The following is a 144,179-nucleotide window of genomic DNA, read 5'->3' on the forward strand; positions in this document are numbered from 1 at the left end:
TCTTAAGCGCTCTGGTTTAATCTCTGGATTTGGAAGGGGACCTAACATATCATGACAATTTCCAGAAATAAGAACAGGGATTAGTACCTGAGATTTATAGTTGCAGTCTTTTTCTTTCTCATTTGGAGGTTCCGGAACATACTGTTGATGTCCAATGGTCATTGGCCCTTTTAAATCGTGCACAGGAGGAAATGCTGAGTCTTGTTTCTTCTTGGAATGCTTGCTGCTTGAAGGTTTTTGAGGCGCCATTGTTAGAAAAACTTAAGAAGATTTCTCAGAAAATGTGAAAAGCTTAAGAAATGGGTATGAGGAAAGAAAATCTGAAACGGAAAAGGGTTTAAAGAAAAGGTTTATGGGTATTTATAGGAAGAAGATGTTGAAACGTTTTAGGATGGTAATGATGTTAGTGGGACACGTGGCCATTTCTGATGGGAATGATAAAGAGGTGGAAGTTGAAAAGAAACCATGATGTGAGGGAGTGATGGAAGTAGGCTGTGAACGTGGGCTAGACGTGACATTGTGAAGAAAGTGTAATGATGAACCTGCATTGGAAATTGAGATTATCAAACTTGCGTTTAATGAAGATTAAATGACATGGCATCAAAACACTGGTTGACAACAAATGACTGTTTCTCCAGAACAACAGTCGAAACGTCTTTGCTGGGGGGCAATTTGTATACGTGCGTTTTCGACGCCATGAGATTTGGTGTACAGAATGACTTTTTCGACAAATGATGACATGGGATAAAACGATTTGGTTGATAAGTGTGGCTCGACACTTCGACAAAATGGAAGCTTTGATATTTCGACATGATATTTGCAGCTAGAAAAGTACTTTGACAAGACATGGAAAACATTGCAGTGTATTGATAATTCGACAAAAAGCCTGAAGGGAGACGTCATTTCGACTTAAAGTGTAAATTTGAATTTAAAAAGTTGTAACGTTTGGCAGAAGACGCGTGGAAGCATCTGGCGAAAGGAAGAAAGCCATGTGTCACAGTTTTAGGATTTGGTCGTTAGTAACAGTTATGTTATTTGTTTATAAATAGGGTAGTTGTTATCGAAAAAAAGGGTGTGAACAATTACTTATACAAAATTCCTGAAAATACTCAAAGTACCCGTGTGAGAGAAAAGAGTCATATTTGGAAAATGTATGTGTAAACAAACACCAATTCCTTCAAAGTTTATTTTATAAAGTTTAAAGTTCTTTACAAATCTCTTTTATGTTTTCCAGTCATTTATCTTTCTGCACTTTCTCTTTTTCGACACTTTACATTTCGTCAGTTATTTTCCGCCATTTACTTTATCTTGTTAAATTTACATCCACTTAACGTTTTAATCAACATATTTCGACGTAAAACACTTAGAGAACAAAAATGAAAGATATGAAAGTGGTTCTAGGCATCTCCAAGACCATCTAGATCTGCACATGTCCTAGGATTTGTGTGGTTGATCCTGCAAGTAACCCAATTCTACAAGTTTTGGTAAACCAGAGGTTGTTCGCCAAAATTCACAGCGAACACCCACATCCGGGAATTCTCTACTAAACAGATAGCAACAATGAGATACAACTCCAAGGTAATTCTAAGAAAGATGCATGAAGGCAATCTGGTACTACGAAAGTACAATTCCAATGACTCCATTTTCAACGACAAATGATTGATAAGGACAATTGACTGTAGATTCAGAATTTACAAGTCCTATATAAATGAAAACTTCGAATGTCAAAGGTTGCACACTCAACACGATTGACATTGTAATATTTCTACGTCATTGAAATATTCTGAATACTTATAAGCTTTGCAAAACATTGTAATATTTGAAAAGGATAAAAACATAAACATAAATGCTCTCTTATTATTTCTTAGGAAATGTTATGACTTGTAACTCAGATGTATCAAATTTACGCTTTGTGTGAGTTGTTGAAAACAAACACCTTTGTAATTTTCTAATTCCTTAAAGGTTCAAGGTAATAAAGTCGCTACAATTTATAAAATAAAGAAGTCCTCTTGTGTGAGGCAAGGAAAATTAAGACTAGATTGTTTTAGTGATTATATGTAATTTATTGTTATTGTAGTAAAAATCTCTCAGATATGAGAGAATATGTTAACGAGTTAAACCAATATAAAATCTTGTGAGATTATAAAAAAAAAAAAAAAAAAGAATTCTAACCTGATCTAATTCTTGGTTTCTTCTCACCTTTATTATCATTAATCCTCCTCGTTTGAAAAAGCTTCTGAATTCACTAGTTTTTTTTCTTTCGATTTTGGCCGGCTCTCTTCGATTTCTACCTGTTTTAATAACATGTATGATCCAATACATCAAATAACTATTCCTCCAATTTTCGATTCGTCGAACTCAAGAAACCGAAGAGAGTACCCTATTACTTCAAACTTTTAAAAAACTTTAAAGTTTAATATTTTAATAATTAAAACTTTTTGTCTTACATATTTCAAATTATTTAATAATTAAAACTTTTTGTCTTACATATTTCAAATTACCAAAAAATTACAGGAAAAACATATATAATTATCTGTATTGGCTGCTATCATTGCTATGTAAAAGAAAATTAAGTGTTACATGTAATATTTTGTTAAGGACATATTTTAAAAAGTATAGTATTGTGAAGTTTTAAGTGTGTATATATATATATATATATATATATATATATATATATATATATATATATATATATATATATATATATATATATATATATATATATATATATATATATATATATATATATATATATATATATATATATATATATATATAAATAAATAAATAAATAATAAATATAAAATAAATAAATAAATAAATAAAATATATATATATATATATATATATATATATATATATATATTTATTTATTTATTTATTTTAGATTCTACAAATCAAATTTTATAAAACATTTATATCAATTTTTAAAATAAATTTTATTTTTTAATGAGTTATACATAAATAACTTTTATAAAAATGACTGATTTTTATTAATTTTTAAATAACCTCTGATAACAATTATCATAAACTCACATAATTGTGATAATTCAGATTTCAAATTAAAAAATATAATATTAATTTGATATAATAATATCAATATTGATTGGTTGTGATAAAACTTACAGTTAAGAAATTAAAATATTTTAAATAACTTTATATATTAATTAAAAAATATTTTACAGGAAAATATTGTATCTTTTAATACTTTTATTTGGATTAAATAAAATAGAAATTTAAAATTAAATGACTCACTTGCTTTACATTTTTCAAGTATATCTTTTGTAAATGGAAACATGTGAAACCTAATAATTGAATTTTTAGGTATAGAGAAATTTAGGCAATACTTTTTAAAACACGTTATATCTATGTACAATTTTATAATAAATACAATATTTTTCTGTACAAACCTACATCTATTTTACAAGTTTGCATTTTTAAGCACATTATATCTATGTACCTACACCAGTTTTGCAAGTTGGCATTTAACTTTTTATTTAAAATTTCCAAGTTTCTTACTTGTATGAAACAATTACCAAGCACATGGTGAAACTGAAAATAGGGGAAAAGACTCTATACATTAAATTTTGTAGTGTAAATATGAGAAAGAAGTAAAGAAAAAAAAAAGTCCAAAATGAAAACGCAAGTACAAATATTATCAAATTTAAAATAAATCATAATTAATTGTTAAAGAAAATAGTGTTATAAATACAGTTAATATAATTAATATAGACTTTGTTCGACGCATGCTATTTTGATACACACAAAAATATTTTTCGACACCAGTCGAATACAAATACATTAATTTCGACTTCGACATAGAGAATTATTTATTTAACAAAACATTTAATTCATTGTGTCTAAACTATCTACGTTAATCATTATTCTTATTCTCTTGAACAATTCGACCTACACGACCTTCGTCATTATATCTGCAATCTGATTCTCTGACCTGCAATGTTCTAGATTCAACTTTTCATTTGCGACCTGCTCTCTCAAGTAATGGAACCTCATTTAGATGTGTTTGCTTCTTTCATGTGCTATCAGATTCTTTGCTAGGTTGATAGCCGACATATTGTCGATCTTCATGGTCATTGCTCCATGATTCTTCCCTATAATTTCTTCGACTAGATTTATCATCCCTGTTGCTTAACATGCACATAGCGAAGCTGCTATATATTCTACCTCACAGATCATAAAGCTACCACCAGTTCCTTTCCTGAACTCTATGCGAATGGTGCACCACATAACATGAACACATATTTCCTGTTGTCAATTTTCTATCTTCGACATCACCAGACCAACTAGAGTCAGTGTACCCCACAAGTTTGCATTCTTTTCCTTCATTGACTGAAGGAAATAAAATACCATAGTCGAGTGTTCCTTTGAGATACCTCAGTATCCTCTTGGTGGCTGCAAGATGGAATACCTTTGACTTCTGCATGAATCTGATGACCATGCCTACACAATAGACTAAATCTGGCTTTGTGTGACAGATGTGTCTAAGTGATCCAATGAGTCTTCTGTAATGTGTTGGGTCGACATCATCTTCAGTCAAATCTTTCGTCAGTTGCAATCTGGGCTCAACTAGAGTCGAAGTTGAGTTGCAATCTTGCATCTCAAATCTCTTGAGTATTTCACCTACATATCTTCTTTGGTGCATCATCAAACCTATAATACTCTTGTAGAATTTGATACCAAGAAAGTATGAGAGATTTTCCAAGTCTGGAATTTCAAACTTCTTACTTATGTCATATTTGAAGTCTTCGATCTCCTTCTTGCAACTGCCTGTTATTAACGGGTCATCGACATAGAGCCATAATATAATCATCTCACTCCTGCTTCTCCTGACATACATACCATACTCTATCGTGCACTGCTCAAACTCTTTATTTCTTAGAAAGCTATCTATTTTCTTATTCCTAACTCTTAGAGCTTGTTTCAGTCCATACAGGGCTTTATGCAACCTATATACTTTCCTTTCTTGGTCCTGTTTCGCAAACCAACTGGTTGTCTTACATACATCTCTTCGTCTAGAGGGCCATTCAGGAATGCACATTGCACACCCATCTGACATATCGACCAATTATGTATATTGGCTAAATCAACAAACAACCTGATTGTTTTGATTCTATATACTGATGCAAATACTTCATTATAGTCAATTCCTTCTTTATAAAGAAACCCCTTTGCTACTAGTCTTGCCTTGTGTCGAATTACTTCACCTTTTGGATTAAGCTTGACTTTGTACACGCACTTCACATAAATTGCCTTTTTCCCTTTTGGAGATTCGACTAGTGACTAGATATCATTGTCTTATGTGGATCTTATCTCACCCACCATAGCTTTCATCCAACTTGAGTCTTTCAATGTTTTAGCTGCATCGACTGGCCTAGTATATGCATAGAAGGCATAATGTACTAACTCACCTTCACCATCGATCACATCATCTGATGTGATTACACATTCCTGCAATCTTGCAAGCATGTTTCTGATTCTCTAGGGTTTGCTTGTGCTAGCTTGACCTTTCGACAACTTCTGGTCGAACTTCTCTAACAGTTTCACTAGCTGGTTCATTACACGGGATTCTCACTGAATCATTCTTGATGTTCTTAGTCCAATCCCACTCCTTAAGCTCATATACGATCACATCCATGCTAATCATGACTGAATTTATCATCCAACTTTCTTCTTAGTTGATATGGTACATGCCTATGTGTTATGGATCTAAACACCTTTAAGTGGCTTAAACTAGGTTTGACACCAAACCAACATTCTTATGGTATGATACCTTCAAGCCTCTTTGTTGGACATTTGTTCAATATGTATGTTGCAGTCAACACAACCTCACCCCATAGCTCATTTGGGAGATGCTTGCCTTTTAACATACTTCTTACCATATTCATAATGGTTATGTTCTTTCTTTCAGCAGTACCATTTTGCTGAAGAGTGTATGGTGACACCACCTCATGCAAAATTCCTTCTCTTGTACATAATGTATCGAAATCTTTCGATACACACTCTTCACCTCCATCTATCCTCAGAACCTTAATTTTGTGACTACTCTGTCTTTCAACCATTGCTTTGAACTTGGTGAAAACATCGATCACATCACCTTTCTTCTTGATTAAGTAGGTCCATAGATTTTGTTGTAATCATCAATATATGTAATAAAGTACTTGTTCCCTCCAAGCGAATCTACCTGGAGAGTACCACACATGTCTGATTAGATTATCTTGAGAGTGGATTTCTACTTGCATCCTTGCTAAAGCAATTTTTGTGTTGCTTTAATTGAACACATTCTTCACATACTTCTTATGGAATATGGACTTATGGTAGGCCTAAAACCATGTTCTTCCTCTTCATATTACTAATGTTATTCAAATTTAAGTGACCAAGTCTGTAATTCCATAACCATTCATCTCTGCTAGCTGCAGTCACCAAACACTTATGTTCCAACACATCAAGTTCAATCCTGAAGGTTGTATTATGAGACATATGATCCTTCAAGATTAACATGTTTCTCGAGTCGATCAGTCTCATCATTCTATTTTCTATCAATACTATGTAATTCCTCTCAATCAACTGACCTCTACTTAGCAGATTACTCTTCATGCCAGGTATGTATAACACATTGGAAATTATTGATCCTTTACCATCCTTTCTCCTGACCAGAATATCACAAATACCTTCAGCAAATATGGTATTTTCGTTTGCAAATTTTACCTTATTCTTCGATGAGAGACTGATGTTGATAAACCAAACATTTCTTCCACTCATGTGCGATAAACAACCTGAGTCGAGATACCATTGATCTTTGAATATTTCTTCTTCTTTTGTTGTGACCATTATCATTACTTCTTCTTCTACAAGCTTTACATCAGTTTCTTGATCTTTATTACCTCTTCGATATTGACTTGTATAATGGCCATACTTTTGACAATTGTAGCATTGAATATGACTTTTATCAGGTTTTCTTCCAGCGCCTCTTCCTCAACCTGCACCATCACCTATGTGATTGCCTTGGTTAGAAGATTGTCTTTGATTGAATGAAATACCTTCTTGATGGTTTCCTCTTCCAGTCAAATAGTTGAAGCTTCCCCTTTCCTTGTTACAGTTCCATCTTCCTCCGTCTTTCTTTTCTTTAGTTGTCTGAGCCTGCAAAGCCACATCAATTATCGACTTGCTTGCAATTCTTTCAGTCATTATTTGTTCGTGAGATTCAAGTGTCCCTTGAAACTTTTCTTTTGTCATACTTGAAAAATCCTTCGATTCTTCTATGGTTACTACCACATGATCAAGCTTTGGAGCCAATGGCCTCAAAATCTTTGACACTACAAATTTTGATGTAAACACTTCTCCACACGTCTTGATTTAATTCACCAATTTTGTTACTCTGGTAAACAAATAGTCACTCTTTCATTGTCTTCCATCTGAAGCAATTCATACATTCTTTTGTGAGTTTCTAACCCCGTCTCCTTCGCTTTCTCAGCGTCTCCAAATGATTTTTTTCAGGATGTCCCATGTTTCCTTTGTTGAATCTACATCACGAACTGTCTCAAATCTGTCAAGATAAATGCATTGATGGATTAAAAATAGACCATTATAATCCTTCATCTTCAAATCTTTATGTGCAACCTTCTGTTCTCCCATAACATTCTCTCCAATTGGTGTTACTCCGTTCTTCACAAGATCCCAAAGATTTTGATAACAGAAAATAACCTTCATTTGCTTACACCAATTTTCATAGTTCTTACTATTTAAGATTGGAAGATTCGCTCGAAAATGCCCAGTCGGATGCTTCATCGTGATTCAATGTGTGTCCCAAAGATCACACAACCAATGCTCTAGATATCAGATGTTGGGAAAACATCAATCTTGAAGTTAACTGAATCAATCTTTCTGATTGATCACGCCTCTTGTTTTTCACCATTTACTCAAGTAAAATAACCACTAATTGGTTGCAAGATGATTCTACATTACACACAAAATTAAAAGAAGAAAATAAGACAATTGAAAGTGAGAGAAAAAAGAAATTCAGGAGGAAGAAGAAGAAGAAGAAAAATGTATTACTGTGCAAGTTGCACTCAAGGTGTCTGCTACAAAGTGTGTTAATCACAATTGTGATTTCAAAAACTACACAATACTAATACAAAACTGATTACATGTGAAATAGATTTCCTCTCTATTTATAGATGAGATTACTTGCACTCAAAGTAATCACAAAATAACTAATTCAATTAAAACTAAACTAAGTTAATCTATTTTGACTATGTTGAATCTTTCGACAACTACATGATTCGACTGCATGCTTCGGCAGCTGTATTTGACTTTCTGTCAAATACAATTAATACAGACTCTGTTCGATGCATGCTATTTCGACACACACTTAAGTCCACCACACGCTAAGCTTCTATAAAACATTCTATTAAAGTCTAAAACAATTACCATCAACATGGTGAAAGTACAGATAAGGAAAAAGATTCTCCACATTAAATTTTGTAACGTGCATATGTGGAATAAGTAAAACAAAAAAGGTCCAAAATGAGAACGTAAATACTAAAACTAATTAACAAATTTTAAATTAATTATAATTAATAATTTTTTTAAGAAGGAAATTTATTAAGATACTCTTGCCCGATTACCAAAGATCAAAAAACTTGAATAAAACAAATTCTCAACCAACAACAACTTAGATTAATTTATTAGTTGAATCCTTACAAAACTCAGCAACTTAGATTAATTTATTAATTGAATCCTTACATAAACTCAAAAAAAAAAATTACTGTTAGATTTATGAATATCTCCTATGAAAAAACATTTTCACATCAATTTTATTGACTAAACAAATTTGAAATATTGCAAGTCGAATCTTTGAACAAAATAAATTATAGAAGTTGACATTTATCTATTTAAGAAAATTGATTGCAATTATTTGTAAGTTTGTTAGTATTTGGAAGAATTAGCAAGCACGTGGTGAAAGTGCAAATAAAGAAAAAAGATTCTCTAAATTCAATTTTGTAGTGTGAATATGAGAAACAAGTAAAGAAGAAGAAAAAAGAGTTGAAAATGAAAACGGAAATATAATTAATAATAAAGTAAAATAGGAAAATGAAAATGCAAAGGTAGAGAGAGTTAAGTTTGTATATAAATGGTTGTCGAATGCTACAATGGTTAATACAAGAAATCGTGTGAGTAATTGTGATAGTAAAGATGATTGGAGTTAAATACGTAGTGTTTTTAATGTTGCTGTTAGTTAGCTGCTTCATGCATTTTTTTTTTTAAAATAACTATTATTTTAATTTTTTTAAAATAATAAATAATTCAAAAAAAATCAAAATAACCATTTTTAAAAGAGGATGTGCCAGATGAATTGTCGCATTCCCTAAGCATGAAGAGGAGACACCAATAACATTGACGCATGCATTGGGCTCCTCATGAGGAGGCGCCAATGCTATTGGCGCATGCATTGACCCTCATGAGGAGGCGCCAATGCCCCTGACGCCTTAGTGTTGTTTGTGGTGTGGGCGCCAATGCCTCTGGCGCCTACACCCCTTGTATTATTATTTTTATTTATTTATTTTAATTTTTAATTTTGTTTATTTATTAAATAAAAAAGAATAATGTAACAATTTTTTTATTCATGTGGTAATAATTGGTTACATTGGACTGACAATAAATTAATGACCGACCCGATCATAACGTCCCCATGTTCCACATTTAGGTGTGTTAGTTTGTCTCCGAGGTCTCCCACGATTTTCTTGAGGTGTTTGAGGTCTTTGCGTGTTGACCTGATCAAACGATGGCTGGTGGGAAGGTCCGACGGAAGTTCCAGTAGTATTTGACAGATGTGTCATCATTTGTTCCCAATATCCGGAGGGGCTCTAGCCAACGGCGCTTCCGTAATGGAGTTCGGTGCCCATGTCATTGTAGTTAGGTCGTTGGGGTTGGGTGGACCGGGGACGGTATAGTTGCCAAAATTGGGCCATTGAATCGTTTTGGAAACGAAACAATGGTTCCTAGGACGTACTATAGTTAAACAGTGGTTGAGTGTTATGGTGATGAGATGTTTGGGTGGTCATTGGTGGGGGGCTACGATGAAGTGACCCATATGAATCATCTTGGCTATAAACGGTTGTGGTTGCGGGGTTTGATTCTTGGTTTTGTGTTTGGGTGGGTGGTATGAATGGATTGCGACGTTGGATGGTTGGTTGTTGGGTGGATGGCATGAACGGGTTGCGAGGTTGAGTGTTTGGTTGTTGTGTGTATGTGGTAGGTTGATGTTGTGAGGTTGGTTGTTGAGTTTGGGTGGGTTGACATTGGTATTGGGTGGGGAATTATTATGGGGTGTACGATGACGAAGCAAGTTGGCGTGGATCCATCAAATACTAAGGCTTAAATACAAATTGTTGAGTTGTTACCGACCTAAACCATGTCATATATTGTTGAGTCGGTCTTGCACCATGGATGACTGGTTCATTTAAGATGTCTTATCACCGATTCCTCCATTGACGACACATCTCTTTTGCAAAGTCTCTCCAGTCAGAATAATCCCATTGTGCATCAACCCTTTTTTGATGCTAATTCCTCAAACACGTGGGAGGTTCTGGAATTTGTTGTAGCATGCCGAACTGCAGTTTGACCCAATCACTCTGGTGCATTTCCACCGTAGTGAATCGGATAATCGGTATCTTCGCTGTCCAAACTGCAACATCGTCATGGTTCACATCATGATCAAGACCCAAATATGGCCTCCAGATAAACTGTAAAACAATACGAAACGATTAGATGAAAAATAATTTGATAAGTATTTTTAAATTAAAATATAGTTGTGTAGGAATATTACATCGTCATGTCCAATGTGGTCCAATAGATTGCGATAGACTACAATAGCGTGTTTGGGACACCTATTGTAGTTCATCCCCCTTACTGACCACCTTAGATAAAAAAAGTGAAAATTATTATTTACTGTTAATTATAATATAAAATATAATTAACTAAATGGTAAAGTGTTAGACTTACTTAGTTGCAAACGAGAACACTAATGGGTTCTCGTTTATCAGGGCGAGTGACGACATTCTTGACCAACCCCAAGCTTATAGCATATACGCATATGAAAAAAAAGTACAGGTATTTTTTTTTACAGTTTTGCACATTGCACTATATAGATGAACCAACACAGCTGAACCCCAACTATATGTGCTTACCTTATTAATGTTGCGTAACAAAGATAAATACATAATATTTACTGAATTACCTGTATTTTCTAGAAACAAAAAATTATCAAATAAAATCATAATATAACACCAAGCTTTAATTATTTTCTCGTACTCGGTTGAATCTTCGGACAATACTATACTGGCATAATATAGTTTAAGGTATTTTAAATTTATACCTTGCCCCCTTGCTTGACCGGATGACTCTCCCTCAGTTTCATCGTCTAACAAAGGGGCACCCAATAATTCATTGCAGATAGAGTTGTCTTGGTTAACTCTACCATTCACGGCCTTTCCATCTATACGGAGACCCAACAACATGTACACGTCCTCAAGTGTGACGGTACACTCTCCAATCGGAAGGTGAAATGTGTGGGTCTCGGGTCTCCACCGCTCCAACAAAGCAAGAATGAACTTGTAGTCCACCGAGTACGGAATAATGTTGAGGAGATTTCCAAATCCATATCCTCTAATATATGGTTCTATTAAAGGAGTCTGGGGTACATATTCATGTACACGACATCTAAAACGCTTCGGATCCTAATAACAAATAAGTAAGAAATGGAATAAGAAGAAGAAATACATAATACAAACATAGATAACAAAGATATACGACTTAAAATCAGAATAAGTAAAAAGAGAGTGATAACATACAAATGACGAGATATTCTCGAGTGTTCCTCTGTGTTCATCACCCATAATTAACAAAGACATAATTTGATGTTGCAGAGCTTGAGTGTGATAGAGAAATAATGTGACAAAGAAAGATTATATATGAGTAGTGTTGGAGATGGTTTGATATTGTGATATGAAAGGCTATTTATAGATGAATGAGATAGTAGGTTTGCAACCTACGAAGCATGGGATTGGTTGCATGCAATGACAACTAGACTAGCTTAGGTAGAGTAGCCTTTGTCTTAGGCGCATGCATGTGAAGAATCACATGAAAGGAAGAGGCTCCCTTCCTCTTGGCGCCTGCATGTGATTAGTCACATGCAAGGAAGAGGCATCATTCCTCTTGGCGCCTAGGTGTAAGTCAATGGAATGTGAAATCAATGCGTTCAATGTTTACACTATTTAGGCTGTGCAGATGAACAACTTAGTAATACATTCAATTTCAATAAAGAAAAGAAAGTTAGATTTTTAAAAAATGTCTTCCACACAACATTACATGATCAGTGCCCATATCGAAGGTGAAATATTTGATCATCAGTTATTCTATTTTTGTTTTCGAAACACAGAGGTAACTCGGTTTACAATAAATTGACGATCCAATTTTTCACATCTAAAACAAAGAATAGAAAAGAAATTACAGTGCAGTAATTTGGGCCAAACCATCTATAAAAATCCGGTTTGGTTTGCAGAAAACCAGGTGAAGTTTTATCAGAAGAAGATTCGAGATAATGACGATGTTCAGCATATGTTTGTCAGGCATGAACAATCTAGTTACAACGATATAGAGTTGTATATATTACCACATCAACAACAAGTGTCTCAGTTTATTGATCAGTCACAAGTGTTTTGTGAGACTGATGACGAACAAGCTGAGGTGAATGTTCCAGATGACATGACAAGGTTGAATTTGGGGTCTGATGAACCTTCATCAGATATATGGTATAATTCTTATGTGCAAATGCAAGGATCTTTGAAACAAGGAGACACATTTCGCACAAAAGAGGAATGTGTAAAAGCCATTTAAGAAATTACACATGCAACTATCAGCTGATTTCAGAGTTGACAGAACTAACGCATTGAGGTATAAAATTTATTGTCCGAATGAGCACTGCCTTTTTAAGTTCTCAGTGTAACACCTCAAAATTTGCCCTCCTCTCTTGGGACTAACATTAACATATTTGCATATCATTTTAGGGCATTAGGCATCTCGTATTGCATAGCATGTGGTTACATAGTACAAGCCATCTTCCCAAGTCTTGATCAGAAGTTGAGGAAGTAAAGTGCAAGCCTAGGGTTTATTGACTGGTCATGGATCATCTGAGGATTGGGCTGTAAATTAGGGTTTTATGATTCTCAATGGATATTGATCTTCATCTTGATTGAATTGATACATCATCATCATCATGGTTGGATGTCATCAGAAGATTGAAGAAGATTCCTTGAGATTAGGGTTTTGACCACTGGTCAACCCTAATCAGTTGCATTGGGCCAGTCAGGGCTTAGTCAGGAGATGAGGTTTCTGATGGTTGTGGGGTTCATTTTGTGATTATATTGTGCTTATTGAGGCTAGGGTTTCACCCTTGAGCCATTTCAGTTGGAGATTGGGGCTTAATGTGATCTATGCATTGCCAAATTCATCTGTCAGATGAAAAGTCAACCGTGGTCAACTGTACATGATCTGATGGATTTGGAGGTGAAAATGAGTTGAAGACACTTCAATCATGTTGGAACAAGTGTTGAATGACATCTCAAAGCTTAAAAATGAAGGAAATCAAGTCAGGACAAAAACTGCCAAAAATAGAAAGTGACCTTTAACTGAAGTTTCCAAAAATGGAAAGTTTTGGACCTCAAAGCCACGTGTCCAAGGAAGCTTCAAATGAAAATTTGTTCAACATGAAAGTTGTAGATCTTGTTCTCACCTTTCCAAAAAGTCCAAGAACTTGAAAATCCAATGTATGGTTTGGAAATTGGGGCTCAGTGAATTTCAAAAATGACCCGTAATCAGGAGGTCATAACTTCCACATGGATTGTCCAAATTGCAAGTTCTTTATATGCACAAACTCCATTTGACATGTACTTCAAGGGTGCATCATTGGATTTGTCCAAAAATGGCCAAGGCAAAAAGTCACTTTTCAACTGGACAGCTGAATTGGACCAGGGGCAAAATTGTCCAACTTTCAAAATAATTGGAATTTTTGAATGGGACTTTTTCCAACACCTCAGGAATGGCATTTTAAGGGTGTTTGAATATTCATTTCATGGCTAAGGAATGTAAATTGGATTTGGGCTTGGAAAATGAAGTGCTAAAAATGGACATTTTGCAAATTCATGGTTTTTGAATGCAAGGCCAATTCTAATACACTCCATGTGCCAAATAGAACTTGTTTGAGCTGTCATTTGCTGTCACATTGCATTATTTGGAGAGGACCATTTTGCCCTTGCACTTAAAAAGCTCATTAGCACTAACCACATGATTTTGGTAATTATGGATTAAGAAGTGGATTAAGGAGATGGTATATATTGTTAATCATAACAGAATTTGTTAACCACATTTCATTCTTCAAGATCCAAACTGAATTTCCCTCCAAAACCTCTCAAATTCTCTCAAAACTTCATCACTTTTTTTTTCACATTTCTTCACAAAATCTTCATCAATTTGCTTCGTTTTTGATTGATTCAGGTTCTACATGTGGTTGTGGTGAACTGTTTTGCAGAATTCGTGGCCAAATCTTCAAGAATTCCAACTGTCCAAAGGCTTGCACAACAATGGCATCTTCATGATTCTTGCACTTGGAGCTGTTTCGAGCTAAGCTAGCTTCTCCATTCACCTTCCTAATCAACAAACTCCATCTGTTTTCACCATTGGAGCCTTGAGGAGCTCGATTTCGCAACTGTTGCTTCATAAGGTCAGAATTCAAACCTTTCGATTCTTGAAATTGACATGTGGTTTAGGTAGATCTTGCAACGTAGAACACACTGCAACTTGAATCATGCGTTTTCGTTAAGAATTGAATGAGATATGTAGATCTGAACTTTTGATGATAAACTTTCTTTTGCTCGATCCGGTTAGCATGAGTAGATTTAGGATGAATGCTTGTTGTTTCGATGTTCTACAGGACGAGACGTTTCGATCGGTATATTGCTTGCATGATTATGTGAAAATTTGTTCGTAAGTGTGTGTTGTGTTCACTGTTCCGTCGTCTTTTTTCGCGAGGAAATCGCGTATTCGCCTAGCGAGTGATCCATTCGCCTAGCGAAGCTTGAAGAAGATGAGTGTTCGCCTAGCGAAGCTTCCGGTTCGCTTAGCGAAACCGCGCGGTTTTATATAGGCGCCAGATTCAAATGTTTCGCTGTATTTACAAGTTTGCCACTGGCACCATTTATTTCATTTTTTTTTCACAATTTCATTTCATTTTGATGCCTGATCTTTAGAAATTCATAACTCACTCGTTTTTTATCCAATTTTGGTGAGATTTTTTGCATTGTTCTTCTGGAAATGTGTAGAATTTTATCATGATTTTTGTGGATTTTTTTTGCATGTGTAGAAAATTAAAATGCCTAAGGTTTGATTGTATGTGTCATTTTGTACATGTTTTGCCAAATCCAATGTGAAATGCTCATAATGTAAAATAAATTCTTGACAATTTTTGTGATGATTGTTGACTGGATGATGTTCATTTATATGTAAATTTCATGAGTTTTTGATACCTGATCATTGAGATATGAATTTTGGAACTTAGGTGTGACAATTTGTGTCACACCTCTTGATGTCAACTTGTTGAATTTAATTGGATATCCTATGCATGTTAGAATTGAATGAAATTTAGCATGGTGAATTGTTGATATGTTAGGATGTTGTATGAATTCTTGTAGAATTTTTCACTGCATTTTCAATTTGATCTTGATTTTTCATTTCTGGTTGTTGAAATTGCAAGCTCATGTGATGCATGTTGGTAGATTGATTGGGAAATCCTCATATTGTATTGTATGGCCATGAAATTTGATATGCATGAACTAGACACGTTGTGTGACCTCCCTGTTTTGGTCTCATCCATTTCTTTTTTGTTTTCAATGAGATATGAATTTTTGAATTGGATGTATGCATTGATGGTGTGAATTGAAGCATGAAATTGTGTCTGTTTTGTTGATTTTCATTGACATGGTTTCATTTGCCCAATTGAGCTCAAATTTGACATGGTAGACCTTGATTGACCCCTGTTTAGGTGTATTTAATTTGAGAATTTTTGGATTTATTTTGATAGGGATTTGAATGCAATACTTCTGTTTGTATGCTTGGTGGTTCATTTGACCTCATATGGATTGTTTTGTGTATGAATTGAACATGATGGATGATATAAACATGAGACCAATGATGTTTGCTTGTGTTTGATGATAATTTGATGTTGGATGGTGGATACCTTGCTGTTTTAAGTTTTTTCTTGCTTTTGGACCCTAGGCTTGGCCTAGTGGTCTAGTTGCTAATATTTGCTTGATTTTTCAGGATCAAAAAAGCAATGTACATGGAGAATGATACAAGTTGATTTTAATTGATGTTGTGGATGTTTGTACACTAACATAACATTGTTTTGTAGGTGTTGGAGCTTGGGCTTAAGCCTTGGGCTTGTTTTGTGTTGTATTGTTTAAGCTGTTTAACTGTTTGCTTTACAGTTTGTCTGATTGAGTACTGACTGAGGTTGATTGTTTCCAGGTACTTTAGTTGCTCAGTTCCTTGTGAACTATTGCTTTGCTTTGCTTTGCTTAAGCAACTTGCATAGAGGTATAACCTTCTTACTTCATGTAGTCTGGAGACCCGGCTGTTACCGGGCCGGGCAAATTGTCTGAAGTCCTCCTTAAGAGGCAATGCTTGTGTATGTTTATTTTTAAGCCCAAGCAGGAAAAGTCCTTCAAGCAAGGCAATTGGTGGAAGGTAGGGACAAGCAACCTGTCCCCCACTATTCAGTGAGTCTTCTCCTTGCTCCCATTACATGGTTGTAGCATTGAGATCAAAAGCCCAAGATCTGTTGTGTCAGAGTCATCGAGTATAGAAGGGTTCCCCTATTCTGGACCCATGCTCATTTGTCAGCTCTCCCTGGTTAGGGATAAGAGCTGTGAGGTCTGATCCTCACTTCATCCCATCATCTGCTTCACCTTAGCCTCGTAATGGCAAGGTTAAGAGCAAACACAGCCGGTACAGACGACTTGCTTAGGCAGTCAAACCTGATTGATTGAGCCCCTTGTTTGGCTATAGTGCGTGTTATGTGGATATCTGATTGACATGCTTGTTTGAGATACCTGTTCTCATTTGATGATATATGATTGTATGCTTGTGTGCTAGCTTCTTTCCTGGTTAGGTTAGTTTGCTTATGCAAGTAGGATAGAAAACCGAACTTAGGGTTAACGATGCATGACAACATTAGGCTCGAGTCTCAGCTCCCTAGTTGTGTATCTTTCCCCGGTTTCTGGTTAGCAATTTAGTCCCTTTCAGGGGAACTACATCGCCCTGATCCTCGTGCCAGACGAGGTATGTAGGCAGGTGGTCGTGCGAGACCACTCCGGGCAACCTTTTTCTTTTTGCGTGCGTTTACTTGTTATCTAACTGTATGTTTGGGTTCGGATGCCGACGTAAGCCCAGTGATTGGCAGTCGGGCTCCATGTTTGCCCTTTTGAGTATGTTTTGGTTCGGATGCCGACGTAATTCCATCCAGTGGTTGTCGGGCTCCATGTTTGCCACCCTTGTGTGTTTGTATGATTGTTTTGTGTTGTTTGGCGTGCGTAAGCCGAACTACAGAGGCTCTGATTCTTGTTCCAGATAAGATATGTAGGCATAAGGTGCGACGCCTTATCGAGCCCGTTCCTCCTAACCCCACCTGCGTTCCCCGTGTGTGTGTGTGTGTGATGTTTAGCAACCTTTTCTTTATTCTAGGACGTGGATCCCGTCGAGTACGACGGACGTGAGGGGTGCTAATACCTTCCCCTTGCGTAACCGACTCCCGAACCCATTCTCTTGGTCGCGAGACCATGTCTTTCCAGGTTTCTCTGAGCGTTTCCTTTCCCTATCTTGGGATAAATAACGTTTAGTGGCGGCTCTGTGTGTTTTATTTTTAGGCTCGCCGGTTGATTTTTCGCAGGATGCGACAGCTGGCGACTCTGCTGGGGACCCTGCTGATGTAGACCTATGCTGGTCCATCGTCCCTAAGCGAGTCCTTCCTAGCATTTTAGGATTGGTTTGGGTTGCTTATTGTGTGTTGTTTATTTATTGCATTTATTATTCTAACCCTTGTTTATATATTTGCATTAAATACCTGCATGCATCATACTATCATGTTGCCATCTTCCTCTGCAGGTGGTTCTGTTATTTGGGGTGGGTGTTCTGAGTGGGGCTAAAACCCAGGCCCGAGTATACACCTAGGACTAGTGTGGTCTCACGTTGCCTCTTTCATGTTAAGTCAACATGTGCCTGGCGGCGTGATGTGCCACAAGCCGGACGAGGCTCACTTGATAGTGCTCATCTCTGTGGATATTCCACTTTGTTTGAGTCACTCCATTTGAGTTGTTGACTCTGGTGACCGATCATTCCCGGATCTTTGGTTTAGACGATTTTAAGGGAGCTACAATGGCACACCCAAAAGGGCAAACCCATTGAGTATCTCCGCCCGATTGTCGAGACCATTATCCGCCTTAGGAGGACTTGATTAGAACTTACCTGTGAGGGGAGGGTTGTTCTGTCAGATGTTTGTTCAGATAGCCTTCAGATGGTGACTTTTTGATATGTGATTCAGAGACATAATTATAAGTCGGATTTATGGTCATTTATTGCCGTGACGCCGGAGTGCTGTCCGTGACTTATCAGTAGGATCCGTTTATTTCGGATTCCCCGGGCCGAGATATTTTATCAGTGGGGATCCGTTTATTTCGGGTTCCCCGGGCCGATTCAGATAAGGGTGATGTGTCTACTCGGATATGGTTTGGTGATGATGGTGATGATGATGTATCTGTCTTCCGTTTATTTCGGAACCCGTGGGTCAGAATTGGGATTGTACATTCCTCAGATGGTTATGATCAGTTCAGAGCCCAGATTCAGTGCAAATGATCAGATGGCTTGGAGGATGGCAACGCATTGCATTCATTCATCAGCATCATTACATTTTGCATTAATTGCATCTAACCCATGTTTACCCATATGCAGGGACACTTTTGATCGAGATTCTGGTTGAGAGATTTTCTGCTCCAATATGAGGACCGGTTTGAAGAACAACATTGCTTACAGTTTCTTTGATCCAGAGATTGGTGTGCTCAAGGATATGATAGCATTGATTACTCCTGACCATGTGGGAATGTTTAGAGAGTCATACGGCGGTATTCTGAAGATGGTTTTCAGACTCACTGACTGCGACAGGAGCGCCATCCACACTCTTCTTCAGTTCTATGACCCTGGGTTGAGGTGTTTCGTTTTTCCAGACTATCTGTTGGGACCTCTGATGGAGGATTATGTCAGCATCCTGGGTATTCAGATCCGTGATCAGATTCCTTTTCATGTCACCAGAGCAGAGCCAGATGTCCTTGGAATTTCACGTGCTCTTTATTTGAGTCCGGAAATGGTCAAGGAAGGTTTGAAGGAAAAAGGAAAGCTACCCGGGTTTCATTTGAGTTTCTTGGAGGCCAATGCCAAGGAACATGCTGCTGTGGGTAACTGGAAGACGGTCTGTGCTCTGATTGCTGTGAGCATTTATGGGATTGTGTTGTTTCCTAACCAGAAGAATTTTGTGGACCATAATGCTATCAGATTGTTTATACAGAGAAACCCTATTCCTACCCTGATTGGAGATGTGTACTATTCAGTGCATAACAGGAATGAGAAGAGGCGTGGGGGTCTGGTCAGATGCTGCTCTCAGTTGCTCTTTAGATGGTTCATGGGGTATTTGCCTTCCCGAGGTGCTTTTGTTCAGATTGACCCTAGTGTCAAGTGGTCCTTCCGATTGATGGGTCTGCGGGCTGATGACATTGCTTGGACTCATAATGGTTTAGCTGGTCAGGACTTCATATGCAGTTGTGGGAGTTTACCTAATGTGCCTTTGGTGGGAGTTCAGGGTTGCATTAATTACAACCCGATGCTTCTCCGGAGACAGATGGGGTTTGCTATAGAGGGTCCTCCTCTCGGGCGAGAGATTCAGGAGTCCTTCTATTTCCCGATTGATGGTAACCAGACCAAGTTGAGGCAGGTATTGGACGAATGGCGAGATATCCAGAGGAGGGGTAAGGTTCCTTATGGCAAAGTCAACTGCCGGTATTTTCCACTATTTGAGGATTGGTTGCGGAAGAGGATTGAGTCTACATTTCTACTGTTCCCTGGAGGTGACTCAGTGTGTCCTAGGATTGAGGGTCCAAGTTCTTCTGTCAGCATGGATGAGTTCTTAGAGGTGAAGCGGGAACGAGATCAGCTACTTGCAGAGAAGACGGAATTGGAGATGAGTGTCGCTCGGGTTCAGAGAGCTAATCAGGAGCTCAAAGCAAAGATGGAAGATCAGGATAAGCGGCATGCTTTGGAGACCAAGCGATTTGAGATGGATACAGCCTACTATGGGAAGGTTAGTCAGGCTTTGGCATCTTCAGCAAAGGAGCATGATATCACTAAGGAGAAGCTGTTCAGAGCATCAAAGGTGATAGAAGATGAGAAGAGGAGGCAGATCATTGTCCGGGATCAGAGAGATGACAGAGTCAGAGGTCTCATTGCTGAGTGGGAGGCGAAGCTGCAGGTCAAGGAGTCAGAGAAGCTAAAGATCATTGCAGAGAGAGATCACTATATGGCTGAGAGAGACCACTACTTCAGGCAGATGAAGATTCATCAGAAGGAAGTTGGAAGACTACAGCAGGAGAATACCGAGCTCAGGTTCGCCGCAGAGTTCGCGAGGATGGAAGATGAGATAGGGCCATCTGTGGGACTCTCATCCAGTTAGATCTTTCATTTGTGTTGGATTACCGTCAGGCTTGTTGACGGAATTCACTTGTCTGTATTTCTTTCCTATTCTGGAGGATTGTATTTGATTTTATCGGGTTGATGTATGACTATGGCACTGTTTGTGCACTTTTTGGTTATGTAATGATGGTTTCTATTCAGTGATTGGTTGACAAGCTTTATTTGCTTTACCGTATGCACTTACACAAGCACACACATGGTTGGGGGGAATCATGCTAAATCACATATCTCCGATCTGCACGATAAAATCAAACGCTGAATATCAGAATGTTAATGCCGGCTTATTATTTGTCTCGATGATGCCAGGGTCGAGAGACAAAGTGTCCTTCATATGGATAGACACTGCATACATGCATTAATCATAATGACTGTGCTTTATTTTGCAGGTGTTTGTTATTAACGTGCTTGCTTGTGACAGGAATCATTGCTCGCGCTCGAAGGACAGTACCTTTGCACTCAACACGCCCTCACAGATATTACACAAGAAGAAACACTCCCAGACTCATGGAGCTTCCCAGTGCTGATATGCTGGAATTGAAGGAGAAAATGACCGAACTGATCAATATAATGCAAGGTTTTGCCATTGGTCAGAAGGCTCTCGCAGATAAGGTTGAGAAACTCGAGCGGGTTTCTGCTCAGAACAGTGGGGTCAACCTGGATGGAGTCTCCAACCAGGGGCAGGGATCTCGTGATGGTGGAAAGAGGACAACAGTTGGTCTGGTGAATAATGCTGGTGCTGCTGGTCAACCTGGGCCTAGTCAGAATATGAAAGACAACTTTGTGCCTCCGTTTTATGGTTTTGACGAAGATCAGGAGGAAGATAGAGAGGCTGACCAGTTCTCTATGCGAAATGAGCCTTTTGTGCCTTACGACATTCCTCCTCAGAATAAGGAAATCCAGCTGCTGGCTGAGAAAATCAAAGTGCTGGAGAGCTATGCCACGCCTGGGGTGGTAAATATGTCCAACATGGGGCTGGTGGAGGGGATTGTAATCCCTCAGAAATTCAAGGCGCCCGCATTCGACAAATACAATGGCAGTTCTTGCCCGGAAACCCATCTCCAGGCATTCGTCCGCAAAATCTCGGCATACACCGCAGATCAAAAACTATGGATGTACTTTTTCCAGGACAGCCTGTCTGGGGGCTCCCTGGAATGGTACACCAAGTTGAGATCTTCTGATATCAAAAGCTGGCAAGATCTTGGGGATGCGTTCTTCAAGCAGTACCAGTTTAATGCAGATATGGCTCCGAGTCGTACCCAGCTGCAGGGTATGTCTCAAAAGCATAACGAAGGATTCAAGGAGTATGCTCAGCGATGGAGAGAACTGGCTGCAAGGGTGCAACCTCCTCTGGTAGACAGAGAGATGTCCGATTTGTTCATGGGGACCCTGCAGGGGCCGTTTGCAGAAAGAATGGTGGGTTGCCCTGTCACCAATTTCTCTGACATTGTGGTGGCAGGAGAAAGAATCGAAAGTTGGTTGAAGCTGGGTAAAATCCAGGGTGGTGCATCTGCGTCTTCTTCAGGAACGAAGAAACCGTTCGGTAATAACGGTCAGAGAAAGAAGGAAGGAGACACCAGTGCAGTTTATACACAGCGCGGACCCAGTAGGGACCGTTACTTCCAGCACAATGCTGCAGTAACAATTCCTGCTGAGTCTCAGTCAGCACAACCGCAACAACAACAACAACAGCAACAAAGACAACCGTTCCAACAGAGGCCCCAGAGGGCTGGATACCAGGTCAGGGGCAGAGCAAATGATAGACAATTCGACAGGCCTCCGGTGACTTATTCGTTTCTGTTGAAGAAGCTTCTGGATCTCGGGCTGGTGCAACTGAGGACGCTGGCGCCTTTGAGACCTGATCAGAGGCCGCCCAGTTACAATGAAAATGCTAAGTGCGAATTCCACTCGGGTGCGCCCGGGCATAATGTTGAGGACTGCAAAGCTTTTAAGCACGTAGTCCAGGACCTAGTGGATTCCAAGGCAATCAACTTTGCGCCTTCTCCCAACGTAAATGCAAATCCCATGCCTGCGCATGGTCAGAGGGGAGTAAATGCTATTTCTGGGGAAGATAGAGTGGGGCTGTCTGAGGTCGATCAGTTGAAGACGCCTTTGGCTGAGGTCAAGAGGCGGTTGCTGAAGAATGGGGTTTACCCGGGCTGTGGGTTTGAGTGTGCTGAGTGCGCTATTTCTGCAAATGGTTGTGAGCTTCTGCGGAAGCATGTCCAGGGTCTGATGGACGCAGGGGTCGTTATGATTGAAAGGGCTGAAGGAAAGAATGAAGAGGTCTCCACCATAACTATATACTATGATCCGGTGGATTTGTCTAACCTGGTGGAGGAGGCTCCAGTTACCATCACGGTACCTGGGCCAATTCCATATGACAAAGATGATGCCGTGCCTTGGCATTATGGTGGAGAGGTATACTGTAATGGTGAGAAGGTTGAAGAGTCATCTGCTAGTGAAACCACCGTGCTAAAGGTGGATAATGCCGGTCCCAGTGGTTTCACTCGCAGCGGAAGATTGTTTGCTCCCGACGCTTTGAGGAGGGGGGAGGAAGAAAAAGAGAAGAAAGAAAAGGCCGAGGCTTTAGCCAGGGCAAAGGGGAAGGCTGTGGCAGATAGTGGTAATACTCCTGTGATGACACCGGCGCCTGCGGGGTCGGATAACAAATTTGATGATGAAGCTGAGGAATTTCTGAGGATCATCAAGAAGTCAGAGTACAAGTTGGTTGATCACTTGCAGCAGACTCCTTCTAAGATCTCCATTCTTTCATTGTTGCTGAGCTCAGAGGGGCATAGGGAAGCTTTGTTGAAAATTCTGAAGAAAGCTTATGTTCCTCAAGAGATCACAATTAATCAACTGGAGACGGTCGTATCCAATGTGCATGCCAGCCATGGGCTGGGTTTCACGGATATGGACCTGACCGTGGATGGGAGAAATCATAACCGAGCCTTACACATTGCAATGGAATGTAAAGGAGCCGTGCTTTCGCATGTGCTGGTTGATACCGGCTCCTCTTTGAATGTGTTGCCCAAGAAGGCCCTGGCGAAGCTGAATTGTGACGGACTGATTTTGACCCCGACTGATCTGATTGTGCGGGCGTTTGATGGGTCAAAACGGGCCGTATTTGGGGAAGTGGAATTGCCGGTGAAGATTGGCCCGGAAGTGTTTAAGTCGACCTTTTATGTTATGGACATCCAACCAGCTTACAGTTGCTTGTTGGGTCGCCCATGGATCCATGCTGCGGGAGCAGTTACATCGACTTTACACCAGAAGCTGAAGTATGTCTGGGGAGGCCAAGTTGTTACTGTCTGCGGAGAGGAGGACATCTTTGTCAGCCACCTGTCTTCGTTCAAGTATGTTGAGATGGACGGAGAGATCTGGGAGACGCCGAGCCAGGCATTTGAAACCGTCAAGGTGGAGAATGCTCTGTTCGCTAAGCAGGAAGAAGAGAAACCATCCATCGCTTCATATAGGCAGGCTGCTGAGGTAGTCAAAAGCGGAGAGGCTCAAGGCTGGGGCAGAATAATGGAGGTCCCTGAGAAAAAAGACCGTTTTGGGGTTGGATATCAACCGGGCCGAGGCTTGGGACGAGGAAGAGGGGGTCGTACGTCAGTTACTTTCACGAGTGCCGGAATGCTGGATCCGGACCACATCTGCATGATGGGTGAAGATACTGACAGCGACTGTGACATGGACCGATGGATAACGTCGTGCGAACCAGGGATGGAAATCCACAACTGGAAGGCCGAAGAAATCATCCGGGTCACTCTCCTCGAAGAGTAATATTTTTCTTGTTTCTTTCTTATTTGCATGCAAACCTTACGTGTTGCCCGACACGTAATGGTTCATTGTAAGGGCCACCTCATGTCATAGTTTGCAAAATTCTGCATCATTAATAAAAGGATGTTTTTCAATTAAAAGCGGTGTTCCCTGTTTTTCACTTATTTTTGCAGTTTAAAAATAAAAACAAATAAAAATGGCAATGTTTTCATTTTTCCTTTTTTTAAATTTCTCACACCGGTTCTAAAGCAATGCATGAATCAACATTCATGCAGATGCGATTCCTCTCCGGATCTCATTGATAACAATCCTGTTACACCCTTGTACGACTTCGACAATCCGATCTATCTTGCTGAAGAAGAAGACGAAGAAGATTGTGAACTGCCAGGGGAATTAGCCAGGTTGTTAAAACAAGAGGAGAAGGTGATTCAGCCGCATGAAGAGCAGATTGAGGTCGTGAACCTGGGTACCGACGAGGTTAAGAAAGAAGTGAAAATCGGGGCTGCTTTGGAGGAAAGTGTCAAGAGCAGATTGGTAGTGTTGTTGAAAGAGTATGTCGACATCTTTGCCTGGTCTTATCAAGATATGCCAGGGTTGGATACCGATATTGTTGTGCACAAGCTACCATTGAGAACAGATTGTCCTCCAGTGAAGCAGAAGTTGCGCAGAACTCGACCTGACATGGCAATGAAGATTAAGGAAGAAGTGCAGAAGCAGTGGGATGCTGGTTTCCTTGCTGTCACTAATTATCCGCCATGGGTCGCGAACATCGTGCCAGTCCCGAAGAAAGATGGGAAAGTGAGAATGTGTGTGGACTACCGGGATCTGAACAGAGCTAGTCCGAAAGATGATTTTCCACTACCTCACATTGACGTGTTGGTAGATAATACAGCTCAATTCTCGGTATTTTCCTTCATGGATGGCTTTTCTGGCTATAATCAAATCAAAATGTCGCCAGATGATATGGAGAAAACAACGTTCATTACACCGTGGGGCACCTTTTGTTACAAGGTGATGCCATTTGGTCTCAAGAATGCCGGTGCTACTTATCAGAGAGCCATGGTGACTTTGTTTCATGATATGATTCATCATGAAATTGAATGCTATGTTGATGACATGATAGCGAAGTCCCAGACAGAAGAGAGGCATTTGGTTGATCTGGCCAAGTTGTTCGACCGGCTGAGACAATTCAGACTGAGGTTGAATCCGAACAAGTGCACATTCGGAGTGCGGTCCGGTAAATTGCTGGGGTTTATTGTAAGTGAGAAAGGAATCGAGGTTGATCCTGCAAAAGTAAAAGCAATAAAAGAAATGCCTGAACCGAGGACAGAGAAGGAGGTTCGTGGTTTCTTAGGTAGATTGAACTACATTTCGCGGTTCATATCTCACTTAACAGCCACGTGTGAACCGATTTTCAAGTTGTTAAGAAAAGACCAGACGGTCAGGTGGAATGATGATTGCCAAGCGGCATTTGAAAAGATAAAAGAATATTTGCAGGAGCCTCCGATTCTGATGCCTCCTGTGGAGGGAAGACCATTAATTCTGTACCTGACAGTCCTCGAGGGGTCTATGGGGTGTGTATTGGGGCAGCATGACGAGTCTGGTCGAAAAGAGCATGCCATATACTACCTTAGCAAAAAGTTTACCGACTGTGAAACAAGATATTCACTGCTCGAGAAAACTTGCTGTGCTTTGGTCTGGGCTGCTCGCCGACTGAGGCAGTACATGTTGGTTCATACCACTTTATTGATTTCCAAGATGGATCCGATCAAGTACATTTTTGAGAAGCCAGCATTGACCGGACGGGTTGCGAGGTGGCAAATGATTTTGACAGAATATGACATACAGTACACCTCTCAGAAAGCAATTAAGGGGAGTGTATTGTCTGATTACCTCGCCCAGCAACCCATTGATGATTATCAACCGATGAAGTTTGAATTCCCTGATGAGGACATCATGTTTCTCAAATCGAAAGATTGCGAGGAACCAATCCCGGAGGAGGGGCCTGACCCTGAATCCGAATGGATTCTGATGTTTGATGGGGCCGTTAACGTGAATGGAAGCGGTGTTGGTGCTGTTTTGGTTACGCCGAAAGGATCTCATATTCCTTTTGCTGCCCGGCTAACATTTGAGTGCACCAACAACGTAGCTGAATACGAAGCTTGCATATTGGGTATCGAGGAGGCGATTGATTTGAGAATCAAGAACCTTGTCATATATGGAGATTCAGCTCTGGTGATAAATCAGGTTAACGGAAAATGGTATACGCATCAATCTCATTTGGTTCCGTACCGAGATTATACGAGAAGATTGTTGACGTTTTTCACCAAGGTGAAGATGCATCACGTGCCCAGAGAGGAGAACCCTTTGGCAGATGCTTTGGCTACTCTGGCTGCCTTGATCAAGGTGCAGAGGTGGAATCAGTTCCCCAGTGTTGAAGTGGGACGTCTGGATAGACCGGCTTATGTGTTTGCTGTTGATACAGCGCCTGATGATGAGAAGCCGTGGTATTACGATATCAAGCGTTATCTTGAGACGCAAGAGTATCCTGAGGGAGCATCTAAGAAAGATAGAAAGACTCTGCGGAGGTTGGCCATGGTATTCTACCTGAATAAGGATGGGGTTTTGTACAAGAGGAATTTTGATTGGGTCTTGCTCAGATGTGTTGATGATGCAGAAGCAAGCCAATTGATGAAAGAGGTTCATGAGGGATCGTTCGGTACCCATGCCAGTGGGAATGCGATGGTGAAGAAGCTGCTGAGAGCAGGTTATTACTGGATGACAATGGAGGCCCAATGTTTTAATTTCGTGCGGAAGTGCCATAAATGCCAGATTTATGCTGATAAGGTGCACGTGCCTCCAAATCCGTTGAGCTTGATGTCGTCTCCGTGGCCGTTTGCTATGTGGGGCATTGATATGATCGGGAAGATTGAGCCTACAGCTTCGAATGGGCACAGGTTCATATTAGTGGCTATTGATTACTTCACCAAGTGGGTAGAAGCAGCTTCTTATACGAATGTGACGAAGCAGGTTGTAGCCAGATTTCTTAAGAGAGACATCATTTGTAGATATGGGGTTCCCGAGAGGATCATTACTGATAATGGTTCTAATTTGAACAATAAGATGATGGCAGAGCTGTGCCGGGAATTCAAGATTGAGCATCACAATTCTTCTCCCTATCGTCCGAAGATGAATGGGGCGGTTGAGGTAGCCAACAAGAATATAAAGAAGATTGTGCAGAAAATGGTGGTGACCTACAAGGATTGGCATGAGATGTTGCCGTTTGCATTGCATGGGTATCGAACGTCGGTGCGCACATCTACTGGGGCAACTCCTTTCTCATTGGCATATGGGATGGAGGCGGTATTACCTGTGGAGGTTCAGATTCCTTCTTTGAGAGTCCTGATGGACGTGAAATTGCAAGAGGCTGAATGGGTAAGGACCCGGTACGAAGAATTGAGCCTGATAGAGGAAAAGAGGCTAGCAGCCATCTGTCATGGGCAATTGTACCAGCAAAGGATGAAGCGTGCTTTTGACAAGAAGGTGCGACCTCGGGTATATCACGTCGGTGATTTGGTGCTGAAAAGGATCCTTCCTCCTCAAAACGATCGAAGGGGCAAATGGACACCGAATTATGAAGGTCCATTCGTGGTCAAGAAGGTCTTCTCAGGTGGAGCCTTGTTGTTGACGACCATGGATGGTGAAGATTTTCCGTCCCCTGTGAATGCGGACGCAGTTAAAAAATACTTCGTATAATTGACCCGCTGGACGAAAAGAACAAAATAGTCCAGGCAAAAATGGGCATCCCGGCGAACCAAAAACAGAAGAAAGGTTCGGGCAAAAGTTAGGGATATAAATGAAAAGATGTACACCCGGCAAGTCGAAAACCCGAAAAGGCGACTTGGGCAAAAAGGGGTATCCCGGTGGACTGAAAACCCGTAAGGGCGGTCCAGGCAAAAGAGGGATTGAAACGAACAACTGCGTCTGGCGTGATCGTTTGCACTTTGGTTAAAGCATCATGGATAATACCCGGTGGGGATCAATCAGAATTGTCTTATTCAGAAGGCAGAAAGCAAGGAGAGTCTGAGGACATATGGGGTGTAACCGAGTTGGAACTCGATGAGATCACGGGTTTCACATTGCCATTAGGATAGATTTTTCCTTTTGTGCGCAATTACCTCTTTTCAGGAATTGCTTCCTTTGTATTGCTCAATTTGAGCCACACTTTTCCAATCAATAAAATGCATATTCAGTCAAATAATTTTGTTTTTGTTTTTCATTACCGCTTTGATTGCAAAAACATCCGATTATTTTGATAAAGAATCTTTGCATTTTAAGACATACAGGTTCCTTCCAATGCATGTTTATAAGATTGAATGCTGGAAATCTTATTTGGAAGGTTGAGTGACCCAAGTGTTGAAATCTTGACACGCCTGGGGCACGGTTTTATTTGACGATCTGTTTTGCAGGTACTGTTAGATATTCTTCACTCACTTGCAGGTTGTGATGTGGAAGCTTTGTAATAGATCCCCAGAGAGTTTGCTCAGGGATAAACGAATGAAGAATAACGAAGACGTTGCGGCGTACGACGATCCTTGATGGTAATCAAGAAGACTCTTCAAAGTCGGAAGACTTGAAAGTTTGTAATTCCCCGCAGAGTTCGATCAGGGACGAGTGCACAAAGGAGGGCGACGAAGAGGCGACGAGAGACGTCCGACGACCCTTGAAATTAACCAAGAAGACTCTTCAAAGTCGGAAAATTGAAATTTCTGTATAAATCCCAGGAGTACGTTTCTCGTCGAGCGCGGGGCGATTTGGAATACAAGATGATGGAGCAGAAAAGGTCCAGACGAGTCTGGGAACTCTCAAAAGTGGAAAGCCGATATGAGTATTGGAGGTAGACACCATGGTTCGACGAGTTGACGGGTGTTTTTATACCAACTTTTCTCATTTCCCAGCTAAGTCCCCAAGCAGAGTCATAGGACTAGCTCCCCAGCAGATCCAAGGTCTGTAACTTCTCCAGCCGAGTCGGGATGGTTATCCCGGACAGGTTACAATGTTGTTTCCTCAGCAGCCAGGCCAGAAGGTTGCAGTTCCCCGAGTGGAGCGGGTTTCAATGAAATATATCTCCAACAGTGTCCATCCTACCAGTGGATTGGACAAGTTCCTGTAGCGGACGAATTTCTGCATCCCCAGCTGAGTTGATGCTACCTATGGATTGCATGGGTAATCCCCAGCGGAGTAGTATGTGGTTCCCTAGCAGGGTCAAGATGGTTATCTCCAGCAGGTGATGATTTAGTGCTTCCCCAGTTGAGCCTGGAGGTTGCTATTCCCCTAGCAGAGTCTCTGTGAGTGTTTCCCTAGCGAAGTCCACGGGTATCTGTGAGGGTTTTCCCGAAGCGGAATCAGGATTGATATCCCCAGCAAGTCAAGATTGTTGTATCCCCACGGAGCGCGATGATGGTTCTTCTTCCCCAGCAGGTCCTCGAGAGGGTTGGGTGCAAAGGAGGTATTCCCCAGCAAGGGTGCCTTATCCCTAGCAGCAGTGATTCCCCAGCATGGTGGAAATCGGAGCGTTGACGAGTCCCTCAGCAGAGTGTCTCGTATTCCCCAGAAGAGTCCCTTGAGGGGGATACTTTCTTTATGCATTCATCATGAAAAAATAAACATGGCATATTGCATAGAAAAATAAATGATCGCGTAGCATTTCCATAATTGTGGAGCATTACGCTGAAAAAATCAATCATTCATCATGGCAAGCATAAGCTAGTCTCAAGCCGTGGTTACCGTTTGAGAGGTGGTTTTGCCCAAAGGTGAAGAGGTGTTACTCCGAGGAGTTCAGCATCGTGATTGAATCAAGGGTATTTCCCCAGTGGTGTGATACTGGAGTAATTGTTTTCCGTCGAACAGAGATGGAAAGGTTATGCGATCAGCGCAATTCAAGCCGTGGTTACCGCTTGGAGTTTTGGTTTCGCTGGATGGTGAAGATGTTACTCTGAGGAGTTTTAGCATCACGACGTCAGATCAATAATGTTCCCCAGTAGTGCGATATTGGAGAAAGTGTTTCCGTCGGACAGAGATGGAGATAAAATCAGAAGACGTTGCGCGATCAACGCGATTTTCGGGGTTCAAATGGAGAAAAGGAAGTGTTGCGGCATTTTCTGGGGTTCAAATGGAGATTGGAGTTGAAGATTGTATCCGGGATGAGGTCCTTAGGAGTGTCTTCTATTCATGTGTCACCTTAGGCCTTGGCGGATGCCAATGGAGGTTGTTATAGGTGTCTTCTGAGGAAGAGATACACATGCTACCTTCCTTTGTGAAGGTTTACCCTCTGACATGTCGCCCTCAGAGTGGTTGAGTGTTATTTCCAACGTTGCCAGCGGAATTATCACGAGAGATTGGAGAAAAGGAGATGCTGAGGCATTTTCTGGGGTTCAAATGGAGAAAAGGAAATGTGGATACATTTTCTGGAGATGGGGTTCAAATGGAGAAAAGGAAATGTGGATACATTTTCTGGAGACGGGGTTCAAGCGGAGAAAGGGAGATGTTGCGACATTTTCTGGAGAATGGGGTTCATTCTGGCGATCGAGAGTTATCGTCAGGCGACTGGGGTTCAAACTGGAGATGGGGTTCATTATTTTGGCAAAGAAGGAGTGCTGAGGCATTTTCCGGGGTTCAAATGCAGAGATCTGAGGATCGTTTGCGCAGAGGAAATTTCGGGGTTCAAGAAAAGAGAAAAAAGGAAAAAAAAGAGAATGATAATCCTGAGTGGATGTGTGGTGCTCAGACCATGGTTATCCCTGTGCTACCATTTATTTTGGTATCCAGGTCGACGGTTTCGAGTTTGTTTCTTCGCCGATGCTGACGGGTGTCGTTAATTATTATCCCATCAGAGTGCAAATTGTTCGTCTGTTCTTGGTATTTAATCACTCTTCATCCTGATCATCCGAAAGCCGAGGCTATTTCGTATCGACAGGTTCACAGTGGATTGAATAGGGGCAGCTGTAACACCTCAAAATTTGCCCTCCTCTCTTGGGACTAACATTAACATATTTGCATATCATTTTAGGGCATTAGGCATCTCGTATTGCATAGCATGTGGTTACATAGTACAAGCCATCTTCCCAAGTCTTGATCAGAAGTTGAGGAAGTAAAATGCAAGCCTAGGGTTTATTGACTGGTCATGGATCATCTGAGGATTGGGCTGTAAATTAGGGTTTTATGATTCTCAATGGATATTGATCTTCATCTTGATTGAATTGATACATCATCATCATCATGGTTGGATGTCATCAGAAGATTGAAGAAGATTCCTTGAGATTAGGGTTTTGACCACTGGTCAACCCTAATCAGTTGCATTGGGCCAGTCAGGGCTTAGTCAGGAGATGAGGTTTCTGATGGTTGTGGGGTTCATTTTGTGATTATATTGTGCTTATTGAGGCTAGGGTTTCACCCTTGAGCCATTTCAGTTGGAGATTGGGGCTTAATGTGATCTATGCATTGCCAAATTCATCTGTCAGATGAAAAGTCAACCGTGGTCAACTGTACATGATCTGATGGATTTGGAGGTGAAAATGAGTTGAAGACACTTCAATCATGTTGGAACAAGTGTTGAATGACATCTCAAAGCTTAAAAATGAAGGAAATCAAGTCAGGACAAAAACTGCCAAAAATAGAAAGTGACCTTTAACTGAAGTTTCCAAAAATGGAAAGTTTTGGACCTCAAAGCCACGTGTCCAAGGAAGCTTCAAATGAAAATTTGTTCAACATGAAAGTTGTAGATCTTGTTCTCACCTTTCCAAAAAGTCCAAGAACTTGAAAATCCAATGTATGGTTTGGAAATTGGGGCTCAGTGAATTTCAAAAATGACCCGTAATCAGGAGGTCATAACTTCCACATGGATTGTCCAAATTGCAAGTTCTTTATATGCACAAACTCCATTTGACATGTACTTCAAGGGTGCATCATTGGATTTGTCCAAAAATGGCCAAGGCAAAAAGTCACTTTTCAACTGGACAGCTGAATTGGACCAGGGGCAAAATTGTCCAACTTTCAAAATAATTGGAATTTTTGAATGGGACTTTTTCCAACACCTCAGGAATGGCATTTTAAGGGTGTTTGAATATTCATTTCATGGCTAAGGAATGTAAATTGGATTTGGGCTTGGAAAATGAAGTGCTAAAAATGGACATTTTGCAAATTCATGGTTTTTGAATGCAAGGCCAATTCTAATACACTCCATGTGCCAAATAGAACTTGTTTGAGCTGTCATTTGCTGTCACATTGCATTATTTGGAGAGGACCATTTTGCCCTTGCACTTAAAAAGCTCATTAGCACTAACCACATGATTTTGGTAATTATGGATTAAGAAGTGGATTAAGGAGATGGTATATATTGTTAATCATAACAGAATTTGTTAACCACATTTCATTCTTCAAGATCCAAACTGAATTTCCCTCCAAAACCTCTCAAATTCTCTCAAAACTTCATCACTTTTTTTTTCACATTTCTTCACAAAATCTTCATCAATTTGCTTCGTTTTTGATTGATTCAGGTTCTACATGTGGTTGTGGTGAACTGTTTTGCAGAATTCGTGGCCAAATCTTCAAGAATTCCAACTGTCCAAAGGCTTGCACAACAATGGCATCTTCATGATTCTTGCACTTGGAGCTGTTTCGAGCTAAGCTAGCTTCTCCATTCACCTTCCTAATCAACAAACTCCATCTGTTTTCACCATTGGAGCCTTGAGGAGCTCGATTTCGCAACTGTTGCTTCATAAGGTCAGAATTCAAACCTTTCGATTCTTGAAATTGACATGTGGTTTAGGTAGATCTTGCAACGTAGAACACACTGCAACTTGAATCATGCGTTTTCGTTAAGAATTGAATGAGATATGTAGATCTGAACTTTTGATGATAAACTTTCTTTTGCTCGATCCGGTTAGCATGAGTAGATTTAGGATGAATGCTTGTTGTTTCGATGTTCTACAGGACGAGACGTTTCGATCGGTATATTGCTTGCATGATTATGTGAAAATTTGTTCGTAAGTGTGTGTTGTGTTCACTGTTCCGTCGTCTTTTTTCGCGAGGAAATCGCGTATTCGCCTAGCGAGTGATCCATTCGCCTAGCGAAGCTTGAAGAAGATGAGTGTTCGCCTAGCGAAGCTTCCGGTTCGCTTAGCGAAACCGCGCGGTTTTATATAGGCGCCAGATTCAAATGTTTCGCTGTATTTACAAGTTTGCCACTGGCACCATTTATTTCATTTTTTTTTCACAATTTCATTTCATTTTGATGCCTGATCTTTAGAAATTCATAACTCACTCGTTTTTTATCCAATTTTGGTGAGATTTTTTGCATTGTTCTTCTGGAAATGTGTAGAATTTTATCATGATTTTTGTGGATTTTTTTTGCATGTGTAGAAAATTAAAATGCCTAAGGTTTGATTGTATGTGTCATTTTGTACATGTTTTGCCAAATCCAATGTGAAATGCTCATAATGTAAAATAAATTCTTGACAATTTTTGTGATGATTGTTGACTGGATGATGTTCATTTATATGTAAATTTCATGAGTTTTTGATACCTGATCATTGAGATATGAATTTTGGAACTTAGGTGTGACAATTTGTGTCACACCTCTTGATGTCAACTTGTTGAATTTAATTGGATATCCTATGCATGTTAGAATTGAATGAAATTTAGCATGGTGAATTGTTGATATGTTAGGATGTTGTATGAATTCTTGTAGAATTTTTCACTGCATTTTCAATTTGATCTTGATTTTTCATTTCTGGTTGTTGAAATTGCAAGCTCATGTGATGCATGTTGGTAGATTGATTGGGAAATCCTCATATTGTATTGTATGGCCATGAAATTTGATATGCATGAACTAGACACGTTGTGTGACCTCCCTGTTTTGGTCTCATCCATTTCTTTTTTGTTTTCAATGAGATATGAATTTTTGAATTGGATGTATGCATTGATGGTGTGAATTGAAGCATGAAATTGTGTCTGTTTTGTTGATTTTCATTGACATGGTTTCATTTGCCCAATTGAGCTCAAATTTGACATGGTAGACCTTGATTGACCCCTGTTTAGGTGTATTTAATTTGAGAATTTTTGGATTTATTTTGATAGGGATTTGAATGCAATACTTCTGTTTGTATGCTTGGTGGTTCATTTGACCTCATATGGATTGTTTTGTGTATGAATTGAACATGATGGATGATATAAACATGAGACCAATGATGTTTGCTTGTGTTTGATGATAATTTGATGTTGGATGGTGGATACCTTGCTGTTTTAAGTTTTTTCTTGCTTTTGGACCCTAGGCTTGGCCTAGTGGTCTAGTTGCTAATATTTGCTTGATTTTTCAGGATCAAAAAAGCAATGTACATGGAGAATGATACAAGTTGATTTTAATTGATGTTGTGGATGTTTGTACACTAACATAACATTGTTTTGTAGGTGTTGGAGCTTGGGCTTAAGCCTTGGGCTTGTTTTGTGTTGTATTGTTTAAGCTGTTTAACTGTTTGCTTTACAGTTTGTCTGATTGAGTACTGACTGAGGTTGATTGTTTCCAGGTACTTTAGTTGCTCAGTTCCTTGTGAACTATTGCTTTGCTTTGCTTTGCTTAAGCAACTTGCATAGAGGTATAACCTTCTTACTTCATGTAGTCTGGAGACCCGGCTGTTACCGGGCCGGGCAAATTGTCTGAAGTCCTCCTTAAGAGGCAATGCTTGTGTATGTTTATTTTTAAGCCCAAGCAGGAAAAGTCCTTCAAGCAAGGCAATTGGTGGAAGGTAGGGACAAGCAACCTGTCCCCCACTATTCAGTGAGTCTTCTCCTTGCTCCCATTACATGGTTGTAGCATTGAGATCAAAAGCCCAAGATCTGTTGTGTCAGAGTCATCGAGTATAGAAGGGTTCCCCTATTCTGGACCCATGCTCATTTGTCAGCTCTCCCTGGTTAGGGATAAGAGCTGTGAGGTCTGATCCTCACTTCATCCCATCATCTGCTTCACCTTAGCCTCGTAATGGCAAGGTTAAGAGCAAACACAGCCGGTACAGACGACTTGCTTAGGCAGTCAAACCTGATTGATTGAGCCCTTTGTTTGGCTATAGTGCGTGTTATGTGGATATCTGATTGACATGCTTGTTTGAGATACCTGTTCTCATTTGATGATATATGATTGTATGCTTGTGTGCTAGCTTCTTTCCTGGTTAGGTTAGTTTGCTTATGCAAGTAGGATAGAAAACCGAACTTAGGGTTAACGATGCATGACAACATTAGGCTCGAGTCTCAGCTCCCTAGTTGTGTATCTTTCCCCGGTTTCTGGTTAGCAATTTAGTCCCTTTCAGGGGAACTACATCGCCCTGATCCTCGTGCCAGACGAGGTATGTAGGCAGGTGGTCGTGCGAGACCACTCCGGGCAACCTTTTTCTTTTTGCGTGCGTTTACTTGTTATCTAACTGTATGTTTGGGTTCGGATGCCGACGTAAGCCCAGTGATTGGCAGTCGGGCTCCACGTTTGCCCTTTTGAGTATGTTTTGGTTCGGATGCCGACGTAATTCCATCCAGTGGTTGTCGGGCTCCATGTTTGCCACCCTTGTGTGTTTGTATGATTGTTTTGTGTTGTTTGGCGTGCGTAAGCCGAACTACAGAGGCTCTGATTCTTGTTCCAGATAAGATATGTAGGCATAAGGTGCGACGCCTTATCGAGCCCGTTCCTCCTAACCCCACCTGCGTTCCCCGTGTGTGTGTGTGATGTTTAGCAACCTTTTCTTTATTCTAGGACGTGGATCCCGTCGAGTACGACGGACGTGAGGGGTGCTAATACCTTCCCCTTGCGTAACCGACTCCCGAACCCATTCTCTTGGTCGCGAGACCATGTCTTTCCAGGTTTCTCTGAGCGTTTCCTTTCCCTATCTTGGGATAAATAACGTTTAGTGGCGGCTCTGTGTGTTTTATTTTTAGGCTCGCCGGTTGATTTTTCGCAGGATGCGACACTCAGCTTCGTACCGGAAGAGGAGCGAGTCTTGGGAGATTGGATCAATGGGTCCAGATCATGCTGACAAACCTAATGCAGGATCATCATAAGTTAAGCTCTCAGCTAATATGTGATGAAATATTGTATGTCATCGGTGACAATCCATCGTTAAAGGTGAGTATAATAATCTTGCATATTAGTGCAGAGTACGAGTACACTCCATCATATAGGAAGGCATGGATAGCTAGGACAAAGGCTGTTGAAAAAGTGTATGGCAATTGGGAGGAGTCTTACAAACAACTTCCAAAATACATGTTGGCTCTAAAATAATATGCTCCCGGGACTATTGTCAAGTTGGAAACATTGCCCGCGTATACACCAGACGGGACGTGTGCGGTTGGAAATGGAATATTTTACTGTCTCTTCTGGGCGTATCAACCATGCATCATAGGTTTTTCTTTCTGTAAACCAATTATACAAATTGATGGTACATGGTTGTACGAGAAATACAAAGGAACGCTACTGATGGCAGTGAAACAAGATGGGAACAACAACATTTTTCCAATCACTTTTGCCCTAGTTGAAGGGGAGACTGCTGAGGGATGGAGTTTTTTCCTAAGAAATCTTCGATTGCACGTTGCACCTCATCCTAACTTATGTTTGATCTCCGACAGACACCCTTCAATCATCAGTGCATATAATAACATTGATAATGGTTGGCAAAATCCTCCTTCGACGCATGTGTTATGTATTAGAAATATTGCTTAGAATTTCATGCGGGAAATCAAAGATAAGACGTGTATACGTGCGTTTTCGACGCCATGAGACTTGGTGTAAGAAATGATTTTTTCGACAAATGATGACATGGGTTGAAACGATTTGATTAATAAGTATGGTTCGACACTTCGACAAAATGGAAGTTTCGTCATTTCGACAAAGATGTTTGCACCTAGGAAAAGCACTTTTGACAGGTAGGGAGAACATTGCAGTATGTTGATAATTCGACAAAAATCCTGAAGGAAAACGTCATTTCGACTTAAAAGTAAATTTGAATTTAAAAGGTTGTGACATTTGGCAGAAGACGCGTGGAAGCATCTGGCGAAAGGAGGAGAGCCATGTGTCATAGTTTTAGGATTTAGTCGTTAATAACAGTTATGTTATTTGTGTATATATAGGGTAGTTATTATCTAAAAAAGGGTGTGAAGAATTACTTATACAAAATTCCTGAAAACACTCAAAGTACCCGTGTGAGAGAAAAGAGTCATATTTGGAAAATGTATGTGTAAACAAACACCAATTCCTTCAAAGTTTATTTTATAAAGTTCAAAGTTCTTTACAAATCTCTTTTATGTTTTCCAGTCATTTATCTTTCTGCACTTTATCCTTTTCGACACTTTACATTTCGTCAGTTATTTTCCGCCATTTACTTTATCTTGTTAAATTTACATCCACTTAACATTGTAATCAACATATTTCGACGTAAAACACTTAGAGAACAGAAATGAAAGATATGAAAGTGATTTTAGACATCTTCAAGACCATCTAGATTTTGCACATGTCCTAGGATTTGTGTGGTTGATCCTGCAAGTGACCCAATTCTACAAGTTTTGGTAAACCAGAGGTTGTTCGCCAAAATTCACAGCGAACAAATTGGCACGCCCAGTGGGACTGTGCAAAAATTTAGAAAGTTAGATAATCGCTAGTCAAAATCTGTCCTTCATTTGTATGAGACTGAGAAGCGGTAAATTAGCCGTATCCGAAGTAGAAATACCTAAAAGAACAAGAGTAAGGAAAATGGCGAACCAGCCAAATAATCCTAACGAATCCATCCCAGTATCTAACCCTGTCCCTTCAACAGAAGGCAATATAGGATCGGTCCCTGTGTCAGAGGCTGTACCTTCGTCAGCGGGGTCGATACCAGCGGTTTCGATGTCACAAAACGCGCCTAGTTCGTCCTTCAGGGCACAACAAATGCCCATTGGGACACCCCCCCCCTGTGGGAAACACTTCTAGGCCTTTTGTAACGAATTTCACCATGCCTCCGCCTGGTAGGGAACAACCCTTCGGAATGCCAACTTCGGTGATGGCAAATTTACATAACTCCCCGTTAATATATTCAGACTCGATGGCCAACGTGTCTTCACCCTTACAAGGGTCAGGATATGGTGGAAACGTGAGTAGACTGAATCAACAACCACTTTACGTGCCGCCGATAACAAATAATTCGGCGCAAGTGATTAGACAACAGATGGACGAGAGTAATCATGATATGGTCCAAATGTTGACGCAACAAATGGGAGCGGTGTTTAATCCACTGATACAGAACACCACTCAAACAAACCAAGCGTTGGCAGCGCAAATGACGCGCATTGCTGATTTCTTTGGAGTCCCTCAAACTCGACACAGAGAACAAGTGGTTCATAACCCAGCGGTAGCGGTCCAAGAAGAACCTACGATAAACCAGATACCGTTAGACAATCCTCAAACGAACGTCAGAAACCGAGAGGATGTAGTCGAACAGCCTCGTGTCGAAATCCCCATTCCACAAGAGCCTAGAAGGATAGTAATCCAGAGAGGCCAGGACGCGGATGTTGTATTGCAACAACGGATGCGGTATAATAATCCGCCTGTCGAAAATAATTTGGCAGCCATGGTCGAAACGATAATGGCACAAAATGGGATGAACATGGGTTTACAAAGGCCTAGTTACGCATCCCCACTATCAGAATATATTCTGCAAGAAGAATTGCCACCAAGGTGGAAAGTCCCTAAGTTCACAAAGTTCTCAGGGGACACTAGTGAGTCCACTATAGAACATGTGGCACGTTACCTGATCGAGGCAGGGGAGATAGCCCGTAACGAAAATTTGAAAATAAAATATTTCCCTAGTTCCTTAACAAAAAACGCGTTTACTTGGTTTACATCTTTGCCTGCAAACTCAGTATACACGTGGACCCAATTAGAAAGGCTGTTCCATGAACAATTCTACATGGGACAAACAAAAATAAGTCTGAAAGAATTAGCCAGTGTCAAGAGAAAACACTCCGAACCAATAGATGATTATTTAAATAGGTTCAGATTGCTAAAGGCTAGATGTTTCACCCCAGTGCCAGAACATGAGTTGGTCGAAATGGCCGCAGGGGGACTAGACTATTCTATAAGGAAGAAACTAGATACCCAGTATCTGAGGGATATGGCACAATTAGCGGATAGAGTGAGACAGGTCGAAAGGTTAAGGGACGAAAAATTCAGGGCAAATAAGAATAAAAAAAGAGAGGGTAGCCTACGTAGGGGTTCGCCAAGATGATGAGTTCGACGAACACGAACCAAGTAGCTCCGACGAACAAGAAATCGACCTAGCAGAACTAAAACAAGGGCCACCTTATTCGTGCAAAGTACTAACTCCGTCGAACGGAAACCCAGTCGAAACCAACGATAAGTTCCCCAAAAGGACTTATACGTTCGACATTACCAAATGTGACGAAATCTTCGATCTGTTGGTTAAAGATGGTCAATTAATAAAACCACCAGGCGCTAAAGAACCGCCTATGGAACAACAGAAAAAGAGAGGTTTTTGTAAATACCATAATTTTCTGGGCCATAAGACGTCTCGTTGTTTCCTTTTCAGGGATCTCGTTCAAAATGCTATCCGGGATGGAAGGCTGAAGTTTGGTGACAAACCAAAACAACAGATGAAGATCGACTCGAATCCTATGCAAGCAGTCGAAGCCCACTACGCTGAACCATCCGTCGTAAACATGGTGGAGGCTGAAGTTGCTCCTGATGGCAATTTGGAAATGGTGAAAGCCCCTGGAAGCTTCGACGCAAATGTCAACATGGTCGAGATTACTGATGATCTCGCAAGCCAGAAAAGAATAGAAACTACTGAAGGTTTCGACAAGAAGGACGGTGACAATGCTGTCGAGAATGTGGAGTTTCGACAAGAGGAGAATTGGGACCGCTTGGGACAGCCAAGTGGGAAATATGATTTTCTTGTGAAGTACAACGCGCCGGCAAGCTCTCAGATCGACATCAACACAATCCAACCAAGCGGTTGGGGAGATGCCTCTTCAGAAAACAATGAGGAGACAGTCGACGCAATTGAGCATGCCCCTAATACGAAGGGGAGGGTTACTGAAGACCCAGCGATTGAAAACAAGGCTGCTGAAGGCCTTGATTCTAACAAAGCAAAGAAAGGTGATATCGCCAACTGCGTCAACACCATGGGGCCTTTCAGTGAAGAGGTCACAAAAATCAAAGCGGAAGCCGCTAACGGTCCTTCGAAGCCCATGATCAGTGGGATTCTGCGTAGGACAATGGAAGACCCCAGAAGGAATTGGAACAAATGCTGTTGCAAACATGGTCCCAGGACCATATCTTGGTGCTGTTGCCCAAAGAAAGAGTTCGACCAGACACCAAAAGGCGTCGAAGGCGAAGAAGAGAGGCTCATCATGAAGATGAACGAATTAAGCATCGCCGACGAACAAAATGTTGGGGTAAATATGGTAGAAATATCTCAGAAGGACCAGGTCGAAGAGGGCGAAGAGCGTCGTCAGAAAGAGTACCAAAGGCTGGCGTACCCTAGAGAGGAGGAAAACTTAATGGAATTCATCAAGAGGTGCCAAAGGATGAAAATCGAAGTGATGTTGTGCCCACGCTGCAGCGCAGTCTTCGACAGGAAGGCAACAACCAACCTGGAAGCGGTGGATAAGACCAAAAGGAAAGAGAATTGGGGAACAGTGAGATATGACCCAAGGAGAAGTGATCACCACCAGTGGAGGCACGGAGAGAGACGCCAGAACACCTATAAACCATCTGACAAAGCAACGGACGACAAATGGGTTCAACCCATTAGGGACGCCCAGGGGCAGAAGAAATGGGGAAAGTTCGAGGTTCAGAGAGGCGCGTCGATGGAGGGCAAGAAGGAAATGGAAAAACACAAGCCAAGACCATACCCGTCAGAGAATTACAAAGGCAAAAATCCCATGTCCAGGTCCCAATGGAGGAGGTTCCAAAGGCGGAAGAGGGCAGAAATAGAGATGGCGAAAAAGAACATGAATGGTCCAAACGAAGCAGAATCTAGCAACAATCGTCAGACAAGGAGCAGGAAAGAGACTCCCCTCCAGATCAATCCTAGCAGAGTTGTCGAATCGGTGGCGTCGAAAGAGAAGATGCAGGAAGATGATGAAGTAACCGACAGTTTTAACTCTGACTCAGAGGCATCCTTCAACGTGATTTGCAACGTGGTCTCTGTTCTCCCTAGAGACTATGATAGAGTCATGGAAATTAAGGATGAAGGAGACGAAATGGAGGAAGAAACAATGGCACACAAGCCCGTCTGCTACTATGTGATGAACAACGGATGCGTCGAAGAGCAGAACGCTTTTTTCGAAAGACCAGACGACTCCATGAAAGCGCATTTGAAACCTCTGTTTATAAAAGGAAAGGTGGAAAATGTCGGCGTGAATAAGATACTGGTGGACGGGGGAGCGGCAGTGAATTTGATGCCCCACTACATGCTGAAGAAGATTGGAAAAGACGATTCGGACGCGAAGCCTCACAACATGGTGCTGTCGAATTACGAAGGGAAGATAGGGACAACTATGGGAGTCATCCAAGTGAACTTAACTGTAGGAACCATAACAAGACCTACAATGTTCATAGTCATCGCTTCGAAAGCCAACTACAACCTGCTGCTTGGTAGGGAATGGATTCACGGCGTAGGAGCTGTACCCTCTTCAATGCACCAGCGGATAGCCATATGGAGGCCAGATGGAATCGTCGAAAACATCGAGGCTGACCAAAGCTACTTCATGACCGAGGTAAACACTGTCAACAGCCAAAGCTTCGACAAAAACCTGGCTCATATACCTCCCTGCAGCCCGGCAGAATTCGACTTGAAGACGACAGACAATGCCTATTGCTCCATGTACCTACATCCAACGCATGGTTTCCAGTGGGATAAAGAAGTGATTGGCGAAACTTACATATGGGGAACCACTCATATAGCGCCGACGGGATGGGGTAGTGAATTTGACGATGACGAGTGAACAATCAGCGATCGAAAAGATTACGGCTTACATGGCCGAAAACAAACTAAAAGAGGCCCTTGAGGCTGAGGTAAAAAATATGGCTGTCGAAGCCAACCAAGAGAACTCCAACAAACAATGTCCTCAAGAAGACGTTGCGGAAGATCATGTCACCAACCAAATGGGCGGATGGCAACACCAAAAGCTTGACGCCATTTACGACGACGAACCTCTGGGGTTCGAAAAAGATCCAGTGTCAACTAACGAGAAGATGGTGGCGCAGGATCCTTTAGAAGAGATAAACATAGGAGCGGGGGCAGAACATAGACCAACGTACATAAGCGCAAAAATGGACCCCCAGTTCAAGGTCGAAATAGTCCAGTTGCTGAAAGAATTCAAAGATTGCTTCGCATGGGATTATGACGAAATGCCTGGTCTTGACAGAAGTCTGGTCGAAATGCAGTTGCCAATAATGGAAGGGAAGAAGCCAGTAAAGCAGACTCCGAGACGCTTCGCACCAGAAATCCTGTCGAAAATAAAAGAAGAGGTCGAAAGACTTCTAAGATGCAAGTTCATCCGCACAACCAGGTATGTCGAATGGATTGCAAATATTGTTCCAGTAATTAAGAAAAATGGCAAACTTAGGGTATGTATTGATTTTCGAGACTTAAACTCGGCTACCCCAAAGGATGAATATCCTATGCCAGTGGCAGAAATGCTCATAGATTCTGCAGCCGGCCATGAGTACTTAAGTATGCTAGACGGATACTCTGGCTATAACCAAATTTTTATCGCTGAAGAAGACGTTCCTAAAACGGCTTTCCGTTGTCCTGGAGCCATAGGAACGTACGAATGGGTAGTAATGCCTTTTGGTTTAAAGAACGCTGGAGCGACTTACCAACGTGCCATGAATTCCATCTTTCATGATTTCATCGAAACTTTCATGCAAGTGTATATTGACGACATTGTGATTAAGTCTGTTTCAGGAAAAAATCATATAGATCATCTTCGACAATCCTTTGAAAGGATGAGGAAGTTTGGTTTGAAAATGAACCCACTTAAATGTGCTTTTGGTGTGCAGGCGGGTGATTTCTTAGGCTTTGTGGTCCATAAGAAGGGGATAGAAATAAACGAAAATAAAGCCAAGGCCATAATGGAAGCGAAAGCGCCATCAACCAAAAAGGGGTTGCAGTCTCTGCTAGGGAAAATCAACTTTCTCAGAAGATTCATCTCCAACCTCAGTGGGAAGACACAAGCTTTCTCTCCTCTACTTCGACTAAAGAAAGAAGACTTCGCATGGGGGCAAGAACAGCAAGCGGCTTTCGACAAAATCAAGGAGTACCTGGCTAATCCCCCAATCCTGATGTCTCCTTGCAGAAAAAGAAATATGAGATTGTACATTTCGGCATCAGACAAAACATTAGGAAGTATGTTGTGTCAAGAAGATGAGAATGGCGTCGAAAGGGCCATTTATTATCTCAGTAGAGTCCTGAACGATGCCGAAACTAGATATAGCATTATAGAAAAGTTATGCCTGTGTGTATATTTCTCTTGTATCAAACTAAAGCATTATATAAAACCTGTCGATGTATATATTTCTTCCCATTTCGACGTAATAAAGTATATGTTATCTAAATCTATTTTACATAGTCGAATTGGAAAGTGGGCTTTAGCTTTAACAGAATACTCCTTGAAATATCTGCCTTTAAAAGCAGTGAAAGGACAAGTGGTCGCTGATTTCATAGCGGACCACTCTATAAACGAAGACGTGGAATACGTCGAACTGGAGCCTTGGAAACTGTACTTCGACGGTTCCAGTCATAAAAACGGAACGGGCGTTGGGATGTTGATTATTTCTCCTGAAAAAATTCCAACAAAATTCAAGTACAAAGTTGAAAGTCTGTGTTCAAATAATGAAGCAGAATACGAAGCTTTGATCGCTGGACTTGAAATCTTGTTGAAATTGGGGGCAACGAGAGTCGAAATAATGGGTGATTCCGAACTGGTAATAAAGCAGTTGACGAAAGAGTATAAGTGCGTGAAAGAAAATTTAATCATGTACTTTGTAATAGCCAATAGACTTCTCAAAGCATTCGACAACGTCGTCTTCAGGCACATTCCCAGGTTGAAGAATCAAGAAGCGAATGATCTTGCTCAACTAGCGTCCGGATACAAAGTGTCGAAGGAAAAGTTAGAAGAAGCCATTGAAGTCAGAGGAAGAGTCGTGTCCACCAAGTTGTCCCCATCAGATCTAGAGTCAATAAGATTAGGATACGGTGACGAAGAAAACTTCGAGATATTCAACATAGATGATTCAGGAATAACAGACTGGAGAAAGCCTGTCAAGGATTATCTACAAGACCCAAATCAGAAAGCGGAAAGAAAGGTAAAATACAGAGCTTTGAGTTACGTACTTTTGGGAAATGAATTGTTCAAAAAGACTGCAGAAGGAGTTTTGTTGAAATGCCTGAGTGAGGACGAAGCCTACATAGCCTTGTCGAATGTACACAGTGGAGCGTGTGGCGCGCACCAAGCAGGTCACAAAATGAAGTGGCTTTTATTTCGACAAGGAATGTATTGGCCAACAATGCTGAAAGATTGTGTCGAATTCGCAAAAGGTTGTCAGGAATGTCAAGTACATGCAGGCATACCTCATGTCCCTGCAAGTGAGTTGCACTCAATTATAAAACCTTGGCCATTCAGAGGATGGGCGTTGGACTTGATCGGGGAGATTCGACCAGCTTCCTCAAAAGGGCAAAGGTACATTTTGGTTGGGATAGACTATTTCACAAAATGGACCGAAGCCATACCATTGACGAATGTGGATCAAGAAGCAGTCATAGACTTTATCCAAAAATACATAATCTACAGATTTGGGATACCTGAGACAATAACAACAGATCAAGGATCTGTGTTCACCGGTAAAAACATGCAGAAGTTTGCACAAGAAACAGGTTTTAAGCTCCTTACTTCGACACCTTACTACGCTCAAGCAAATGGGCAAGTTGAAGCAGCCAACAAGGTAGTGATAAACTTGATTAAGAAGCATGTGGGGAAAAAGCCTAGAAATTGGCATAAGACTTTGGATCAAGCCTTGTGGGCTTGTCGAACGTCCCCCAAAGAGGCAATGAATTCGACTCCATTCAAGTTGACTTACGGACACGATGCAGTTTTGCCAGTCGAAATATATCTGCAGTCAGTCAGAGTGCAAAGGCATCATGAAATCCCATCAGATACATATTGGAGTATGATGATGGACGAACTAGTTGATTTAGACGAAGAAAGGCTGCGCGCGCTAGACCTAATAAGAAGACAAAAGGAGAGAGTCGAAAGATTTTACAACAAGAAAGTAAGATTCAAGACCTTCTTAATAGGTGATCTTGTGTGGAAAGTAATCCTTCCTATGGATCGAAAGGATAAATTAATGGGAAAGTGGTCTCCTAAATAGGAGGGACCTTTCCAGGTCTTAAGAACATTTTCAAACGGCGCGTATGAAATAGAAGAAATAGAGAAGGATAAGAGAATCCTAAGAATAAATGGCAAGTATTTGAAAAAATATAAGCCTATATTGCAGGAAGTAAAAGTAGTAACAGAATAAGTGCAAAACATAATTGTGATAAGATGGGCCAAATAAAAATGGCATTCAAAAGTTATTACAAAGAAAGCCTCAAAGGGCTGAGAGTTGCTAAATAAATTCGACTAAAAATTAAAATTGGCAAAAGTTTCCTTCAAAGTGGCGAACTTCTGCCTCTGGAGTTGGAGTCGATGATCACAAAGACTTTTGTGAGTAGAGAGAGTCTCAATCTCCTGACTAAGTTGATGGGCTTTCTCTGCATGTCGAATACCCACCCTCAATTCTTCGTCAATCTCGCTCTGCTTGGGTTGCTGAATGGATGCCTTACGTTTCTCCTCTTGAGAGATCTTTTCTTGAAGTGCTGCTATCTGTGTTTTCCATTTTTGAATATTGTCATTGCAAGCAGCAACTTCTTCAACATACGTTTCAGAGAGCTTTTGCAATTTTGAAACTTTGTCAGTCGAAGTCGAAACGGCATCCCATTCAGCAGTTTGAGTTTCAGACTTGGAGGAGATTTGAGCGGTAAGATCCCTTTGACGATGGAGATCTGCAGTGGCCAAGTCAATGAGAGTCATCAACTCCATCACGAAACTTCCAATCTCAGCAGAAGTTTCCAAAACATTCACTTGCTTCAAGATTTTCTTAAGACCAATTTGAGCAAGGGAATTCTCTTCCAAGACTTTAAACAAATCGACATCAAGGATTTTCGTTTTGATCTTGGTCAGGAGGCTGCCAAGTGATGGTGCTTCAGAAGTTGCCCCAGAAGTGGTCGAACTACTCTGCGAAGAATCCTGAAAATTAAAACGGGTGCTAAGCATGGCTTTCAGATACTCCAAAGGTCTTTGCACTTTGAGATTTTCAAGCTCCTCGCGAGAGAAACTGGTCGAACCAGTTGATTTGCCACTCCCTTGGGCCCGGTCAGAAGCAGGTGGAGCGTTTCGCGTCGAAATACGCTCAACCTCTGTTCGTTTCGACTGGTTGTCCCCATCTCTGGCAGCTCCATCTTCAGGATCATCTTCGACTACAACCTCCATTTCAATATCATCACCCTGAGGTGCAACATGCAATCCTGGATGAGGAGGAGATTCATCTTCAGAGGCGTCACCCACTGTAGTGTCGAATTCTTCTACGGTTTGCATATCATGGTCACTTGTGGGGACATCTTCCTCTGGGGCTGTTTCCTCTAAAATTTTCTCAGGCGTTTTTTCGACAGCCACTTGTTCCTAAAAATAAATTCTAAGATTTAGAAGAAAAGATGTAGGAAAGGTAAACATATGCTGTCGAAATAAAAAAAAAAATAAAATTTTACCTCACGAATTTCAGTATTAAAACCGGATTTCCCACTCCCCATATCTCTCGACTGAGGCTTGGCAGGAGAAGTACTGGCAGAATCCTTCCTGATTGGGTTAACAATGGACCTTTGGGAAGAGACCTTCGTGAGTTTCTTTTTCTTCTGAGGGGGAGGGATTAACTCTGGAGATTCATCACCAGACTCTTCACTAGGGACTTTATCCTCTTTTCTCTCCTCTTCACTCTTCTTCTTTTGGATTGTTGAGGGTTTTCGACTTACCTAGTCATACAGGCCAAAGCCAGTTAGTTTTGAATAATGGAAGGAAAATAATAAGAAAAAAAGTGTTGTACCTTTGTCGAAGGCTTCTTAGCAGTACTGGGCGACGCTTCGACAACAGCTTTCTTAGCAGGGATCTTCACGGCTAAGGAAAGAAAGAAAATTCAGAAACAAATATAAGAGATACATGATAAGACAGTTAGAATAACAGAAAGAAAAATCATATTTTTCTGTGAACACCTTCAAGAATGGTATCTTCCACGCGAACGTGTTCTATTCCAATATGAAGGTGTCCTGGATATTCGCCCAGATGATACTTAGTCGGAACCACACGCTCAGCAGGTTTTTGATACTTTTGACGAAGAATTTTCATAAAATCCCCACAAAGGAACCAGTCTGGAAGTGGAAAACCAAACGCCACCCCAAAGTCAGCAGTTGGCAAAGGAGGAAACTTTGGTGGATGACAATTGAAAGCCAGGTCATAGCGCGCCTCTGGTGAAAGATTGGAAGGCAATGACAGTTTTTTAAACTTCTCTGTCAATTTACGTTTTAATTCGGCCGCTGCTTCGCATATGGTTCGACTAAGATCATCAGGTCTATACGCAGTTTCAAAATATTTTTGAAATTTCTGTATTTCCTTAATATGTCGTGGAATACCTTTTTTGGTCCGATCCTGCACAAAAGCGAAAGCATTTGTCAAATGTGTAGCAAAAGCAGCTACGTCAAAAAATTTGTTGGAATAATAATCCTTCCACCATTCATCAAACTCAGGAGTGCATAAGAATGATGGTCGAAAAATAACTGGTCGAATGTCGAGAGAAGCATCAGCTAGTTTCTTCGACAGCTCTTTGCCTTCGTCTTCAGTGTGAAGGGAGTTATAAAAGATGATGGACCCCTTTTTGGGGAATATAGGTTGAGGTTTGATTTGGATTAGACCAAATTGTCTAGAAACAAGGTTGGGTTGATAAACTATCAAAGCAATTTGGTTTTTAGTGGTGTTACGATAAGAAAAAAGGAGCCTAGGGGTCAAGAACGATTCCCAAACATTCAGAAATGTGTTTTCGTCCTTCTGCATCTCCAAGGGCAGTTGTTGGGTAAACCACTTAGGTCCGATTTTTCTATCAGCAAAAGGTGCCATGGTCGAAGTAAATTGATGACTTTTAGCAAACATCATAACATAGCTTTTAAAAGCTTGTCGAAGGCTGATTCCTTCATCAGTTGGCCTTAGTAGCACTAATCTTGGCCATTCGACAGTCCTATTGTTTACTTCTTCTTCATCTATTTCTGGTGCTACAGGAAGACTAGCTTCAAAGGTGGCATTGAGCCATAGTTGCAAGAGCCAAAAAGGTCCTGATAAGTTGATTTTCCCTTGGGATTTGGTGTTCTTTAAGAAATGTACGCTCTCGCTCAGAGATTCATAGAGATTCGCCAGAATCATTTCGCTCAAACATAGTTTCGTGCCTGCATGAAGCTGATTGGCTATGGTGATAAATCTCTTGGCAACTTGAAGAGAGCGAGAACAGAACACATATTTGGACAGCCATAGTGTCAAAAAGGCTATATGTTCGACATCTAAAACTTCAGTGGTACTCTTATCATGGTAATAGGACATGAATAAGGAGTAGGGTGCAAGGCTAGTCTCGAAAGCAATGGTATCTTCACTTAAGACAGTAGGGTCGAAATCTATACCATTGGGGTGAAGACCAACAATGGCTGCTGCGTCGAAAAGGGTAGGCGTAACCATCCCACAAGGAAGGTGAAAGGTGTTGTAAGTACTATCCCAAAAGTAGAGAGAAGCCAAAAGCATGTTTGGGCAGATATTGGGTCCTACTCTCGACAACTGGATAAGGTCGAAAATGCCTACTTCTTTCCAAAAAGGCCCTTTAACTTTTTCGATTTTATCTAACCAAGATACGTAGTCAGAAGGATCTTTCGACCATGGGCAGGTTCTAAATATCCTGGGAAAATTCAAATAGGTTAAGTCCAACTCTCCAATATCCGTCGGACTCGATGAATCTTTTTGTTCTACAACTTTCTCTTTAGGCTGAGGTTTTCTTCCAGCGCCTATGGGTTTTGTGTGAAAGTAAGATGGAAAAAATTCTCTTAAACGCTCTGGTTTAATCTCTGGATTTGGAAGGGGACCTAACATAGCGTGATAATTTCCAGAAATAAGAACAGGGATTAGTACCTGAGATTTATAGATGCAGTCTTTTTCCTTTTCATTTGGAGGTTCCGGAACATACTGTTGATTTCCAATGGTCATTGGCCCTTTTAAATCATGCACAGGAGGAAAAGATGAGTCTTGTTTCTTCTTGGAGTGTTTACTGCTTAAGGGTTTTTGAGGCGCCATTGCTGGAAAAAAACTGAAGAAGATTTCTCAGAAAATGTGAAAAGCTTGAGAAATGGGTATGAAAAAAGGAAATCTGAAACGTAAAAGGGTTTAAAGAAAAGGTTTATGGGTATTTATAGGAAGAAGATGTTGAAACGTTTTAGATGTAATGGTGTTAGTGGGACACGTGGCCATTTCTGATGGAAATGATAAAGAGGTGGAAGTTGAAAAGAAACCATGATGTGAGGAAATGATGGAAGTAGATTGTGAACGTGGGCTAGACGTGACATTGTGGAGAAAGTGTAATGATGAACCTGCATTGGGAATTGAGATTATCAGACTTGCATTTAATGAAGATTAAATGACATGGCATCAAAACACTGATTGACAACAAATGACTGTTTCTCCAGAACAACGGTCGAAACGTCTTTGCTGGGGGGCAATTTGTATACGTGCGTTTTCGACGCCATGAGATTTGGTGTAAGAAATGATTTTTTCGACAAATGATGACATGGGTTGAAACGATTTGATTAATAAGTATGGTTCGACACTTCGACAAAATGGAAGTTTCGTCATTTCGACAAAGATGTTTGCACCTAGGAAAAGCACTTTTGACAGGTAGGGAGAACATTGCAGTATGTTGATAATTCGACAAAAATCCTGAAGGAAAACGTCATTTCGACTTAAAAGTAAATTTGAATTTAAAAGGTTGTGACGTTTGGCAGAAGACGCGTGGAAGCATCTGGCGAAAGGAGGAGAGCCATGTGTCATAGTTTTAGGATTTAGTCGTTAATAACAGTTATGTTATTTGTGTATATATAGGGTAGTTATTATCTAAAAAAGGGTGTGAAGAATTACTTATACAAAATTCCTGAAAACACTCAAAGTACCCGTGTGAGAGAAAAGAGTCATATTTGGAAAATGTATGTGTAAACAAACACCAATTCCTTCAAAGTTTATTTTATAAAGTTCAAAGTTCTTTACAAATCTCTTTTATGTTTTCCAGTCATTTATCTTTCTGCACTTTATCCTTTTCGACACTTTACATTTCGTCAGTTATTTTCCGCCATTTACTTTATCTTGTTAAATTTACATCCACTTAACATTGTAATCAACATATTTCGACGTAAAACACTTAGAGAACAGAAATGAAAGATATGGAAGTGATTTTAGACATCTTCAAGACCATCTAGATTTTGCACATGTCCTAGGATTTGTGTGGTTGATCCTGCAAGTGACCCAATTCTACAAGTTTTGGTAAACCAGAGGTTGTTCGCCAAAATTCACAGCGAACAAGACGTTGCGAAAGAAGGTTGTCAATGCAGGTTACGCATTATCAGAACCTTCTTTCAAACAGTACCGCAAAGAAATAAAATTGTCAATCGAAGATGCAGTACGATAGATCGATAGTATTCCATTGGAGAAGTGGACTAGGGCATACAACAATGGTCAACGTTGAGGCCACATGACAATAAATCTTGTGGAATCAATAAACTCTGTCTTCAAAGGCATCTATAAGCTACCTATAACCACTTTGGTGCAGGAAACATATTTCAGGCTAGGGGCGCTGTTTGAAACCAGACACTCAAAATGGAGTTCAGTGTTGCAATTTGGACAATTGTTCAGTGATGCTTTAATTAAATTGATTAGACATGAAGTTGCCAAAGCAAACACACACGTGGTTACGGTCTTTAACCGCACTAAAGGTTGATATAGTGTTGCCGAGTCCATGGATCATAATGAGGGCATGCCGATGGGACAATATAGAGTCGAACTAGATAGAGGTCGATGCGACTGCGGAAAGTTCCAAGCCTTTCATACCCCATGCTCCCATGTAATTGTGGCATGATCAAAGGTTCGAAGGGATCCATCCTACTTGCTATCTGAAGTTTACAAAGTCGTCAGCCTTTCAAATGCTTATAAAATTAGTTTTTCCGTAGTGGCAAAAGAGGGTTATTGGCCAGAATATCAAAGGGACATCGTCTAACACAACAAAGTTATGCGAAGGAGGAAAAGGGTCGCCCAAACAACACTCGAATTCGAACCGAAATGGATATGGCGAACAAAATGGTTAGACTATGTAGTTCATGCCGTCAACCAGGTCACAATCGTAATAACTGTCCTAGTGTTGGAACGAGCACAACCATATAAATTCACATGTACCTCTATTGCAATATATGAAAAACTAAATTTATTTCATATTAGACGTCTGTGATGAAAGTACCATTACATAAACAGTAACACAAATAATTATAACAACTAGAATACAAGAACTATGCGATTACAACCATCAAAACAATTTTGAACATGTAATGCATCATCCTACGAGCGTCTTGGTTGGTCTTAATATCCATCCATTCACACACTTCTCCGTTTTGGTTGAACGTGGACACAAGCCATTGTATTCTTCTAATCCTTTCACCCTCTCCAATTTCTCCCTCTAACCAACTGTACACCGTCCGATTAATACATTCAAACGTATCTGTGTTCCAAAGCCGAATCTGTACCGGAGTCGCAACGACGGAAAATATTACATCAGTATTTCATTTCTGAATATATGCAGACATTGTTAAAACAGAGAAACTTGAAAGTGAGTGGTGTTGAACTAGAGAAAATATTGTATTAGGAGATGATTTTGTGTGAAAAATATTGCATCCAAGGCGTGACATTTATACATAGTGGACATAAAATGCATGCGCTAAGAGTGTTGGCGCCCACATGACATGACACGCAGGTGTCAGAGGCATTGACGCCCACACCACAAACAACACTAAGGCGCCAGGGGCATTGGCGCCACCTCATGAGGGTCAATGCATGCACCAATAGCATTGGCGCATCCTCATGAGGAGCCCAATGCATGTGCCAATGCTATTTGCGCATCCTCTTCATGCTTAGGGGATGTGCCAATTCATCTGGCACATCCTCTTTTAAAAGTGGTTATTTTGGTATTATTTTGAATTATTTGTTATTTTTGTTTTTTTTAAAATGGTTATTTAAAAAAAAAATCGCTTCATGCATCATTTTCAAAGATGCTATTGCAAAATATATCTTTGGTGGAATATTTACATTAGTAAAAAATATATTTTTGATAATATTAAATTACAACGGTATGCCAGTTAAATATGATAATACCTCCTTTTTTTACGCACTTTATTTTTTATATTTATGAAAAAAACATTATATTATAGTAAAAATAATTAATTGTGATTATATATTCAGGAATAACAGAATTCGAATCTCAATTCCAATAATTTTTTACTTTTTTGTTATAATAAGTATTGTCCTTATATATAATTAATAAGTTATTGTTAATGTGGACCGCTGTGAAAAATATTACATTTTATCACAATTTTTGAAAGTAACTATGGTGGAACTTTTTTATCCATATATAAGTGAATTAGCTATTGCTTATTGACATTATCACCGTATCTCTCACAACAAAATCCTACCACACATTTTCTCTATTCTTCTTTGTCATTAGCTTTCCTATTCTATAATATAGCTCAAATCTTATTCTTCTTACATAAATGTATTCTCCTCACTACTACAAATAACCCAATTTCACATCGCATGTGAATGAGATATAACCTCAGTTACATATGCGATGTAACGAATGGCGACACAAAAACTGTCACTTTAGCCATCGATTTATATTTTTTGGATTTTCAAAACTGCGCTACTTTTTACCTCAGTTTTTAATAATAAGCGAGGGGTAAAGTCATGTTTACAAAATTTTATTTTTAACCTGTTTTTTTTTGTTTTAATTTGCAAAGTATCAAATTTGTTGACAATTTCTAAATCTTCTGCATCATCATCAATAACAACACCAACAAAAACAAAATCAATAGAATCCTTAAGCAATAAATCTCAATAACAAAAATAACAACAACAACAAAATCCATGAAATCTTTAAACATTAAATCTCAATAACAACAACAGATAAACAAAATCAATAGAATCGTTAAATACTAAATTTCAACTATAATAACAACATCAATATTAAACATTTTACTTGATACAACTACAACTAATATTAATAAGTTACTTTCATGTTTTGCTAATTAACATTAAACATTTTTAACAAGAATTACTACAGAAAATCTTACGTTAAGAAACTAACAATGAAATATTTTTCGGCTCTTGCTTTCATTATCATTGTTTTTAATATGTTAAGTTTAAATTTCAGCACTTTGCATCCAAGATAAATAGTTGTGTCATTCACATTTTGATTGGCTAGCGAGAGTTTCACGCAGATCACTAAAGTTTTATGTGGATTGATGATTTGACAATGTCTTGACCATTGTTACTTTATAAATGGACATGAAAGATTCACTACTTAACTTTTCATCAAATTGGTCATTAAAAAATGCTACTTTACCCCTCGGTTTTCAGCATAACCGAGGTAATAGGTCATGAAAAAAAATTTAAAAAATTTAAAGGTGATTACATGTAGTTGTTGGGATTTGAAGACATGTCCTCTAAATACTCTACCCCTCAGTTTTTAGCAAAACCGAGGTAATAAGTCATAATTTAAATAAAAATAAAATGTGATAAAATATAGTTGTTGAGATTCGAAGACGTGTCCTCTAAATATTTTATCCCTCAGTTTTAAGCAAAACCGAGTTAATATGTCATAAAATATTATTAAAAAATGCTAAAATGTAGCTGCTGGGATTCGAATGTGTGTCCTTTAAATACTTTACCCGTCGGTTTCTAGCTAAACTGAGGGAATATATGATTTTTTTAAAATAAACTAAAATGTGACGCGTCTATGGTTTACACCCTGGTTTTTTGTTGGGTGAGGTGAAAGTTTCGTCATAAAATGTATTATTTGTAGTAGTGTCTTCTTTCTTATTCTCTCGCTTTCGTGTATGCTGTTATGTTTCACATGATTTTTACGTGATTTTCTTCTTGCTCGAGAATTTATGGTTTTTGTTGTTGTATGTTGTTGTCTGTTATTTTGAAATAGGGTTTCTCTTCTTGTTCAAATTTTAGATTCTTCTCTCAACATGAATAGTGGGAGAAAACTTGTCCACGAGATTGAGGCTTCAAAGGAGGTTATTGATATGGTAGAGTTAGGGTTGAACAAAGCAAAGGAATCTGAATTTGTTAAAGATCACATTAGTGTTGTTGAACCGTCTAGTGGAACAGGCTATAAGAATATTCTTTTTAAGATCTTAACCTTGAAAAGATAAGGAAGGTATAAGTTATTGTGAAGGACCTAATGAATCTGGATGAAAGTGATTTTGAATCCGATGAAGACCTTGAGAACTGCATGAATTCAACTAAGCATGAAAATTTAAGACCTTGTTATGTTTCACATGTTGTTGATTTAATTTTTCTTGGATTATAATGTACTGCTAGTTAACCTTTTTTGGATCATATTTTAACCTTGTATGTTGATAAATTTTTGTTGGATTACAATGTACTGTTATGTTAACATGCTAGTTTATGTTAATCTTTTGTTGGATTACAATGTACTACTAATTCATGTTAACCATTTGTTAGATTATAATGTACTGCTAGTGTAAAGGAAAAACTTGATGACTTCTCAAAAAGTGTACCAATAGTGTCGCAATAATAAAATACCGAATGCACAGGGACTGTGTTCGAACAAGCTAACAATTGTGTAATGTAAAGGAAAAATAGTAAATGGGGGGGGGGGGGATTCAGATTTTTAGACGGAAAACAATTTCGAGTTTGAAACAGAAGTAATTATGATGGTTAGGTTGTGTATTATAATCCCGTTATCCTCTCTTGTTGATGTATGGGGCCTTGTATGAATGGTCTTATCCTTATAATCTCACGATAAATTAACAAAATCGTTATAGCTGATCTCTCACGAAATAACTCACTAACCACTACTCGGATCTTTCTATCCCTAGTCCGCCAACGTAAGCAGGGTTAGGCGATGTACATAACATTAATTCCCCATACCACTACTTGAGGTCTCTTATCCCTATTCAACCAGCGTAAATAGAACATCTGCTCTAGGTCCAACACATAGGCTAAGGATCAATAATCCCTATGTGTCAAAAATCAGATTAACAGAGTATCTCAAATAAAAAGCATTAAGATTAAGCAACAATTGAATAAAATTATAATCCAAAGGATTCATACAAAGTCAATCTAACATATAATGCCAACAATATTGAATAGGGTTCATCATCACACAACCTAACCTAGAGAAGCTTAACTACTCATAGTTAAAATTACAATACCAAATGAATAATAAAGAAGAATATCATATAAATTCACTTAAAGGATTGAACCTCCAATGACTTCCAATGTTCTCAAAATCACCCTTTGATGTTGTAAAATCGTGCCCCCAATGCAAAATTTCGCAACCCTTGTGAAAGTGCAACATTTCCCCTTTTAAAGGTGTCAGAATGGACCATAATGCGTCAAAAAAACCCAGAAAAGTGAGCATCGTGCGCATGATAACCTGCATCACACACGATGAAGCTTTTAATGCCCCATCGCGTGCACGATGTTGCATGATGGTGGATGTGATTATTTCCAAAGCTTCAGTTTTTTTTGCTCCTTTTTCACTCAAAATTTCACAAAGTCCACAATTTGCACACTTTGCTATTTTTCCTTCATTCGTTGGTCATTCCTTCTCATATTTGCTTGACTTTCACTTGTTTTGCTCCGATTTTTCGACTACATACATGCAATGACGAAATGTCATCAAATACTTATGAAGATACACTTGTTGAGTTGCTGTTATTTGCCGTTGTTTGTTGATGTCATAACATTGAGCAATTGTTGCACATGATGAATGATGTAGTGCATAAATGGTGAGATATGCATGGTGATTCTTTTGGTGATAATGTATGTTGTTGAGAGTCATGCATCACGATATACAGACTTTGGTCAAATTTTAGTGTGCTTTGGTACGGTGGTGTGGATCAATAGCGAGTAGCTAATTCTAATGAATAATTAGTGAAGAGTTACCTACGGTGATGGTAACGAATTTTGGTGTGCTCTGATCCTATGGTGGGGATCGGAAGCGAGTAGTCATTCCATATTGGAGCTGATGAAGCGTTACCTATGTGATGGTAACAAATTTTGGTGTGCTCTGATCCTATGGTGGGGATCAGGAGCGAGATGAATCTGTGTGTTCATGAATGTTACGACATGTATAATGGGTCAATTGTGGAGTACATTTGCATACATGATTGCATACGCAGTTGATTTTTTATAATAGTGTTGACTAATTGTGATTGTGTATATGTTGTTTTGAATGGGTGCGAGACCATGAAATTGTTGATTGTGTAATGAACGCGTGCTTGTTGTATGTTCTCTACCTTAGAATTTCTTACACTGTTTATATTGGTTTGTTGTTTCTCACCCCTTCTGCTTCATGTTGTCCACCATGACATCTTATAGATACTCAGAAGTGATCCTTATTATTGTGTGTTGAAAGGTGGCTTGTTCGAGCTACTCTTCACTTTTAATTTTAATCGTTCATAATACTAGTGGTTTACTGCTCTGATCGTGTAACATTGGGGACGAGATTTATTAGATTTTCGAAGTTGTTGTTGATTTTTTTATTTTTTTTTAATTTTGAAGTTTATAACTTATTTATGAAGTTGTGTTGAACATGTTTTTTTGCTGCGTAGTTCAAATGACTTTGATGAGTTTTTGAAGGATTGTCGCGGTGACACCTTGAATTGTCGTTTAATGCTTTATTTATAAGTTTAGGGGTTTAGGATATTATAATAAGTGCTTAGGCATCTACTTTACTTTGAGCATGATTCTAGTAATATTCAGGATGATTCTATTCTTCTTTTCATCAATGCCATTATGTTGATATGTGTATGGTGATATCACTTCATGCTTAGTTCCTTCCTTCTCACAAGACTGAGAAAAGACAACTAAGGTATACTCACCCTCACCCTCAGTTTTCAACCTCTTAATAGTGTTTCCCGTTTGATTTTCAACCAGCAATTTAAATTTCTTAAAATTGCTAAAAACTTAACTTTTATTTTCCAACAAGTAAATCCACATATGTCTAATGAATTCACTATGAAGGTTAAGGAATATCAATTACCTCTTAGTGACTTCACATCAAAGGGACCACACACATCTGAATGCACAATTTCAAGCTTCTTTTGTGAGTTCATTGGAAAATCATGTTTGAATGGCTTCTTGGCCTGCTTGGCTATACAACCTTCCTGACATAGCTTCTTTGGAACTTCAATCCTTGGAAGTCCATACACCATCTTCTTCTTGTGCATCAAGTTAAGACTCCTTAAATTGAGATAGCCAAACCTTTGATGCTAAACCCAATTTTTATCTTGAGTTATGGTTGATACAAGACATTAATGATCAATCATATTGATCATGGCCTTGAATATCCTGTTGGTTGACAAAGGTGCCTTCAGAATTAGCCTATACATTTCACTAAACAACTTGAGTTCCCTTCCTTCCAACTTTATTGTGTAATTCTTGTCAAGTAATTGACCGAGATTGATCAAGTTACTTGCCATTAAAGGAACATACAAGACATCATTAATGATAGCTTCGTGTCCATCCTTCCTTTTCACCCTGGTGTTTCTCATTCCTTATGATGTCACTATACTGTTGTTTGCAAAATGAATTGATCTTTTAATTGATTTATCCAACTTGAAAAACCAGTTTTTGTTTCCTGTCGTATGATTGCTAGAACATATGTCAACGTACCAAACATTTTCTTTTCCTAAAGCGAAACATTATTATAGGCATCAAAATGACCTCTTCAGCACCATTGCCACCAGCATGTGCAAGTTGAACCATACTATTGTAATCACCATTGTCTTTGTTAAAATAATAGTCTAGAGCATAATGACCAAACTTCTGACAACAATAGCATTGGACTTTCTTCATGTTAACCTTCTTCTTGACTTTCTGATTTTGATTTGCACCCTTCTTGCTAGTTTTACCTTGGCTTCTTGAAGCCTTATCAGCATCACATTGTCATTCAACTTCTTCTTCCATTTTGCTTTAACTTTGTTATTGCTTGAGGAATTTTCTTTACTCTTCTTGAAGAACTTTGCTTGCAATGCCTGTTCAGATACCTTTTCTAAATCTCTTTGCTTCAACCTCATCTCATGCGCCTCAAGAGATGTTTCCAATTATTCAAGCTTCATTTATGACAAGTCTTTTGATTCTTCAATTGCCACCACAATGTGATCAAACTTGATTGGAAGAGCCCTTAACACCTTCCCCACTTTCTGCAACTCAGAGATCTTTTCACCACATGACTTCATCTGATTTGTCAAAGCCTTCATCTTTGAGAAGAACTCAGTAATGGTTTCATCATCTTTCATTTGCAAGTTTTTATATTACTTCCTCAAAGGTTACAACTTCACTTTCATTAACTTTTCATTTTCACCATATAACTTCTTGAGAGTATCCCAAGCCTCAATGACCGTTTCTTACTCGATAATATTCTTAAAGATATTCAAATACACACACTGATGGATCAAGAACAAAACTTTCCCATCTTTCTTGCTCAATTCACAATTATAAGCTCTTTGTATCTCAGTAGCATTTGCCTATAATGCTGAGAAACCATCATTCACGATTTAAGGCACATCTTGAAATTTGAATATGACTTTCATCTGTGCGCACCATCTATCAAAGTTTTCTTCCTTGAAAACTAGTAGATTGGTTGGAAATTGGTTGGAGGTAATGCTTCCATTCGCCATGGTTAGAGATTGAGGATCGAACCAGACTCTGATACCAATTTATTGGGTAACCTGTATCACAAGTTACTTGACAAATGATGATAAATTGAGAGAAAATTAGAGAGTGATGGAGGGAAACGAGTTTATTGGATGTTGTGTTATGTTGAGTTGTGTTTCAATCATAATGGATAGTGATATTTATAGACACACTAGCCACCAAAAACAAATTTAAAACAGATTGTCTAAAGCTAAATTATAATACTCATACAACTATATTCTTAAAACAATATACCTATAAAAAAACTTAAAAATAACATATCTAACTAACACTGATATTCCCGCACCGATATAACCTTAAAACAAACTGAATTAACCAAATAAACGTAACACTCTCTCTTTCACGGTGTTTTGTTATTCGCACACTTTTTCTTCTTCTTGTTTTAATTTACTTTGTATAATCAAGTGATTGGAGTTCAATCATAAATCTCAATCAGAAGCCTCAGATAATGAGAAGACGACTTTACATTAAAAAGTTTCAATATTTGGGCAAAAAGATTGATTTCTCCTACATTTATTTAGGACCAGCTTTATTTAAACGAATTATATCAAAAGCCATTTTCATTCTATTGCGGAAATGATATGTAAATTATATAGACGTGTGAAATCTAATAATAGAGTTTTCAACTAATGAGAAAGGGTAGGAATATTTTATTTAGTTAAGATGTTTATAATAAATACACCAATTTCACAAATGTGCATTTCTCTATTTAAGTGTTTTTTAGTTTCTTACTATTTGGAACACTTACAAAGCACATGGTGAAAGTGCAAAATAGGGAAAAAGATTCCCTTCATTAAATTTTGTAGAGTCAATTTGATAAAAAATAAGTAAAAAAAATGGAATTCAAATTGAAAACGTAAATACCAAAATTACCAAAAATTTAATAAATAATAAAAATCGATAATTTCATATTAGTCGATAAAACGTTGTTGTTTTTAAAAATTAAAAATTCAATTTTTTTAATCGGATACCGACCTCACACTGTCGTGCTATTGACCGATATCTGAATGCTCTCGTTATCGCGCAAAACATTTTAGTTTAAAAATAAAAATTTAGAATCGAGATAAATTAAAATTAAAAAATAGATATCAAATGATTTACCGAGTCCCGTCGGAATAACGGTTATCACATACCACACTCAAATAACTTAGTCGGATATAATTGACACAAAATTCATATTATAATTATTATGCATACAAAGTAGATATATGAACATGATGATGATAATGATATTCGTTTAAAACTTAGAAGTAAAAACAACAACAAACCCAACAAAATAAACAATATTATTATGACTCTAAGTAGACAAGCGCAGAAAAATAAAGTGATTAAATGAACCTGAGACTTAAAGCTGGAAATAAATTGAATTAAACTTGAAATGACCACAAGATTAGTTAACTGCTGATCCAAGTACAAGCATAAAACTTGTAGTAACTTAAAACTATGGTGTGCTTATTACTCAATGTGAGCAATTAAACACTTTTATAATAAGTGATTTTTCTGCTTACTTCATATTAGAAAAATTTGGATGCCAAAAACTAGTAAAATTGCCAAAAACTAGTAAAAACTAGTACAATAGTGTTGCATATGCTAAGGATGTAGTCCTAACGTGTAGGGATCGTGAGAGAAAATACAGGAGAAGTGGGAGAAGACTGGGCTAGTTTCCGTTGTAATTTTTTAGGTTTTGAAACTCGTGGCGGGCGTCATACATTGTGGCAGTCGCCACACGTGCAATTTTCACCAACGTGGCTGACTCACAAGCCATGGCGGGCGCCAAAGGGCTGTGGCGGGTGCCATGAGTTCAGAACTTCGATTCTTCGCTTTTTTTCCCTTCTTTTTGGTGGGTCCCATGACTGCCTAGTCATGACCAGTATGGCGGGCGCCATGGAGGTCGCCACCAGTGCATTCTTGTCATTTTTCTCTGTTTCACGTCATTTTCATCCGATTTCTTCGTGTAACAACTTCCACTTCTATAATACTTGAAACATGGACAAAGTATCAACGTAACACTACATACAAACGTAGAATGAAACTAGAACGAATGAAAATGCATGCGAATCGAGCTGGAAAACACTATAGATTTTATGACTATGATTAACTAAGGAAGAAAGTGGTGTGGTTGAGATTCAATTATAAACATTATATTTAATGTGTAATTGAATCAAAAATTCATTTTTTATACCACTTTGAATTGTCTTTCTCGTTTTTTTTTTCTTTCTTTTACTTTATGGTTTTCTTGCTGATAAAGAAATCAATCATACTTTGTTTCTTTGACATCGCTTTCACAAGAAGTATTTTGAACTGCTTCTGCTTCTTAGGGATGTTGTAATCACACCCTTTACTGTTGACAAGTTTGTTTGGCAACAAGAGGAATTGTGATAAATTCTCATGATAAGGTGTGTGTCGTCTGTTTCGAAGATGATGAAAATTTAAGTCACCTGTTTTTTCAGTACAGATTTAGTGTGAAGGTGTGAGACAAGATTTTTGCTTGGTTGGATTTAAAGGTAATGTCGTTTGTTGATTGTTGTTATAGTTTCCTCCTCTTCTTTTAGTTACGGGGTAAAATCTGGAAAACAAAAATTAGGGTGATGAAAAATATAAATGGCGACTGTTTGGTGCTTATGGCGGATGAGAAATAATATTATATTTAATAATTTTATTAATTATGTTCGGTGCCTATGGTAGATGTGAAATAATATCATGTTTAATAACTCTATTAACTCTATTAATTTTTTGTCTGTGTAATTATTAAGATTAGAGAACCCCTTATACTCATTGCTATTTATCTTTATTTATCTTTACTAGTTCATTTAAATAAGTTTTGTATGGAAATAAATTATCACATATTTAGTCAATATAAGCTGTAAACCTTTGATTGATTTCTCCTACATTTATTTAGGACCAGCTTTATTTAAACGAATTATATCAAAAGTCATTTTCATTCTATTGCGGAAATGATATGTAAATTATATGGACTTGTGAAATGTAATAATAGAGTTTTCAACTAATGAGAAAAGGTAGGAATATTTTATTTAGTTAAGATGTTTATAATAAATACACCAATTTCACAAATATGCATTTTTCTATTTAAGTTTTTTTTGAGTCTCTTACTATTTGGAACAATTATGAAGCACATGGTGAAAGTGCAAAATAGGGAAAAAGATTCCCTTCATTAAGTTTTGCAGAGTCAATTTAATAAAAAATAAGTAAAAAAAAAATGAATTCAAATTGAAAACGTAAATACCAAAATTACCAAAAATTTAATAAATAATAATAAAAAGAAAAACAAGTTTTATCACGACAGCCAAAATTTGTGTATATAAATAGTTGTCCAATGCTACAACAATTACTACAACAAATCCTGTTTATTGTGAGTGAAGATGGGAGATAATAGATACTTAGGCTTTGCAACATTTGTGTTTATTTCATGCTTTCTAGTGTTAGGGATCACTGCTGCTGCTGATTCATCAAACTGCTCACGCTTTACTGATCCAGGAATCGTTTTAGCGAAATGTTTAACCTACATAAAAAAGTCAGGGCCACAATTTGAACCTTCAAATGATTGTTGCGCAGTCATGAAAATTGGTAATGTCGTCCAATGCCTCTGCCAAAAACCACCCCCTAAATTTGAAACTATTGTCAGCATGGAGAAATTTGTGCATGCAGCTACAACTTGTGGAGCTCAAACTCCTCCACCAGGACAAAACTGTGGAAGTAAGTTCATTTTCATTTTCTATTCGAATTACTTTCTTTTTTTCATATGCTAATACTATAAACTCTGCAACTATTTCAGGTTATACTATTCCTTCTTCACCTCCGACACCGACACCTGTTCAACCATCTCCTATTCCTCGTTCTCCTGCACCAATTCGCCCTCCGCCTCCTACTCCTCGTTCTCCGGTTCCGCGCCCTCCTCGCCGTTCTCCACCTCGTCGTCGTTCTCCTCCCTTGCCATGAACCACAATATTCAAGACGCACAACTTCGTCTATTATCCAGGGATCCGTTTCTATATAATGAATAAATAGCTTAATAATATATGCTGTGCGTTTATTTAACTATTTACTATTGTTTTTCTCATGACATTGTACTTGATAATAATGACAGCAATGAAGTTCCTTTAGCATTTTGCAGTCCATATAATACTGTGCTCTTAGCTGCAAATAAATATATCTCGGGATTTGTCCAACCATTCTAAAACCGTATGTTTAATACAATGAGAAATCATTCACAAATCTAAAAATATATACATCATTTCTGCCAATTTATGAAATGGACATGGATGGTCATAAACTTGCTAATAAAATGAAAATCACATAGGTTTCTTTGCAATTTAGGAATATCTTATAAACAAAATTCAAATAATCTGGAGTTGGGCACTGTAAATTGGTTTTGGCTCATTTGCAGTACTAAAGGATGCTTTACAGATAACGGTAGCAACGAGATTAAACCGCCTCTGAATTTATCACCCTCATTAATTTGTTTATTTTATGTGGTGTGCGAAAATTCAGAGCCTATTACCGGTGACCGTAGCATAAACTATGATCCGCTATCGCAAACGGATCAAAAATGAATTTAATAAACGTAATGAACGGAAGTGACACTTGAGTCATATCGCAAGGACTCTTGAGGATTTTAACCAATCGACTAAAACGATGAGGGTTTTGATTTTCGATTAAGAGTATGATTAACAGAATTTGATTTCGAATAAAATTAATGAGCTAATTTACTGATTCGATTTCCGACTTATCATCGATTAATATAATTCCAATGCCCTAAGAGAAATCTATTCCTTTTTTTATTACAAACAAGCGCAATTGAAACTATATGATTTAGGTTTCTATTTGTCAAATTAAGTATACATCAATCAGAATAAATCAATTCTATTATATAAGAAATTAAATTAAGAAAACGAGATTCATAGACAGAAATTGAAAATAAAGTGAAATTGCTATGGAAATTATAATAACCTCAAAGTTGTGAAATCCGAATACATAAGATAATCCTTTGCAAAATTAGTCCTCCATAAGAATTGTAGTTGTCTAATGTTATTTTGTGTAAACTCTGAATAATAAACCTAAGACTGCGAATTTTGTTTAAATAATATAAGGAAATCGGGCCCTAATAGCAACCGACTCAAAAAACATTAAATTCGGCCCAAAACTAATTAATTTATAAAGTCAGACACTAAAACACAATATTTTGACTCTTCTGCACTCCGAATTGGTGTCTGACTTCACAATAAAACTTGTAACTTATTCTCTTAGCTTTCCAACACATATTAGAACGAGTCAAATGGAACCCCGTTGTTCAAGTAATAACCTGCACAACGAGAATGTTTCAAATTACTATTTATTTAGAAAATTAAAATAAAAGCATAATAAACTAAATTTAGGAAACACACTAAAAATAATAAAAATAACACCAGAGACTCTAGAATTATCGTGGCATAATAGTGATTGAATTTGCATCAAAATGCACTAATCAAGTATCCCCCATAAGCTCCTAATACAAAGAGCCAGAGTCTTGACACAAGAGGTCGTAGTGCATGCAATACGGGTCGTAGCAACTGGTTGGAGAATGTTATGCATATGTAGAGCCTCTCACCATATATGCTTCTGACGGGCATTCAGAGGAGTGCAACTTTCAGTAGGTTACCCACTTCGTTTGAACATTGTTTTGTCCCTTATGGGTGACATGTACTAGTTCCTTGCGTGCTGTCTATGTTATGAGTGTGTTATTTTGCATCCCGAGTCTTCTTTTTAGTATCACTTTCTTCGTCCTTGATGTAACATTCCGCTCGTAAAACTACTTCAACCAAGGATGTCGTTGGCCTCCGCGCGAGTGATTCTTTGAATTGTCCCACCTTGCGCCCATTGTGGAATGTGATGAATATTTTAGCATGTGTACTAAACTTTCTGCAAGTAATAAAAATGTATTCATCTCCAGAAGGACTCCTCTATTTTAATAAAGCAATAGAAACATGTTTGAAAAGGTAAAATTTGGAGGTGCGCAAATTGGTTGATTTAACAGGATAAATTAAATAAGTTTTAGAAAATAACAAATCAAAAGCGATTAGTTTTCATTCGAATTTCCTAAGTCGCATTGATGATGAATGTGTTTATTTGCTTTTAAATTAATCTCGCATGAAAACTACAAGCTAGCACGGCCATTATACCCAATCCCTTGGTGTATAACTTAATAATTTATATGGCAACACCCTAATTGCTTAGGTTAGTTCGTAGTTAAATTATGCAAAATTAGAAAGTTAATTCACATGTGAACCTCATATAGCAACAATATCCACCTTAGGAAATTAGATGTTGAGTCTCCCTTAGTGAATAAATACTTTAGTGGTGCATGACTTGTTAAAGTTATAACCTTGGAATGAATTAGATAAGGTCAAAAAATTTCTAGTGCAAATACTGCAACTAACAACTCCTTTTTTATTGTTGTGTAATTCACTTGAATTTTTTTCAAGACTTTGCTAGCATAGTATATTGCATGGAAAAATTTCTCAGACCGTTGGCCTAAAACCGCTCCAACGTGTAATCACTTGCATCGCACATAATATCAAAAGGAAGTTCTCAATTATGAGCAACAATTACGAGAGCGGTAACCGACTTTTCTATAGTAATAGAAATATAATTTAAACATTCATCATCAAAATTAAAGTCATTCTCAATTCTATAGATTTACAAATCTCATTTTTCAAATTATCTATAATATTTCTATTAAAACCCTCACTTGTTTGTGATGCCAATTGTCTTGATAGTTAATCAATTTGAATTTCCAAAATTTTTATGGATGCTTCATGATTCTTGCTCATAGTTTCAAATTTACTTTGAGTCATCTTCATAAACTAGATTGTAGTTTCTTCTTATGGATAAGACTTCCTTGGTTGTTGCATTTGAGATATTTGTGGGATTTGAGGGGGAGATATTCACGTTAGGGGGAGCTTTCTAGAAAAACACAATCATGAAAGAACATATTTGTCATCATAAAAAAGGGGGAAAACTGTGAAGACGGTCTTTTGATTAGATCACGTTTTGATGAAGATAAATACAAGAAAAGAAGAAAAAGATATCTCAAAAGTAAAGAAGTATCAAGACAAAGGATTGATCATGCTTAAGTTGGATATCAAGAGATTGGACTAAGGTACAATAAGCAATTCAATTATGTAAGTCTTTTCATCCAAACCATTCTTAAATAACCCTAACATTCATACAAGAATTCCATTCATATAACATGTTTTACTTAGAAAATTTTCATGTTTTTAAAGGGAACAGTTTATTGACATAGTGGCACAATGGATTGTTGTGAAGACCCTAGATTCTAACATTTCATTTTTGTTGAAGCATCATTAATTGATGTTGTAAGACAATCGATTGTGGGATCCCAAATTTTACCCCCCACAATCTATTGATGCATCACAACAATCGTTTGTTATGTGAAATTTTTTCATATTTTTGAATGGTGAAACTTGGAAAAATTGATTGACGTACATGTTACTACAATCGATTGTCATATGCATCCTTTTGAAAGATCGGAAACATTGCAATACCTCTTCATTGCACATGTTCATGATACCTTTTCCAAATCATGAAAATTAATCATGAACATTTTCCATTAATGTCTATTCATAAAAGATTCATCTTGTGATGTATTTAAAGAACTTTTCAGATTTCAAATTACCTCTTTCATAACAATTTTCAAAACAATTCATTTGTTCATATTCAAAACTCTTAGAAACTTTTACTACATAATTTTCAAATATCAAAGAAGAAGTTTCTTCATATCTTGAGCACTTAGAGTTTATAATTTCTTGAATTGTTTTATTGAAAACAGAAGAAAATGTTATAATTTTGGAAATCATCCAAAGTCATATGTACTCAAAATTATATGTATCATTGTTATGTAACTTGTTTTCCATTGTATGGATTTTCTCAAAATTTTGCAAATGTTCGTGTTCTTTTTTTTTTTTTGGAATAAAGTGTATGGAATTGGAACAATAATGCAAAGAAATAAAAGTGCGGAAAAGTAGAAGAGACACAAAAAATTATACTACTTTCCTTTATCAACCAATGGTACATCTAGTCCTTTCCCACCCCATGAAGGATTACAAAAAAATGATAAGTGGTTTTTGTGCCGTTATTTCTAGTTATTTTCACTTAGCATTTTATTGCATTTTGATCACTTTACTTCAGTTTACGATTTATGCTTTGGTTGTGTGTTCTTACTATTTTTAGGGTCTAATAAGCAGTCATGACAAAAAGGGATAAAAGAATAAGCAAAATAAGGAAAAAAAATCAAAAGTCTGATTTTCACCATACAAAATCCAACGGGATGCTACGACCACTCGTAGCAGCTTCTACGGGTCGTAGCAACAAGGGCGCCTAGGGTTCCCAAGTTTGCATCTCTAGTACATTGACCAGGGGCCTGCTACACTACCTGTAACAACTGCTACGAGCCGTATCAAGGAGGCGAGACTGATTTCTTTTCTTTCCTTTATTAGCTTGATCCTCATGATTATGGCTCTTAGGTATGATTTGATTTGATCTAATTCTGATGTAATGATCATTGAACCAAAGTTTTATCCAAGTTTTAGTTTTTTCTATAAAACTCATAGTTGGTTATGAGTTTAGTGTAACACCCTGTTTTTTTATTAGATATTTTATTATATTTTAGTTGTTTAAATTATAGATTTTGATGATTTATTTTACGCATGAGTATTGGCGGAGTATGTATCCTTGAGTTAGGGGTATAAAGGGATGATAGACGTAAGTAGAATAATTTAGAATTGTTTTGATATTAAAAATAATGTTTTATTTATTTTATTATATTAATTAGTGAAGATAGAATAATTTGGCCAAATATGACAAGTTGAGAAAGTTAGTGGGAGGAAGGAATATGAGATAATTAAGTTTGGGCCAAGTTGGTGATTTGGAAAAGTTTACCTTAAAAATAAAAAGTTAAGAGGAACCTAGGTTTAGGGAAATTTTCATAGTACGTGACATTTGAGAAAAAAGAGCAAAGAGACAATAGGAAAGGTGATCAAGGGAAGAGAGTGAATATTTCAATTCAGAATTTTTGCAAGGAATTCAGATAAGGGTGAGAACATGCTCCAATAGTAATGGATATGGTAGAAGGGTAGAATGGAGAAATCTTTAACCTCCTTAGGGTTAGGTGTTTTTTATTCATAATTTTGAATTTGGATGTTATGATGGTTGTTATATGATGATTATATGATGAATTTTGTGTCCTTATGTGCGTGTATTTTTTTTATTTTTTTTATGATTGAACATATATCTAGGGGTGTACATGGACCGGTTTGGGTTGGGTTTGGCCAAACCCAATACCCAATCCATATAGGACACTCCGGGTTGGGTGAGGTAAAGTAACCACCCGTTACATCAATAGGCCAGTTTGGACAAACCCATTAATTTTTGGGTTAGGTTGGATTAGGTTGTGGGTTGCCGAAATAATTTTTTTATTTAATTAATATTAAACCACTAAATGATAAGTCATCATATTTTTTTCATAAAAATTACTCAACATTTTTATCTACTTCAAAAATAAATATCTATATTTACTATCTTTTAGCATCATAAAATAATAAATGATATTATCAACTAATAAGAATTATCATAAAATACTAGCAACAAACTTAAGTTGCATGACATAAAAATGAATTAACATCAAAATAACTAAAGAGTGAAACATTCAAAATTAGTTAAGGTCATGGTTCAGTAAAATAGTAAATATTAAGAGACTAAAATTGCAACAACTAAGTTAATATTAATCAAAATAATTAAAATTATAATAATAAGTGTTTGATCAGTGGATCAGTGGGTTTGAGTCCGATTTTACTCGAAATCCGATTTTTTTAATGGGTTTTTTAGTTTTTAAATCCATATCCACCCAATTACCCGATCCAACCCACTTTTTTGGATTTTTTTTGGGTGGGTTTAATCGTGTTTTGTGGATTGGCCCAACCCATGTACACCCCTACATATATCCATCATTGTTTCAATTTCGAAGATTTTAGGCATAATCTTAAAACTGTGATTAAATGATTTAATTGTGTTAAAACTGTAAATTAACTTTAGATAATTAGAGTATTGCATGGGTTGTAATTTTCCGAGCGTTTGGTTTTTTATGGAATCGAAATCGGATGTCCGGAAGGTCTCAAACGAGGAAAAACGCAGAAAATTCTGCATTCTGTTTGCCATGACTGCGCTCAGCACGGGAGCCTTTTTTATGTTTTTCGGTCAAAATCGTCTTGGCCATAAATTTTAATCCGTAAGTCCAAATCGAGTGTCGTTTAAAGCGTTGGATATCTGAAATAGAGGGATATAACTTTGTTTCAGAGATAAAATAATTTTGGTGATTATTTCATGGACGTTTTTTGGGTTGAAGAAGATGAAAATTGTGTTGGAAATTTTAGAAAACAATAACTTTTTAGTAATGCCTTCATGCACGGTTTTGATCATAACTTTCAACTCGTGGATCATTTTAGGTTGGGGCTTAAAGTATTAGAAAACTGACTCTCAGAGATATAACATGATGGTGATAAGTGAATTGTTTAAGTATTATTTCTATGCCTACGGTATTGGTGAAGTTTTTGTTCATACGTTCGGTTCATGAATTGTTGACATATCCCGACGATTTTGGTCATAACTTTCATTTCGTAAGTACGATTTTGATGGCGTTTGAAGCGTTAGAAAGTTAACGCTCAGACCTATAACATGGTAGTGATTATTGATATGTTTTAATAATATTCCCATGCCTACTATGTTAATAAATGTATTGGTTTATACATTTGGTTGATGAATCGTTGCATTGTTGTAATATCATTGTGTGATAATTATGTTGTTATGTCGATAATATTAAGATGTTGACGAGTTGCTGTTGTTTGTTAATATTATTCATGTGGTAACACGAATTGGTTTTTGCATGATGAATGATGTGATGTATAAATGATGATATGTGTGGGGATCCTTTAGGTGAACTTTGTTGTGTTAATGCATGTTATTTGAGAGTCATGCATCTTGGTGTACGGGCTTTAGTCCAATTTTGGTGAGCCTCGATTCTATGATGATGGATCGAGTGCGAGTAGCTAATTCTTATTATGAGGGATTAGTGAAGCGTTATCTATGTCGATGGTAACGAGTTTTGGTGAGTCTCGATCCCATTGTGATGGATCGAGTGCGAGTAGCTAATTCCTATTATGGGGGATTAGTGAATTGTTACCTACGACGATGGTAGCGATTTTGGTGTGCTTTGGTTCCAATAAGGAATCGATCCTATGATGGGGATCATGGAGTGAGATGAACTTGAGTGTTCATATTTGATACCACATGCATTATTGTGCATGATTGTGTAGATGTCGTGTATGATGTTGATTTTGATTTGGATGTAAGAATGTGATATATTATTGTGCATGATTGTGTAGATGTTGTACTATATTCTTCATTCTATATCGTTATTATTGAAATGAATTCTCACCCCTTATGTTTGAATGTTTCCTTTACACGAGCATCGTGCAGATACTCAAGAGTAGTATTGTTGAAGTAAGTGGAAGGTAGCTCTTGGATTACTTCTTTATTTTTTCGCTTTTACTAGTGGTACCTTGCTCTGATCATGTAACATCGGGTTGGGTTAAACACTTATTTTATTCCTTATGTATGATTATGTTGAAGTTATAAGACTAATTTTGTGGTTGAGAATTCTTAAGATATTGAGTTGATTGATTACCTAAAGCTGATATACATAAGAATTACCATTGCACCTTAATCTTCATGATTTAATCCTTTGATCTCCAAAATTTATGCAATCTTGATACTTGATTCCAATATTTTTTTCTTTGATCTTTCTTCATTGATAAACTTTTGTCTTCACTAAAACTAAGCCAAGATAAATGAATAACATCTTTTTCACACAAGAAGATAGTTTTGCTTTTAAGTTAGCAACAAAAGGCTTCCATGTTGTAACTCTTTTGTGATTGGAATGTAAAGGGATGCCAATAAATTTTAAAGGAATTGAGTCTTTGTAAAATGAAAGGAAGTGAGAAGTAGAGTGCATAAACTCTTCAGTGATGTATAGGCCATACAACTTGCTTTTGAAAATATTCACACTCAATCTTGACACCAACTCAAAACTCCTCAACAAAGCTTTGATGCTCCACAGGTTATGCCAAGAGCCATAACCAATAAGAATGGTATAATCTGCAAATTGAAAAATATTGTACTCCATTTTATTGTTGACTTAGAATCCAGAGAACTCACCTAAACCAACTTCCCTCCCCATCATGTCTGACAAAACTTCAACAACAATTGAGAATAAAAAAGGGGAAATATAATTCCTATGTCTTAATTCCTTTACAACCTTAAAATATTTGGTTGGGATTCTATTCACCAACACGGAGAAACTATTATTGAAAAAATAAGGTTTCATCCAAAGAAGCCATTTATCCCCAAAACCTGTTCTTCTTAACATAAATTTGAGGAAGTTCCAATTCACATTGTTGTATGCTTTCTCAAAGTATACCTTTAACATAAGGCATTCTTTCTTGTCCCTCCTTGCCATGTCAATAATCCCATTGACCACCACAACTTCGTCTAAAATCTTCTTCCACAAACAAAACGTATGACAAATTGAGATTATCTTGCAAATTACCCTCTTTAACATTGTGGCCAACATTTTTGTTAAAATCTTGAAAAAGATGCCTATTAATCATATTGGCGTATAATCCCCTGAATCTTTAGGGTTATCATGTTTTGGGACTAAGGCCAAGAAAGATACAATGATGACCTTAGGAAGTTTAGCTTTCTTATGAAATTTAAGGATAAACTTGAACATATCATTTTTCAACATATTCCAACACTTCTTAATGAAACAAAAGTTGACTCCATCTGGGTCTGGACATTTGTCCCAATCACTCTCCCACACAACTTCTTTCAACTCTTCACATATGGTCTCTTCTTCCAATGATGGCCTATCCATCACAAATAACTCCTTAAACTCTATGTCATTTAACACATGTCTCTTCCAACTAACTTCCACAAATAAGTATTTAAAAAATCTTTTAACCTTACTCTTCACACTATCTACACTTTCCACCTTACTATTAATGGTGTTGACATCAGATAAATCATTTTTCCTCAGTCTTGATTTCAGCATAACATGAAACAACTTAGAGTTAAGATCACCTTCTTTCACCCAGTTCTTCCTTATTTTTGTTTTAACAAGCGCTCTTTGAGTTTCAAATTGTTCCAAAAGGTGTTGAAAGATATTTTATTTGTTTCCATCACCTTATCAGTGTCAACCACATCACCGCTTTCTAATAACATATCATCCTCATTCAAATATATAGAACATCTCTAACCATTGTTATATGAGATTATCCATATTGCAATAGTACCATTCCCATTAATCCATTTTCCTTTAAGTATATGAGATTATCCCACAACAACATCTTATTGCCAATAAAACAAGACAAATATATGTTAACAAAATAACACCCATGGCCCTTCCATTCAGCACAAATGCCAATGAAGGATTCTCCTAAAAAACTAAAGTGAAGGGATATATTATTTCCACATAATCAACAACCCACTTGAAATTCCATTTGCACCTTTAGTTGATCAATTGACTTCTTTGTTACCCCAAAAAGTTGGAGCTAAGACATCATTATTGCTTGAATCTTGGTCTCTTGAAAAAAACACAAATCAACATTCCCTTTCTAAAGATTTTTGTTAGGTCCTTTCTCTTTTTAAGGAATACCATCCACCCCTTATATTATACGATACTATATTCATTTATGATCTTTTGATGACACCTCCCTCCTTTCATCCCTTCTTGATCACAAAATTCCATCCCCTTGATTTCCTCCTCGTAGACTCGTCTCTTTCTACCTTTGAAACACCCAAATACAGGGTTGATCCGGCCCTGTGCCAAATTTAAAACTTTGACTACTAATAAATAGAAGTAGATATTTTTTGAAGATGATGAAATACTTAAAATAATATTTTAAGAACAACTAAGCTTTTATTAACAAAAAATTTCATTTGAAACTTTAATAAAAGCTTCAAATCAAAATTTAGTTTGAATAGTTATTCTGAAAATGCTATCTTAGGTATTTCATCATCTTATTGATTTTTTTATATCAAAATTTCAAAAATCACGTAATTTTAAAACTATTTCAAATAGTCGTTCATAAAAATCATTTTTGAATAAATTATAATTTTTACTATGTTTTGATCTTCAATAATTTAGACTTCTGTTATAAGATGTCAAAATTAATCTTTCAATTTATAAAAAACGAATTTTAAAAGACTTATAATATTTTGAAAAACATTTTCATAAAAATCATTTAAAAAAAAATCCTTTATTTTTTTAAAATTAAAACTATTAAACTCTATATACACTATAAAAATCATTTGAAAAAAACTAAAACAAATGGACCCTTACTGTAAATTGCTTTTAATTTATGTAATACTAATGAAATCAAGAGTAAGATCATAATACTCTTGTTTACCACACGTTTTTACTTATCAATTTGTATTTGCATATACTTGTTGCTCAAAATAATTTAACATAAGCAAAAATAAAAAGAGGTTCACATTTTCTATATATTAACTACATCACTCAAATAAAATTTGTAAGAAAGACAATGATTTTGTTATCCAAATTTTGTTGACATAAGATGATTATTTTGAAAACACACATTATATATAAATAAGACTTAATCTAGAGTTTTTTAATCATGAGTTTTTTAAAACGCTACTTTTAATTAAGTTAAGTTTAATAAAATTCAAATCTTAACCCCCTAAATTCTGATCAAATAAAAAAAAGAATTAATTATGTAAGCAAATAATTCATCTTTATTATCAAATCACGTTAATTACTAATGTAAACTAAATGCATTGTTGAGAATGTATCAAATGTGAGCAGTGTGGGTAATAGTCCCACATAGAGACTTGATCATTTATAAGTGAGAGAACTCACTCACCTATCACCTTAAGATTTAAGTAAATATGTGGTGTGTCTCTTAGAAATATATTTTTCCAAAAAAAAAAAATCTCACAATATTCAATATTCCTTAGTAAAAAACTCCTCCAATAAATGATATCAGAGCTTCGAGAAATGAACCAACTTATTTATATCTAGTTATAAATTTATAGTGAAACTAATTGTAAGAGTAAGTAGTAAAGCCTAAATAAATGTATAATTGTGTAAATAAAACTTCTAAATAAATAGAATATCATATATATAATTTTTTAAAAGGTTTTGTGAGACCCTCTACTCTGGCGTGCCATAGAGTTGGCCATGCCCTAAGATGTAATTGTGCTCCACACTTTGCTAGTCACGATCTTATCAACTTTCACCCAAAATCTTTTATTATCTTGTGCGACATCTGAATCTCTATTGATTCATAACATAAGAGTGAACCCTAGAGACTATCCTCGCCATCAGTGGTGACTGAATTATCAATAGTTGTTAAAGACCAAATTTATGTAAGATTAATGAAGGATAATTAATATGGCGTTGTTAAAGACTTAGTTAGGTGTAGTGATTTTCTATAGGTACTACAAGTTTTTTGTAAATTGTAAAAAAATTGTTATTTGTATAGTTATTCAAAAAGTAACATTTTTTCAATATGATTTTGTCTCTTACTTGCCCTATTTTATTAGAGAATGTGTTATTAAATTCTCTGGACTAAATAAACAATACTGTTATTAAATTTATTCATAAATATCCCAAAATTTAAAGTTTGTTAGCCTTTTCAACAAGGACCTATGTTTTCTGTCATAAATATATAATTTTTACTAAAAAAACTAGTAAAGTAATATCAACGGAAACATGTAATAACTTTTTCAACCAATAATAATAGATATTAATGATTGATCTCCAATCACATGATTATACAAACCAGTTTAAGAAAGAAAAAAAACAATAGTAAATAATTAAAAACACACACAACATCACATGTAGTATTAATTTATTTATTCATTCTATTGAAAATGATTCCGAGATAATTGATGAAGTTGTATGTGGGAAGACGAGGATGAGGAGACCGGCGAGATGGAGGCGATGGAGGAGGATGAGGAGAATTAGGAATAAGAAGCTGAGGAGGAGCAGGAATAGTATAACCTGAAATGAAATAGTTGCACACTTTATAGTATTAACCAAATCATTATCCAAAGTTAAAAAAGAAAGAAAGAAACTAATTGAATAAAAGTTAAATAAAAAGTAAATAAAATTGAACTTACTTCCACACTTGGTTCCTGGTGGAGGAGTTTTGCATGCACAGGTAGTAGCTGCATACACAAATCTACTCATGCTAAAAATAGTTTCAAATTTTATGGGTGGATTGCGGCAGAAGCAAGAGATATCAACCATTTTCATGGCGGCACAACATTGTTTTGAGGGTGGAATTTTTGGTCCAAACCTTTTGATGTATTTTGTGCATTTTGGTAACATTAATGTTGGATCAGCAGCAGCAGTGATCCCTAACACTAGAAAGCATGAAATAAACACAAACATTGCAAAGCCTAAGTATCTAATAATTCCCATCTTCACTCACAATAAACAGGATTTCTTGTAGTAATTCTTGTAGCATTCGGCAACTATTTATATACAAATTTTGGCTGTCGTCATAAAACTTGTTTTTTTTTATTATTTATTAAATTTTTGGTAATTTTGGTATTTACGTTTTCAATTTGAATTCTTTTTTTTTTACTTATTTTTTATCAAATTGACTCTGCAAAACTTAATGAAGGGAATCTTTTTCCCTATTTTGCACTTTCACCATGTGCTTCATAATTGTTCCAAATAGTAAGAGACTCAAAAAAACTTAAATAGAAAAATGCACATTTGTGAAATTGGTGTATTTATTATAAACATCTTAACTAAATAAAATATTCCTACCTTTTCTCATTAGTTGAAAACTCTATTATTACATTTCACAACTCTATATAATTTACATATCATTTCCGCAATAGAATGAAAATGGCTTTTGATACAATTCGTTTAAATACAGCTGGTCCTAAATAAATGTAGGAGAAATCAATCAAAGGTTTACAGCTTATATTGACTAAATATGTGATAATTTATTTCTATACAAAACTTATTTAAATGAACTAGTAAAGATAAATAAAGATAAATAGCAATGAGTATAAGGGGTTCTCTAATCTTAATAATTACACAAACAAAAAATTAATAGAGTTAATGGAGTTATTAAACATGATATTATTTCACATATGCCATAGGCACCGAACATAATTAATTAAATTATTAAACATAATATTATTTCTCATCCGCCATAAGCACCCAACAAAATTAATAGAACTATTAAACATAATATTATTTCTCAACCGCCATAACCACCAAAGAGTCGCCATCTATATTTTTCATCACCCTAATTTTTGTTTTCCAGATTTTACCCCGTAATTAAAAGAAGAGGAGGAAGCTATAACAACAATCAACAAACGACATTACCTTTAAATCCAACAAAGCAAAAATCTTGTCTCACACCTTCACACTAAATTTGTACTGGAAAAACAGGTGACTTAAATTTTCATCATCTTCGAAACAGACGACACACACCTTATTATGAGAATTTATCACAATTCCTCTTGTTGCCAATTGATCTTGGATCGGTATTCGGTTAAACATCAACCTCCACACGAAAACTTTGATTTTAGACTGAACAATAATTTTCTAAATCCTCGCAATTTCTTCTAACGTACCAGCATCGTTGTAATCTCTAACCTCATTAGCGTTAAAAATGTCATAACAACTTTTAACCGAGATCAGTCCATCCTCGCTAGGATACCAAACAAACTTGTCAACAGGAAAGGGTGTGATTACAACATCCCTAAGAAGCAGAAGCAGTTCAAAGTAAAAGAAAAAAAAAGAACGAGAAAGACAATTCAAAGTGGTATAAAAAATGAATTTTTTATTCAATTACACATTAAATATAACGTTTATAATTGAATCTCAACCACACCACTTTCTTCCTTAGTTAATCATAGTCATAAAATCTATAGTGTTTTCTAGCTCGATTCGCATGCATTTTCATTCGTTCTAGTTCCATTTTATGTTTGTATGTAGTGTTACGTTGGTACTTTGTCCATGTTTCAGGTATTATAGAAGTGGAAGTTGTTACACGAAGAAATCGGATGAAAATGACGTGAAACAGAGAAAAATGACAAGAATGCACTGGTGGCGCCCACCATACTGGTCATGACTAGGCAGTCATGGGACTCACCAAAAAGAAGGGGAACAAAGCAAAGAATCGAAGTTCTGAACTCATGGCACCCGCCACAGTTGTTACATCAGAATTAGATCAAATCAAATCATGCCTAAGAGCCATAATCATCAGGATCAAGCTAATAAAGGAAAGAAAAGAAACCAGCCTCACCTCCTTGCTACAGCTCGTATCAGCTGTTACAGGTAGCCGTAGCAGGCCCCTGGTTAATGTACTAGAGATGCAAACTTGGGAACCTTAGGCGCCCTTGTTGCTACGACCCGTAGAAGATGCTACGAGTGGTCGTAGCATCCCGTTGGATTTTGTATTGGGAAAATCACACTTTTGACTTTTTTCCTTATTTTGCTTATTCTTTTATCCCTTTTTGTCATGACTGCTTATTAGGCCCTAAAAATAGTAAGAACACACAACCAAAGGATAAATGGTAAACTGAAGTAAAGTGATCAAAATGCAATAAAATGATAAGTGAAAATAACTAGAAATAACGGCACAAAAACCACTTATCATTTTTTTGTAATCCTTCATGGGGTGAGAAAGGACTAGATGTACCATTGGTTGATAAAGGAAAGTAGTATAATTTCTTGTGTCTCTTCTACTTTTCCGCACTTTTATTTTTTTACATTATTGTTCCAATTCCATACACTTTATTCCAAAAAAAAAAAAAAAAGAACACAAACATTTGCAAAAAATTGAGAAAATCCATACAACCTAATTCACACCCCCCCCCTCTCTCTCTCTCTCTCTCTCTTAGGTTGCACTATATACTTCAATTTGGTATTCGAGCAACCTAAGAGTGCATTCTAAAGGGGGGGGGGGGTGAATTAGGTTTTAAGACTTTTTCTCGTTATTTTGTAGATGATATGTTTCTTTTTATTTTACCGGAATTATGGTGAAGAACTAAGAAAAAGGATGCAGTAAAATAAAGTCCAATAAAGAAAATTAGACAAGATATATATCATGGTTCCCCTTTCCAAACAAGGATAGTACAATCCATCCACAACCCGTGAAGGATTTCTCTATGTTAGATATTGTTGCAGCCTCACACGAAGACCCTCTTCAATCCTCTAACACAATCAAGAAAGCACATCACTTTCTAATTTTACAACACACAGAGAAAGACTATACTTTCTCCTAATCTTTCTTGTTCCCACAAACATGGAAAACAAGTTACATAACAATGATACATATAATTTTGAGTACATATGACTTTGGATGATTTCCAAAATTATAACCTTTTCTTCTGTTTTCAATAAAACAATTCAAGAAATTATAAACTCTAAGTGCTCAAGATATGAAGAAACTTTTTATTTGATATTTGAAAATTATGTAGGAAAAGTTTCTAAGAGTTTTAAATATGAACAAATGAATTATTTTGAAAATTGTTATGAAAGAGGTAATTTGAAATCTGAAAAGTTCTTCGTTAAATACATCACAAGATGTATCTTTGATGAACAGACATTAATGGAAAATGTTCATGATTTGGAAAAGGTATCATGAACATGTGCAATGAAGAGGTATTGCAATGTTTCCGATCTTTCAAAAGGATGCATATGACAATCGATTGTAGTAACATGTACGTCAATCAATTGTTCCAAGTTTCACCGTTCAAAAATATGCAAAATTTTCACATAACAAACGATTGTGGTAATGCATCAATAGATTGTGGGGGGTAAAATTTTCACATAACAAACGATTGTGGTAATGCATCCCGATACAACTTTCATCTGATCCATGGCCCTACTGCACATGCATGCTTTCATTATTTCATCATCATAATTTCACTGAACTTTCATAACCAAATACATATTACATGGACTCAAGGCATGGTGTTTACACCCGAGAAAAACTGGGGTTATCCGGTTAAAGTTCTCAAAAAAAAAGGGAAAATCAATTTTGAGACTGTGTAATCGATTACCCTAATCATGGTAATCGATTACACAGACAAAAAATTGATTTCCAGGCCATTTTGGATGGTGTAATCGATTACCCTAATCATGGTAATCGATTACACAGACAAGAAATTGATTTCCAGGCCATTTTGGATGGTGTAATCGATTACCCCAATCATGGTAATCGATTACACCTGCGAGGACAGCAGCAGTAGCTTTGTTTTTTAAACAGAGTACCTTTTGGTTCACCCCTTTTTCCATTTACTTTCCCTATAAATAGAGGTACTATTTCCCCTCATTTTTCATGCTTCTTAGCCCCCAAAAGTTCTGTCCAAGTATCATTCACTCTCCTCTCCAAACCTAGGTCAAAACAAAAATCTTTCTCACTCAAAAAAGTCACCCCACCAACTTTTTTGTCCTCTTTCATATTTTTTTTCAAAGCTTCTCACTCTCTAACACTCATAACTCAGCTCCTTCACTAAACTTTCACCATAAACACCTTCATCCCAAACCCCTTGCTTTATATCCAAGCTCAACACCATTTCAACCTACCCTTGTTCAACATTTTTTTGGGTAATGATTTTAGCTTAAACTTTGTTAACTTTTTGGTTCTGTTTTTGCGTTGAAAATCGTTGTTTGTTCTTAGTTGATCTTTTGAGTGGGTTTAGAGTCAAACTTGTAAAAAATGATTAACTTTGGTTTACACTTTTTTTTTTGGGATTTCTTGCTCTTGCTACTTTTATCCACCATCTTTAATCAAACTTTATATTTTTGTTTCATTTGCTATTTATTGTTGACTTGTTTTCACATTTATTTGGTTGATGAGATCTATTAGATCATGGCCATGGTTGTTTAGAGTTGATAAAACCTTCAATGTTTCAAACCTATTAATGATTGATCAATAGATCATTCATGATACTTTGAGGCATTATAGCTTGCCTCTATTTCAACCATATTTTGGTCATTTGATACATAGATAAAACCATTTTCTTTACATTAACTTGTTATTCTATTTGCTTATTGTTATTCTACTAACCACTAACTACTAACTCCTAACATTTACATTATTTCACTTTACTTCCTTGCAATTTATTTTATTGTTCACTTTATTTCAAGTACTTTATGTTTATGTTTATGTTTATGTTTATTGTTATCTAACCATATCATTTACATTATGCTAATTTATTTACTCTCTTACTATCTTGCTAAATAAAAGAGGAGTAAAAACAAAGATAAAGAGAACAAATCATAATATTGATAGATGGACTTAGGGTTGCATAACTTTCTTTGTTTCAAATCTATTGTTAGTTGATTTGTCAATCATCTTCAATATTTTGCGTCAATGATAAGCTATCCCTTAATGCGTCATATTTTGAGTCTTTTTGACCTATGAAAAATAGTCCTCAAGCTTGTTCATTTTGTACATATTACTAACCACTAATTATACTTCACTAACTTTTTTTATCATTAGCCTTTGTTATTGCGATTTTGTTACCACTAACTTATGGTTTATTTTGTGTCATTTACATTCACTAACCATTATTATTATATTGTCATTCTTTATCTTGTGATTTACTTTTATGTCATTACCTTGTAATTTACATTCAAGTTCTCATTATCATCATCATTGTACAAACTCATCATGCATATTTATTTACTTGTTATCTATTTTATTATCATCATACATTCAAAATAAAAAAAACATGATAAAATGGTAAGACCAAAAATATTCACTCCACTCTTAATCAACTTGGACTTAGAGGATTTCATCTTTGGACCTTTGCTTGGAAGCCTTCCTTTACTCTTTGTGATACTTTGTAAACACTTGGATTTTCATCTGTAACTTACATGCATGTTGTAAGAATGGCATCATGGCACCACCTTAGGGGGACATGTTTGTAAGACCATTATCCTTTGTTTAGCTTAGGTCATTTTTTGCACACAAAAGGATTTCTCTTGGGCTACCTTCCAATGAGACTCTTTAATTTCTTGTTGGTTACTTTGCATTCATGTTGCATAAGCCAAATTTTATAATCAAAATAAAATAAACCCTTGATTCAACGTCAAGTTGCATTTTCTTAGACAAATTAAAAAATACTTAATAATTACGATTATTATTGTGCGCCACGAGCCTTTAGTGATGGAGAATGAGTAAGAATGGAGCATTCCTACCCTTACTCTGATTATTTTGGATGCAAGACGCTTGCCTTGTTGTCTAGAATAATCACTTCCGCCCATAGACTTTAGTACAATATAATCACAAACATTCATTTCATAAAACCCTTATTCAAGGTAAAAATAATACAACTCATCAAACTCATTTTTGTGCCTTAGGGCATCATCCCGAAAACCCCTTTTTTCAAAGGTAAAATCAACCAACACACAAACATTTTCTACTCCGAACTACGGAGCTCTGATTCCTCATCCCCGAATGACTGATACGTAGGCACAAGGGCCCCAATCCTTGGTGAGCACTATAATAACAAAAACACCCCCTTCTTTTCACACATTCTTTTGAAAATAAAACAATAATAGATAAATCCCATGTATGTAAAACAACCCAAATGGTTCCCATGGAGTACCATGGACGTAAGGGGTGCTAATACCTTCCCCTTACGTAACCGACTTCCGAACCCAAATCTCAGTTGCGAGACCGATTCCTTATTCTCTTTTAGAGCTTCCCGTGCGCGTCTCTTTTCTGAGAGTTTTATCGACTATTTCCCCTTTTCTCTCCGATAGAGGTAAACTAAATAAAATTCGGTGGCGACTCTTCTGACTTTGCCTCTCTTTGGCATCTCTTTAGTCCCGGTTTCGTTATCGTGGAATCCCGGTAGCGATAGCTGGCGAATCTGCTGGGGAGACAGTTTCCCCTAAGCAAGTCTATCCTAGTTTGGGTTGTTCCTCTTTTACGTACGTGGAGATTTATATGTTATCTATTTTTTTATATACTGCTTTTATTGCTAACCTATACATACTTTCTTTGTTTGCCTGTTGGTCCGAAACTTTGGTTCTGTGACGAAGAATTTCTTCCACAATAATGATTGCAAAGGAAAAAACCTTGTGTGAAGGACTCCCCACCTGAGTCTGAGAGTTTGCTTGAGATAGGAGAGGTTGAGTAGTATTGATCCGCGAGGTGCCTTCCTCGTTAGGGTCGTACAAGAACCTCACTTAGTGGTAGATTCTCTTAAGGGGATTGATGACTGTCGCGTTTTCGGCGTAAGCATCTTTTCTTTTACTAGAGTCAATGACCCTAAGACCCCTTTTAGAACCTTTAAAACTATGGCTAGCCTAGACCGATGGTCGCGTAGTATAGGCCACCGAGGTGCCTTCCTCGTAAGGGTTGATACGAAGATCTAACTTAGAGTAGATAACTTTGATGGAGCAGTCGCCAGGAAAGTAAATTGACATAAGCGGTTGACAGTCAAGGAAGTCCATGACTTTAGGGGCAGTGTCTTACACCCAATTTTCCAAAAGCCTTAGATCACACAAAGCGAGAACCTTGGTTTACTAAGCAGTCATTATTAACTCCATGCTTCGTCACGATGGTCCAAAACCATGAACCCATGCCTAAAATCCTGTGGAAATAATAAACCAATCATTCATGCATACATTCATTCATCATCAAAATAATAAGCAAAGCTCTTAAAATTTTCGTTTGTTCGGACGCAGAATTACAAGACTATTTTCCGACACAATCATGGATACTTCAACAAGGAAAAGCACTTCTATTTTCCGCTTCAAGAGTCCCGACATCAGTTCATTAAAGGTCCTCTGTTCAAAGGTCGTAACTCTCAAAGACAACAAGTTTAGAGCCAATTTTGGGAACATCGTAGATCTTCTAACCGAGAAGGTTGACTATAGTGATATCACTACAATGTCCCAATACTATGACGTACATTTAAGATGTTTCACTTTCCCCGACTTCCAAATCTCTCCAACCTTAGAAGACCTTGAGAGACTCCTTAATCGACCAATCAAAGAATACAACCCTTTCCTGAAATTGGAAGAAGGCTTCTGTTTGACCGAGCTCTCACTCACCTTGGGTATCAACGCCAACAAGCTAGTGGATAATTGGGGCATTAAAGGATCCATCAAAGGTTTAACTCAAAAGTTCCTAGAAGCCCATACTTGGGAAATGATTAAAAAAGGAAGACCCGACTTTTGTAGTGCAACCTTGGCACTTTTGATTCATGGAATTGTCCTCTTCCCAAATCTGGACAAGTTTGTGGATCAATTAGCCGTTGAAGTCTTTTTAACAAAGAATTTGATGCCTTTTTTACTTGCCGATTTCTATCATACCTTCCATACAAGGCATGAGAAGAAGGGAGGTATTTTCCTTTGTTGCGCTTATATGCTACATCTTTGGATGAGGGCCCGCATGCCTCAAAGTGGACCCTTCGCCGAAAACAAACTGACATGGCCGCAAAGGTTCGCATCTCTCTCTGCCAACTCAGTTCTATGGTACAAGAGGGAATGGGATACAAAGGATGTCATCGCAAGATGTGGAGAGTTATCTAACATACCCTTAATAGGAACACAAGGTTGCATCAACTACAACCCTGCTATACTCAAGAGACAACTAGGGTACACCATGACAAGCCCCCCCCCCCTGAGGAAAGAGATTTCATTCCATTTGTCATCAATACCGTGGATCCGCTTGATTCAAACGTGAAAAGAGTAAGAAAAGCTTGGACAAGCATAGTCCGTATTGACCATGAATGGGGTAAGAAAAATATCCTAGCCAAGGAACCCTACTATGTGTGGATAAAAGAGAGGGCTGTGGTGGTTAAGATGTCGTTTCTATTTGATCCTTCTTCATTCTCGTTGATGCCCGAGCCCGAGCCTATCCTACAAGAGGACATGGACAAACTTACCAGCTAAATCAAAGAGCTCGAGTTGGAAAACACTCAACTACGAGTCCAACTCAATCGTGCCAAGGAACGTAACCACGTCTTGGAGGATAAGGGTAAACAAGTCTGTGAAAATTTTGAAGATATCAAGAAAAGGCTCCGATTAGCCGAGGGGCAAAGAGTTTGGGTTGGTGGAGCTTTACAAGGAGCTAATTCTGAGCTAGACTTCCGCAACGATGAGTTGGATCGAGCATCCCGAATCATCAAGGACCTTGAAAAAACTGTCGAGAGGTCTAATGCCATGAAGAAAGAAGTGAGGGAAGATTACAAGGCCCAGATTCTCGAACTAAGGACCACTCTAAAAGAGTATAAGGATTTTCTAGCCAAGGAGAAACTAGAGAAAGAAAAGATTCACTGAAGCTTCATGCGTGAGCAGTTCAACCTTGGATGAGCTTGCGAGTAAATCAAGAACTTGAAGAGGGGAATCTATAACCAAGCCTATGTAGAATTGCAAAATAACTGCAGACATTGGGAGGAGCTTTGCCATGGATTCGAAGATGTCTTTGTTCAAAGGGACGAAATCATCCATAATCTCCAATCCCTTTACGAAGAATGGAGGGACAAGTACACCAACATGACGGTATTAACCAACTATGCCCTTCAAGACTTTCCCGACAAGTTGAAGGAGGCAGATCTGATCATGTGCCCAGATAATACCCCCAAAGAGGTCTACCACTTCGTCAAGTTCTGCAAAAGAACAATGGTCGGACTCATCACCGACATTGAGGCTCTCCGCAAGTCTCAAGGGGTCACTTTTAGGATGGATATCTAGTTGGTTTATTTGCTTCCATTACTTGTATTTTGCAACTTCTATGTATTGTTGTCTATTTTCCCTTCAAAGGATGAATGAAAGTTGGGATTTTTCTCTATTGTGTTTTCCTTTATTCATGATTGTGAACGTGAATCGTCAAGTAGTTTTTGCAATGAATAAACATGAATAACTAAAAAGAGCTATGCTTTAACACAAAAAATTCATGCATCATATGCATCTTTCGAAACATAAGAACATTAAAAAAATCATCCATCCACCCCTTTTTCCTTCCAGAACCACTCTCCAAAGCTGACTTTTCGGTACGATACACGAGGAAGTCAACAAGCTGTCATGGAGCAACTTCAAGAGAACCAAGTTGTCCTTCAGGAAGAAGTATCCCAAATACGGTCCCAAATGCGGCAGTTGATGGAGACTATTCAAGCAGTCGCAAGAGGCCAAGAGGTTATGGCGAAAATGCAAGAAGAAATGAACCAACGTGCCAGTAATACCAATCCTCTTACCCCTCCAGCGGTCGAGACTCCGACTCCAGTTCCTCAAGTTGATCCTCCAATTAACATTAATGCACCCGGCGGTGTTCCAAACGACAATCCTCGTCCTCATGTTTTTGAGACAGACGACCAATACGATGCATTCTTCAGCCCAAGGGATGCTTCTCAGGATGACGCCTTCGGTTCAGCAACCAACGAGGTGGAGAGGAAGGTAAAGGCTATCGAGGAAAAGCTCAAGGCAATAGGGAGCACTGATGCTTTGGGCCTTGAGGCGGCAGAAATGTGCTTCGTACCTGGGGTCATCATTTCGGCCAAGTTCAAAGTTCCGGACTTTGAAAAATATAAGGGAAATAGCGACCTTAGGACACACATTAGGGCATACTGCCAAAAGATGGTTGCCTACTCCAGCGATGATCAACTTTTAATGCATTTTTTCCAGGATTCCCTCAGTTGGGCATCTTTGGATTGGTACATGCAACTTGAGGGCAACCATATTCACACCTGGAGGGAAATGGCTGAGGCATTCCTTAAGCACTATCAGTACAACACTGATATGGCACCTAATCGCACGCAGTTGCAAAATCTGACTTAGAGGTTTGAGGAGTCCTTCAAAGAGTATGCCCAGCGGTGGAGGGAATTAGTTTCTAGGTACAATCCACATTGCTAGAAAGAAAACTGGTAGACATGTTTATGGGAAACCTGCAAGGTCCATACCTTGATAGAATGGTAGGGAGCACCTCTTCGGGCTTTTCCGACCTGGTCTTAGCCGGTGAAAGGATAGAAAATATGATTAAAATGGGAAAGATCCAGAACTCTGTCAGTACTTCTAGTGCATCGAAGAAACCTTTTGTTCCATACGGTAAAAAACGAGAAGGCGAGACCAATGCTGCCTCCATCATTCGAACAAGAAATCCCACTTATCCACAAGTAGCTGCCATAGCTCCCGTCCAACCAGGTTAATAACAACCATTTGCAATTCCTTTTCAAACTCAACAACAACAACGGTATCAACAACAACCGCAACGTTAGCAACCATAATATCAACAACAACAACAAAGGATGTGAAGGCCCGAGAGAAGATTTGACACAATTCCCATGCCTTATAGCCATATTCTACCATATTTATTGAGGGGATCACTTGTACAACTAAGGGAGTTAGGACCCCCACCAGCGGTTCTTCCTCCCGGTTATGATGCAAATGCCCGTTGTGAATTTCATTCTGGCGCTCCTGGATATTCGATCGAGAATTGTAAAGCATTAAAGTACAAGGTTCAAGATCTTATTGATTCTAAGGCAATCACGTTCACCCCCAAGGGGCCGAATGTAAATAATAACCTGATGCCCCCTCATAATAATGCATCAGTGAATATGATGGAAGTTGACAATAGAAGGAGATTGATGTCATGTGTGGACGAGTTAAAAACACCACTCATCGAGATCAAGAATGCTTTAATGAAGGATAATGCCTTTCCCATCTGTAGTAATGATTGTGAACACTGTCTGATTAACCCGCAACAATGTAGGACATTGAGTTCTATCATACAACAATTAATGAACCAAGCGATCTTGGTGGTAGACTGCCCGTCCACAAAGGAAGATGTGTCTACCCTCGAGATACCATACGACGAAGTCCCTCCTTTGCAAATTCCATATGACTTCTCTCAGTTAACTCTGTCGACAAATCCTGTTACTCCAATCATAATAACAGTTCCCACACCATTCCCATATGTTGACACAAAGGCAGTCCCATGGATGTATGACACCTCAGTCTACATTCATGGTCAGAAGATTCAAGAAGAACCGTTAAAGTCTAGTGATCCAATGATCAATATTACCGGCACTAGCGGAATCACGAGAAGTGGAAGGATATTTGCGTCGACACCCACTCCAATTGGAACTATCAATCCTTCAACTTCAGACAAAGGCAAACAAATTGATGGCGCTCAGCAAAGACAAGACCCCGCACCTTCCAATGAAGTAGACGAGTTCTTACGCATTATCAAGAAGAGCGATTATCGAGTAGTTGATCAGCTTAACCAGACACCCTCGAAGATCTCGATGTTATCTTTATTAATGTGCTCGGAGGCCCATAGGGATGCTTTGGTAAAATTTCGGAGGATAGCTCACGTACCACAAGAGATATTTGTTTGTCAGTTTGAAGGAGTAGTTAACAATATCGCTACTAGCTTAAGCTTGGGTTTCCGTGATGAAGAGCTTCCCGCCGAGGGGAGGAATCATAACAAGGCTCTCCATATTTCTATTGAGTGTGTGGACACAGTCCTATCAAGAGTTTTGGTAGACACTGGGTCTTCCCTCAATGTGATGCCTAAGAGCTCCTTTGCTAAACTAACTATTGAAGGACTCATAATGAAGCCGAGTGAGCTTATAGTAAGAGCATTTGATGGGACTAGAAGGACTGTAATCGTTGAGTTGAATTTGCCTATGAAGATTGGTACCCATATTTTCCTTATCACTTTCTTCGTAATGGATATCTATCCAGCCTACAGTTGTCTGCTTGGGAGGCCTTGGATCCATTCAGCTGGTGCAGTCACTTCAATGCTTCACCAAAAATTGAAATTCTTAGCTGATGATAAACTAGTTGTTGTCGAGGGTGAGAAGGACATTGTGGTAAGTCACCTCGCATCTTTCTGATACGTTGAAGGAGAAGGGGAGATAAGGGAAATCCCATTCCAATCATTTGAAGTTATCAATGTTGAAATGGTTTGCCCAGTAAGAGATGAATCCAAAGATGCCGAATCTCCCATGGCATCTCTTAAAGACGCCCTGACAATCATAAAGGATGGACACCCCCAAGGATGGGGAAGATTGCTTGAACTTCCTACCAATAAGGACCGCACCGGTTTAGGATACAACTCCCAGAATTTGAAGAAGCCCGCGCCGATAGCTACAAGGGGATCAGTGCTCCTGCTATCCGAAAACTTCTCAAGTGTTGGTTACCTGGATGACAACCGTATATGTGCCGTGGAAGAAGAAGAAGAAGGAGATGATGGGTTGATCTTCACAAAGACTGATGGAAATGGTGCCACCAAATGGACCGAGATTAAAATACCTAAAGTGACCTTGATTGAAATGTAATTCCCAATGATGTTTTCCTTCCTTTTTATCAAAAGAACCCATGTCAATCCCAAGGCATGAGGGGATCATTTGTAGGGCCTCATCAAATTTCCTTATTAATCATTAATGAAAAAGGTTCATGTTCGCAATCAATTTTGAGATCCTTGCCTTTCATTTATTTATTTCACCTTTTTTAAATGGCATTTTTCTTTTAAAAAAAATTCTTTTCAAATCATCCTTTATTTCATACCAATAAAAGCGTGGACCTTAAATCATGCAGATCATCCTCGACAACCACCAATGACAATTCTGCTACAGTCTCATACGACTTTGACAACCCAATTAATCAAGCTGATGAAGAGTGTGAGAAAGAGGCCGAACTCCCAGAAGAATTGGCAAGGCTGCTCAAGCAGGAGGAAAAAGTCATCCAGCCGCACGAAGAATCAGTGGAAGTGATTAACCTTGGGACAGATGAGGAAGCGAAAGAAGTCTGAGTCGGCTCCGCTCTATAAGACGAGGTGAAGACAAAATTGATTGAGCTCTTGAAGGAATACAAAGATGTGTTTGCATGGTCATACCAAGATATGCCCGACCTCGATAATGACATTGTGGTCCATCATCTACCCCTTAAAGAAGAATGCCCTCCAGTAAAGCAAAAGCTACGAAGGACCCATCCCGACATGGCTATGAAAATCAAGGAGGAGGTACAAAAGCAGCTCAACGCCGGCTTCCTAACGGTCTCCAATTATCCTCAATGGATAGCTAACATTGTGCTTGTACCTAAGAAGGATGGCAAAGTAAAAATGTGCATAGATTATAGAGATCTAAATAGAGCAAGTCCCAAAGATGACTTTCCACTGCCACACATTCACGTGCTAGTATATAATACCGCTCAGTTCTTTGTTTTCTCTTTTATGGATGGTTTCTCCGGTTATAACCAGATCCGCATGGCTTAAGAAGATATGGAGAAAACCACTTTCATAACGCCATAGGGCACCTTCTGCTACAAGGTGATGCTTTTTGGATTGAAGAACACCGGCGCCACATACCAACGAGCCATGGTCACTCTCTTTCACGATATGATCCATAAAGAGATTGAGGTCTACGTTGACGACATGATAGTCAAGTCTCAAACCGAAGAAGAACACTTTGTCAATCTAGAAAAGATGTTTCATTTCCATTACAATTATCATTTTCTTTTCGCAATCACCTCTTTTAGGAAGCTTTCCTTTGTACAATTGTCAATAAAAACCAGTTCCCTCACATGTGTTCCATATTTTTACTTTTCCTGCTTTGTCTGCGAAATATGACTTTTTTCTAAATAAAATTACATGGGAAATTTTCGATTAAAAGACTTTTTTTTTCAACAAAAAAAAACTATAAGGGAGACAATATTGAATTATATTCCTTTTAGAATTTTGCTAAAGGTAATCAAAACACATTTCCAACCCAAGGGTGCCACGCAGTTATTTGGACTAGGCCGATCATTTCTCCTCCCAATAGGAATTCTCAAACATTACATTCAGCGCTTGCTTGGACGTCGAACTCCAATTTCTCAAGTATCGAAAAGTCAGTACAGTTCACCTAATCACCCTTTTTAAGCCCAATCACCATTGGCATTCCCCAAATACACTCCTCCGCAAAGCCCAAACATACTTGGCCTAACTTACAAACCCTGCATTCCATGTATTCCCCATGAAAGCCCAAACATGCATTGGCATACATAACATCACATCATAAGTATCTCCTTAACTTACTCAAACTAACTTGTCAGAGTCGGAATTTTCCAACCGTTGTTAGGAATTTTCCCCAATAAAAATCAATGTTCATCCTCAAAACATTTCCCAAGCACAACCACGCATTCCAGCCGTTGCTGGGAATCGTCGCTAAGCTGTTTCATTTCATTGTCAAGTTTCCCCAGAGGAGTCAATGCTGAGAAACATCAATGTACTTCTTCTATCCCTAGAAAGTTAACACATTTTTCCTTTTCCCCGCAGAGTCAGGTATTCTTAGCCATTATTAAGAATTGTCACTGAATTCTCATTTTTTAGACTAAAGGCATTTTGGATTCATTCCCCAAGCCAAGTCAGACATTCATAGACGAGAATCATCCTTGAATTCATTTTTCTCCAGTAGATGTCAGGTATTCCAGCCATTGCTGGGAACCGTCACTTACATATGTATTCTCCTCAGTAGAGTCAGGTATTCTTAGTCGTTGCTAAGAATCATCACTAAGTTGTTTGATCTTCCCGGAGGATTTCAGGTATTCTAGCCTTCGCTACGAATCGTCATTGTACCTTCGCAAAAAAAAATTGTATCTCCAATCGAGTCAGGTATTCTAGCCTTCGCTAAGAATCGTCACTGATTTTGTTTTGTTTGACCCCCAATAGATGTTTTGTGTTCCAACTGTTGTTAAGGAACACTGTCTTGTTTTTTTCCCCAGTCGTTACTAGGAGTGATCACCCTTCTTTTCCTCATTCCCTAGTGAAGCTTTCTTCCCTCAACTTTCTTGGGCCCTTTTGACATCAAACTTTCATCGTTAAGAAGATACTTAGGATGCATACATCACATTGCATGCATAATCATCATAACCATGCATAATCCCTAAACAAATATTCACATTATCATCCTCCGACAGGGCGAATTTCTGGTTACTCTCATTAGTATTTAATCCTTTCTTACCTTGAATACATTGGAAGTCGTCACTATCTATATATTCAGGTCCGAGAAAATTAAATAGGGGCAGCTGTCATACCCCAAAATTCACCCTACCCAGATACAACTTTCATCTGATCTATGGCCTTACTACACATGCATGCTTTCATTATTTCATTATCATAATTTCATTGAACTTTCATAACCAAATACATATTACACGGACTCAAGGCATGGTGTTTACACTTGGGAAAAACTGGGGTTATCCGGTTAAAGTTCTAAAAAAAGGGAAAATCAATTTTTGGACTGTGCAATCGATTACCCAAATCATGGTAATCGATTACACAGACAGAAAATTGATTTCCAGGCCATTTTGGATGGTGTAATCGATTACCCTAATCAAGGTAATCGATTACACAGACAAGAAATTAATTTCCAGGCCATTTTGGATGGTGTAATCGATTACCCCAATCATGGTAATCGATTACACCTGCGAGGACAACATCAGTAGCTCTGTTTTTTACACATAGTGCCTTTTGGTTCACCCCTTTTTCCACTTACTTTCCCTATAAATAGATGTATTATTTCCCCTCATTTTTCATGCTTCTTAGCCCCCAAAATTTCTATCCAAGTACCATTCACTCTCCTCTCCAAACCTAGGTCAAAACAAAAATCTTTCTCACTCAAAAAAGTCACCCCACCAACTTTTTTTATCCTCTTTCATATTTTTTTTTCAAAGCTTCTCACTCTCTAACACTCATAATTCAGCTCCTTCACTAAACTTCCACCATAAACACTTTCATCCCAAACCCCTTGCTTTATATCCAAGCTCAACACCATTTCAACCTACCTTTTTTCAACATTTTTTGGGTAATGATTTTAGCTTAAACTTTTTTAACTTTTTGGTTCTGTTTTTGCGTTGAAAATGGTTGTTTGTTCTTGGTTGATCTTTTGAGAGGGTTTAGACTCAAACTTGTAAAAAATGATTAACTTTGGTTTACACTTTTTTTGGGGATTTCTAGCTCTTGCTACTTTTATCCACCATCTTTAATCAAACTTTGTATTTTTGTTTCATTTTCTATTTATTGTTGACTTGTTTTCACATTTATTTGGTTGATGAGATCTATTAGATCATGGCCATGGTTGTTTAGAGTTGATAAAAGGTTCATGTTCGCAATCAATTTTGAGATCCTTGCCTTTCATTTATTTATTTCACCTTTTTTAAATGGCATTTTTCTTTTAAAAAAAAATTCTTTTCAAATCATCCTTTATTTCATACCAATAAAAGCGTGGACCTTAAATCATGCAGATCATCCTCGACAACCACCAATGACAATTCTGCTACAGTCTCATACGACTTTGACAACCCAATTAATCAAGCTGATGAAGAGTGTGAGAAAGAGGCCGAACTCCCAGAAGAATTGGCAAGGCTGCTCAAGCAGGAGGAAAAAGTCATCCAGCCGCACGAAGAATCAGTGGAAGTGATTAACCTTGGGACAGATGAGGAAGCGAAAGAAGTCTGAGTCGGCTCCGCTCTATAAGACGAGGTGAAGACAAAATTGATTGAGCTCTTGAAGGAATACAAAGATGTGTTTGCATGGTCATACCAAGATATGCCCGGCCTCGATAATGACATTGTGGTCCATCATCTACCCCTTAAAGAAGAATGCCCTCCAGTAAAGCAAAAGCTACGAAGGACCCATCCCGACATGGCTATGAAAATCAAGGAGGAGGTACAAAAGCAGCTCAACGCCGGCTTCCTAACGGTCTCCAATTATCCTCAATGGATAGCTAACATTGTGCTTGTACCTAAGAAGGATGGCAAAGTAAAAATGTGCATAGATTATAGAGATCTAAATAGAGCAAGTCCCAAAGATGACTTTCCACTGCCACACATTCACGTGCTAGTATATAATACCGCTCAGTTCTTTGTTTTCTCTTTTATGGATGGTTTCTCCGGTTATAACCAGATCCGCATGGCTTAAGAAGATATGGAGAAAACCACTTTCATAACGCCATAGGGCACCTTCTGCTACAAGGTGATGCTTTTTGGATTGAAGAACACCGGCGCCACATACCAACGAGCCATGGTCACTCTCTTTCACGATATGATCCATAAAGAGATTGAGGTCTACGTTGACGACATGATAGTCAAGTCTCAAACCGAAGAAGAACACTTTGTCAATCTAGAAAAGATGTTTCATTTCCATTACAATTATCATTTTCTTTTCGCAATCACCTCTTTTAGGAAGCTTTCCTTTGTACAATTGTCAATAAAAACCAGTTCCCTCACATGTGTTCCATATTTTTACTTTTCCTGCTTTGTCTGCGAAATATGACTTTTTTCTAAATAAAATTACATGGGAAATTTTCGATTAAAAGACTTTTTTTTTCAACAAAAAAAAACTATAAGGGAGACAATATTGAATTATATTCCTTTTAGAATTTTGCTAAAGGTAATCAAAACACATTTCCAACCCAAGGGTGCCACGCAGTTATTTGGACTAGGCCGATCATTTCTCCTCCCAATAGGAATTCTCAAACATTACATTCAGCGCTTGCTTGGACGTCGAACTCCAATTTCTCAAGTATCGAAAAGTCAGTACAGTTCACCTAATCACCCTTTTTAAGCCCAATCACCATTGGCATTCCCCAAATACACTCCTCCGCAAAGCCCAAACATACTTGGCCTAACTTACAAACCCTGCATTCCATGTATTCCCCATGAAAGCCCAAACATGCATTGGCATACATAACATCACATCATAAGTATCTCCTTAACTTACTCAAACTAACTTGTCAGAGTCGGAATTTTCCAACCGTTGTTAGGAATTTTCCCCAATAAAAATCAATGTTCATCCTCAAAACATTTCCCAAGCACAACCACGCATTCCAGCCGTTGCTGGGAATCGTCGCTAAGCTGTTTCATTTCATTGTCAAGTTTCCCCAGAGGAGTCAATGCTGAGAAACATCAATGTACTTCTTCTATCCCTAGAAAGTTAACACATTTTTCCTTTTCCCCGCAGAGTCAGGTATTCTTAGCCATTATTAAGAATTGTCACTGAATTCTCATTTTTTAGACTAAAGGCATTTTGGATTCATTCCCCAAGCCAAGTCAGACATTCATAGACGAGAATCATCCTTGAATTCATTTTTCTCCAGTAGATGTCAGGTATTCCAGCCATTGCTGGGAACCGTCACTTACATATGTATTCTCCTCAGTAGAGTCAGGTATTCTTAGTCGTTGCTAAGAATCATCACTAAGTTGTTTGATCTTCCCGGAGGATTTCAGGTATTCTAGCCTTCGCTACGAATCGTCATTGTACCTTCGCAAAAAAAAATTGTATCTCCAATCGAGTCAGGTATTCTAGCCTTCGCTAAGAATCGTCACTGATTTTGTTTTGTTTGACCCCCAATAGATGTTTTGTGTTCCAACTGTTGTTAAGGAACACTGTCTTGTTTTTTTCCCCAGTCGTTACTAGGAGTGATCACCCTTCTTTTCCTCATTCCCTAGTGAAGCTTTCTTCCCTCAACTTTCTTGGGCCCTTTTGACATCAAACTTTCATCGTTAAGAAGATACTTAGGATGCATACATCACATTGCATGCATAATCATCATAACCATGCATAATCCCTAAACAAATATTCACATTATCATCCTCCGACAGGGCGAATTTCTGGTTACTCTCATTAGTATTTAATCCTTTCTTACCTTGAATACATTGGAAGTCGTCACTATCTATATATTCAGGTCCGAGAAAATTAAATAGGGGCAGCTGTCATACCCCAAAATTCACCCTACCCAGATACAACTTTCATCTGATCTATGGCCTTACTACACATGCATGCTTTCATTATTTCATTATCATAATTTCATTGAACTTTCATAACCAAATACATATTACACGGACTCAAGGCATGGTGTTTACACTTGGGAAAAACTGGGGTTATCCGGTTAAAGTTCTAAAAAAAGGGAAAATCAATTTTTGGACTGTGCAATCGATTACCCAAATCATGGTAATCGATTACACAGACAGAAAATTGATTTCCAGGCCATTTTGGATGGTGTAATCGATTACCCTAATCAAGGTAATCGATTACACAGACAAGAAATTAATTTCCAGGCCATTTTGGATGGTGTAATCGATTACCCCAATCATGGTAATCGATTACACCTGCGAGGACAACATCAGTAGCTCTGTTTTTTACACATAGTGCCTTTTGGTTCACCCCTTTTTCCACTTACTTTCCCTATAAATAGATGTATTATTTCCCCTCATTTTTCATGCTTCTTAGCCCCCAAATTTCTATCCAAGTACCATTCACTCTCCTCTCCAAACCTAGGTCAAAACAAAAATCTTTCTCACTCAAAAAAGTCACCCCACCAACTTTTTTTATCCTCTTTCATATTTTTTTTTCAAAGCTTCTCACTCTCTAACACTCATAATTCAGCTCCTTCACTAAACTTCCACCATAAACACTTTCATCCCAAACCCCTTGCTTTATATCCAAGCTCAACACCATTTCAACCTACCTTTTTTCAACATTTTTGGGTAATGATTTTAGCTTAAACTTTTTTAACTTTTTGGTTCTGTTTTTGCGTTGAAAATGGTTGTTTGTTCTTGGTTGATCTTTTGAGAGGGTTTAGACTCAAACTTGTAAAAAATGATTAACTTTGGTTTACACTTTTTTTTGGGGATTTCTAGCTCTTGCTACTTTTATCCACCATCTTTAATCAAACTTTGTATTTTTGTTTCATTTTCTATTTATTGTTGACTTGTTTTCACATTTATTTGGTTGATGAGATCTATTAGATCATGGCCATGGTTGTTTAGAGTTGATAAAAGGTTCATGTTCGCAATCAATTTTGAGATCCTTGCCTTTCATTTATTTATTTCACCTTTTTTAAATGGCATTTTTCTTTTAAAAAAAAATTCTTTTCAAATCATCCTTTATTTCATACCAATAAAAGCGTGGACCTTAAATCATGCAGATCATCCTCGACAACCACCAATGACAATTCTGCTACAGTCTCATACGACTTTGACAACCCAATTAATCAAGCTGATGAAGAGTGTGAGAAAGAGGCCGAACTCCCAGAAGAATTGGCAAGGCTGCTCAAGCAGGAGGAAAAAGTCATCCAGCCGCACGAAGAATCAGTGGAAGTGATTAACCTTGGGACAGATGAGGAAGCGAAAGAAGTCTGAGTCGGCTCCGCTCTATAAGACGAGGTGAAGACAAAATTGATTGAGCTCTTGAAGGAATACAAAGATGTGTTTGCATGGTCATACCAAGATATGCCCGGCCTCGATAATGACATTGTGGTCCATCATCTACCCCTTAAAGAAGAATGCCCTCCAGTAAAGCAAAAGCTACGAAGGACCCATCCCGACATGGCTATGAAAATCAAGGAGGAGGTACAAAAGCAGCTCAACGCCGGCTTCCTAACGGTCTCCAATTATCCTCAATGGATAGCTAACATTGTGCTTGTACCTAAGAAGGATGGCAAAGTAAAAATGTGCATAGATTATAGAGATCTAAATAGAGCAAGTCCCAAAGATGACTTTCCACTGCCACACATTCACGTGCTAGTATATAATACCGCTCAGTTCTTTGTTTTCTCTTTTATGGATGGTTTCTCCGGTTATAACCAGATCCGCATGGCTTAAGAAGATATGGAGAAAACCACTTTCATAACGCCATAGGGCACCTTCTGCTACAAGGTGATGCTTTTTGGATTGAAGAACACCGGCGCCACATACCAACGAGCCATGGTCACTCTCTTTCATGATATGATCCATAAAGAGATTGAGGTCTACGTTGACGACATGATAGTCAAGTCTCAAACCGAAGAAGAACACTTTGTCAATCTAGAAAAGTTGTTTGAGAGGCTGAGGAAGTTCAAATTGAGGCTTAATCCCAACAAATTCACATTTGGGGTAAGATCCAGCAAATTGTTAGGTTTTATCGTCAGCCAACGTGGCATCGAAGTAGATCCCGAGAAAGTAAAGGCCATACAAGTTATGCCTGCACCCAAAACCGAGAAGGAAGTCCGGGGATTCCTAGGTAGATTGAACTACATTGCTAGGTTCATATCTCACCTCACTGCCACTTGTGATCCAATCTTCAAACTTCTTCGAAAGGATCAAGCCATCATTTGGAACGATGACTGCCAAGACGCATTTGAGAAAATAAAGGAATATTTGCAAGAACCTCCTGTGTTGATGCCTCCTGTACCTGGTAAACTATTAATCATGTATCCCACCGTTCTCGAAGGATCAATGGGTTGTGTCCTCGGCCAACATGACGAGACTGGTAGAAAAGAGCATGCAATATACTATTTGAGCAAGAAGTTCACTGATTGCGAGAGTAAGTATTCGATGCTTGAAAAAACTTGTTACGCACTAGCATGGGCTGCCAAACGTTTAAGACAATACATGCTCACTCATACGACATTATTGATCTCTAAAATGGATCCTGTCAAATACATCTTTGAGAAGCCGGCTCTAACCGGTAGAATAGCCCGATGGCAAATGGCTTTAACCGAGTACGATATCCAACATGTCACTCAAAAGGCCATCAAAGGGAGTGTATTATCTGATTATCTTGCACAACAACCCTTGGAGGACTATCAGTCTATGCGTTTCGAATTCCCCTACGAGGATATCATGTTGGTTAGGGATTGCAACATCCCCGGTCCCGAGGAAGGACCCGAGCCTGGATCCCGATGGACCATGGTTTTTGATGGAGCTTCTAATGCTCATGGAAATGTCGTTGGGGCAGTAATCACTTATCCAACTAATTTCCACCTCCCCTTCACCGCCCGATTATGTTTTGAATGTACAAATAATATGGCCGAATACGAGGCTTGTATCTTTGGTATTGAAGTTGCTATCGATCTTAGAATCAAAATCCTGGAAGTCTATGGGGACTCAGCCTTGGTAATCAGCCAAGTTAAAGGAGATTGGGATACTAGAGATCATAAGCTCATTCCTTACAAAGAGCATGTCTTGAAACTAGTCCCCTACTTCGATGAAATTGCATTCCACCACATCCCTCGAGAGGAGAATCAGCTAGCTGACGCTTTGGCAACTTTGGCGTCCATGTTTAAAGTTAAGTGGAAGAACGAAGCGTCGTCCTTTCACCTGAACTACTTAGACGAACCTGCTTACTGTCTGGCAGCAGAACACGAAGCTAATGGTCATCCTTGGTTCCATGACATCATGAAATTCTTAGAGAACCAAGAGTATCTTGCGGACGCGTCCATCACCGACAAGAAGTATCTTCAAAAATTGTCATCCAAATTCTTCTTAAGTGGAGGGGTATTATACAAGAGAAATTATGATTCGGTTTTTCTTATATGTGTGAACAAGATTATAATGGAAATTCATGAAGGATCCTTTGGGACACATGCTAGTGGGAGCACTATGGTGAAGAAAATTTTAAGGGTCGGATACTATTGGATGACTATGGAGATTGATTGTCATCGCCACGTCCAAACCTTCCACAAGTGCCAGATATATGCCGATAAGATCCACGTGTCACCAACGCCTCTCAATGTCCTAACATCACCTTGGCCTTTCTCCATGTGGGGCATTGACGTGATCGGACGCATAGAGCCAACTGCCTCGAACGGACATCGCTTCATCCTTGTAGCCATTGACTATTTCACAAAATGGGTAGAAACAGTCTCGTACGTCAATGTTACCAGACAGGTGGTGACTCGATTCCTCAAGAAAGAAATCATCTGCAGTTATGGGGTCCCCAACAAGATCATTACTGATAATGGATCTAACCTTAATAATAAAATGATGAAAGAGCTATGCCAAAATTTCAAGATCGACCACCATAACTCACCACCTTATAGGCCTAAGATGAATGACGTTGTTGAGGAAGCTAACAAAAACATCAAGAAGATCGTGCAAAAGATGGTGGAAACCTACAAAGGTTGGCACGAAATGCTCCCATTCGCATTACACGGTTATCGTACTTCCGTACGCACTTCCACTGGGGCAACTCCCTTCTCCCTTGTGTATGGCACGGATGCAGTCTTACCAGTCGAAGTAGAGATTCCTTCCTTAAGGATTTTGACAGATGTTAAGCTTGATGAGTCTGAGTGGGTACAAGCTCGATTTGACCAACTAAACCTCATTGATGAGAAGCGCTTAGCAGCCATCTGCATTGACCAACTTTATCAAAAGCGCATCAAGAGGGCACATGACAAAAAGGTTTTCCTCCGCAGCCTAAAAGCCGGAGACCTCGTATTGAAGAAGATTCTTCCAATCCATACTGACCCAAGGGGAAAATGGACGCCAAATTATGTTGTAAGAAAGGTCTTCTCCGGAGGAGCCTTGATCCTTGCAACTATGGATGGTGAAGATCTTCCATCCCCGGTGAATACGGATGCAGTAAAAAAAACTATGCTTAATATATATATATATATATATATATATATATATATATATATATATATATATATAATATATATATATATATATATATATATATATATATATATATATATATATATATATATCCCGATATGTTGAAAACCCGAAAGGGCAACTTATGCAAAAATGAGTATCCCGGTAGACTGAAAACCCGAAAGGGCGGTCTAGGCAAGAATTAGGGATTTAATAAGAGCAAGAGGCTGCATCCCGCAAGGAATCCTTCTTCATTCCTTGGCGAGTCAATTATGTGGGTCCCCAGCAAGTCAATCCTATCACCCTCCTTCAAAAAAAAGCAAGATCAAAGGGCGACCAAAGGCATAAAGGCTATAGCAAAGTTGGAATTTGGAGGAAACTCGAGATGTTTCATTTCCATTACAATTATCATTTTCTTTTCGCAATCACCTCTTTTAGGAAGCTTTCCTTTGTACAATTGTCAATAAAAACCAGTTCCCTCACATGTGTTCCATATTTTTACTTTTCCTGCTTTGTCTGCGAAATATGACTTTTTTCTAAATAAAATTACATGGGAAATTTTCGATTAAAAGACCTTTTTTTTCAACAAAAAAAAAAACTATAAGGGAGACAATATTGAATTATATTCCTTTTAGAATTTTGCTAAAGGTAATCAAAACACATTTCCAACCCAAGGGTGCCACACAGTTATTTGGACTAGGCCGATCATTTCTCCTCCCAATAGGAATTCTCAAACATTACATTCAGCGCTTGCTTGGACGTCGAACTCCAATTTCTCAAGTATCGAAAAGTCAGTACAGTTCACCTAATCACCCTTTTTAAGCCCAATCACCATTGGCATTCCCCAAATACACTCCTCCGCAAAGCCCAAACATACTTGGCCTAACTTACAAACCCTGCATTCCATGTATTCCCCATGAAAGCCCAAACATGCATTGGCATACATAACATCACATCATAAGTATCTCCTTAACTTACTCAAACTAACTTGTCAGACTCGGAATTTTCCAACCGTTGTTAGGAATTTTCCCCAATAAAAATCAATGTTCATCCTCAAAACATTTCCCAAGCACAACCACGCATTCCAGCCGTTGCTGGGAATCGTCGCTAAGCTGTTTCATTTCATTGTCAAGTTTCCCCAGAGGAGTCAATGCTGAGAAACATCAATGTACTTCTTCTATCCCTAGAAAGTTAACACATTTTTCCTTTTCCCCGCAGAGTCAGGTATTCTTAGCCATTATTAAGAATTGTCACTGAATTCTCATTTTTTAGACTAAAGGCATTTTGGATTCATTCCCCAAGCCAAGTCAGACATTCATAGACGAGAATCATCCTTGAATTCATTTTTCTCCAGTAGATGTCAGGTATTCCAGCCATTGTTGGGAACCGTCACTTACATATGTATTCTCCTCAGTAGAGTCAGGTATTCTTAGTCGTTGCTAAGAATCATCACTAAGTTGTTTGATCTTCCCGGAGGATTTCAGGTATTCTAGCCTTCGCTACGAATCGTCATTGTACCTTCGCAAAAAAAAATTGTATCTCCAATCGAGTCAGGTATTCTAGCCTTCGCTAAGAATCGTCACTGATTTTGTTTTGTTTGACCCCCAATAGATGTTTTGTGTTCCAACTGTTGTTAAGGAACACTGTCTTGTTTTTTTCCCCAGTCGTTACTAGGAGTGATCACCCTTCTTTTCCTCATTCCCTAGTGAAGCTTTCTTCCCTCAACTTTCTTGGGCCCTTTTGACATCAAACTTTCATCGTTAAGAAGATACTTAGGATGCATACATCACATTGCATGCATAATCATCATAACCATGCATAATCCCTAAACAAATATTCACATTATCATCCTCCGACAGGGCGAATTTCTGGTTACTCTCATTAGTATTTAATCCTCTCTTACCTTGAATACATTGGAAGTCGTCACTATCTATATATTCAGGTCCGAGAAAATTAAATAGGGGCAGCTGTCATACCCCAAAATTCACCCTACCCAGATACAACTTTCATCTGATCTATGGCCTTACTACACATGCATGCTTTCATTATTTCATTATCATAATTTCATTGAACTTTCATAACCAAATACATATTACACGGACTCAAGGCATGGTGTTTACACTTGGGAAAAACTGGGGTTATCCGGTTAAAGTTCTAAAAAAAAGGGAAAATCAATTTTTGGACTGTGCAATCGATTACCCAAATCATGGTAATCGATTACACAGACAGAAAATTGATTTCCAGGCCATTTTGGATGGTGTAATCGATTACCCTAATCAAGGTAATCGATTACACAGACAAGAAATTAATTTCCAGGCCATTATGGATGGTGTAATCGATTACCCCAATCATGGTAATCGATTACACCTGCGAGGACAACATCAGTAGCTCTGTTTTTTACACATAGTGCCTTTTGGTTCACCCCTTTTTCCACTTACTTTCCCTATAAATAGATGTATTATTTCCCCTCATTTTTCATGCTTCTGAGCCCCCAAAATTTCTATCCAAGTACCATTCACTCTCCTCTCCAAACCTAGGTCAAAACAAAAATCTTTCTCACTCAAAAAAGTCACCCCACCAACTTTTTTTATCCTCTTTCATATTTTTTTTTCAAAGCTTCTCACTCTCTAACACTCATAATTCAGCTCCTTCACTAAACTTCCACCATAAACACTTTCATCCCAAACCCCTTGCTTTATATCCAAGCTCAACACCATTTCAACCTACCTTTTTTCAACATTTTTTGGGTAATGATTTTAGCTTAAACTTTTTTAACTTTTTGGTTCTGTTTTTGCGTTGAAAATGGTTGTTTGTTCTTGGTTGATCTTTTGAGAGGGTTTAGACTCAAACTTGTAAAAAATGATTAACTTTGGTTTACACTTTTTTTTGGGGATTTCTAGCTCTTGCTACTTTTATCCACCATCTTTAATCAAACTTTGTATTTTTGTTTCATTTTCTATTTATTGTTGACTTGTTTTCACATTTATTTGGTTGATGAGATCTATTAGATCATGGCCATGGTTGTTTAGAGTTGATAAAACCTTCAATGTTTCAAACTTATTAATGATTGATCTATATATCCTTCATAATACTTTGAGGCATTGATAGGTTGCCTCTATTTCAACCATATTTGGGTTATTTGATACATAGATGAAACTATTTTCTTTACATTAACTTGTTATTCTATTTGCTTATTGTTATTCTACTAACCACTAACCACTAACTACTAACTCCTAACATTTACATTATTTCACTTTACTTCCTTGCAATTTATTTTATTGTTCACTTTATTTCAAGTATTTTATGTTTATGTTTATGTTTATGTTTATGTTTATGTTTATGTTTATGTTTATGTTTATTGTTATCTAACCATATCATTTACATTATGCTAATTTATTTACTCTCTTACTATCTTGCTAAATAAAAGAGGAGCAAAACCAAAGATAAAGAGAACAAATCATAATATTGATAGATGGATTTAGAGTTGCATAACTTTCTTTGTTACAAATCTATTGTTAGTTTATTTTTCAATCATCTTCAATACTTTGCATCAATGATAAGCTATCCCTTAATGCGTCATATTTTGAGTCTTTTTGACCTATGAAAAATAGTCCTTAAGATTGTTCATTTTGTACATATTACTAACCACTAATTATACTTCACTAACTTTTTTTATCATTAACCTTTGTTATTGCGATTTTGTTACCATTAACTTGTGGTTTATTTTGTGTCATTTACATTCACTAACCATTATTATTATATTGTCATTCTTTATCTTGTGATTTACTTTTATGTCATTACCTTGTAATTTACATTCAAGTACTCATTATCATCATCATTGTACAAACTCATCATGCATGTTTATTTACTTGTTATCTATTTTATTGTCATCATACACTAAAAATAACAAAAACATGATAAAATGGTAAAACCAAAAATATTCACTCCACTCTTAATCAACTTGGACTTAGAGGATTTCATCCTAGGACCTTTGCTTGGAAGCCTTCCTTTACTCTTTGTGATACTTTGTAAACACTTGGATTTTCATCCGTAACTTACATGCATGTTGTAAGAATGGCATCATGGCACCACCTTAGGGGGACATGTTTGTAAGACCATTATCCTTTGTTTAGCTTAGGTCACTTTTTGCACACAAAAGGCTTTCTCTTGGGCTACCTTACAATGAGACTCTTTAATTTCTTGTTGGTTACTTTGCATTCATGTTGCATAAGCCAAATTTCATAATCAAAATAAAATAAACCCTTGATTCAACGTCAAGTGGCATTTTCTTAGACAAATTCAAAAATACTTAATAATTACGGTTATTATTGTGCGTCACGAGCCTTAAGTGGTGGAGAATGAGTAAGAATGGAGCATTCCTATCCTTACTCTGATTATTATGGACGCAAGACGCTTGGCTTGTTGTCTAGAATAGTCATCTCCGTCCATAGACTTTAGTACAATATAATCACAAACACTCATTTCATAAAACCCTTATTCAAGGTAAAAATAATACAACTCATCAAACTCATTTTTGTGCCTTAGGGCATCATCCCGAAAACCCTTTTTTTCAAAGGTAAAATCAACCAACACACAAACATTTTCTACTCCGAACTATGGAGCTCTGATTCCTCATCCCCGAATGACTGATACGTAGGCACAAGGGCCCCAGTCCTTGGCGAGCATTATAATAACAAAAACACCCCTTTCTTTTCATATATTATTTTGAAAATAAAACAATAATAGATAAATCTCATGTATGTACAACAACCCAAATGATTCCCATGGAGTACCATGGACGTAAGGGGTGTTAATACCTTCCCCTTACGTAACCGACTTCCGAACCCAAATCTCGGTTGCGAGACCGATTCTTTATTCTCTTTTAGCGCTTCCCGTGCGCGTCTCTTTTCCGAGGGTTTTATTGACTATTTCTGCTTTCCTCTCCGATAGAGGTAAACTAAATAAAATTCGGTGACGACTCTTCTGACTTTGCCTCTCTTTGGCATCTATTTAGTCCCGGTTTCATTATCGTGGAATCCCGGTAGCGACAGCTAGCATTGAGATTGAAGGAATCCATTCGTGTGGACTGAGTAGAGGCGCTGTCACCTTTCAACGTTCGTGATCGCTCCGTAGATCTGCATCAAAGGTTTCAACCGCCACAAGAGGTAACGATTCTATCACTGATCATGCATATTCGTAAGGATCATTGATCAATGCATTTTTATGCACATTCTTCTATAATTGTACTTGTATATTTATCTAGTTTTTTTTTCTTAATTTACTATTTTATTGTGTTTTTAGATTTAAATTCTTGTTTTCCTTTAATCTATTTTCGTTTATTATTTTCAGTTTTAGCGGTTATTTGATATTTGTCCACTGTTCGGATCATAACTTGAGCTACGGGATTTCGTTTTGCAAGTTCTAACATGCGTTGGAAATCTAAGAGAAAGAGCTACAACTTTTATGTTGAAGCCAAAATCTGATTCAGAGTGCAGATGTCTCAAATAATTCGTTGAAGTTTCATACTTTAGGAAATATTTTCTTTTAGGCCATTTGTTGGGCCGAATTTAGGTTTTTCGACCCAGTTTGAATTATTAGTGAAACCCTTTGTAGGTGTTTAATTGGTTGCATTATATGGTAAAACACTGGCTGGATTCTAATGTCTTGACTGATGTCATGACATGGTGTGTATGTGTGACTGCATTGTAGGTTAGAATATCTAACTGTACTCTGATGTCTTGATTGATGTCATGACACACTTGAGTAGTTACTGCAGGATTAGCTAATACAGGATTTATTGAATGTCAAACTGGATACTGTGACATTCATCCCTGTCAGCAGATACTGAGGAATAGAACAGTTGGTGTTCTGTTAGAGCTCAGTATTCATTTGCAGTCTGGTTAACAAGGAAAAACCAGACCTGGCATAAGGCCTACTGTATGAATGTCAAACTGGATGTTATGACATTCATCATGGACAGTATATACTGAATAATAGACAGAGTGGTGTTCTGCTACACTTCAGTATGTTTCTTAGTTTGTTCTCCAAGAGGATAACAGAACTAACTTAAGGCCAAATGTGTAAATGTCAAATTGGATACTTTGATATTTATTAATGTAAGCTGTTACCGTAGTATGGTCTTTTTGGTCATGTACAGGTCAGCAAAATTGTACAGTCTATTTTCTGGAAAAACAGACTCAGCATATGATCCTTGATGTCAAGCTGAATGTCGTGACATTCATTCCTGACAGCATATGCTATATTGTAGGTTGTTCAGTTTTCTGTTTCAGCTTTTTCTCAGGCTATTCTTCAGGGATTCAACAGCTGAGAGAAAATCCAGGAAATCAACAACCAAGCTACATTTAATGAACCTAACAAATAGCCTATTTGTTAGTAACCTAGATATTGAATTTATGGGAACTCGTGTGACCTTAAATTCAGGAGAATACAAGTGCAAAAGCCCAGGTACTGCAATATAAAAGGAAGTCGTTCCTTCATTCAGTTTTGGGGATTTTGAGGCGTGAAGATTAAGTGTGTCCATCATACTTCACTGCTGTATTTTTGTGAGTCTTGTATTAGACATATCTTGTAAGCCAAGCCTTTATCACGTTGATGATTGCTTTGGCATAGGGGGTTCATTGAGTTGTAAGTGTTGTGTCGCTCAAAGCTTTTAAGCGTGAGTGCTGTGTATCTTGATTAAAGTTGTTAAGCACAATCAAGAGTTGTTTGAAGTGTGACTTCAAAGTTGTCTTTAATATTGATTAAAGGTAGTAATCACTGAGGTGATTGAGGGGGAGTGAGTAGGAACTCTGATCTTAGAGTAAGATTGAAATTGCATTGGGTAGGGATTAAGTGACAAGTTGTAAACGGGTGAGTTTAGCTTTGAATTAATACTACTGATAGTGGATTTCCTCCCTGGCTTGGTAGCCCCCAGATGTAGGTCATGTTGGACTGAACTGGGTAAACAATTACTTGTGTTATTTACTGCACTTACCTTTAAGTTCTGCATAATTCTTGTCTGTGCAGAATTGGATGTCATAACAACCCGTGTGACATCTAAAGTCTGATAATTAGAATTTCAATTGGCATCAGAGCAGGCACCCTGCCTGTGAATTTCTGGGTGAGATCTAGGGAAGTTACTTTCTAGTACCATGGACAAGGATATAGGACACTCAAATAGACCACCCATGTTGGATGGCTCTAATTATGATGACTGGAAGCCTCGTATGATAGCCTTCTTAAGGTCTCTAGATAGCAAAGTCTGGAGAGCGGTCAACAAAGGATGGGAACATCCAACGAAGACAGGTGAAGATGGAGTCAGTGTGCAAATTCCTGAAGAAGAGTGGGACAAGGAGCAAGAGGCATTAGCTCTTGGAAACTCCAAGGCCTTGAATGCATTGTTCAATGGAATCAGTAAGAACATCTTCAGGCTGGTGCACCACTGTGAACTAGCTAAGGAAGTTTGGGATACCCTCAAGGTAACTCATGAAGGCACTTCCAAGGTGAAGATGTCCAAACTTCAGATGCTGACCACCAAGTTTGAGAATCTGAGGATGAAAGAGGATGAGACTATTCATGACTTTCACATGAATATTCTTGAAATTGCAAACACCTCTGGTGGACTAGGTGAGAAAATGGCTGAAGAGAAACTTGTAAGAAAGATTCTCAGGTCCTTGCCTAAGAGATTTGCTATGAAGGTCACAGCCATAGAGGAGGCGCAGGACATCTGCAATATGAAGGTGGATGAGCTCATTGTTTCTCTCCAAACCTTTGAAATGGGCTTGTGTGAGAATGCTGAAAAGAAGAACAAAAGCATAGCTTTTGTATCTAATGCTGAAGAGGAGTCAGAAGCAGGATATACTGAAGGTGATGAAATTATATCAGAAGCTTTAGCCATGCTTGGGAGACAGTTCAACAAGTTCGTGAAGAAGATTGATCAAAGAGGGAGACCTAATGTCAAGAACATCCAGTCTGACATCAGGAAAAGATCAACTTCTGAAGAAAAGTTCAACCAAAGCAAGGGAATCCAGTGTCATGGTTGTGAAGGGTATGGACACGTCAGAGCTGAATGTCCTACCTATCTCAAGATGCAAAAGAAGGGGCTAACTATCACATGGTCTGAAGGAGATTCTGAAAGTGAATCTGAAGGAGAATCTGCCAAACATGTCACTGCACTAACCAGTGTTTGTGCCTCTGATGATGACTCAAGTGCAGATGAACTGACCTTTGATGAACTTGCTGCAGCCTATAAGAAGCTGTGTACCACCAGTGCAGAAGTCCGTGCACAAGGAGAAAAGCAGAAGAAACTCATCAAGGAACTGGAAGATGAGAGACAGAAGCATCTGACAGCCATAGAGGGTCTAAATGGTGAGATAGCCTTGCTGACCTCCAAGCTGAATCAGATGACTAAATCCATCAGAATGATGAACAAGGGAACTGACACCTTGGAAGAAATTCTAAAGGTGGGACAGAAGTCTGGAACCAAATCTGGCCTAGGATTTGGGAAAAGATCCTCAGCTTAACACAAACGCCCAAAGGCTAAAGTTCAGAAGTTCAAGCGGAAGTCAAAGCCAATGTCTCAACATCGGGGAACTAGGATGAATAATCATCAGAAGAGGAAATACCAGGAGTGGAGGTGTCACAACTGTGGTAGGCTTGGACATATCAAAGCCTTCTGCTACTGGATTCATGGTTTCCCTAACCAAGCCTCGCATGTCAGGCCTAAGCATAAGACATATAAGCGTTATGTCCCCAGCAAGAAGCAACAATGGTATGCTAGGTTAGCACACACAACTCTAAGGGCTTCTACCAGAGAAGACTGGTACTTTGACAGTGGATGCTCAAGACATATGACTGGTATGGAAAATCTACTGGTGGATATTCAACCTCACACTACCAGCTATGTGACCTTTGGTGATGGTGCCAAAGGAAAAATAAAAGGTGTGGGCAAGCCGGACTGCTCTGGAGTTCCAAAACTGAATAATGTACTGTTAGTAAGAGGACTAACTGCAAATCTCATCAGCATAAGCCAGCTGTGTGATCAAGGATTCTATGTTCAGTTTACTAAGGAGCTGTGTATTGTGACAAATGGTGACAATCAGGAAGTTATGAGAGGAACCAGGTCCAAAGATAACTGTTATCTGTGGGAACCTAAAATCTCTAACTTTTCCACAATATGCTCCTCTGCCAAGGAAGAACAGGAGGTGAAGCTGTGGCATAGACGACTTGGACATCTCCACTTACGGGGAATGAAGAAGATTATATCCAAGGAAGCAGTTAGAGGGATCCCAAAGCTGCTTATTGATGAAGGAAGAGTCTGTGGAGAATGCCAGGTGGGCAAGCAAACCAAGATGTCACATCCGAAGCTGGGATATCCTACAACTTCCAGAGTTCTGGAACTGTTGCATATGGACTTAATGGGACCTATGCAGGTTGAAAGTCTTGGTGGGAAGAGATATGCATACGTGGTGGTTGATGACCATTCCAGATACACGTGGATAAGCTTCATCAGAGAGAAGTCAGATACATTTGATGTCTTCAAAGACCTATGCATCAGACTTCAAAGGGAAAAGGACAGTTGTGTGGTCCGGATTAGGAGTGATCATGGTACGGAGTTCAAGAATTCCAAGTTTGATGAGTTTTGCTCGTCTGAAGGAATAAGTCATGAGTTCTCCTCCCCTATAACTCCCCAGCAGAATGGGATAGTTGAAAGAAAAAATAGAACTATTCAAGAATCTTCCAGAGCAATGATTCATGCAAAGAAGCTCCCCATGCACTTTTGGGCTGAAGCAATGAATACCGCGTGCTATGTTCACAACAGAGTCACCTTGAGAAAAGGAAGCTCCTCCACTCTATATGAAATATGGAAAGGCAGAAAACCCACAGTGAAGTACTTTCATATCTTTGGAAGTAAATGCTACATTCTCACAGATCGTGAACAGAGAAGGAAGCTGGATCCCAAAAGTGATGAAGGTATATTTCTAGGATACTCCACTAACAGCAGAGCCTACAGAGTGTTCAACTACAGGACCAATGTCCTGATGGAATCCATAAATGTTATTGTGGATGATAAAGAGGAAGGGATCGATGTCATAGAGGATGTTGAAACATTCCTTGACAGTTCAACTGACATTCCAGTCAAGTCTGAAGAAGTACAGGAACCTCCTCCTGAATGTGAAGTAGATGCAACCACCAAAATGCCATCTATCAGAATTCAGAAAGACCACCCTAAGGATCTTATCATAGGGGATCCTAATAGTGGTGTGACTACCAGGTCACGAGGAATAAGCTCAAATTCCTGCTTTGTATCCAAGGTTGAACCAAAGAATGTGAAAGAAGCCCTGACTGACGAGTACTGGATCAATGCCATGCAAGAGGAACTTGAGCAGTTCAAAAGGAATGAAGTATGGGAGCTAGTTCCAAGACCTGAAGGGACCAACATCATTGGTACCAAGTGGATCTACAAAAACAAATCTGATGAGAAAGGAGTAATTACTAGGAATAAAGCAAGACTAGTAGCTCAAGGATACACTCAAGTTGAAGGGGTTGATTTTGATGAGACATTTGCTCCTGTGGCTAGGCTTGAGTCCATCAGATTGTTGTTAGGGGTAGCTTGCATTCTGAAGTTTAAACTATTCCAAATGGATGTGAAGAGTGCATTCTTGAATGGCTACTTGAATGAAGAAGTCTATGTGGAACAACCTAAAGGGTTTTGTGATCCTAACCAACCTAAGCATGTATACAAGTTGAGGAAAGCCTTGTATGGGTTGAAACAAGCACCTAGAGCATGGTATGAAAGGTTGACCGAATTTCTGACCTCAAATGGATACAGAAAAGGTGGAATAGATAAAACCTTGTTCGTGAAGGATGAAGACGGCAAAATCATGATTGCTCAAATCTATGTGGATGATATAGTCTTTGATGGTATGTCAGAACAAATGGTATCACATTTTGTTCAACAGATGCAATCTGAGTTTGAAATGAGTCTGGTTGGGGAACTAACCTACTTTCTTGGAATGCAAGTCAACCAAATGGAGGACTCTATGTTCCTCTCCCAAAGCAAGTATGCCAAAAACATCGTTAAGAAGTTTGGTATGGATAATGCTAGGCACAAAAGGACTCCTGCTCCTACTCATCTGAAGTTAACCAAAGATGATGGAGGGCCTAGTGTTGATCAATGCTTGTATAGAAGCATGATAGGCAGTCTACTATATCTAACTGCAAGTAGACCTGACATCTCTTATGCAGTTGGAGTGTGTGCGAGATACCAAGCAGAGCCTAAGATGAGCCACTTGAATCAAGTCAAAAGGATTCTCAAGTACATCAATGGGACTTGTGACTATGGAATGCTGTACTCACATGGGTCTGAGCCTGTCCTATCTGGGTACTGTGATGCTGACTAGGCTGGGAGTGCTGATGACAGAAAAAGCACATCAGGAGGATGTTTCTTCTTGGGAGACAATCTCATATCTTGGTTCAGCAAGAAGCAGAATTGTGTATCTCTGTCCACTGCAGAGGCTGAATACATAGCTGCTGGAAGCAGCTGTTCCCAACTGGTTTGGATGAAACAGATGCTCACTGAGTACAATGTCACTCAAAATGTCATGACATTATTCTGTGATAATCTCAGTGCCATCAATATCTCCAAGAATCCCATCCAACACAGCAGGACCAAACATATTGACATTAGACACCACTTCATCAGAGATCTGGTGGAAGACAAGGTGATTACTTTGGAACATGTAGCCACTGAACTTCAACTGACTGACATATTTACAAAGGCTCTGGATGCTACTCAGTTTGAAAACTTAAGGGGCAAACTGGGAATATGCCTCTCTGAGACCTTATAGCAATCACTGATGTTTGGAATGTATTTATTGGAACTATGTTCTGATTGGTCAACAGATCATAGCTTTACCACTTGCAACAAGAGGGTAAGGAGACACCCTAACGTGAGAAGACCTATGCACCTGCAGGAATTCAAGGACGTTGTTCATGTAGGAGTGGTTCTGGATGTCAGAAACAAAGTCATGGCATCTGATATGGTTATACCTACAGTAAAGCAAAAGTGGGTGATTGCTTTATCAAAGCTGTGAAGCAAGATCAAGTGGGTACTAACTTGGTTGAAACTGTGAAGTAAAACCAAGTTTGTAAGTCTGTCATTTTTTTCTGGTTATGTTGTTGGCTTTGGCAACATTTGTGACAAAAAGGGGGAGTAACAGGTGATACCCCAGACAACAGATTGGTCTGTGAAAACAGACGTTCATGACAGATTCGAAGATTCCCCCCCCCCCTGCAGCAGCTGATGTATGTTGAAGTTTGTATTTAACTTCTGTACCTCTGTATGTGTGCTGTGGATGTGTGCTGCAATTAGAAGTGTTTATTTAACTTCTGTATATGTGCTGTAATGTGAAGTTTCACTTAACTTCCATGTATGTGAGTGTGCTGCCACTCTGAGTGTATTAGCTAGGTTTATTTCCTGCTAGATGTGTGATTCCGCTGCTATGAACTCTGTTATGGGGATCAAAGTGTTTTAGCCAAAAAATTGCCAAAGGGGGAGTTTGTAGGTGTTTAATTGGCTGCATTATATGGTAAAACACTGGCTGGATTCTAATGTCTTGACTGATGTCATGACATGGTGTGTATGTGTGACTGCATTGTAGGTTAGAATATCTAAATGTACTCTGATGTCTTGACTGATGTCATGACACACTTGAGTAGTTACTGCAGGATTAGCTAATACAGGATTTATTGAATGTCAAACTGGATACTGTGACATTCATCCCTGTCAGCAGATACTGAGGAATAGAACAGTTGGTGTTCTGTTAGAGCTCAGTATTCATTTGCAGTCTGGTTAACAAGGAAAAACCAGACCTGGCATAAGGCCTACTGTATGAATGTCAAACTGGATGTTATGACATTCATCATGGACAGTATATACTGAATAATAGACAGAGTGGTGTTCTGCTACACTTCAGTATGTTTCTTAGTTTGTTCTCCAAGAGGATAACAGAACTAACTTAAGGCCAAATGTGTAAATGTCAAATTGGATACTTTGACATTTATTAATGTAAGCTGTTACTGTAGTATGGTCTTTTTGGTCATGTACAGGTCAGCAAAATTGTACAGTCTGTTTTCTGGAAAAACAGACTCAGCATATGATCCTTGATGTCAAGTTGAATGTCGTGACATTCATTCCTGACAGCATATGCTATATTGTAGGTTGTTCAGTTTTCTGTTTCAGCTTTTTCTCAAGCTATTCTTCAGGGATTCAACAGCTGAGAGAAAATCCAGGAAATCAACAACCAAGCTACATTTAATGAACCTAACAAATAGCCTATTTGTTAGTAACCTAGATATTGAATTTATGGGAACTCGTCATTCAGGAGAATACAAGTGCAAAAGCCCAGGTACTGCAATATAAAAGGAAGTCGTTCCTTCATTCAGTTTTGGGGATTTTGAGGCGTGAAGATTAAGTGTGTCCATCATACTTCACTGCTGTATTTTTGTGAGTCTTGTATTAGACATATCTTGTAAGCCAAGCCTTTATCACGTTGATGATTGCTTTGGCATAGGGGGTTCATTGAGTTGTAAGTGTTGTGTCGCTCAAAGCTTTTAAGCGTGAGTGTTGTGTATCTTGATAAAGCTGTTAAGCACAATCAAGAGTTGTTTGAAGTGTGACTTCAAAGTTGTCTTTAATATTGATTAAAGGTAGTAATCACTGAGGTGATTGAGGGGGAGTGAGTAGGAACTCTGATCTTAGAGTAAGATTGAAATTGCATTGGGTAGGGATTAAGTGACAAGTTGTAAACGGGTGAGTTTAGCTTTGAATTAATACTACTGATAATGGATTTCCTCCCTGGCTTGGTAGCCCCTAGATGTAGGTCATGTTGGACTGAACTGGGTAAACAATTACTTGTGTTATTTACTGCACTTACCTTTAAGTTCTGCATAATTCTTGTCTGTGCAGAATTGGATGTCATAACAACCCATGTGACATCTAAAGTCTGATAACTAGAATTTCACCCTTATTCTGTTTAAAAGGGCAGCTGCGGTACTATAACAATTACACATTATTCATGATAACTTTTTTGCTTTTGTGCGATCATGAAGAGGAACTAATCTCCTAGAGTCAATCTGCTGTAACCGAATTTCCAAGGCTTTGAGGTTTTTATTCTATCAATTTAATTTCATTCTTTTTCAATTCTACTCTATGAAATTGCATTTGCTTAATCTATATTTTGTGGAATGGTTTTGATTAAAGTCGTATGATTGCATTTTTAACTATTAATCGTCGCTTTCGTCGCTTTGTCGTTAAATTGCGTTTGTAAATCGTGTTTGCTTAATTCACGATTGTATTTATCTGTTTGCTTAATTCGGAATATAAGAATATAAATCTATCATATATCTATTGCACTTGTCAATCGAATTTGAATCGAATAGAGATTGAAGCCTCTTAGGGAATTGGTAGGTAAAAACCAGTGATTAGCCGGAAACCAAAAACAGTAGATTGACTTATTTTATAATCGCTTATTTTAATCACTTTTTTTTACTTTGTTTTCTAAAGCAACCACTAAATCGATTTAATTAGGTTAAGAATAATACAAGAATCCTTGCGATACGATACTCGAGTTGTCGCTTCCGCTAAACTATAGTTTTCTAATTACTCATTTTAACCCGTGCGCGACAGCGGATCAATCACTAAAGGAAAAAAAAATTAATTCCGCTGCGTTTTGGATCGCTTTTCTCCTTCAGTGGTATCAGAGCCACTTACGAAACCATGCATCTGATAGCTGTTTATTTTCTATATTTTCTGTATTAATATGATTAAAAGACAGAATCAATCAAAGAATAAACAAGTAATTAAATTTGGCATCATGTGTGTATGATTTGGATGATTGATGTTGACTATGCTTCGGAATTCGATGTTAGTATGGTGAAGCAGCGATACATCGATCGTCCATAGGTTACGCAATTGAGATCGATCAAGTTATATATATGATATAAGTAATCCTGATGCAAAATATGGTATATATGATATATTGTTTCTATTTCGTCCATTCAAACACTTCATGGTTGTTTTCCTTTGAGCGATCAATGGTCATTTGCTTCTTGATCTGACATTAGTATGGTGAAGCAATGACGTGTTGATCAATCATATTGTATTAAAAATCGAGGTATGTTTGGCGGTCTAAAATTGGTGCATTAGGGTTCATGACGGCACAAGGGTTGTGTTGTCAAAGAGTTATGCAATTAGGGTTGTGACTGCGCAAGAGTTGTGCTTTAATGTATCAAGTGTTGATGCAAAATTTAATTTGGTTTTAATTAATTAACAGAATTTAAATTAATAATAATAATGTGTTTATTATTATTGTCTTGTGGTGATCGGTTATGGCCTTAGTTTTCCTTTATTTTGTTTTGGGATTTTAAAATACGACCTGCGTGTCGTGCCTCTCTTTTAATCTCTTAATGTAACTTCTTTTCTCATCTCACTCCCTCATATGTAAAATGAGTTTCTTTTATGTAATGTAATGTTATGAAGAAAGAGAAGAATACAATATCAAAGGAGGACAACCTTGAAGATCTTGCTTGGAGAAGCTTAGATCGTTATTAGGTTAGCTTAGGTTCTCTCATTGGCTTGGGAGAACAATTGCGCTAGGGGCCACAACGGTTTCATTATGTATGTTGATGCATGTGAATGTATGTTGATACATGTAAGAGATGATTTATATGATAAATAAGCTGGTGAGATCATAACTATTGTAAATTCCCTCAAATTAAATATTAAGTTTATGCTTTCCAAGTTTTAGCACTCATCAAGACTAGTATCGAATAATGTAGGTTTCGCCTACGCGAGGTGCATGTTCTATATTAGTAAGGTGCGATGGGATAATTGTAATATCCAATTGCTATAAAAAATGCGTCAAAATTAACTAAATAAATTATAATAAGATTATATATGTTTAGAAGCAATAGTTGGAAATGATCCATATGATGGATTGGAATAAGGAGTTATTAACCCAACTAAAATATTCGAGAGTTGTATCATATACAATTGGAAGGAGTTCCTACCTAAATAACCTAGTTTTGTGTAATCCGCATACGCGGATTTAAACAAAGTGAAATGTGGATCTCGACCCACTAGAAAATCTTCCAACGGGATTTTCTGAATCAAATGGTGAGGGTCATTTGTTTTGAGTAAAATAGTGGGAGCATATTTAATTAAAGGCCTAATTAAATATGTTATTGATACTTATATTTTCATTATTTTCATGTAGATTACCATGACAACAAACACCTCTAACAACATTCTGCGATCAATCCTTGATAAGGAAAAATTGTTTGGGACAAATTTTCTGGATTGGCAATGAAATCTGAGGATTGTCCTCAAACATGATGAAAGTTGTATGTCTTGGAGAAACCTATTCCTGAAGAGGAACCTCTTAGCTATGCACCTAAGGCAGAAAGAGATGCTTATAAGAAGCATGTCGATGATGCCAATGAAATTGCTTGCCTCATGCTAGCTACCATGAACTCAGAATTGTAAAAGCAAAATGAGAACATGGCAGCGTTCGATATGATCGAACACCTGAAGATGCTCTATCAAGAGCAAGCAAGGCATGAAAGGTTTGAAGTTTCAAAATCCCTTTTTCAAGGCAAGTTAGCTGAGGGGTCCCCTGTAGGTCCCCATGTGCTCAAGATGATTAGGTATATGCAGAACCTTGAGAGGTTGGGTTTTCCCCTCGGAAAGGAACTTGCGACTGATTTGATCTTGCAATCGTTGCCAGATAGATTCAGTCAATTTATCCTTAATTTCAATATGAATGATATGGACAAATCTCTTCCTGAACTGCTAGCCATGTTAAGAGCTGCTGAGCAGAATCTGAAGTCAAAAGGGAAGTCCATTCTGATGATCGGAAATGGAAAGAGACAGAACAAAAGACCCACCAAGCAGGCTGATAAAGGGAAAGGCAAGGAAGTTTCCAAACCCAAACTCACTGCTCCTACTTTGAAGCCTAGTGGAGGCATAACAAAGGAAGGCACCTGCTTCCATTGCGGTAAGACCGGACAATGGAAGAGAAACTGCCCAAAGTACCTAGAAGATAAGAAGAATGGAGTAGAGACTTCAACTTCAGGTGTTTTTGTTATTGAAATTAATTTATCTATTCCTGCATCATGGGTATTAGATACTGGATGCAGTTCTCACATTTGTACCAATGTGCAGGGGCTAAAAAGGAGTAGAGATTTGGCAAAAGGTGAAGTTGACCTACGAGTTGGCAATGGAGCAAAGGTTGTTGCTTTAGCTGTAGGAACTTATGTATTGACTTTACCTAGTGGTTTAGTAATTCAGTTAGAGAACTGTTATTATGTACCTGCAATTAGCAGGAATATTATTTATGTTTCTTGTTTAGACAAGTTTGGTTTTTCATTTATAATAAAGAACAATTGTTGCTCCATTTATTTGAATGATATATTCTATGCTACTACACAAATGAACAATGGACTATATGTCTTTGATCTTGAAATGCCTATTTATAACATTAATACTAAAAGGATGAAACCTAATGAGTTAAATCCAACTTACCTTTGGCATTGTCGATTAGGCCACATAAATGAGAAACACATTTCCAAACTCCATAAAGATGGACTCTTGGACTCTTTTGATTATGGATCATATAAGACATGCAGATCTTGTTTAATTGTAAAGATGACAAAGTCTCTATTCACAGGAAAAGGTGAAAGAGCTAATGATCTTTTGGCCTTCATACATACTGATGTATGTGGACCACTGAACATACCAGCCAGAGGAGGTTTTCAGTACTTCATCACATTTACTGATGATTTTAGTAGATATGGTTATGTGTATTTAATGAAACACAAATCAGAGTCCTTTGAAAAGTTCAAGGAATTCAAGAATGAAGTACAAAACCAACTAGGTAAGAATATTAAAACTCTTCGATCAGATCGAGGTGGTGAGTATTTAATCCTAGAGTTTGATGACCATCTGAAAGAGTGTGGGAACTTATCCCAACTTACTCCTCCTAGAACACCCCAATGGAACGGTGTATCGGAGAGAAGAAATTAAACCTTATTAGATATGGTCCGATCCATGATGATTCACGCCGATCTTCCAAACTCCTTTTGGGGACATGCACTATTCACAGCAACTTACACACTTAATCGTGTTCCATCCAAAAAGGTTGAGAAGACACCATATGAGATATGGAGTGGTAAGAAACCACATATGTCTTACATGAAGATTTGGGGTTGCGAAGTTTATGTGAAACTACAAATTTCAACTAAGCTTGAGCCCAAATCTGACAAATGCTTATTTGTGGGGTATCCTAAAGAAACAAGAGGGTATTACTTCTACAATCCTTCTAAGGGCAAAGTGTTTGTCGCTCGAACTGGAGTTTTCCTAGAAAAGGATTTTATTTCCAAAGGAATCAGTGGGAGGAAAGTAGAGCTTGAAGAAATTCAAGAATCACAAAGCATTGATACACCTATGGAGGAATTAGAGTAGAAAACAAAAGTAGTTGTGGAAGAGCAACATGCTCAAGTAGAACAAGACCAACGTAGGTCAAGCAGGATACGTCACCTACCTAAGAGATATGGATATCTCATAACTGATCAAGGTGATGTATTACTCATGGATCAAGATGAGCCTGTGACCTACCAAGAGGCCATAACTGGTCCCGAGTCTGAGAAGTGGCTAGAAGCCATGAAATCTGAAATGGATTCCATGTACACAAATCAAGTTTGGACCTTGGTAGAGCCTCCTGTAGGAGTTAACCCTATAGGATGCAAGTGGCTCTTCAAAAAGAAGACTGACATGGATGGTAGGGTACATAACTATAAGACAAGACTGGTTGCAAAAGGATATAAACAAATTAATGGGGTTGACTATGATGAAACCTTTTCACCAGTTGCAATGCTTAAATCTGTTCAGATTTTACTTGTTATCGCTGCATATCATGATTATGAAATATGGTAGATGGATGTCAAAACTGCTTTCCTTAATGGGAATCTTCTTGAGGATGTGTACATGACACAACCTAAAGGATTTGACATACCAGAAGAAGCCCAAAGGATATGTAAGTTACAAAGATCAACTATGGATTGAAGCAAGCTTCTAGAAGATGGAATCTTCGTTTTGATGAAATAGTAAAACAATATGGATTCATCAAGAACGAAGATGAGTCTTGTGTCTACAAGAAGGTTAGTGGGAGCATGATCGTTTTCCTGGTATTATATGTAGATGACATATTACTCATTGGAAACGATGTCCCAACCCTGCAACAAGTAAAGTCTTGGTTGGGGAAATGCTTTTCTATGAAGGACCTAGGTGAAGCAGCCTATATATTTTGAATCAGGATCTATAGAGATAGATCATAAAAACTGCTTGGCCTAAGTCAGAGTACATACATAGACAAAGTGCTGAGACACTTTAATATGCATGATTCCGAGAAAGGATTCATACCTATGCAACATGGCTTGTGTCTATCAAAAACACAATCCCCTTCAACTAAGGAAGAAAGGGATCGCATGGATAAGATTCCATATGCATCTGTAATAGGATCTATCATGTATGCCATGTTATGTATTTGACCAGATGTCTTGTATGCTTTAAGTGCAACGAGTAGGTACCAATCTGATCCTGGTGATGCTCATTGGGTAGCTGTCAAGAATATCCTTAAGTATTTGAGAAGGACTAAGGACTCATAATTGATATATGGAGGTCAGGAAGAGCTTGCTGTAATTGGATACACCGATGTTGGCTTCCAGACAGATAAGGATGACTTTAGATCACAATCTGGTTATGTGTTTTTGCTTAAACGGTGGCACTATGAGCTGGAAAAGTTCAAAGCAAGATACAGTTGTTGATTCTACAACCGAGGCCGAGTATATTGCTGCCTCAAGTGTAGCAAAGGAAGCTGTTTGGATCAAAAAGTTCATTACTGAACTTGGCATAGTTCCTAGCATTGTGGATCCCATTGGTCTCTATTGTGATAACAATTGTGCTATCGCACAAGCTAAGGATCCTAGATCTCACCAACGATCCAAACACATACTTAGGCATTATCACCTCATTCGAGATATAAAAGATAGAGGAGATGTGAAAATATGCAGAGTACCTACACTTGACAATATTAATGACCCACTGACAAAGCCTCTTGCACAGCAGAAGCATGATGGCCATACTAGATCTATGGGCATTAGGAGTATGCCCGATTGGCTCTAGTGTTAGTGGGAGATTGTTGGTGTAAGCCCTAGAGGCCAATACTTTTGGTACTTGTATTGAATTATTTATTAATAATAAAAGGTTTTTTCTTTATTATGTTTGTTTAATAAAGTCCCTAGAATAGATAGTTTGTTTAATGTATCAAGCGTGACTTAATCATGAGATCCCATTAAACATAAGGACACTATTCTTAAAGCATTTATAGTCGAGCTTTATTGTGAAATGGAATAACATTAAAGCATTAAGACTATTATGTATATAGAGTGATGATCACATCTCATGGATCATGGATAAGGAGTTATCAAGTCTTAAACATAAGTATGAATATTAAGAGTAATATTTACACTGGATTGACCCGCTATGAGACTACTATATAGAATATTATGCAAAGTGTCATAATTTATTCTCATGGTGATAATGGTGTATACCACCCTTCGACCTGAAACCACTATGGACCCTAGATGTAGAGTCGAGTGCCTTATTGCTGATCAAACGTTGTCCGTAACTGGATGACCATAAAGACAGTTGATGGGTACTCCACGAAGCATGCTTAGGGACATGAGTGACCTAGATGGAATTTGCCCATCCTGCATAACAGGATAAATGTCTACGGGCCCAATATTGAACTGGACAAGGATGACACGGTCTATGCCTTGTGTTCAATATAGACATAAGGGCAAAAGGGTATTTGTACACATAAGTATTGTCACAAAAGAATTTGTCATATCACATGACATTTTCGTGTCTTGGGTAGCAGTGATGTGTTGCTAGATACCGCTCACTGTTTATTATGTTAAATATGTGATTTAATATAATTGTCAATGCCGCGAAAACCTATAGGGTCACACACAAAAGGATGGATTAATGAGAGATAGAGTAACTAAGGAACACCGTAAGGTACGGTGCACTTCAGTGAATTGTAGAACATCATAAGGTACGGTGTACTTAAGTAGAATACGAAATATGGTAAGGTATCACGCATTTAAGTGATTTTAGCATATTATAAGATATGGGCCACATACACTTAAGTGGGTTTTTTAGCTTGCAGCCCACACAAGTGGTTCTATAAATAGAACCCTTGTGCAGAAGCATTTGTGCAGTTGTAATTTCGTTTCTCTCTCTCTCTCTCACTCAAAGCCTTCATTCATAGCAGCTAGCACTGAGATTGAAGGAATCCGTTCGTGTGGATTGAGTAAAGGCGTTGTCACCGTTCAACATTCGTGATCGCTCTGTAGATCTGTATCAAAGGTTTCAATCGCCACAAGAGGTAACGATTCTATCACTGATCATGCTCATTCTTAAGGATCACTAAAGGAGATTTTTTTTAATTCTGCTACGTTTTGGATCGCTATTCTCCTTCAACTAGTAGGTATTGGCGGTGGTTGATCATCATTTTCAATGTCGTTGTTCAGCATGTGATCAACCTGTATCTCGGTCTCCTCTTCTTCTTCATCAACGACGTTCACTTCTGTTTTTGCTTCTGGGTTGTCGTCATCTGACCATTGTGGATCAAATTCACCAGATTCATCCTGACTGGTTATTTGAGACTGTTGAGATGGTATACATGGTTGAAGAGTAATATACAACTCAATACAATTGCAGCCTGAATGTTCATGACTAACAAACATGTATTCAACATCTTCATCATTCCATACCTTAAGCGGGAAAAACTTGCATTGACTATTCTAAAAAAATATTGGATTTTGACACGTGATCTTTGACACAATACCTGATCCTATACAGGATTGTATTCTTTTTTTCAAATGCAAGAAGGTTGCCTTTCTCTTGATCGTAAGTCGAATAGTATCGATGTTTCGAAAACAAAAACCGTATAACTCAGACTCGTATATTTCACCGTTGTAGTGAACGTTGAGACTGTATTTTGGTGAAGATGACATTGTGCAGATGAAAACTATTTTCTTGCTGCAGATGAATGTGGGTTGAGTCTTGGATGTTGACAGTAAGACACTTAAATAGGTGAGTGATTTGTCTCACATGCAAGCTAGTTCGAAGTGATGTGTCGCACATGCAAGATAGTCTAAAATGGTGTGTCAACCATGCAAGCTACTCAGAAGTGACATGTCCAGCATGCAAGAGAGAGGACAGCCACGTGTCACACATGCAAAGACATACTCCAAATGAATTGGCGCCCCCTTTCATTCTTTGCACATGGGCGCCAATCCATTTGGCAAAACCTTGTCTTGCATGCATGCAGACCTCGAAACCAAGCAATCAAACCTAGGTGTGTCATGCATGTCCCTATGGAGGCGCCAATTTGAATGGCGACACCATGTATAAATTGCACATGGGCGCCAATTCAATTGGAGACCACATGCAAACACAATTTTCCGTGCTCTAATTCATTTGCCTATAAATTCATCCACACCATCAACGCTTCTTCCACACCATCACTCACTACTTCTTATACAATTTCATCTGCAACAACTTCTTGTAGTTTCATCTGCACCAACCGCTTTCATCCCCGACAAAATGTCTATCCTCACAATGGGCAAATCGCACAGAGGAACGGTTGCAAACATAGAAACTTATGTAAGCGTTTTATTATTTTGTTATTTGTTTTAATAGAGTCCCTTTTAATAACATATCAACTTAGTAAAGTTTTTTGTTCTTTCTTTTATAGGATGTTTCAAGGTTTCGGACTCGGGTCCACGAATATGTCCACATGGACCTGATGATTCAACCTTATATTGAACTCGCCGGTTTTGGTCATATAAGCAAGATTTTGTCTTGGTCGGTAGATAACAAATTCATTCTTGCTTTATGCGAAAGATGGCGTCCCGAGACACACACATTCAGGTTCCCAACCGGTGAGTGTATCGTGACATTAGAAGACGTCTACATGCTTTTGGGACTGCCCATTGAAGGTAAGGTTGTAAATGGTAAAACCAACTATGCAAATTCAATTTGCATGGACCTCTTGGAGACTGATTTGTTAGATGATAACTCAAGAGGTCAAGGTATATTACTTTCACGCCTTAAGTCATACTATAACAGTTTATACTTAGATGAGCATTCTACCGAGGATGCTCGAATAATAAAAACTAGGTGTTACATTATGCTTTTAATTGGTTCTTTTTTATTTCCCGAAGGTAGTGGTTCTAGCTTGCATATTATGTATTTACCTTTACTTAGACATGTAGATAGAATAGGAAGTTACAGTTGGGGATCTGCTTGTCTGGCTTATCTCTATAGCTCTTTGTCTAAAAACTCACACAAAGACACATCTACCTTTTCTGGATGTGCTGTTTTGCTCCAAGCATGGGGTTGGTCAAGACTACCGTCCCTAGCACCCGTCAACAACAACAACCCTTTCATATTCCCGTATGCACAAAAGTAAGTTGTTTAAATTGCTATATATTTACTTACTTCTTTAAAGATTATTATCTCTAACTAATATTTTTACCTTTTTGGTGCAAATGGTATGCGCGTGGTATGAGTTATAACAGATGTCCTAGACACTATATTACTCAGTATCGCAATCTGTTGGATCACCTTCGACCGACAGACGTAAGGATAATAACCTCATTATTTCGTTATAATTTGTTATCTTCTTCTACCAAGATTATAATCCAATTTTCTTTCATATTTTAGTTCATTTGGCGTTCATACCTAAATTTGGATCATGACCATGAGGTCAACGCTGAAGACGCAGCCGTATGGACTACATGCACACCTATAATACGATTCACAACTATGGAGATGCACAACAGTGATCGTATGAAATTGCAGTTCGGTATGCCCAAAAACATCCCAGATCCCCCAGTAAGCCTAGGAGAATGGCATCTGCGCAAAGTTAACGACCAATGGAACTTCAATCCATGGCAAAGTTTTGCAAGATCGGAGTGTCGCAAATGGAAGCACCGCCATGACCATGTCTTAACTGACGCAGTCATGCCGAATGAAGAAAAACCAAGTCGTACTTATATGGATTTGTTCATATCGGTTGGTTTTCAGTTCATCGCCGAGAATATGTACCTGTATGACCCACGCCAACAAACTTACACATCAGACACCTCAACATCTAACCACCAACAAAATTGTCAGACCGGATACACACAACCTCCTGTCCGTCAAACTTTCCGTTCCACCAACACACAAACATACAACCAAAACATGCCATACACCCAACCTCAATACCAAGAGCATACCCCATACCATCACCAACAAATTGATCATCAACCTGAGACCCAACATCGCTTCGCACCCAACACATCACCCTACCAAAGTCGCCTTAGCCAGAACACCCAACGATCATTCAACACCAACCGCTCATCCTCCTACCATAGCCAAGAAGCTCAAACCTCACAAAACCAAAACCTTCAACAACCTTATCTCTACCAAACACCCCAACAATCTTTCCAACCTTTCCTCGACGCATCATTCACACCCATGTCTCCCTTCAACCGTCCTGGTCGCCCACCAATGAGTCAAACACAACTCAACTACTCTGGCATGGGTCATGAACTCAGCTACGACGGTACACCCTCGAAGCATACTGAAGATTATGCTGATTTGTCTGACTATCTGAACAGGTCACCTCTTGTAGTTGGTAGTGACGCTCCTGGCTCCTCAGATGCTCAAACACCAGTAGTGAATCATCAACGTGGGTTAGGGCCACAGGTTAGGGTAGCTAGGAGATGTGGGACCGGAGGTCGGTTAGGTGATCACGGTCATCACCATTAGGCTTTTTTGTGTAAACGGAAAATTTTATTAATATAATTGGTCCTATTTCAAAATTATCTATCACGTAGACCATTTAGCAAAAAAAAATGAATTTTACACTGAGGCGCCAATCCAATTGGCGCCTCCTTTCAACTGATACACATGGCGCCAATTGGATTGGCTAGGGCATGTGCCTTAGCCAATCCAATTGACGTCTCCATTCAATTTTTAAGAGGAGTCGCCAATTGAATTGGCGCCTCCTACTAAAAGTGAGGTACTTTGAGAATTTTTTTGAAACCAGAGTTATTTTGGGAATTTTCTTTAAAACAGGGTTATTTTCGTAAAAAATTCACATGCATCAGTCAATCCAATTGTCAGACCTTTCTGATGCATATTTTGTTTTTTTATTATTTTATTCGTTTTTATTATTTTGTTTTACTTGAATAAGAATAATTTATTTATATTAGTTTAATTTCAAATAAATAATTTATTTTTCATAATAACAAATTCAAACAAATTTAAAAGTAATGATAAATATTTTATTTATATTAATTTATTTTAGGTGAATTTTAATATTAAATAAATTAAATTAAATAATAATATGCTAATAAAATTAAATAATTATATTTAACTAATTTTTTAATTTATATTTAATCAATTTTTTTATTAATTAAGTACAGTTAAATACTTCAATTGGCAATTGATTTATATTTTATTATTATTTAAGTACATGTTTGATATTGTAATCGGAGGTTAACTTGATTTTCTTATAATGGGCCAATTAATTTGACAAATCATCATGGCAAATCTAATATAAATAGAGATGTTTTGTTAACCATTTTTGTATTCCTCATCCTTTTTTCTTCTCAAATTTGTTATTCATTTCTTATGCTATTTGTTCGAGGAACAAGCCTTCAATGAAGATCGATTTTATGGTTTATCAGAACTTTGAATAGTTTGAGGTTCATCTGAACCATTGCTTAAAGAAAGAGTTGAATGGAGGTGAGAGTAAGGTTAAAAGAATAGAAAGACTTGTTTCATATATATCAATATTGGATGATAATGACTATATCAAATATTATCGGTGACCAGTTTAAAATGACTTTTTATTGTTAGATCTATGTTAAAGACCATTGTAAGTGGCATAGATGACTTATTAGATTTTTAATTTATTATTTGTGTTTTGACTTTGTTGTGTTGTTGCTTTACGGTGTTGTAATTTAAATTTGATATTTATATAATATAAAGTTTACAAGTAATTTAAAATTGATTTTTAACAATGAAATAAATATTTAATTAGAATTGGTTCTCACATTGGGACATCGCTTTAACGTGTGGCCGATAAGATGACACAATCTACATTTCCTCCGTAATTTATCAGTGGTGTCCATTTTGGTGCTAATATGTGTGTTGTTTGGGCGATCTTTATTTTTCCTACACAATTTTGGATTATTAAAAATCTGATCCCCTCCATAGCTAATATGTGTGTTGTTTGGACGATCTTTATTATTCCTACACAATTTTGGATTATTAAAAATCTGATCCCCTCCATAAACAGGCCAATATTCCTTGTTTGGTAGCATTTTAAAGCTTTTATTGTAGATCCCAAATAGGGTTACGACCTTGTAAACATTGGACAAATGAACAAAAGCGTTTTGGCACACACTAGAATATGTTGCAATAACAGGTGAGTAAGGAACACAAAAGCTTGAAACTTTTCACAATCACACGAACCAGTTTCCAGGTCAACCTTGTAATGTCCATAGGCCTCCCCTCATTGTGGTTCATCGTCTTTTAGACACTAAAATTGTAGTTTTGGAAGTCAAATCATGTTACCTAATGTGTGCTGGATTTAACAGTTTCCTCTTTCATGATGTTCATGCAATTTTTTTTGACTATCTGGCCAAATTTTAACATTGCGCTCCATTTTGATCCCCTATCAGAAAATAATGCTCCTATATAAGAGGTCGTCCTCACCAATATTGTGATGGACATATTATGAGTGCCTTTAAAGAGTGAACTCATCGACTTGGTGAAGTTTGTTGCCATCTTCCCCTAACACCGACCCTCGTCAAATGTCCTCATCCACTTGTCTACTGGAATATTGTTGACTCACCTTAAAGCTTCTGCATTAGCCAACCTAACTTCTTTTCGGAAGTGTTGGTATGTAGGTTAGTTTAAAGCATATCTAGTATGATATAAATAGTAAATGTATGTCTACAAATATAATTCTATAATGTTAACAACTTTTATTGACAAATATAAATGCTTACCAATGTTAACAACTTTTTCATAGAGGCTTTTGTCTTTGAACTCTCTCATAAAGTTCTGAGAAATGTGTCCATATATTAGACATGCGCAGATGGTAGATTTTTCTAACCATTATCTGGATTATTGTACGCATTCTTAATTGATGCATGTTGTCTGTAATCAAATATAGTCCAAGTTGTGGAGCAACATGCGTTCTTAATTTCTTTAAAAAGAACCCCAACCAGCAACCAAGTCACCTTCAACTAGGGCAAAAGTTATCAAAAATATATTATTTTTACCATATTGTGTTACTTCCATAAGTAGAGTCCCCTTATACCTACCATATAACTAGGTTCCATCAAATTTGTATATATAATCGAATAATTTACTATTTGACCCTCTAACCAACCTTTATCTTCAAACTTTCAACATACCAGACCATCTACAAACATTTATATCCCAACACAATCACCTTACACCACGAACACCCATAAACTTATCTCCAACACCCAATAACCTTACAACTTAACACAACCAACTTATACCACAAGTCAACATTACCAAAACATACAACAACAAACCAATAATTTAACCCAATAACATTTAACACCCAATAATAAACACCTTACACCACCCACTATAACTCATACTCGTGCACACAACCGACTCTTAATAATACATCTTTGGACTCCACTATATACTCCCTTTGAGTGACTAGTTTCAAAGAGGGTGTACCACCTATGCAGAAATGTGTGTAATTTTTTGATATCCTAAAAAGAGACAGAAAAGTAAGCAACATAAAAAATAAAAATAAATATTCTCAACTATTAATTATTAATCAATATATATTTTATAAATATTTTAGTTTTGTTTTACTATAAAATTACTTTAATTTATTGAATTATTTTTAATATTTTATAGAATTTACTGATTGAATTTTTAAAATAGAAATTAATGGATTTTATTGAATCATTTGATTTATTATTTACAATCTAAATTGAAATTCATTTAACTACTAGACTCATTAAATGAAAAACTGTGTATTTTAAAAAAATAAAAATAATAATAATAATAATACGTTTGTGATGAGTCATGGAAAAAATACATGTGTACGAAGATTACGCGGCTAAGCAAACGTACATAGTCGGTGAAATTGGTTCAACTCTGTTCCAACTTCCAACAACAGTATCTCTCTCCTTAAAATCTAACCATTTTCTATTTTCTTTTTCATCCTTTTTCTCAATCTCTCATCACTAACCTTTTTTTCTTTCTCACCCATACAAAAACATGAACAACAACAACAATCACAAAACCCAATCCCAAGATGAAAACCCATTTGCATCACCGTCATCACCTCCTTCTACATCTGAGAATTGGGGAACTCACATGATGGGAGCACCAGCAGTCCCAAGTAGTCACCCAGACAACAAAAAAGCAGCTTTACAAACCGATCCACAACAACAACAACAACCTCAGGTTCAGTATTACCAACATGATCATCATCCTTATATTCAACACACCCCTGTCGAAAAACCTGCCAACAGTCCCATGGAATCAATTCTCCACATGTTCGATTCTTGGAGCAAAAAAGCAGAAGCCACCGCCAACAACATCTGGCACAACCGTAAGTCGTAACTACCATTTCCCTATTTCAAACTCCAAATATACTTACTTACCATTTATTTTACATGATGTTTTGTTACTGTCATTAATTTAATTTGCAGTAAAAACAGGGTCTTCTGTCTCTTCAGCTGCAATGGGGAAGATGAATCTGACGGTAAAAGCGATATCAGAGGGTGGATTTGAATCACTCTACAAACAAATATTCACTACCTACCCAAATGAAACGCTGAAAAAGACATTTGCTTGTTATCTTTCGACGACAACAGGACCTGTTGCAGGAACACTTTACTTGTCTAATATTCATCTAGCCTTTTGCAGTGATCGTCCATTGAGTTTCACTGCTCCCTCTGGTCAAGAAACTTGGAGCTACTACAAGGTGATGGTGCCTTTGGGGAAGATTGGAACGGTTAATCCTGTGATCATGAAAGAGAATCAATCGGAGAAGTATATCCAGATTGTGACAGTTGATGGGCATGATTTTTGGTTCATGGGTTTTGTTAATTATGACAAAGCAATGAAGAATTTATCAGAAGGTGTCTCGCATTTTGTTGTGCCGGGTTTAGCAGTGCCATCGACCAACTAGCTCTTGAGGCTGAAATTTTAACCATTTCTGTTAAATTATAGAGACTTAAAAGAGTGTTTGTGATTGTTTTTGTTTGGTATATCATTATGTAATACCTTTGTTTAACAAAATTATTTTGTAGTTTGTGTATTGAATCGGTATATAATAAACTTAGTTACTCCACGTTTAATATGTGATATATGCTCTGCATCATTTCTTCTGCTCTCTAACACTCAAGTGAAAATCGTAAGTGATTAATTTTAGGTTTAGAATGTGGCATTGAGAAGGTTTAATGGGAACAATTTTTGGTCTTTGAAGTTGTGGTATTGGGTTTGGGTGTTTGGAATAGTAGCCTGCATATGGGTAATGGGTTGAATCTGGCACTTCATCAGAACGGCAGACTGCATTGTGGAACTATTGTGATTGAATTTGTTGTATAGATTGGTTCAAAAATGAAATTGACTTGTGAACATTGTCATTTTGATTTTAATGCCTTTTTTACATGTGTCCATCTAGATGATGCATGACCTTTGAAGATTATACTTTGATAATCATTTTAATGTTTGTGTATGGTGTTATTGACATATTAACATCTCTAAAAACAAGTCATTGGCTAAAATGTAATATTTTCTTGTCCCATTCTCCAAGAAGAAATATATCTTCATATCAAGTGGACATAATCGAGAAGTCGGTCGTAGGAGTTTTGAGGGGGTTAACTTGTTGAAATTGATCGCATAAAAACTAGTAGGGAGGTTTAGTTGTTGCAATTGTTGAAAATGAGGATTGAGGATGTCATCCGACCATGTTTAGATAAGAGTTTGACCTATTATCCCGCATAACAAAAAATATGAGTCAATTATATATATATATATAATTTATTAGGTGGATTGTGGTGGCCGTTACAATTATGTCTTACAAGTTTAATATTTGAGGGGAGAAGACCAAGATCATGAAAGCCAATAGGGGCCTTAAGCAAGGGGACCCTATATCCCTTTTGCTCTTTGTGGTTGTGATGGAATACCTGCATATAAGCATACAAAAGTTGAGAAAAATTCTTGATTTTAGCTTTTATGCAAAATGTGAGAAGCTCAATATCATTAATATCAGCTTTGCAGATAACCTTCTATTGTTTGCAAAAGGGGATAGGAAATCTATTGAGCTGATTATAGAGAAGATGTCTGAGTTCTCTAAAGCTACATGGTTGTCTGTAAATCCTACAAAGTGTAAGGCCTATTTTGATGGTATGGATGACAACGTGAAAGCTGATATCAAAGAGATAACCTTTTTTGTTGAGGGGCCTCTCCCTTCCAGGTACCTTGGTGTACCTCTCACAAGTAAGAAACTTTTTATCCATCACTACATGGTTTTAATTGATAGAATTATTGCGCGCATAAAGCATTGGAGCACGTAACTTCTGAGTTATACTGGGATGCTTTAACTAATCAACAACATAACAATATCTATGTCCAACTATTGGATGCAGTGCCTCACTTTCTCCAAGAAGGTGATCCAAATTATTGATGTCATCTGCAGGTCATTTCTCTGGACTGGGGGTGGGGGTGCTATCTCTAGAAAGTGGCGTGGAAGTAGGTATGCACCTCAAAAGACTAAGGTGGCTTAAACTTAATGTCTTTGGAGGAGTGGAATAAAGAAAATATGGCAAAGTTGTTGTGGAATATCAGTGGCAAGGCCGGTAGTTTATGAATCAAATGGGTGCATACTTATTACATAAAGAGTGGACCTTTGTTGAGTATGCAGGTGAATAATAATGCTTCTTGGATCACCAAAGCTATCTTGAAACAAAGGGAGATAATTCAGAGTATGAATGAGTGGAATACTATGACAAGGAAGTTTGAGACCAAGAAGGTTTACAATTTCATCAAGGAAGAGTGTCCTAAAATGGAGTGGAGACATTTATTGTACATGAACCTTGTGCCGCGTAGGGACCTTTTTGTGTTTTGGTTGACTTGTCATAATAGGCTAACCACAAAAGAGAGGCTCCATCGATTTGGCCTGCTATATATATATATATATATATATATATATATATATATATATATATATATATATATATATATATATATATATATATATATATATATATATATATATATATATATATATATATATATATATATATATATATATATATATATATATATATTAATTTTGATAGATTAATTTTGTTGGATATAAATCTATCTTACTGGAGTATGTAGCTATTTTTTCTTCGCACAAGGGTCTTAGGAAATCGTTTTCATGCTGCTTTTTATAGAAAAAAATTCAATGCATTATATATCTTACTAGTACATCACATGAAAATACTTAAATGCCATCAGATTTTTGAGATCCATCTCCGGACACATTCAATTCCGAGTTAATGTTAAAGTACTTTTGAGATGTATCTTCAAATTTATTTTGGAGATGCATCGTTGGAAGTTATTGGAGCTTAAATCGCGTCACAATCCTTCTCCTTCCTTATCTCTGAAAAAACTCAAAATCTTCCCGAACATTCTCAAATTTTTTTCATCACCAAGTACAAAATCAAACAATCAAACTTAAAGGATCTTCAATCAACATCAGAAAAATCATCCAACACCGAAGCAAAGTGAATTTTTAATTTTTTTAATATTTTGATAAGTTTTTTGAGTTTTTGCGTAAACGAGTAGAAATGATGATTTAGGTATCAAATGAATACGAAATGTAAGGATGTAAGTTTATACATGTTGTAAAAACATGTTTGTTTGTTGAAAATCACGATCAAACCGTTTATTTTGAGATTTGCATTTCTGCATTGTTGTCATTGCTAAACTGAAGAGTTGCAGAAAACTTCAGAGATGCATCTCCGAAAATTTTCAACGTTAAAGTTTCCCAGTAACCGGAGATGCATCTCCGTAAATTAGCAGTTTGTTTTATTTTTTGCTTTTCTTGTTTGTAGTGTTGTTTGCTTGCACTAATTGTCTGATTTACTTTAACTTACAAACATTATGGCTGATAGACACGATAAGTTGAGGCACTAGAGGATTTCACAACATGCATCAGTGCAGCAGGAGAAGAGTCAGATTTCAGATCCTCATGTTCACTTTGGCCATGCAGAGACATCTACTTCTAGGGCTCATGTTTCTCCATCTTCTTCGTCCCGTAGGAGACGAGTTTCACCTACCGACCAATCACTTCATCCATCCTCTCGTAGGAGACATGTTTCCTCTTCCTTCACTTTTAGAACTTCAATTTTATTTAATCGAAAATGATTTATAGACGCGGGAGTTCTTCTTTTAGTGTATATAGGAAATAAGAAGATTACGGGGTTTGTCATTCTCTCAAGGATCCAAGCATTACAGTTTTTTAGCCTATTCTCTCTCGTTAGCAACTGGTGGCAGGAAGAAAGTCATATATGTTCAAGTTTGAGACATTGTGTCTTGATCGGTCACCATTTCCATTGAATTCCCGCCGTTAATCCGACATATTTTCATCACTCTGGTAAGATTTATGTTTGTTTTTAGTTGCATTTGAGTCAAGTATCAAGTTTTGTTGGTTTGGTATTACATTACATTCGAGTACGAGTTTAAGTCAAAAAGACCTTGTTTATGCTTCGTTTGGGTAGTGTCATTGTTCCAGGTTCAAAAGCAAGAATGGTGAAGTTCGGGACACTCTGAAGGACGAAAATATGACAGAACAGCAGGTCAACACGGCCACCCGTGTGCCACCACACGGCCGTGTTGTTGGTCAAGCAGAGAAAAAGATGAAGCAGAAAACAGGGATCAACACGGGCACCCGTGTGTACACACACGACCGTGTTGATTAAAACAGTGCATTAACACGGGCACCCGTGTGTAGGGACACGGTCCGTGTTGTTGCTACTGTAACAAATGCTGAAATTAATTAATGCAGGAGAAAAACACGGGCGCCCGTGTGTACACACACGGCCGTGTTGATTGCACGCAGCTTGGAAAACCTAATTTTTCCTTGTGAACCGATTCTGATCATTAAGGGCAGTATGGACCTTTTGCTTAGAGAGGAGGCATATGAAACTATAAGAAGGCTTGGAAGAGAGAGGAAAAGGAACTTCTTGACAGACGAACGAAAGCATTACAGTGGAGAAGATAGCGAATACAACGGATTCGAAGACGGCGAGATTCAACGGTAGCCACCATTGAAGATCAAATTCTCCTAATTCTTTGTAATGTCTAATCTTTACTTTATGAATTCTTTAAGTACTATGAGAGGCTAAACCCCCTGATGTTATGGGGTGGTCCTGATGTTATCGTATGTTATGAATGTGAACCAATGATTCCTTGATTACTATGTTATGTCTTTCAATTTAATTGTGTGATGTTATTATGCTTTTGTATCGGACAAATACAAATTAATCTATGACTTCCAATTACAGGACTGTGATTGGTAGGGTTTTCACACAATTGGGTTTATGAATGCATCATCTAGGACTAGTAACTTTCATAAATTACCGTAAACCTTGATATATTGTATGATTAAAACCAATGATTAATTGAATGGACATTTGAGTAAGAATTGGTAGTTTAATAGTTTCTCACTTAAGGACTTAAGTAAGAACATTCTGAGGTTAGGTGATTGAATGTATCATAGGCATTAAGGAAATCGGGATAAATTCATAACGGGCTAACTCAACCACTTACCCTAGCATCTTTTATCTTAATCAGTTATTTTTACTATCTTCGTGTCACTATTCGCAATTCCAAAACAAACCAACCATTATCTTTTTGTTTGAATAGAATCGAATTGAAATAAGTAATTCCTACGCAATCCTCGAGATCGATACTGGGAAATAAACTCCCTATTACTACATCGGTGAAAATAGTACACTTGCTATTTTTTCCGATCAAGTTTTTGGCGCCGTTGCCGGGGATTGCCAAACTACATATTTTAATTTTCATTCTATCGAAATTTTGTTGCTCGCCAACCAAAATTTTATCTGTGACAATTTTGTTATTCAATTTTAATCTTTGTCTAACTTGTTTATGCGAGGTAAGTCCTCAGCTGATTTTCATTTTGACGCAGAACCAGAGAGAACATTGCGGGCAAAGCTCAGAGAAGCTAGAAGAAAGAAACTGGCAAACTCTGACAGCGAAGAACCGGCCACACCGAGAACACCAGCTTCTGTTCACTCCGAAAAATCTGAGTCAAACACAGATTCCCATCCAGACACTGTTAATATGGCTGCAGACCCACCTCCACCAGAAAGACTTTTAGGTGACTATGGCAGACAGAATAATCCAGCAGTGCGGTTGACCATTGTGAATCAACCTGTTAATGTTGCTCACTTCCAGTTGCACCCGTCTACTATCCGCCAGTTAGAAAGCAAACCTTTTGCGGGAAAGATCAATGAGGATGCAAACAAGCATCTGCAGAGGTTTCTGACTATGACTACATCATTGAAAATTGATGGGCATTCTGAGGAAGCAAAGAGATTGGTCATGTTTCCCTTCACGTTATCTGAGGACGCCGAGGAATGGTTCTATGCCCTACCTGCAGGAAGCATTACTACATGGCAACAAATGGAAACAGCATTCTTGAATGAGTATTTTCCTGCTTCTGTGTATATCCGTAAGAGGTATGACATTGTGAATTTTAAACAGAAAGAAGGAGAGACACTTGGAGATGCCTACAAAAGATTCAAAAGATGTTTAGTTGCATGTCCTACACATAATCTGGATGAAACTGAACAAATGCAGAATTTTGTAAATGGGCTGAAGATGAAAACTAAACAACTCATTGATACAGCTGCTGGTGGCTCGTCTAATTTTTCTACAGCAACCGGTATCAAAAAAATCATCGAAGCTATTGCAGCAAATGAGCATTTGGAATTGTATGACCGTACTGTAAATCAGCCGGAGGGAAAAATTGACTTGAAATTAGCAAATCAGGTAGTGAAAATGGAAGACCAGATTGCTGCTGAGGTTGAAAGGAGATTGAAAGCTATGAATTTAGGTACCCAGACTGTTGCTCAAGTTCAGCCGGTTCCGACCATGATTTGTGAAATTTGTAGTGGACCACACAATACTGTTCATTGTTTTGCAACACCGCAACAGATTGAAGAAATAAAATTTTTAAAGCAGAATAATCCCTACTCCAACACATACAATCCGGGGTGGAAAAATCATCCCAACTTTGCATGGAAAGATCAAAGAGGGAACGTGCAACAGCAGGCACAAGGTCAATATCAAAATCAATATCAGCAGCAGCAACAACAGGTACCTCAGAAGGCAGATTGGGAGATTGCAATTGAAAAGATGGCAGCTCAAAATATGCAATTTGAAGAAGAGACTAGAAACAATCAGAAAAACACCACCGCCTCCCTAAGGAATCTCGAAGTTCAGCTGGGGCAGATAGCACAACAACTGTCAAGTTCTAGAACACCAGGTTCCCTACCTAGTGAAACAGTTCAAAATCCAAGAGGTCAGGAGAATGTTAACATTGTCACGACGACAGAGAAAGAGGTTGCTAAGAAGAAAAAAATTATATCACCGAGCGAGCCGACTAAAGAAGAAACTACAAAAGGAACTAAACCGGTGATTAAGTTGCCCTACCCTCAGAGAGTGACAAAGAAGGAACCTAGTGAGTCAGACTTCGAGAAATTCATAAAAATGTTTAAAAGGATTGAGGGTCATATGACTTTGTTTGAAGCACTTGAAAGGATGCCCATGTACAAGAAATTCGTGGAAGAGGTAATGGCTGAAAAGAAACCAACCACTGAAGAACAGGTATCTGGTAAGGAACAATATAATGCAAACTCCCTGGAGCAGAACATTCCTAACAAACAAAAGGATCCAGGAACCGTCACAGTACCGTGCACAATCAAAGAAAGAACCTTCAAAAAGGTACTAATAGATTCGGGAGCCAGTGTGAATCTGATGCCATTATCGGTCTATCACAGGTTGGGTATTAAAAATATTAGTGATATAAAGACCAATCTGAAGTTTGCGGATCACTCAAGGAAAGATGCATATGGTATAGCTGCAGATGTGCTGGTAACAATAGCGGACTTGACTTTCCCAGTTGATTTTGTAATCCTAGACATACCTGAAGACAATGAGGCAACCATTATTCTGGGTCGACCTTTCATGAAGACGAGTCGATGCAAGCTCGACATGGATGAGTGCACGCTAACCTTGAAAGTTCACAACAAGGAAATAACATTGAATGCTATTGAAAATCAGGAGATGGAAGAAAATACAAAATCTCAGTATCAAGTAGGCTTAATCAAGACATTGAATACTATCAAAGGCTCACCACTGCCAGTAGCCACCCGAAATGGAAAGATTCCTAACACTGGAAGGATAGTTAAAAAGGAATCGTGGTACAAAGGAGTCCACACTGATAAAAGAGACAATTTCCGTGTTGTGGACAAGAGGTGCAACAAGGTTTTGAACCTGAAATACCCCCCATGATAAGGGAAATGAACCGTCGAGCCATGCGACGTTAAACGAAGCGCTTCGTGGGAGGCAACCCACGCGTTTGATTTCTCATTTATTTCGTTTTTATTTTTGTGGTGTGTGCTAAAATTTTGTGTAGGGGAGGAGGAGAATTAAAAGGGCAAAGTCACAAACACCTCCAAGTGGAAGGAAATTACACAAGTGCATTAAACCAACAGTAGTCGCTGTGAGTCCCCTTAGTATCTGGATTTAAACATTGAGGTCAATGTTTAGTTCAGGTGTGGGGGGGTTTTCCTTTCATGTTTTATTTCCATCGCTTTTGTTTTTGTTTGTTTTCGTTGTTTACTTGTGTGTACAGAGTGATGAGAAATGGTTGGACGAATCCGGGATCAATGGTAGTGGATGAATGACACCCCTCATACTTATTCTGATATGGCACCCCGGAAGTTGATGCAACCATGAGAAGGTAAAGTCGGACACAATTTGGTGACACTAGACCAAGAGAGCGGTATGGAAAGACCAAGTCAGGAAAGAACCACATAACACGAAGAGACTTCAGAGCTGGCAAGCTAACCAACATGGTGAGATCACAAAAAGCCAAACACGAAACATCAATATGAGAGTTCAGCCAGGTATAACTTTATCACTCTGATTTTGCGTATGTTCTGTTGACACGTCACAGCATGACAACACACACTGAGGCAAGTTGTTTGTTTAGCCAGGGCCTTTCTAGCCATCCCTATATGTATGTTTCCCTTCGTAAAACCCCGTTGAGCCTTAGCCATTTGTTCATTGTAAACCCCATGCTAACGTCAAGCATTATTCCTCATAAATCCATGTTAACTTTTAATTATCCATTCCCTTTTGTGTCATAACTCGGTATGATTGTGTGAATTGCAAGATGTGCAATGAAAATAAGTTTGGGGTGAAAATTTTGAAAGGGAAGGCAAGTGCATAAGATGAGATCATACAAAAAGAAAAACAGTATGTATGTCCTTTAAAAGAAAAAAATGCACTTGCCGAGACCTTAGAGATATGAAAGGCTCGGAAAGAAAAAAAAAAAAAAAAAAAAGAAAAGAAAAAAATGCACTTGCCGAGACCTTAGAGAGATATGAAATGCTCGGAAAGTTGAGTAGAAAAAGAGTCAAAAGAGTTTTTACCCCAAAAATATATGTGATGCACAGGAAAAGAAGAAAAAGTACACAATATGATTACCGAGTTCAAAACCCTTTGTTACCAATTTTTTGTTTATCCCACCGTACCCAAGCCCCGTTACAACCTAAAAAGACCTCAAAAAGTGTGTGAAATCTGCTGTGGTAATGACAATAGAATGTGTTCAAAGTTAAGAGTCTGATACTGTATACTATGCTGTGAGTGTACACACCTAACCCCGAGAGATATTGTGAGTGAGTGAAAAGCTTGCAGGTGAAGATGTTTCTGATGTGGAAATATGGTAAACTGCCTGAATTGGAGAGACCTGAAACTCGATTGGAAAGGAAGAACACAAATGGTGAAAGACTAGGTTGCATTGTGGAAAACGAATTCGGAGGTGACCTTTGTTTGGACTCAATACATCACTTGAGGACAAGCAATGAGACAAGTTTGGGGTTGTGATCGGTCACCATTTCCATTGAATTCCCGCCGTTAATCCGACATATTTTCATCACTCTGGTAAGATTTATGTTTGTTTTTAGTTGCATTTGAGTCAAGTATCAAGTTTTGTTGGTTTGGTATTACATTACATTCGATTACGAGTTTAAGTCAAAAAGACCTTGTTTATGCTTCGTTTGGGTAGTGTCATTGTTCCAGGTTCAAAAGCAAGAATGGTGAAGTTCGGGACACTCTGAAGGACGAAAATATGACAGAACAGCAGGTCAACACGGCCACCCGTGTGCCACCACACGGCCGTGTTGTTGGTCAAGCAGAGAAAAAGATGAAGCAGAAAACAGGGATCAACACGGGCACCCGTGTGTACACACACGGCCGTGTTGATTAAAACAGTGCATTAACACGGGCACCCGTGTGTAGGGACACGGTCCGTGTTGTTGCTACTGTAACAAATGCTGAAATTAATTAATGCAGGAGAAAAACACGGGCGCCCGTGTGTACACACACGGCCGTGTTGATTGCACGCAGCTTGGAAAACCTAATTTTTCCTTGTGAACCGATTCTGATCATTAAGGGCAGTATGGACCTTTTGCTTAGAGAGGAGGCATATGAAACTATAAGAAGGCTTGGAAGAGAGAGGAAAAGGAACTTCTTGACAGACGAACGAAAGCATTACAGTGGAGAAGATAGCGAATACAACGGATTCGAAGACGGCGAGATTCAACGGTAGCCACCATTGAAGATCAAATTCTCCTAATTCTTTGTAATGTCTAATCTTTACTTTATGAATTCTTTAAGTACTATGAGAGGCTAAACCCCCTGATGCTATGGGGTGGTCCTGATGTTATCGTATGTTATGAATGTGAACCAATGATTCCTTGATTACTATGTTATGTCTTTCAATTTAATTGTGTGATGTTATTATGCTTTTGTATCGGACAAATACAAATTAATCTATGACTTCCAATTACAGGACTGTGATTGGTAGGGTTTTCACACAATTGGGTTTATGAATGCATCATCTAGGACTAGTAACTTTCATAAATTACCGTAAACCTTGATATATTGTATGATTAAAACCAATGATTAATTGAATGGACATTTGAGTAAGAATTGGTAGTTTAATAGTTTCTCACTTAAGGACTTAAGTAAGAACATTCTGAGGTTAGGTGATTGAATGTATCATAGGCATTAAGGAAATCGGGATAAATTCATAACGGGCTAACTCAACCACTTACCCTAGCATCTTTTATCTTAATCAGTTATTTTTACTATCTTCGTGTCACTATTCGCAATTCCAAAACAAACCAACCATTATCTTTTTGTTTGAATAGAATCGAATTGAAATAAGTAATTCCTACGCAATCCTCGAGATCGATACTGGGAAATAAACTCCCTATTACTACATCGGTGAAAGTCATATATGTTCAAGTTTGAGACATTGTGTCTCTATATTCAAGTTCTGACATGATCATGAGGTTCCGTCAGGGTATTGAATTTTTCAATATAAAGCACAAAGTGAACCTAATCCTAGAGTGCTTTTCCGAAACGGAAAGAGCCAATATAGTCATCATGGATGGTTTGTATACTCCTTATTTTACTTGCATCTTCATGTCATTCATGAGTTAGGGGTCTTGATTTCCTTTACGTCTTTTGAGGCATATTTCTTGGCGTCCATTAATGTCGCCCCTTCTCAGAGACGCGTGGAGCCTTCTTAGGCCCTTAGAGACCATATGTTGTATATGGGCGTCTCCCTCACTGTCGGGATATTCTTTTCTTTTTATGGCGTAAAAAACTTGAAGCCAGAGCCAACACACAATCGTAACTACCAATTTCAGATTTCAAACTCCAAATACACTTGAATATGTTTTTCGAATTTGGAAGTTTTGGTGAATAACGGTATCTTTAGATAAAATTAATTTAAAACTAATTTTTTTAATACAATTGAATATGAAAAATAATATATATAAAAACAATAAGTCTTGTTTGAGTTAATTCACTTATGTTGAAATTAAATATATTGTTTTGATATAGTATTAACGTTTACGGTGGTAATGGCATATCGGTGGAGGAGGAGGATGGTTCTTGGTAGGTCTCCATGTCATAGGTCCTAATAAAAAGTTGGACCAAATCCCATTGTTAGTTTTGGTGTAAGAATACCAATTTTATTTGTAGGTCATGTGGAAGAAGGATCAAATATGTTGTAAATCCTGGTAAAAGAAGGATTAGATATGTCGTAGGTCCAGTTAGAAGAAGGAGAAGTAAAGTACTTGCAAACTCTTCAACACTCAAGTCAGTGAAAACCATAAGTGATAAACTTTAGGTTAGAATAGTGTGGTCAGTGAGAAGCACTTGTGTAAAAAACATTATATGGAAAAGTCCAGTTTGGAGAAGTAACCCTTAAGCCTTTAGTTGACGAATTCGAGTAATGTGTTGAATCTAAGGCTTCATCGGAGTCGCAAATTGTAGATGGAGCTGGGTGAAGATTTGAATTTGACATTTGTTGATTAGAAATCCCTTAGTGGGATTATAGTCAATTGAGTTTATTGTATAGATAGTAAGTTCGAAGATGGAGTTGACTTATGAACATAGTCATTTTAATTTTAATGTGTTTTGCATATGTGTTAGTGCAAATGATGCATGACCTTTTAAGATTGTAATTTAATCATTATTCTTATCTTTGTGTGTATGGTGTTATTGACATCTAAGTGTCTCTAAGAACAATACAACGAATAAAATGCAAATTTTCTTGTCTCCATCCCCGAGGAGAAATCTTTGTATTGAGGTGGATGTTGAGCCATTACCTGACAACCCAATGACTAGTCGACAAGTCGATGTATCAGATAGTGCTAGGATTCTCACTCAACCAATCGTAGAAGATTTGAGGGGGAATTTGATTTTCTTAAAATGAGGTTTGGAATTATCACTCAACCAATCCAATGAGCTTATTAGAGCTTCGAGTTGTTGAAGATGGGAATTTAGACTCTCACCCTATCATGTGTATGAGCTTGAAGGAGAACCTGGATTTCTATCCTACATAATAGAAATATGAATTAATTTCAGATAAAAAAATTGTTAGTCAATACATATATAAACTTATTAAAAGATGGGAAGTTAATTTGACCAAGGTATTTTGATTGGTTAACTTGGATGGATATAAATCCATTTTGGTGGAGTATGTGACTCAATTATCTTTGCATAAGGGCCTTGAGAAATGGTTTGCATGTTACCCCCTTATAACAAACAAAATAAAATAAAAAGTGATAAATTTAAGTCTCACTACACTACTACAAATAACTTCATTTCACCTTAGATGCGAAAGGGATATAACATCGGTTACATAGGCGAGGTAACGAAGGGAAACATGAAAATCTGTCACTTTAGCCATCGGTTTTTTTATTAACCGATGGGAAAAGTCACACTGATCATGGGTTTGATCCCCAACAACTTCATTTTTTGGATTTTCAAAATTGCGCTACTTTTTATCTAGATTTTTAACAACAACCAAGGGTAAAATCCTGTTTACAAAATTTAGTTTTAACCTTTTTTCGTTTTAATCTACAAAGCGTTAAATTTGTTGACAAATTATAAATCTTCCTCATCATCAGCAGCAACAACACCAATAACAACAACAAAAACAAAATCAATAGAATCTTTAAACATTAAATTTCAACAACAAAAAGAACAACAATAATAACAACAACAATAAAACTCATGGAATCTTTAAACATTAAATCTCAACAACAAATAAACAAACTCAAAAAAATTGTTAAATACTAAATTTCAACAACAACAACAATAATATTAAACATTTTATTTGATACAATTACAACTAACACTAATGAGTTATTTTCATATTTTCCTAACTAACATTAAACATTTTTAACAAAAAATTACTAGAGAAAAAATTACATTAAGAAATCAACCTTAAAATATTTTCATACTCTTGCTTTCATTATCATTGTTTTCAATATGTTTAGTTAAAGTTTCAACACTTTGCATCAAATATGGATAGTTATGTGGCATTCACATTTTAATTGATTAGTGAGAGATTTTGGCAAAACCGAGGTAATATATCATAAAAAAAAATAATAATTAAAAGATGCTAAAATGTAGTTGTTGGGATTCGAATGTATTTCCTCCGAATATTTTACCCCCTCGATTTTCAGTTCAATCAAGAAAATATATGATATTTTTTATAAAAAGAATAAATAAATGTGACAGCGTCTACGATTTACACCTCGATTTTTTGTTATGTGAGGTGAAAATTTCATCATAAAATTTATTATTTGTAGTAGTGATATTTTTAAAAGCTACAAGTTAATTTAACTCAGCTAGAGTCCTGGTGTCTTTTTTTTAATAAAAAGTGGCAAGGCTCTTTTAGTCAAGAGTCAAAAAAAATTAAGTGAAAGGGCTTAATTTTATGAGTTATAGCGTCCTTCTTCGTCTCAGTCAAAAAGTTAAGAAAGGAAGGAAACCTAATATATATATATATATATATATATATATATTATATATATATATATATATATATATATATATATATATATATATATATATATATATATATATATATATATATATATATATATATATATATATATATATATATATATATATATATATATAGTCTTTTCTTAGTTCTCTTTATCTACAAGATTTTTAATGTAATAAGTGTTTGAATCATTGCATCACAACTCATCAACTAATTAATAATATGTCATATCTTTGACTTATCTTTTACATGGGAAAACTTACTATTTGACTTGTTGCCTTTGTTTGGATAGGATTACACTCTTTATGTTGGAGGTCCTAGTTCCATATTTTTAGACTTTGCCTTTTTTTTATAGAATTATAGTACTATTTATCTTGGAGGTCGTCGTCCTTTGTATTTAGTTCCTGTAGACTTAACAGTAATTTATTTATTGTCTTAGTGTCTCTTTCGCGGTGTTTTATTATGGAATAGTGTTCATATTGATCAAAGTGTAATTATGCTCACTTGATGCACATGTCTTCTATACAGTTATATCATAGTGCCTGTTATAAACCCAACAACTAATCGGATTTAGAAAATCTTGTATTGGTTTGGTCTTGCGAATGATAGAAGAGAGTAGCTTAATCAATGGTTCAAAAAGGTGAGGCCTTGGAAACCATCAGACATGGATGATGAAAGAGTCACGAGGATGCCATGTTATGGAATCATGTGTCAAGATTGGAAACATGAGTTTTTTGAAACCCCAATAGCATTTATGGGGGAGTTACTTTCCGCATATGACAACACAAGAATGGTTTCAAAGATCGATGTGGTGCGCATTCTTGTGAAAACTAAGCACACAACGATTTTATTTGAAGATGTCAAGGTGCATATCAATGGTCTTCCATATAACGTTAAATTGGTGGAGGATTCTCAAGGACAATTGAAAATTCAAATACAAAAAAGTTATGATC

At 37.8% G+C, this 144,179-nt stretch overlaps 6 protein-coding genes across 7 annotated transcripts; 4 read left to right on the forward strand and 2 right to left on the reverse strand.

Annotated features, from left to right (window-relative positions):
* Window positions 1–6,993: 6,993 nt before the first annotated feature.
* Window positions 6,994–48,907, reverse strand: LOC127130732 (uncharacterized). The gene is made up of 5 exons (XM_051059700.1): window positions 48,465–48,907; window positions 47,882–47,952; window positions 47,550–47,810; window positions 47,130–47,463; window positions 6,994–7,334 (listed from the first exon to the last, which is right to left on the reverse strand). Exons 1-5 carry the CDS (start codon window positions 48,880–48,882, stop codon window positions 6,994–6,996), a joined length of 1,425 nt encoding a protein of 474 aa, XP_050915657.1. The 5' UTR covers window positions 48,883–48,907.
* Window positions 48,908–63,214: 14,307 nt separating this feature from the next.
* Window positions 63,215–63,992, forward strand: LOC127126775 (sulfated surface glycoprotein 185). Its single transcript, XM_051055767.1, has 2 exons — window positions 63,215–63,582; window positions 63,662–63,992. The coding sequence occupies exons 1-2, from the start codon at window positions 63,249–63,251 to the stop codon at window positions 63,823–63,825; spliced, it is 498 nt and encodes a 165-aa protein (XP_050911724.1). The 5' UTR covers window positions 63,215–63,248; the 3' UTR covers window positions 63,826–63,992.
* Window positions 63,993–75,731: 11,739 nt separating this feature from the next.
* On the reverse strand, window positions 75,732–76,470 carry LOC127126776 (uncharacterized). Its single transcript, XM_051055768.1, has 2 exons — window positions 76,141–76,470; window positions 75,732–76,021 (listed from the first exon to the last, which is right to left on the reverse strand). The coding sequence occupies exons 1-2, from the start codon at window positions 76,442–76,444 to the stop codon at window positions 75,870–75,872; spliced, it is 456 nt and encodes a 151-aa protein (XP_050911725.1). The 5' UTR covers window positions 76,445–76,470; the 3' UTR covers window positions 75,732–75,869.
* A 10,824-nt stretch (window positions 76,471–87,294) lies between these two features.
* Window positions 87,295–89,768, forward strand: LOC127130733 (uncharacterized). The gene is made up of 4 exons (XM_051059701.1): window positions 87,295–88,396; window positions 88,478–88,810; window positions 88,931–89,291; window positions 89,555–89,768. The coding sequence occupies exons 1-4, from the start codon at window positions 87,295–87,297 to the stop codon at window positions 89,766–89,768; spliced, it is 2,010 nt and encodes a 669-aa protein (XP_050915658.1).
* An 8,630-nt stretch (window positions 89,769–98,398) lies between these two features.
* Window positions 98,399–99,308, forward strand: LOC127130734 (uncharacterized). Its single transcript, XM_051059702.1, has 2 exons — window positions 98,399–99,207; window positions 99,302–99,308. Exons 1-2 carry the CDS (start codon window positions 98,399–98,401, stop codon window positions 99,306–99,308), a joined length of 816 nt encoding a protein of 271 aa, XP_050915659.1.
* A 29,359-nt stretch (window positions 99,309–128,667) lies between these two features.
* LOC127126777 (GEM-like protein 5) lies at window positions 128,668–129,910 on the forward strand. Of its 2 annotated transcripts, none has more exons than XM_051055769.1 (2): window positions 128,668–129,150; window positions 129,251–129,910. In XM_051055769.1, exons 1-2 carry the CDS (start codon window positions 128,814–128,816, stop codon window positions 129,730–129,732), a joined length of 819 nt encoding a protein of 272 aa, XP_050911726.1. In that variant the 5' UTR covers window positions 128,668–128,813; the 3' UTR covers window positions 129,733–129,910. The 2 variants fall into 2 exon arrangements, with proteins under 2 accessions (XP_050911726.1, XP_050911727.1); XM_051055770.1 differs by having other exon boundaries at window positions 129,260–129,910.
* Window positions 129,911–144,179: the final 14,269 nt, after the last annotated feature.

This window comes from Lathyrus oleraceus, chromosome 3 (assembly GCF_024323335.1).
Source record: "Lathyrus oleraceus cultivar Zhongwan6 chromosome 3, CAAS_Psat_ZW6_1.0, whole genome shotgun sequence".
Lineage (NCBI taxonomy): Eukaryota > Viridiplantae > Streptophyta > Magnoliopsida > Fabales > Fabaceae > Lathyrus > Lathyrus oleraceus.

Excerpts from the sequence above, each read along its gene's own strand:
- LOC127126775 (XM_051055767.1), top strand. The coding sequence starts at position 63,249 with ATGGGAGATAATAGATACTTAGGCTTTGCAACATTTGTGTTTATTTCA. Across the intron at positions 63,583-63,661 it reads ACCAGGACAAAACTGTGGAA|GTTATACTATTCCTTCTTCA; the intron begins GTAAGTTCATTT and ends CAACTATTTCAG.
- LOC127126777 (XM_051055769.1), top strand. The coding sequence starts at position 128,814 with ATGAACAACAACAACAATCACAAAACCCAATCCCAAGATGAAAACCCA. Across the intron at positions 129,151-129,250 it reads CAACAACATCTGGCACAACC|TAAAAACAGGGTCTTCTGTC; the intron begins GTAAGTCGTAAC and ends TTTAATTTGCAG.
- LOC127130734 (XM_051059702.1), top strand. The coding sequence starts at position 98,399 with ATGGATCCTGTCAAATACATCTTTGAGAAGCCGGCTCTAACCGGTAGA.
- LOC127126776 (XM_051055768.1), bottom strand. The coding sequence starts at position 76,444 with ATGGGAATTATTAGATACTTAGGCTTTGCAATGTTTGTGTTTATTTCA. Across the intron at positions 76,022-76,140 it reads ACCAGGAACCAAGTGTGGAA|GTTATACTATTCCTGCTCCT; the intron begins GTAAGTTCAATT and ends ATTTCATTTCAG.
- LOC127130733 (XM_051059701.1), top strand. The coding sequence starts at position 87,295 with ATGCCTTATAGCCATATTCTACCATATTTATTGAGGGGATCACTTGTA. Across the intron at positions 88,397-88,477 it reads CGCTACTAGCTTAAGCTTGG|TCCTATCAAGAGTTTTGGTA; the intron begins GTTTCCGTGATG and ends GTGTGGACACAG. Across the intron at positions 88,811-88,930 it reads TAAACTAGTTGTTGTCGAGG|TAAGAGATGAATCCAAAGAT; the intron begins GTGAGAAGGACA and ends TGGTTTGCCCAG.
- LOC127130732 (XM_051059700.1), bottom strand. The coding sequence starts at position 48,882 with ATGCAGAAGGACGAAAACACATTTCTGAATGTTTGGGAATCGTTCTTG. Across the intron at positions 47,953-48,464 it reads GCAGGATCGGACCAAAAAAG|CCGTGAAGATCCCTGCTAAG; the intron begins GTATTCCACGAC and ends TTCTTTCCTTAG. Across the intron at positions 7,335-47,129 it reads AGGGAGTGGCAAATCAACTG|TGTCAAAGATTTTGAGGCCA; the intron begins GTTCGACCAGTT and ends CAAAATTTGTAG.